The sequence below is a fragment of the Solanum dulcamara genome, chromosome 8 (assembly GCF_947179165.1).
Source record: "Solanum dulcamara chromosome 8, daSolDulc1.2, whole genome shotgun sequence".
In the NCBI taxonomy this organism is placed as follows: Eukaryota; Viridiplantae; Streptophyta; class Magnoliopsida; order Solanales; family Solanaceae; genus Solanum; species Solanum dulcamara.
This window is the reverse complement of record NC_077244.1, coordinates 68,716,351-68,828,129: the sequence shown is the minus strand read 5'-3', so window position 1 is coordinate 68,828,129 and position 111,779 is coordinate 68,716,351. Positions and strand designations below refer to the sequence as shown.

General features: G+C 31.8%; 13 protein-coding genes, 1 long non-coding RNA gene and 2 pseudogenes across 20 annotated transcripts; 5 read left to right on the top strand and 11 right to left on the bottom strand.

The window, feature by feature from the left end:
• Window positions 1–6,470: 6,470 nt before the first annotated feature.
• Window positions 6,471–7,289, bottom strand: LOC129900373 (protein OXIDATIVE STRESS 3-like). Its single transcript, XM_055975332.1, has 2 exons — window positions 6,943–7,289; window positions 6,471–6,863 (listed from the first exon to the last, which is right to left on the bottom strand). Exons 1-2 carry the CDS (start codon window positions 7,191–7,193, stop codon window positions 6,596–6,598), a joined length of 519 nt encoding a protein of 172 aa, XP_055831307.1. The 5' UTR covers window positions 7,194–7,289; the 3' UTR covers window positions 6,471–6,595.
• Window positions 7,290–9,573: 2,284 nt separating this feature from the next.
• On the bottom strand, window positions 9,574–11,751 carry LOC129899360 (profilin-1-like). Its single transcript, XM_055974301.1, has 3 exons — window positions 11,422–11,751; window positions 10,286–10,423; window positions 9,574–9,875 (listed from the first exon to the last, which is right to left on the bottom strand). Exons 1-3 carry the CDS (start codon window positions 11,542–11,544, stop codon window positions 9,741–9,743), a joined length of 396 nt encoding a protein of 131 aa, XP_055830276.1. The 5' UTR covers window positions 11,545–11,751; the 3' UTR covers window positions 9,574–9,740.
• A 5,224-nt stretch (window positions 11,752–16,975) lies between these two features.
• LOC129899359 (acid phosphatase 1-like) lies at window positions 16,976–18,436 on the bottom strand. Its single transcript, XM_055974300.1, has 3 exons — window positions 17,972–18,436; window positions 17,580–17,789; window positions 16,976–17,356 (listed from the first exon to the last, which is right to left on the bottom strand). The coding sequence occupies exons 1-3, from the start codon at window positions 18,385–18,387 to the stop codon at window positions 17,182–17,184; spliced, it is 801 nt and encodes a 266-aa protein (XP_055830275.1). The 5' UTR covers window positions 18,388–18,436; the 3' UTR covers window positions 16,976–17,181.
• An 8,814-nt stretch (window positions 18,437–27,250) lies between these two features.
• On the bottom strand, window positions 27,251–28,148 carry LOC129900118 (acid phosphatase 1-like; annotated as a pseudogene).
• A 556-nt stretch (window positions 28,149–28,704) lies between these two features.
• LOC129900117 (acid phosphatase 1-like) lies at window positions 28,705–30,523 on the bottom strand (annotated as a pseudogene).
• A 12,182-nt stretch (window positions 30,524–42,705) lies between these two features.
• LOC129900793 (protein CHUP1, chloroplastic-like) lies at window positions 42,706–46,305 on the top strand. The gene is made up of 4 exons (XM_055975842.1): window positions 42,706–43,279; window positions 43,383–43,465; window positions 44,239–45,015; window positions 45,095–46,305. Exons 1-4 carry the CDS (start codon window positions 43,138–43,140, stop codon window positions 46,007–46,009), a joined length of 1,917 nt encoding a protein of 638 aa, XP_055831817.1. The 5' UTR covers window positions 42,706–43,137; the 3' UTR covers window positions 46,010–46,305.
• Window positions 46,306–47,792: 1,487 nt separating this feature from the next.
• Window positions 47,793–48,482, bottom strand: LOC129900736 (uncharacterized). The gene is made up of 2 exons (XR_008769676.1): window positions 48,250–48,482; window positions 47,793–48,149 (listed from the first exon to the last, which is right to left on the bottom strand). It is a non-coding gene; the product is annotated as an uncharacterized LOC129900736 (long non-coding RNA).
• A 2,850-nt stretch (window positions 48,483–51,332) lies between these two features.
• LOC129899474 (inositol oxygenase 1-like) lies at window positions 51,333–54,458 on the bottom strand. The gene is made up of 10 exons (XM_055974460.1): window positions 54,221–54,458; window positions 54,038–54,143; window positions 53,358–53,439; window positions 53,066–53,270; window positions 52,549–52,661; window positions 52,333–52,455; window positions 52,112–52,181; window positions 51,926–52,004; window positions 51,706–51,787; window positions 51,333–51,556 (listed from the first exon to the last, which is right to left on the bottom strand). The coding sequence occupies exons 1-10, from the start codon at window positions 54,249–54,251 to the stop codon at window positions 51,530–51,532; spliced, it is 918 nt and encodes a 305-aa protein (XP_055830435.1). The 5' UTR covers window positions 54,252–54,458; the 3' UTR covers window positions 51,333–51,529.
• A 9,871-nt stretch (window positions 54,459–64,329) lies between these two features.
• On the bottom strand, window positions 64,330–64,865 carry LOC129900115 (uncharacterized). Its single transcript, XM_055975071.1, has 2 exons — window positions 64,468–64,865; window positions 64,330–64,405 (listed from the first exon to the last, which is right to left on the bottom strand). The coding sequence occupies exons 1-2, from the start codon at window positions 64,863–64,865 to the stop codon at window positions 64,330–64,332; spliced, it is 474 nt and encodes a 157-aa protein (XP_055831046.1).
• Window positions 64,866–67,384: 2,519 nt separating this feature from the next.
• Window positions 67,385–74,371, bottom strand: LOC129898697 (putative late blight resistance protein homolog R1A-10). Of its 6 annotated transcripts, XR_008769432.1 has the most exons (5): window positions 74,282–74,371; window positions 74,110–74,205; window positions 69,423–72,028; window positions 68,109–68,231; window positions 67,785–67,913 (listed from the first exon to the last, which is right to left on the bottom strand). XR_008769432.1 is itself a non-coding variant. In XM_055973330.1 (4 exons), the coding sequence occupies exons 3-4, from the start codon at window positions 72,008–72,010 to the stop codon at window positions 67,661–67,663; spliced, it is 2,841 nt and encodes a 946-aa protein (XP_055829305.1). In that variant the 5' UTR covers window positions 72,011–72,028; window positions 74,110–74,205; window positions 74,282–74,371; the 3' UTR covers window positions 67,385–67,660. The 6 variants fall into 6 exon arrangements, 5 of the variants coding, with proteins under 5 accessions (XP_055829305.1, XP_055829307.1, XP_055829306.1 ...); XM_055973330.1 differs by lacking the exon at window positions 68,109–68,231 and having other exon boundaries at window positions 67,385–67,913; XM_055973332.1 differs by lacking the exon at window positions 68,109–68,231 and having other exon boundaries at window positions 67,385–67,913; window positions 74,110–74,320.
• Window positions 74,372–75,243: 872 nt separating this feature from the next.
• LOC129898698 (uncharacterized) lies at window positions 75,244–77,397 on the top strand. Its single transcript, XM_055973335.1, has 3 exons — window positions 75,244–76,206; window positions 76,327–76,455; window positions 76,561–77,397. The coding sequence occupies exons 1-3, from the start codon at window positions 75,499–75,501 to the stop codon at window positions 76,735–76,737; spliced, it is 1,014 nt and encodes a 337-aa protein (XP_055829310.1). The 5' UTR covers window positions 75,244–75,498; the 3' UTR covers window positions 76,738–77,397.
• A 1,370-nt stretch (window positions 77,398–78,767) lies between these two features.
• Window positions 78,768–80,615, top strand: LOC129900838 (putative leucine-rich repeat receptor-like protein kinase At2g19210). The gene is made up of 3 exons (XM_055975913.1): window positions 78,768–78,884; window positions 79,300–79,852; window positions 79,951–80,615. Exons 1-3 carry the CDS (start codon window positions 78,800–78,802, stop codon window positions 80,423–80,425), a joined length of 1,113 nt encoding a protein of 370 aa, XP_055831888.1. The 5' UTR covers window positions 78,768–78,799; the 3' UTR covers window positions 80,426–80,615.
• A 1,546-nt stretch (window positions 80,616–82,161) lies between these two features.
• On the bottom strand, window positions 82,162–84,475 carry LOC129901485 (transcription factor bHLH87-like). Its single transcript, XM_055976680.1, has 3 exons — window positions 84,253–84,475; window positions 83,311–83,935; window positions 82,162–82,868 (listed from the first exon to the last, which is right to left on the bottom strand). The coding sequence occupies exons 1-3, from the start codon at window positions 84,316–84,318 to the stop codon at window positions 82,324–82,326; spliced, it is 1,236 nt and encodes a 411-aa protein (XP_055832655.1). The 5' UTR covers window positions 84,319–84,475; the 3' UTR covers window positions 82,162–82,323.
• Window positions 84,476–93,004: 8,529 nt separating this feature from the next.
• Window positions 93,005–93,622, top strand: LOC129901265 (protein EARLY FLOWERING 3-like). The gene is made up of 2 exons (XM_055976399.1): window positions 93,005–93,238; window positions 93,550–93,622. Exons 1-2 carry the CDS (start codon window positions 93,005–93,007, stop codon window positions 93,556–93,558), a joined length of 243 nt encoding a protein of 80 aa, XP_055832374.1. The 3' UTR covers window positions 93,559–93,622.
• A 222-nt stretch (window positions 93,623–93,844) lies between these two features.
• LOC129901263 (ELF3-like protein 2) lies at window positions 93,845–96,849 on the top strand. 2 transcript variants are annotated; one of them, XM_055976397.1, is made up of 3 exons: window positions 93,845–94,761; window positions 95,344–95,395; window positions 95,670–96,849. In XM_055976397.1, exons 1-3 carry the CDS (start codon window positions 93,848–93,850, stop codon window positions 96,678–96,680), a joined length of 1,977 nt encoding a protein of 658 aa, XP_055832372.1. In that variant the 5' UTR covers window positions 93,845–93,847; the 3' UTR covers window positions 96,681–96,849. The 2 variants fall into 2 exon arrangements, with proteins under 2 accessions (XP_055832372.1, XP_055832371.1); XM_055976396.1 differs by having other exon boundaries at window positions 95,664–96,849.
• Window positions 96,850–97,514: 665 nt separating this feature from the next.
• Window positions 97,515–99,894, bottom strand: LOC129901264 (glycosyltransferase BC10-like). Its single transcript, XM_055976398.1, has 2 exons — window positions 98,815–99,894; window positions 97,515–98,325 (listed from the first exon to the last, which is right to left on the bottom strand). The coding sequence occupies exons 1-2, from the start codon at window positions 99,292–99,294 to the stop codon at window positions 97,684–97,686; spliced, it is 1,122 nt and encodes a 373-aa protein (XP_055832373.1). The 5' UTR covers window positions 99,295–99,894; the 3' UTR covers window positions 97,515–97,683.
• Between the last annotated feature and the right edge of the window lie 11,885 nt (window positions 99,895–111,779).

Here is a 111,779-nt window from a genome sequence, read left to right as displayed (position 1 = left end):
AATTCATAATAAAAAATAATAATTGTTTTAAATATTTCTTTTTATTTCTCATTGAAAAATTAACTTCCTTTTAATAGTTTTTAGGTCTCAATAAATCATCTAAAAATAGGATTAATTTAATAATGAACGGTGAAATGAGCTAAAACAAAGTTTTAAGAAGTAGCAAGGCAAATGGTAAATTAAAGCATGGAAAGTGTTAATGGAATCAAATCCAGAATTTCTAATCAGCAATGATTAATTGTTGATTTGATGGATAGGTTTGGTCTATGTTGCAAAAGGACTGTTTACTCTTGAAATTTGTACCCCATTGCATCATCACACCCTCTTAATTCTTCCTAAAAGACATCATCATTTAAGAATATGGGACGAAGGGTCTTTATGTAATTATATCATCTTTGACCATATCTACCTTTGTGCAAAAAGATTATTATTACGTCCATCAATACCTTATTTTCCCCTCCAACTAGCTAAGAAACAATAAATTTGAACAAGCATTTAAGCTTGAAACGAATGGGATTCAGAATTATAAGATTTCATGTCTAAAATTTAGTAAGGATAAAAACAAGGCCAATTATATATTTGAATGATGGGCAAAAATTAACTATATTTATTAATTAAATAAGATATATATTTTGTATATATTATATATTCATTAATATACAAAAAATATATTTTTTGGCTATTATTTTGGTGAAAAACTATTTATATTAATTTCTCATAAGAGTATTATTCATTTTGTCTCAATTAATATCACACACTTTCATTTTTTGTCAGTTCTAAGCTAAGAATGATACATTTCCATATTTAGTAACAATAATTTTAGAATGTCTAGTTTACCGTTACTATTGAGATAATTTATTAATAATACTCCCTTTATTCCAATTTATGTGACACTTTTCATTTTTCAAAACAGTTTGAGTTTAATAGAAAATTTGCGCATGGAATCTTCAAATTTTTTGAAATGAGATTTATATATTTGTAAACTACGTAAAAAATAGTATAAGTCACAATAATTGACAACTCAAAATATTTAACAAATATATGAAAAATTTACGTTCAAAGATATATAGGCTTATTTGAATCTCGAAATCTGAAAAGTACCACATAAATTGAAACGGAGGGAATAACTTATTTTAGATCATATATTTTTAAAATCTTTCTTTTCTAATTTCTTAAATTTCGCCTCAAGTCAAATATCGTCACATATATTGGGCCGAAGGCAAATGAATATGGGATAATTACAGAAGATGGTCATTTTGTGTATATTAATGTATATTTAGTGTATATTCATGTATACTCAATATATATTTCAGGAATAGAATGTATTATAATGTATATTACATATATACCTAATGTATAAGTAATCTATATTGCATAGTTAATCTAAAAATTTTATGACTTTTGGCAAGCTATATTGTATAGTCATTGTATATTTTCTATGATTTTTGGCTATTTTTATATTTAAATAAAAAATAGTTATATTTGTTGTAAACTACTCCTTTTGTCTATCTTTACGTGTCCACTATACTAAGAACCTGTTTGGATGGACTTATTTTAAGTAGTTTATAAGTTGAACACTGCTTATAAGTTTTAAAAAATTAGTTTGTGCAACCCAACTTATTTTTTTTTGACTTATAAGCTATTTTCAACTTATAAGCTGCTTAAAATAAGTTCATCCAAACAAACTCAATTATTTATTGGGGCTTATTTTAAACACAAAATGACTTTAAATTGATCAGTCAAACACTCAAAAAAGCTGAAAATAGCATATAAGCAACTTATAAGTCAATCCAAACGTGCTCTAAAAATAGATGTCCAACAATACTTGTTCAATTTATGAAATCAAGAGATAATTTTAACTTAGTTCCTAATTTACTTTATCATTAATAAGTAGTCATTTTTCTTTTACATTTTTCAAGACATTGTATTTATTATATTGAAAGGGTGATATGGTAAAATTACTTTTCTATTTGTAGTTTCTTAAGAATTGTGTAAACTTAATAATGGATAAATATTATTGGACAGGGATATAATAAGTTTATTGTATATATTTAAAATTATTCCTATGTAAAAACTACTCCCAACCCCAATAAGTTCAAGATAGGATTTATTTGATAAAATTAATCGAATTGTATACAAGCTCTAGTCTTAATAAAAGAATTAATGAATCAATAACCCTAATTACTTAGCATGTCCGTTAAGAAGTGGTAGAATATATACATGTTAGGTATAAAGGAGGAGGACATGAAGAAAGAGAAGGGACATGTGGATTAGTTGCTGGGAAACGCATTGCTTTCGTCACTTAACGTGGTCCTTGTTCTATACTATAATTAAATAACCTTATCTTAGGATCTATGGTAGGTTTGTTTATTCATCAACTTACACGAAAAGCTATGTTTACTTGAAAGAGGAGTATTATTTTATAATCTAGTCCCATATCCTCGTAATGATATGATTTGAAACTTTGAATTTTGAAAAGTGAGTGTGTATGTCTTAATTATTTGGATCTAATTAAAACAGAATTCGAAAGAAACGGCTCGTTTGTTGTTTGTCAAATGATAAATGAAATACAGTCCATTTTTCTTTTTTCATTCACTAACTCCTTAAGAGGCCTTTTGGAAACAGTCTTCCTATCTTAATTGGAGTCAAGTCTGCGTACATTTTACCCTGTTATAATCCCACATTGTAGGATTTTACTGAATTATTATTGTTGTTAACTCCCTAAGAAATAGTTTCGATGAAGTTCATGAAAGAGAAGACAAAAGTTCCACTTTGACCTTCTTGGAACATGGCATTTTCCCTCCTAGATAGATGTCCAAGAGAATGGATCGACTCCATTAAAACCAAGAAAGAAATAAAAAAGGAGAAAAATAAGAAAATGAGAGGGCCCCACACACACCCCAAAAAAAAAACTAGTGAAAGATATGTGGGCAAAAAATGTTTTTCTTTTTAAAATAACACTACTCGTTTGGTCCAATTTTAATATTTGTTCATGTTTGATTTGAAAAACTTTTTAAGAAGTAATTAATAAAAGAATAAATTTATTATAATATTCTTTGAAAATATTAAATTCAATATTGTAAAAAATGCATTAAAATAATTTCCGTTTTTTTAATTAATAATAAGAGTGATAATAAAAAATATTTTAAAAGTGAGATTTGGGTGATAAACAAAAAGTTGAATGACTAAGAGTGAGATTTTCTCTTTCTTTTTTACTTTCCCACCTATATTTTGTCATTCTGAGACTTTAAAAGAGTGTTCGAAGGCTACTTGATTGCGCTTCTTCATTCATTCATTCATTTAGGCCCGGTTAGAATTATGAGGATCTAAAAAATATGATTCATAAATAATTTCTTACTAGTAGGAGATTAGTAATTAATTTCAATATTAGAATAGTAATTTATATTTAATTATGATATCATAAATATATCATTGTTTTAAAAAATGAGGACGTAAGACAGAGTGTTTTATACAATACGAAGCGAGGCGTAAGCCTCGAGATACAGGACGTAAGTCCCATGAATTTACGGGGCATACCACTTATATATATATATATTCAATTCTATAATTTTACAACTTAGAAAATAAGTAAAAGTAAAATTTTCAATGATTTTACAAATAAATTTTAATAAATAATCAATAATATAGAAAAAAATATCATAATTATTATTTGAGAAAGGTATTCATAATTAATAATATAGACAAAAAAATATTATAATTACTATTATGATAATAGCCAAAATAATCTTTAAGATAAAATTATCATTAATCTTCACATTTACCAGTTCTTCTCACTCTTAATTAATATTTGCATTGATTATTATTTATATATTTTAAATAAAAAGAAAGATAAAAAATGCAAAAGTAATGACAAAAAATAAATAAAGTTGTCTCAGGAACATAGTGTTATGAAAGATCTATCCTATCAATTTCACATGATTATGTAAAATATTATTTATAGCAATATCATTTTCTATACGAGTTAATTTATACATTTTAGAATAAATCACCAAAACCTGAAAAACATGATAACATAAAATGTAAATATCATTACACCAATAATAAAAATATGATTTAAAGCAAAAATGGATTACAAACCAAAAAAAATAATCAACACCCGGGGCTTATGTGCCCAGGACTTACGCCCCAAATTCTAGGACTAATGCTCTATGGATCTACGCCTTCAATTTGCTCCTCGGAGGTGTTATGTTGGTTAGTTCCAACTCTATGAACTTCATCAGGAGTAAAATCCTGACAACAAATACAAGGATATAATGTCAGTGGAGTACAAATAGATGATTATGATAAAAATAAAATGAAAATCGTAAAATATAAATTACGATTGCATCTTGGGCATATAGATTTTTCGCAAAAATCCTGACATTATTATATGAAAATTGATGCAATGAGGTTTCTTTCTGTCTGACAACATATAAAAAACTTGAATATGTATTATAAATAATTATCATGTCTAGCTAGACAGTAAAAATTATACGAAAATCCTTGAAGAATTTAAAAAACTTCTAAAGTGATTTTATTGAGTACCCCAATAGTTGTGCGATCACTTAACATAAAAAAAGATCAACTACGATCTCATTAAAATGGTGTCAAAATTTATTAGTTATGAAATTGCAGAAAGTTATTTGATTAGCATGAAGTTTGATCTCAAGAATGTTATATGCTTTTATACTGTTAATCATGTTATTCTACAAGATAGTAAATTATTATCAAGAAAATATGTTACTTGACTATTACTACAAACAAGCCGAATGAGCAATTCGTCTACATCGACAAGGTCATAAATAAAGTAATTGTCAAGAATGTATTTGGCTGAACTCAAAGACTCAACACATCTAAGAGACAAAAAAATGATACATCAGAATATGCAGGATGCAACATATTCATGAATATGATGTGGTCACAAAGTTACAATCAATATCAACATTTGAAAAACTAAGAACAAGATTGAGGGGCATCCTTCACAACAATGATGTTTTAACCAGGGGAATATATTATGCGCTGCACTTTTTTTTTTAGCCAAGGTTTTGTCCTATTGGATTTTTCTGGTAAGATTTTTAATGAGGCAGCTATCAATGCGTATTACTATATATGTGTACTCTTTTTCATTCCTTAGGACTTTTTCCCACATGATTTTTTTCTAGTAAAATTTTAACGAGGCATATTATCTTTTGATGGACTCCAATCAAGAAGGTAACTTGCAAGTAGCTCAAACAGAGATGATGAAATTATGGTCTTTATCATGAAAGTAATGAGAAAGCAAATAATGTGTATTACAAATAATTATGTACATATTTTTTTTGCATATGAACATCGAAGGGAGAGTATTGTAAAACAAGTCAAAAAGTCGATGAATAGTAAATTCACTGTAGCTCACATGTTTTACACTGTAGCTAATCATTTTTTTCAACAAATTTTGCCCTAAAAGGGCATTGCACCTGCAATACTATAATACACGGATATAAGAATACTGCTCTATGTTTCTCTTGCTATTTCTCTCTCTCTCTCTCCCTCTTCCTGTATTATATTTTCTTTTCTTTGCTATATATATATATATATATATATATATATATATATATATATATATATATATATATATTATTATTATTATTATTATTATTATTATTATTATGCTTCTTTTGAGCCAAGAGTTTCTCGAAAACAGCCGTCCTACCTTGATAGGAGTAAGATCTACGTACACTTTACCCTCACCAGATCCCACGTTGTAAAATTTCACTGGGTTGTTGTTGTATTTTATAATACAATCTTATTTATTAAACTAATTAATAAATATATTCTTTAGAGACTTCGTTGGTATGTTGATACCATATCGATATCATATATGACTGAGCTTAATCTTCTGTGAGATTTCATCGATATATGATATTCTATCGGTATCATATAGGATGGACGTTGACATCAGCATGACATCAATGCGTGAATTTAAAAATAATTAAAGAAGGTATAGGGGTAATTAATTTGACCGAAGAAGTATATATAAAATTATTTAGGAAAAAGGTTTGAAATGGTAAATAGTTTGCTTAAAAATCCATTTTGTGTAATTTTCTCATTAGTCTTTTATCCTCTTCAAGCCCTAAATGATGAAGGACCTCATTGTTGAGCATCACATAGTGGAAAAGCTGAAAGATTCATGAGTTGTCCAACTCCACTTGTTATTTGGGCTCCATCCTACAATGAAACTCCATCTGTGTCATTGGGCTCCATCCCACAATGAGACTGTCCAAACTCAATGAGTCAAAGTCAGCCCAAAATGATAAGGAGTGGGGTCATTTGCACTTTTGACTCTATATTGTGTTCGTTTTTAATTTTTGCACCTAAAAACTTAAAACTTTTTTTACAAACATAAATATATTGAATAATACTTCCTTGAAAAAGAGGTGTGGCAACCACAGTGGGATTACCAAGTCAGAATTAGTAATCATCATACCATGTCTCCATTAATCGTAAATTCTTCATTTCCATTTGTTCCTTCCACTTATTAGTTAAAAAGGAATAATTAAGGTTAATACCGCGATCCTATGCAAAATTAAGGTGATCATATATCTAATTAGCAAAACTAGGTTCTTTGTACAGGAACTAGAGGTAGCCTTCTCCTGCTAATAGAAGAATTTGGCTTTCTAGCAGTATAACAAGATGATAAAAATGAACTCCTTAAAGCTTTCTTGAAGATGACTGGCTTAGGAAGTGTGTGTGACTTGTATGAGGAGTTGTTCATTTTCCTCGTATAACGACTTTCTTTCTTTGGAAGATCTTCTACACTTGTCACTCTTGCCAAACATGTAAATGACTCTGATTTCCCATCATAATACTCGGAAAGCCCTCTTCTGCATTCACAAATCTTCTCATGTTAGAATATTAACGTCAGTGTATATAAATTAAATAATTTCAATTTAGATAACTTACTTGATAGGCAGTTGCGCCATAAGGGTCGATAAATCGGACAAAGCCCCATCAGAAGAATTACGTGAAGCAGGGGAGGATGCATCATCCGTTGTTTCTAGTGAAGTTAAACTCGAAATCGTTGACGACGTTTCTCCGATGGACGAAGACGAGGGACTATTATTGTCTTCATTGATCATCCATGAAGAACAACTTTTGTTCTCCATGTAATTATCACATTCATCTTTAAACATCTCAATCTTGCTATCACCCATTTAGGTACTAAGAACAAGGAAAAGAGGAAAAAATAAACAACAACTTTTGAGTCACCAAAAACTTTTTGGTCGATTAAGCATAGAAAAAAACATAGGATTTTTCTGAATGTTGAGGAAACATTTATATAGGTGTGGTATTTTCACTTTTGGGACATAGGTGATAACTGATCAAGATAAACATTAAAAAAGTTGTGCACGTGTCGAAAGTTGAATAGGAAGGGCATTCGAAATAGTGGGACTCTTGATAAACGAAAAATAAATAATTCTCAATTGAATATGTCCTGTCTGCTTACCTTATCCTCATATTCGATATTATCTTCTTCTATGGTTGGTTTCAAATAAATGATTTCAATATAGAGGATAAACACTACCACTTTATTTACGGATATAAATATAATGCCCTTGTATAAATATTTTTTACGTTATCAAGTATTAGTAATTTTAATTTAATATGACAAGTAATCAAGTTTTTTATGCCTTATTTGACTTCTTTTTTTTATTTTTTTTTAGATAATTGAATAGTATAAATTAAAATTCCTTTATATTATCAGCCGTAAAAATTGAACTCATCGATCATTAGTATGAGTTTGGAAGATAGCAAGGGAAACCATCCATATCCATGTCGGTTTCTGTCTTGGTCTCTTAGGCCCTCAATTGGGCTTTCATATATATATATATATATATTCTAAAATTAAAAGATAACTCGATATATAAAGTATTTCATGATAATAGAATTGGAAAAAGACTTTTTTTTTAAAAGTGTGTGATATATTTTAATTCAAATTTATTGATTATTTTTATAATTAAACTCTTAACTTGTAAATCATAAGGAAATAATTTTATTGCTACACGACTCCTTTTTGTCTATTAGAAAATATTATATAATGATTATTCCAAATTCTCATCAGAAACAATGGTTCTACATCAACACCACTGACTTGGGAGACACGAGAGGTATTACTTTACTTCTTCTTTAGAAACCACTCAATATATGATATAATAAAATATAAAAGATGGGAAAATACAGATCCCTCAATCCTCAAAAAGAAAAGAATGTACATTTCAAGTTGAAATTACAGTCTAATTAATGTTACAATTTCATCCTATATTAAAGTGTAGTGTCTTAAAGAACAAAGATATTTGAATTAAAAGCGAGCTATTCTCTTGAAAAGAAATAGGTGAACATAACGATTACCATTTTAATTTAATACAATTTCTTATACTTCTTGTCTCTAAAAGCACGCTCAATAGTCTTAAATTTATTTCTACGATACAATAATATTATTAGTATGTACGTACTAATTATAAGTACAATAACGGAAAAAGGCAAATATATATATACACACATATCTATTTATCGTTTAGTAAAAATTTGTAAACAAATACCGAGCAACAGAGTTAGGGGGGAGTCTTGAAAAGAGAGGGATTAAATTATAATATTTATAGTAAATTTATATATATTAAACAAATTAAATTTATGATACATTTTTTCTCATTTGTAAAATGTTGGAAAATCACTTTGATCCTTTTTTCTTGGATAGATAAGGATGACTAAAAGGACCAACTTATATGATCAGCTGGTTGACGCAGCCCCTAGTTTTTAGAATACTGCTTAAATATCACTCCTACCCAACATTGAGACTCATCACTCACGTCACTTCTATATGACTAATATTTCCCATGCTTTCTTTGGCATATATTGTTCATGGAAAGATGTCCAATTTATCTTTTGAAAAAAATAAAATAAAACTTTTTGACAGAGAGCATTTTTTTTCCACTTTATAGAATTCAATGTCACAATATGAATATTGGACATGGGAGAAAAATAAATAATTTTTTTATTTATCTTCGTACAAATTGTTTTCCTTTTTCTAATTCAAGGTTGATTTAGGGTTTATGTTACTTTGTGCTGCGATTGCGAAAAGCACCAAGTAGAATCAATCAATTAATTATGAAGACTTAACCTCGAATTAGTTTTAATCAATCATAAAGTGAATTTGTATCCATTCTCTTTATTATTCAGGTCTTACTAACACAATTACTAGTGGAATTTTCGATACAAATTTAAATTTAGGTATCTGACACGGATTAGAAAACCAAAAATAATTTACTTCATAAGTGATGACCATTGATTTTTCGGTAACCCAGGCTTTTATGAAACACATCTGGAGAGAAGCGAATCGATGTCCCAACTTTCCGGCAAACGAAGGGAACAAACATCATAAAGATCTAATAGTCTGCAAAAATGTGAACAAGAATATGGAGTTCCTTCTCCGAAAGGACTTGAGTACTTTTGAAAGAGGGGAAAACAGATTACTAAAAAAAAATATCCAATTAAAACATCTTTTTTATTACAAGACGTTATCCGAAAAAAAAGTCTAAGAAATGTGACCAATACACAACACTTCTTTCAGTAAACTGTATGACTAAATTTATAACAAAGAGAAAATAGTAACCTTTAGGCTAGTTATTTTTGCTTAGAGAAAAAAAAGAACCTCCATGAAGATGCAATCATCAAAATACAAAAAAAAATAAAGTTATGAAATTTCAATAACCCTGGTCAATGAGGTAGTCTCCAATTTTCTCAACAACCATGTTACACTGTCCTGGAGTCACTGGTTCTTCATAGATACCAAAAATCAAAGTTTGGCCTGTTTTCTTGATTGTAATTCCACCAGATCCCTACACAAAATATGACTTCATTTTTAACCCAAAGGAAAACAGATCCATAATATATATACACATATCTATACAACTAAAATTAAACAATTGTGAATGATTATGTAATTGGCTCCAAATTAAGCAGATCATGATGAAGAAATCTTGAATTCAAAGATATATGGGAAGTTCTTCTTGTAGTATATTATACTTATAGGATGCTATTAGAGACGAATCTAAAATTTATAATAGTCAATGCATTGAGAATGAATCTGATCTAAGCATAAACTTTGTTGTATACATATATAGTTACAAATTTAACCAAAAACTAGTAAATGCTTTTCACAGCAAAATATTTATTAGCTAGCAGATTTGAATTGATTTTGATGACAAGAGAAGAAATAGAAAGAGTAACAAGGGGAGTGGAAAAACACCTTTTTGCCACGGATGACAGCGCCAGGTTCTCCCTGAATGACCATGTACTTAGTGCCACCAAGGAACAGTCCAGTTGGAGCAAGAAATCCAGGTTCCTCAAAATCTTTCATGATATTAACAATTTCCTCTGGTTTAAACTGAAACACACAAAATACAAAACATTAATTAAACATTGAATCATATTCTTGGCGCACCATCAATAGCTAGGTTAGTATATATTGCTAATATAACACAGGTTAGGATAAACACTAACCATAATGTCAAAAGCTACAACTACTAACAACAACACATGCAACATTATTTCTTAACCAAATCTATCAACCAAGCATCAAGTTCGACCATACCTTCAACAACTGTCATCCATGGCCAATCACTTGGGCCTTGGTATAGGTACGATATTGAAATTACCTAACAATTCGCTCCACGCCTCCTAACACTTATCACATGTATGTAGACTGTAGTATGTTATTTCTATAAATCGAACTCACAATCTTTATCATTATGTTAAAAGTTGCTAGTAGCAAAGTGCACCAGTATTACTATAATTCTGACCTGACCTCTCCCGGTCCATGTAAACCAGGCCTGGTCATAGGCAAGATATTGCCATCAGTCATCACTCACTGGCATTACCAAACTATTAGATACTCACACGAAAATACCATACGTACACACAAATTAATTAATCTGACATACTACATTAATTTTCGAGAATGTCTATGCATGATATTTTACCAAATAATCAGGTATCAATACGCTCACTTTAGGACAATTAATTAACCAACATAATCATCACTGATAGATCTAATTATTCCAATTAATGAAAGATAAGCACGAAAGGACAGATCCAGTTCGGAGAGACGTAACATTGTATAAGAAAAAAAAGAGATATGTGAAAGGAACAGATCCACATGACTAGAGAGTACTTACTCGATAAAATTATTATTAGCAAATTGATCCAAATATCACCATTAATATGAAAATTCACAAGAGTAGATAGCAGATACTCGATAAATTGTTACGATCACTGATCAAAACATTATCATTATTAAAAAAATCGACAAGACTACATAACACATACTCGATAAAATTATTATGCCACAAATTGATTTAGACATCACAATTATATAAAAATAACCTTAGGGAAGGCAGGGCTTTGAGCCCAGACGCTGCCATCAAAGCCGAGAATAGCCGCGGAGACGAGTCGACTGCCTTCAAGGTCGCACATCAAGTGATCATCTACATAGGTTTGCCACGACATTTTTGCGACTCAAAAATGTTGTTTTTGTTTTACCCTTAGTCCCTTAATTTGTTCTTGAAATTTTTTTAACAATTCAAGTTTTGGTTGTTTCAAAGTTCAATGGAGCAAAATGGGGAGGAAGAGTATAAATAGGACAGGTTTGCAAATATTGGAAACTCATCTAGGTGTTGGTTTGAGGAAGAGAGAATGATGCGGGGTGTAACAAACACACAGGCGGATCTAATTTTTTTTACTAAATACTAATGAATATACATCTTAACATATATGCAGATATAAACATTTTACGGAGAATGCTCTAAAATGCCCCTCAACTATTCGAATTGATATAAAATTACCCTCCATCCACCTTTCGGTCCCCAAATACCACTGACGTCAACTTTTTGGGTCAAAAATACCCTCAATATTAACCTTTTGGCTCATATTTGTCCTTATTTTTAACCACTCCCCTAACGTAAAATCATTAAATATTTATTTATTATGTTGCCTAATCTGATTGATCTAAATTAAAACCATTCTCAAATAAATAACAAAAATCACATATAATTTATATTTTAACCTGATACGGTTAAAAATAATATTCAAAAAATATTAATTTCATGATATATTTCTATTGGCCTATTTTAGATTAATACCCAATTCATTATAACCCAACTCATAACTGGGGATCCATCTAAAATCCACGTATGAATGTCCATCTAAAAAATATTATTATTTTGTATTAACATAAAATTTCCTATTAATTATCCAATTATCTTGTTCATTCCCCCCTTTTATTATTTTTTAATCTCTTATTCTTAATTAGGATATCAGAGACTCAAATTTGAAATGATCCTAGATGTTCATATTCTTTTAATTTATATTATTATCATGGTGGGGTAAGGGCGGGGATAGGAGAAAAGATTGCCTTTTATTCGTTTATTTTGAATTTTGGGTACACAGAAAAGAAAAAATGCTATTAACTTATCTCCTATTGAACTAATTATTTCTATATGAATGTCCTCATTATTTTCTTCCTTATTTTGTCATAAGTTTAAAAAAATTAAAATTTAAAAGTGTGAACAAGATTCTCACCTTAAACTATGAGAATTGGTACAATATTGCCCTCCCATCCACCTAATGAGTATGGACCATTAAAAATAAGTGTATTTTTGAGTCAAAAGCTTGACGTCAGGGGTATTTTGGGGCCAAAAGATGGACGGAGGATAATTTTATATCAATTCAAATAGTTGAAGGGCATTTTAGGCTCTTCTCTGAACATTTTATATACTTATATATGGTTAAATTTAAATATAAGGTAGTAGATATATCACGTATTCAATTCGCTGTTTAATATTTTATACTATTGTATGGACAACCCCTTGGCTTATTTAATTTAATTTATTATTTATGAATTTTAAAATCTGGAAGCGAATATATAAAATCTTCAAATCTCAATTTTATGTTTATGCATGGAGAGTACATATTATGTACAACTAGGCATAGTTATTGGCAAACCTTTTTTTTATTTTTTATGTAACAACCTTATATATGTTAAAATATACTCTCTTCATATTTACTTGTTCATAGTTAACTTAACACTTCTTGAAATATGATAAATATATCACTCCTAATTATTATAAGTCATCTCACATATTTGAAAATGAATTGATAATAAGGGGAACTTTCAAAAATATCAAGGATTTGAAATATAATTAGGCTTCTTAACTTAAATTTGCTTAATTACATTCCATAGCTATAGTTTCAGTTGTTATGTCAATTTCCGTTTGTATATCTTATTGCATTATACAAATTGGGTTTTTCTCATTTATATATCTCGCTACATTATACAAATTGGGCTTTCAAAGAAATTGTATATATTCGCTCCAGATTTGTATATTCGCTTTCAGATTTGGATATGAGCCTCCAAATTTGTATAATAGCAAATTCCATTAAACTATAGCCAATTCGCGTAATTAATTGAAACTATATCCTTATAACATAATATAGTAGTAATATATATTTGCCAATCCGCGTAATTTTCCCTGAAAATAATTTAAAATTAATACTCCTACCAGCCATGTTTTCTTGTCCATAACAGGTCCAATATAAACCTCCCTCATACTTGTAATTTGTAGTAGGGTTAGTCTTGTTTATATATACCCAGCCCACCTGTATACACATAGTATATAGTTTGTAATGCTCATTTTTATCACAACACATTTCATTCTTTAATTTGAGTTAGATAATGAAGTTTTTTCTCTAGCTTTCCTCTTCTCACAAGATATTTTTAAAACTAGTTCTCTTGTAGTGATTCTTCTAATGTAGTTACTCTTTCTTTTGTTAATTCGTTGAAGTATGGATTATTTACCTCTATGTGTATTATAAATTGGGAAGGACCCAAAAGTTACTTTCTCTGTCCTGTTTGGAGGAATAGAAAAACTGACCTGGAATATTAACTCATGAAGGAGCTTTTACTATTGACATCATACTATACTTGTTCTCACTTATAATCCGCCTTCCTTCAAGATAAAGAATTGTAGGAGTGACGGTATGCCAAAAGCGAGAAAAACCCCATCATGTATAAAGAATTGTCTTTAAACTATATCAATATTTGTACAAGTCGAAATATTATAAACAAATCACTTTAATAACAATATATTCTGTCCAACTTTTATTCTTATAAACAAAAGTGTTATTCTCAAATTTTAATTATTTAATAAATTATGGGATTTGATAGAGGAACCTGATCATATGAGTAACGTTTGTCCAGGATGGAATGGGAAAAGCTGTAAAAGCTGCCACACCTATTGTGATTGGTGGACATGGTAAAAAAGGGCAGTTGTTTTGTCCATACTATACTCACTTTGATAAGAAACAACTAGTTTTTGCATAACCGATTTTGAAAAGCAAGAATCTCTCTCTCCAGCAAGAACGAGCTCACAAAAACAGCAAGGGTTTGTCAGTCCAGGCTGAAAATATATGCATAGATAGTGGTTTAATGCCAAGGCCGACGACAGACCTGATAAAGTTATCGATGGAAAGTCTCAAGTTATTTCGTTGTGTGTTGTGTTTTGCATCCTAATATTGTAATATCCATTCCTGTGTTATAAAGAAATATAGATCATTTCACTTTGCATTTTGATTACATGGAGTCCATAGCTAGAGTTAGTTGTGTCGAGTTTGATTAAAGTCTATATCAACTAGAGTTAGTTGGTGCACTGACAATAGAGTTATTGCATGCTTAGTTTTATTTTGTAATAGAGTTGTTACAAGGAGGAGGGATTAAGAGTTCAATTTTTATGTTTGCAAGGATTTTTAATCTGAATCTTAGCTCTTTAATTTTTGGAACTGTTGGTGGTATTTGAGGAAGGAGATTTTCATGTAAACTCTCTTGTTCTTTACTTTAATCATTAATTTTCGTACATTGTCAAAGGACCTGATCCATTAACTTGTGGTGTACATATACAGGACATCAAAAAGAGATAGGCTCAATTTATGCTGTTTATAAGTAATTTTTAAAATGTTATTTTTAGTTTACTAATTTTTCACGGTATCCAAAAAAGGGGCAAAAAAATTATTCAGCTAACTTATTCAGCTAGGCTCTAGCGTACTTAAAGATGGGCCAATCAGGCCAAGAGATAATTTCATTTAATTTGACAAATCACATACTGGTAACCACTATCTAGTTGTCTTTTATATTGTCTTTTATATTTCTTCTGAATAGCTAGGCACGCACGTACTAGTTGCAATAAAAAATGCAAGCTATGGTCACCAAAATCCTAATAATGGGTCCACCATCACAATTATTCGTCTTTTTTTATGTCTTTTATTATAGAGAAGAATATGTGGTTTAGAATAATAGCAGACATACTCATACGGCCTACTTTTTAATATATTAATTCGTACTTTGATCATAAATATAAAAGTTAGAAATTTAAAATTTGAGCGATTGAAGTTTAAAAATAATATTTTGACATGCATTTTATTCGAAAAAAGTTTGAAGTTTTAGAAATGGAAGTCCCAAAAATTCAAAAATAAATTTGGCAACTTGAAAAATATTTTAAAATTAAAATTTTAAAATCTGATCAAATTTCATAGACAATTAATAAGTATTTCAAAAGAAAATTTCAAAATCTACTCTCAAAATTTATGACCAAATACTAATTAAGTTAATAGGTGATACCTTGGTGCATTTGACATATACTACCTTTGTCTCAAAACACTAATCATATTTTTTATCTACACGTCCTTTAAGAAAGATTAGTTAGGAGGGATATTGTTATATACTCCTCCCATTCCTTTTTAGCGGTTGTATTTCGATTTTTGAAAATTAATTTGATTAATTTTTGAAGTAAAATTAAATTATATTAATTTGATCTTTTAAAATAAAAATGTAGATATTTCGAAACTATACAATAAATTACAATATTTTTCATATCAATATTATGAAAAGAGACATTTTAAAATGTTAGTCAAAGTTCATATATATTGTTTGATTCTCAAAAAAAATCTGTAACAACTAATTAAAAGGAACGGAGGGAGTATTTTACCCTTATTTATTATGTCTAGATATAATATCACTTCATTGATATCTTTATTTATGTGGCATAATTAAGATTTTTATAGTCTTCAAACAAAATTACTACTAAAGATAAATAAAATTAATTTTATTTTGAACTTCTAAAAATAATACTCCCTCTATTTCATATTAACTGAATTTTTAGAGTTTTTTTCATTGTTTAAAAATAGTTGAATTGTTCAAAGTTCAAGAGAAATGTTTGAAACTTTTTCTATATTTACCCTTTTTATTAATGAAGGTTTGTAATTTCGTAGGAGTAGACTACAATACTTACAAAGTTATATTCCAATAATGGACTACTTGTATTTATGATTTCACATCTAATCATCTTTATGATGCCGATTAAACAACAGGGTAACAGAGAAAAATATGATTCAAATTTTATTCTTGAATATTTTTCTTAATATGTGTGCATTATCTTTAAAATTCAACTAATATGGAATAGAGGAAGTAAGTATTTTAAGATAAATATTTGTAATAAGGATGAGAATATTTTAAGACCGAGAAAGTGCATAAGTATACATAGATGGCAAAACATATTATTTAATGAAAACCTTTCAACATCTAAACCTATCACATCGTACAAACCGATCGATTTCTATAATCGTTAGGTATGGGTTGTTATTTTTATAACAAAAAGTAATTTGTCCCTTATTAATTATTGTACTTTTATTAATTCTTTGTTATAAGTTGCTCATTTTTATAGCAAAAAAGCAATTTCTCCCTTTTTTATTATTGTACTTTTATTAATTCTTTGTTAATGAACGTCATATATGATCGTTTTAGTGTCTCGACTACAATGAGCCAAAAAGTAGAGATGTGCATCTTTTAAAATAAAGGAACAAAATTTCCAAGAGGAAAACAATTAAAATGTTGAAGCAATTACTAAGCCGTTATTATAGCAAAGGGTTATTATAGCAAAGGGAGCAAAAGTCAAAAGACGATACATGATAGTGGAAGAGTGAGCTTATACCATCATCTCACATGTCAAAATAAAAAAGTTACCCCCTTTGTTAATTAGCATGCTTAAAATAGATAAGAAGAAAGAGAATACGATCGATAAGGTGTCTATAATTAGATCAACCAATGTAGTACATAGGGTCAGGGACTTTGAAAGTCCGAGCTCCAACGTTTTCTCCAATCAGATCACTCCATTGATCACCAATATTACCAACAATTCTATATCCAGCCTTCACCAATTCTGTTCTCTTGCTCGATTTAAATTGCGCTGCTGATCCCGTATCATTTTCTACCCTGTAAAGTCATCAATCATCCGGTCAAACAAATTTACATAAATTAAAACGATAAACAAAAATATATACTGTAATAATAACATATATATATGTGTGGGGTTATAAGAGCATTTCATTAACAGTGAAAATATGAAATTTGAAAGTACATAGAATTAAAAGGTCATTTTTCTAAACACCTATTAAAATGAAAAATTAAAAGGGGATGAGTAGAACATATTGCTTACTTTAGTATAAGCTTTTCCCAGTTGCTATAACCAACATTCTTGAGATTGACAATCCTTACTTGTCTAAAATTCTCTCGAGTCCCAGTAATGAAAACAGGCTTGATCCCTAGAGACAACACAGTCTTGTATACACCCAGTATCGAAGGAATAGCTGGGGCTCTTCCCTCCGCGACCCACAAATTAAACTTTGTATGGTTGTACGGTTTAGCCCTGCACAAAAATGCATCGGATCTGGTTGTTCACATATATATCTATCTAGCTTCTACTTTGAAAACATATATATAGTTGGTCACAAGTATATTAAGTTTTCAAATTAGACGCTACTATAGCTCTATTTATGAAATCTTTTCAAATAATAATAATCATGTTTAATTTCTTATTATTATTTTTACCCGAAAGCAACGTCGGATCGAGCGTAGTAAGGAGCATTTGAGAGAGTGGTCTCATCAATATCAAATACCCAAACGTCCTTTCCATCATCGCTAAGTTTGAGGCCTTTGGCATACTCAATAGCCTGCTTGGCTACATACTCACAATCGTGGCGATATTGTTTGCCCAACATGTAGTGACCTACATAGTTTGTACACTCTTTAGGCACCAATTTCCAGTTTTGGAGGTTGTTAGTCTCCACGGCGAGACGCCAACTAAGACAGTCCAATTGTGGGACGGTATAACCAGCAGAACCAGTCTGTGGCCTTAGACGGTGAATTTCTACCACTTGGCTTATGACCTTATCTTCGACATTATTAGAGGCCAATGCCAGGGCTACTATAGTAGCAAAAAACAAGAGAAAAGTGAAAGACCTCATATTATGGTTTTAACAAAATCTATGGAAGAAAAGAAAGAAGAGGTGAGATCTCATTGCATGGGATAGGGTGGCTTAAATAAGAGCCTCATTAATCTCAATTGTCTCAAAAGCAATCAAACAGCTTGGTGATCACGTGTTTCACAACATGAATTATGATTTGACAGGACAAGCATTCTCTGGCTTTCTATGGCTATTTTTTATTTCCTTTGATATTTTAAAAACTCATTAAAGAGATAAGAAATTATGGAGGAAATAATTAATACTACGTTTTTAGGCTTTGAAAAAGTTATTTATTTGGAATCAGAGGGAGTAATAACATTTTTTGTTGGGCTTAACTTATTTTTTGGGGCTTATAAGTTGTTTTAAATAAGTTAAGTAGATTTAATTATTTTTTAAAATTTATTTTTAACACAAAATAACTTTAAGTTGACTAGCCAAACATTCAGAAAAACTGAAAATAACTTATAAACCAATCCAAACAAGCTCTTGAGCTAATTTAACGTATTTTTATGATTCTCACAATTATTATACTAATGACATCGATATTAGAAAAAAACAAAAGAATTTACTACCCCTTTCATTATGTGGTGTTTTTAATTTGGATACAACTCTTACAAAAAATATTTATTACTAAAAAAGTAAAATGCATTTTTACTAACTTATCTTATATCTTTAAAAAAATGTAGCTCTTTAGTATTTTTTTGGTTCTGTAAATCATATTAATAAATCATTAATGTCTTTTTAATTATGTGAAATACCATTTATTTTTAACAAAAATAAAAAATTTAAAAGAGAAAATAGTCAAATACCCCACAATCTATTATCGAATTTTTAACTACACACATATACTTTACGGGTGTCCTATTACCCCCTGATTTTTTTAAAAATAGAATATATACCACCCTAAAACTAGACAACCACATTCTTAGCTGTCATTTTAAATTTTTTATATTATTTTTCTCTCTTTATCCAATTTTTCATTAATTACAAAGAGATCTTTATTCTTACTTTATTTCTTTTTTTTTCTCTATTTTGTTTTTCATTCCCTTGTTCATTTTTATTTTTTCATCACTTTATACCATCCTTCAAACATCTTAACGAGTTTAATTACCCGTCTCTTTTCCTCTTAGTTTTTTTTTATTGTGTTCCTTCTTTGTCTTCATCACACCAAATTTGCAATACTTTATTTACGAGTTGCCGATTATGTTTAACAAAAAGTCAAATGTATTATAAAAATATTTTATAAAAAATTAAAAGTAAAATGAAAAATAAGGAGAAAAGGAAAAAATAAAGTTTTAAGATTTTTTTTTGGTCTTCACTCTCTCAAAGAGAGTAAATACACTCATCTTGCCACACAAGCATTTAGGGAGATGATAATTTCAATTTTAAACAGTTCAGGTAGGTGATAGGACCCCGTGAAAATTGAGTGTGTAATTGAAAATTCGGTTATAGCTTGAGAAGGTTTTTGGCTATTTTCTCAAATTTAAAACATCATTGAGCCTATATGAATGGACTTACTCATAATTAAAAGCTGGTCAAATCTATTTTTAAGTCAGTTTTTTACTTCTGAAAGTGTTTGACAAATATAAAAATAACTTAAAATAAGTTTAAAATGACTTAAAATAAGTTAAAAATTAAAAATAGGCTTCCCTCTACTTTTTATTTTTTGACTTAAAAGTTATTTAAATTTAATTTTTTATTTTTAATTTAAAAACTACTTTTTAAAAAACTAATTTAAACAAACTTTTATTATTTTTAACGTATAAGCAGAATTTCTTTAAACGTTAAAAGATTGTATGACTTTTGACTTAGTTATTTTGTCGAACGAATAAATAACCATCGGTCTGGCATGGTTTTGACATCCCACTTTCTCACCACCAACCCCTTTAACAGAGATAATAACAAAATAAAAAACCCTCCAGTCTGTTAAATTATAATGTTACAGTTTAACTTTTGATCGTTGAACCTACAATTAAAAGTAATTTTACAATAAAAATAATTATAATAAAATAAGAAGTATTTTTTTAATTTTAATTTTTTAATTAAAGTAGAATAAATATTTGCTAATAAAAAAATATATTATTAGAAAAAAATATGTTCAAAAAGAAAATAAATAATATATTTATTTGAAAAAGAGCATTTTTGACTCATTAAATAATAATAAGGGCATTTATGGATCAAAGTATTGACGGTAAGACCATTTTTGAACCAAATTATAAACGGAAGACATTTTTATTCATTTCAAATAGTTTAAGGATATTTTTAATCTTTTTTTTCCAAATTAAAATAAAGAGCCGTGCAAGTCTGAGTTTTAAATACTTTCTGCTATTTGTTCTTTTTTTTAGTCTATTTTAAAAAAATATTACCCTATTATAATTAAAATAATTTAATTTTAAATTTTTTCTAAATAATATAATTTTTAACCACACAAATATCTAAATATTTTTTTAAATCACAAATTTTAAATTTTTTCTTTTTTTATAAATATTATGCCAACTTAAAGAGTGTCACATCAAATAAGAAGTGGAGGTAATATTGCAGTTTCACGTGTTCAAGTATGGTCATTGTGCCTGGCGGATGTAAAATTTCTAAAGTGTTTGAAATCTAAAGTATCTAAATTACGTCATTTACAAGTTGGGTTAATTACAGTAAACATTCTTATAGTATGATTAGTTTTGAATACTGTACCGGGATGAAAGTTTAAAATCAAATATTTATGCCCCATATACTATATGAAATACTGCAGTTACACCCCCTATGAGATATGTCTCTGTAATCAAATGTATTAAAATAGAATTATTAACAAGTTAATTATTATAAATAAGAAGTTTGTATGTATTAGGCTTTATGAAATTTAATATCGTAGAAGATTAATATTTGTGCTGAAAATATTTATTCATTCATTTGATTAAACTACAAAAATTATTTTTTGAACATTTATTTTTCGAAAATTACAAATAAGAAATGACCAAAAATTACTTAATAAGATATAGTGACTATTAGTAATAATTTTCCTATACTTTGAACATTTAAGTTTTCTATATTTTTACTAATTATAAATATCATTTTGTTTTAGTTGGTATTTTGTTCTTTCGCTTAAAAATTATTTGAAAACTATATAAGAAACTTTTTGTTCATAATTCGAATTCATCTTTTAATAATCATAATTTAATATACTTAATTTAGAATATATCTTATAAAAGGTGAGTGTAGAATTTTATAATATAAGAAGCGTAAATATTTGATTTCGAAATACAAAGAATGCATCCAAAATTGAGGTATATCCAATTTGACAGATCTTCAAAATATGATCATTGGTCGCATGAATTCTTCTTCTAAAATCTCTCCTACATAATCTTTCTCAATTTGATGACTTGAGTTTGTTAAAAAAAATTTAAAGAAAAATATTTGCTTACAAAAATATTCTTTACAAATCTAGTGAAAATGATGTGGAAAAGATTTTGAGATACAATTGTATCTTTAATCATGTTAATATATGCATTCGAACCTATTGCATTACTAATTATGCATAGAAATTCAGGATATTAGTAATACATGTCTCAATACACAATAGAGGGGTCGTTTGGTAGAGTGTATTAAAATAATGCTAAATAAAGTGTATTAGTAATGCTTGCATTAATTATACATAGTGTTACGTCGAAAATGGACAGAGTGTAAAATTAATTTCAACTTTATAAGAAAAAATCAATTTTAGTAAAAGAGGAGTCGCCACTTAATTTTTTAAAGAAATTAAGAAAACTTAATTTAAAAGACCCTAACAGATTTAAGTCTTAAAAATTCAGAGAAAAAGGTACGAGGTTCTTATTTCCACTTTGAGAAGGTGTTAAGCATTCAAAGTGGCCGCTAACGCGCGGTTATCCGACGATTTAAAAAATTATTTGACTAACTTTTGAAAATATTAATTTAAAAGGAAACGAAGACTTTAAAATTATTATTATTTTTAGAAAAATGATCAAACTTAAACATTTGAAAATAATACACATGTGTATATATAAAAAAAAGTAAAAAAAATTCATCGAATGACTAAGTAAAAGTAGAAAATCATTTAAAGAGTAAATTAACATGAATTGGTTTATCTTTAGGGGAATCTAATTAATTTAAAATAAATTAAAATTAATATTTAAGCAAGCATAAATAACATAAGTAAATAAATTATTACAATCTGAATCAATATAAATAAACAATAAATATTTCATGTAAATATGGCCCGACACTTAATTTCTATACGCATGCACTAAGCTGTTGGGCCATCTGTGTTTTGGGCTTTAAGCACAATTTCACTGTATATCGCAGCTATATATACACTGTACATCAGTGTATACAGCCACCAGTTTTCTTGTATATCAGATATACATGAACTGTATATCAGTCGGTTTGTGCTCCAACACCTGTAAAGACACTTAGTAAATGTGTTAATAATGAATAAATAATAATAATAATATAAAAATAAAACCCGTCTTATGAACATGGGAGGCCTTAGAAATCGACGGTAATTTCTTCATCGACCAATTTTAACTTACAAAAATATAATATATATTCACTGTTGATTTAAATAAAAATTTCAAAGGGTAAACAATTCCCTAATTACAAAGCAATAACCAAAGTGAGTCAACCCAAAATTAATCATAGCAATAAAATATACATATATCATTAATGGTAGGAAAACAATAATAATAATAATTTAAAACCCCTTAAGAAATAATCTAACAATATGAAAAGTAATAGCGATAAGTATAAAAAAAATAAGAACAAACAATGATACAATAAATGCGTGTCAACAAAAATATCATATATGTGAAATTATGAATTAATTAATAATTTTACCCACTACACATATCACTTTACATAAAACGAAACAAAACTAATGCTCTATAACTAGGCAATTCATTAGAAAAGGAAGAAAATCTAATTTCAGTCCACTAGCAAAAGTTATAACTAAATGAAAACATAAATTAGTCCGTTCAAACAACATAACATATATAAACTTAACTAAATTTCCGTCTTTTAAAATGGGGAGGCCTCAAAAATTGACGGAGAGATTTTTTCATTGGCTATGGGACCAAAAATGAAGTGTGTTTGGACGGAAAAGAAGAGGATTTTGGTGGTTGTTGGTTGGTTTTAATGGAGAAATATGAAGGAGAGGGATAAAAGTAGTGAAGAAGAGTTAAAGTTGGTGTTATTTATAGTGAGGGTGAGGGAGAGAGTGGAGAAGAAAAATAAATATTATGAGAGTATTTTTTTTAGGAAAAATTAGAGATGAGAGAGAAAGAGTTTGAAAATGGTTGTATAGGTGTAGGAAATTGTAGTGTATAGGTGTTGGACTTTTGTTGTATTTGTTGATGGGTGTGGTTTTTTAGGAAGAATAAGAGAGGAGAGAAAGAGAGAGTTTGAAAATGATTATATAGGCATAGATGAACATTTTCTCAAACGACAATGATATAGATGAGCCAAACTCTTAACTGATGGCATAAATGAGCCTTTTCTCAAAGTTCGATGACATATTTGAGCCTTTTTTCTAAAAAATAACATGCATTGCATAAAAATAATTATTTACAAAAATATCCTCAATAATTATGATGAAAAAGATGTAAAAGGGATTTTGAGGGGTAATTGGGTCTTTAACCATAATAATGCAATCATTAAATCCCCTTGCAGTACTAATACCTAAAAATTCATAGTATTAGTAATGCAGGCCTTAATACACAATAGAGTGTATAACTGTAACATTCCTCAAAATGCTCACAAGTGCCTTAAGAATGCCTTGGGAATAGACTGCTCATGTAATATATTATCCTTAATCTTTTTGACAAATTCGAATTCGGAATATCAATTAAGGGGTCAAAACCTGCGGAAAAATAGTCTCGGTGGATTTTTAGGGCCTGTATATCAAAAGATAGATTTTTCAAAGAAACTGCGCAAACCAGTAAAGTGCGCAGCAAGTCCGCGTCGCGGACTTGCTCACCTCCGCGTCGTGGATCTCGCAATGGTTTTCTGGCCGAATTTAGTTTTTAATAAGGGCACTTTAGACTTTTTCTTAATTCTTAGCTAATGAACCTAGACGTTTTTAGGACCTAATTCAGCTTTATAAATTAACATAAACATCTAATTCTATTCATTTTTCTACAATTCACCTACTCAAATATTTCTCTCTATACAAAAGACTCTCAAGGACTTCATTGAAGACTTCAAGTAAATTCACTCAAGCTCTCCATCAAAATCTCTAGTTCTTCCAAATTATTTGGTTTCCTCACTCAAGTTTTCTATCAAATTAAAATATTGTATTTTATAGGTTTTATGATCTCTATCCGAATTGCATGAATTATGATTCAAATTATGACTATGACTCTATTTTGATATAATTTGATGGTTATTGCATTGAATTGAAGAGTTTTCCATGAATTCTCCTATTTTTCTCTAAGGTTCGTGATGTAAATTATGAGTATTTTCAATTATACTTTCTAATGATTCCATATTTATGACTTATGTATGAATTGATAGAAAGTAAATGATCATGCATGTTTTCAAGTCAATTACATGATTTTTAAGTCAATTGGTTATGCAATTGAGTTATACTCTAAGGTCATGGTATGAATTTCATGCAAGTTATGAAGTAAGGTGACTTAGGGCCCTATTGGTGACTTAGGGCCTAACTATATGAATTATGAAGATATAATTGTAATGATGAAAGGACAATTCTCACATTACGAGTATGTTACGAAAATGAGCTATTCTATCATTTCAAACATATGATCATGACTATGATATATAAAATTATGATTTTATGATGTATGTATTCCGTGGAATTTGACTTAGCACCGAGTGGACTTGAGGTTGGGGCCATACCAAAAGCCCTAGTAGCAACCTCATGTCTCTTAAACTACGTGCCACCGTAGGTTTCCTTCATGGCTTAGCTATTGGATCCACATATAACGTATGTATGACCCGCCTTGCGGGGTAGAGTCTACCTTGACAAGTAGATTCCTCTTTTCTTCGTTGTATGGGGAGACAATAGAATTCCATGTTATAGCTCGCATTGGCTTATTGTCGGTTATGGTTCCTATCCCACTTACGTATAATCTCTTATGTATGCCATGATTTTTAAATTATGCTTTTTAAAATGCTTTGGTCAATATAATTTTCTCATGACTTTACTTATCTCATCTTATCATGTCTTTTACTTGACCATTGCATCTCATGATTTACGTTGCATGTCATGCCCTCACACTTAGTACATTCCAACATACTAATGCATATTTTTTTCTACATTGTCTCATAATGTAGGAGTTGAGGTTGAAGATCATATTCGTCCACGTGGCTAGTTAAACTTTTCTATCCGGCGGTGTTTGTGGTGAGTCCTCATTTGTCGAGGACTAGTCATCGAGTTGACTATCGTTTTCAAAGACTTTTGTTATGTTTCATATTGAGGGTGAGCTAGGGACATGTCTTATCCCCCCGCCCATGCTTACGAGTAGAGACATCAAGTTGGACAAATGTTTCGAGTCTATGTTGTCATGTGACATTCTTCATTTACTATTCATGGTTTAGACTCTCTTATGATGTTTTCGCTTTTACTTTACCTTATGATATGTACAAGAGGCTTGGTTGGAGCCCTTTGGGGTTTCGATCGCCGTGTTATGACTAGGTCCTAGGTCGGGTCGTGACAATAACTAATTACATGCAATGAAAAAGTGTACCAAACAAGATACTACTAATACACTTAATTAATGCATGTATTGTTTTTTTCTAACACACTCTATCAAACGATCCAGAGTGTATTAGTAATGCAAGCATTAGTTATACATACACTGAAAAAAATATACCAAACAAGGTACGAATAACACACAAAGCTACTGCATGTATTATTTTTTTCTATACACTCTACCAAACTACCCGTAAGATGTTGGGCTACTAGAAATAGACAATTTTCTATTTGTCCTTAATGTACAACAGCCTAATTTAACTATATTTTGTTTGTTTTTTCATGTAATTGTATACAACCCACCTAGTTTTTTAATTTACAACAGGCTGCTTCCAAATTATGCCATTACCATTTTTCATACACGATCTAACTCGTCCTCCCAAATCTCAACCATTGTATTATTAGATTAAAAAAAATATGCACAACTGGCGGTTTCTATTAGTATGGCCTTAGTGGAAAAGGCTCAGGTAACAAATGATTGTGTCAAGTCTAATGATGATAATAGTGTTGAAGATTGTTTAATAAGAAAAATATTTTCATCATTAAATGAAAATACAAGTTATGCAATATTCAAGTCGGAAAGAGATACTATAGTTAACAAAATTAAATACTTCCTTCGTTTTAATTTATGCGACACTTTTGAAATTTCGAAATCTATGACAATATGAGTTGTTGTTTTCACCAAAAAGTAGTTTCTCCCTTTTTCATTATTTGTACGTTTAGTAGTTCTTTACTAAAAGAAGCTTAATTATTTAATTAATGAACGTGCTAACTCTCTAGAGTCTTGTTTATTTATAAGATAAAGGAATGCAATTGCCAAGAGGGGAAAAAATAATTGGAGAAATTCTTTATTATGACAAAGGGAGGGGGAAAAGGAAAGTCAAAGACATGATACATCATTACTGGAACAGTAGCAAAATAAAAAAAGCTACTCCCTTTATTAATTAGCAAGTTTAATTAAAATTGCTTAGAATTAAGGATGATCAACCAATGTAGTACATAGGGTCAGGGACTTTGAAATATGTCATGATGAGTAATATTTTGTATGGTTATAAGAACATTTCACTACCGGTAAAATATGATATCTTAAAGTACACTAGAGTTTCAAATTATAAGGAGATGATTAGAAGTATATATTGCTTATTACTTTAGTACGAGCTTTAGCCAGTTACTATAACCAGCTTTCTTGAGTTTGTCAATCCTTGATTGTCTGAAAGTCTCTGAAGCCCCTATTATCAAAACGGGTTTGATCCCTACAGATAACTGTGTTTTGTATACGATCGAGTATCGAAGGAATGACGGGCAACTTTCCCTCCCCCATCCACTCATTAAACTTTGTAGCGTTAAATGCAATAGCCCTACACAAAATTACGTATGAGATCGATAAAAAAAAATTACTATGATTGATTTTTTTTGTTACTCAAAAGCAACATCAGATCGAGCGTAGTAAGGAAGATTGGAGAGAGTGGTCTCATCAACATCAAATACCCAAACGTCCTTTCCATCTCCGTTAAGTTTGAAGCCTTTGGCATACTCAATAGCCTGCTTGGCTACATACTCACAGTCACGTTGATATTGTTTGCCCAACATGTAGTGACCTACATAATTTTCACACTGTTTAGGCACTAATTTCCAGTCCCTGAGGTTGTTGGTTTCCACGGTGAACAGTTCAATTGTGGGACGCGGTAACCAGCAGTACCGGTCTGTGGCCTTAGACGGTGAATTTCTATCACTTGGCTTATGACCTCATTTTCTACATTAGAGGCCGATGCCACGGCTACTATCACTTGATTCTCTCTTATTTGTTTACGTACTGTTAAATTCTTTTTTATTTACTAATTGTCAATTATTGTACAATAAAAAAGATCGTGTTTGGCAGGTAGTACATGTATTTTATTAATTCATCATAACACTTAATTTTCACATAATTTTATGCTTCTTACAATTATTAAATTAACGACAAGGATATTAGAAATAAACAATAAGAAGAAGAAGATACCGGATCAGGATTTTATTGAATATTGAATAAATAAACAGCCATGTGCGTGGCGAGGCTTTGACATTCCACTTAATTAGAAGCTCTCCACCAACCCGACCCCTCAAATGAGATAACAATAAAAATAAGGAAAAGTCGGCCAACCTGTTGAAAAATAAGGCACTTGTTTAAGTGGCTCCACTTTTTAGTAATAATAGGATTATTATAGATTTTATTTTTAAAAAATATGTTATATTGTTTGTTTAATTTTGTTCGTCTTATTTTTTAGTTCATTTAAAAAAATATATTTTCGTTTTGTCATTCTTTTAATTTCAATTTTCTACCTAGTATGTTTAAGACTTTCGTGTATTCTACGTATCTTTAGTTTAAGATTAAAAGATTCAAACATTTTATTTATTTTTTAAAACATCAAACTCTGTAAATTAAAAATCAGACAAACAAATTCAAATGAATGGAATACTATTTATAAAAAAGGTTTTAAAAAAATCATATAAAAACTAAAAACTTTGCATCTAAAAATAACATTTTAAGAATTATACTAACAACTTTGCACATGAATATAAAAAAAAATTGACCTTAGGCCACTAAAATTTTTGAGTCGCCCCTCGAGCGAAGAAGGTGATGACATTGCAGGGAGTAATCGACAACATGAGGCAATGGAGTGCAACTTTGTCAATCCAAGTGATCTTTTACACTCGCGGCCACTTCAGCCCTGTGATGAGCACTCAAATACACTTGCCACTGCAATTGCATCTGGTTTCGATGTTGGGCAGTCAAAGGAGTTACTACAAAATGGAGGAGCTTTCCGAAATAGAGGTGCTTGCAAACCAAGTTATATGGTCGGGCTGACATCTAGTGCGTCTAACTGGTTTTTTTAACTCTGGTTCCTTCTTTTCTTATTGGGCTGATCTAGCCGTCTTCAGTCTTTCCTTGATGTTATACCTCGATACATTTTATGGCAGTTTCCGGAGTCCCTGAGCTACGAGATACCCCGTATAATGATTTCTATAGTCCTTGAATGTGAAGTAAGAGGATTCAGGCATGGGATCCTTCCTTTATCTTCATTCCGGAACCACTTTTAATTTAATATCAGCTTTTCCATTTTGATCTCAATCTCAATTTTAATATCAGCTTATCCAATAATGGGAGTAGGAAATTAAAAAGGTATAGACTTACTTTAATATGAGCTTTAACCAAGAAGTGTAACCGGCTTTCCTCAGATTGGTAATTCTGGCTTGTCTGGTAAACTCTGGAGTTCCTGTTAGGATAACGGGCTTGATCCCAAGACACAACACCGTCTTATATAAACCAAGTGTTGCTGGAATTGCTGGTGCTTTTCTCTCCATCACCCACGCATTAAACTTCGTACTGTTGAACGCTTTTGCCCTGAAAATTAACAATAAAAAGCATAATGAGACCACTTATACTAGCTGAGCTGAAATTAGTTTTGATGTATGATTGACAAACATGTACGGAAGAAAAACGAGGTCCTTACCCAAAGGCAACATCAGATCGAGCGTAGTAAGTGTTGGGTGTTTGTCCCGATTTAGCTAGTCCTTTTTCTCATTCTTTCTAACATGACAGTATTTACAATGTAGTCCTAACGGGCTTTGATAGTTTTGTGGGGGGAGGGGGAGAAACTGTTCCACAAGTGATACGTTATCACTTGTGTGAACCTCTTTGTATTCCAAGTGATTTGTGTGAGGTTATTTCTCTCGATATTTTGTACTCTACTATTTACAGTGGATTGCTCATCTCCTCTTGTGAATGTAGGTCGGTTGACCGAACCACATTAAATGTTTGTGTCTCTTTTGATATATTTCTCGTTTGTCTTCTTACTTGTAGTCTTTCGAGGTTTGCTTTGCTAGCTTCCGTATGACACCTAATTATTTTTTATCCTAACAGTAAGGAAGATTTGAGAGAGTGGTCTCATCAATATCAAAGACCCAAACGTCCTTTCCGTCTCCTCTAAGTTTAAGGCCATTGGCATACTCAATTGCTGCATCGGCCACGGCCTCGCAGTCACGTCGATATTGTTTGCCTAACATGTAGTGACCTACATAATTTGTACACTCTTTAGGCACCAATTTCCAGTCCTTGAGGTTGTTGGTTTCCACGGCGAGGCTCCAGCTAAGACAGTCCATTTGTGGGACGTGGTAACCAGCAGTACCGGTCTATAGCCTTAGACGGTGAATTTCTACCACTTGGCTTATGACCTCATCTTCCACATTAGAGGCTAATGCCACGGTTACTATAGTTGCAAAAAACAAGAGAATAGTGAAAGACCTTATGTTATGATCTTAATAAAATTATAAAAGTGTTATAAAATAAACTAACTTAGCATAATAAGAAAGAGAGATTAAAAGAAAATAAGGAGCAGATATAATTTTTATATAGAAACAATGACTATTTATAGCCATTGCAAATCTGAGATTGATACAAGTTGAGGAATCAACTTGGACGACAAAGCATGGTGGAGAAGAAAAATGTGGAGAAAAAGGAAGGAAAAGAAAGAGGGAAAGGGACAACCACCAGCATAACGCTCCCCCTTGGATGTCCACATGTAGTGTGTCTCATTAAATTTTTTATAAGAAATAATATACATAATTATTCTAAACACCCATAGATGTTGTGTCTCGTTAAAACCTTATTAGAAAAAATTCAGTAGGAAAAAGTCTAATGGAGGAAAAAGAATACACACATCTAATAATACGCCTTGATTGCTGCCTCATTAAAAACCTTACCAGGAAAACCCAGTGGGACAAAACCTTGGTTAAAGGAAAAAGAGTGCAACACATATTTTATTCCCCTTGATGAAAACTTCATTTAAAATATTGGAGACGACGCATTCCAATCTTATATCGTAGCTTTTCAAAAGTTGATGTTGGTAATGTCTTTGTGAATAAATCTGCAAGATTATCACTAGAACGAACTTGTTGTACATCAATATCACCATTCTTCTAGAGATCATGTATGAAGAATAATTTTGGTAAAATATCTTTCGTTATGTCTCTTTTTATAAAACCACCTTTCAATTGAGTTATATACGCAACATTGTATTCGAATATAACTGTGGGTACTTCGACATCATTTTTCAAGTGGCATCTTTCTTTGATAATCGATCTCAACCACACACATTCACTACCTGCTTCATGAATTGCTATTATTTCAGCATGATTTGAAGAAGTAGCAACAATAGACTGCTTTGTAGATCGCCATGATATAGCAGTCCTCCATGTGTAAATAGATAGCCTCTCTAAGATCGATCGTTATGTGTGTCTGATAAATAACCTATATCTGCATAACCAATAAGATCTGCACAACCTTTGTTAGTACAAAATAAACCTATATCAATGGCACTCTTTAGGTATGGCAAAATATGTTTGATACCGTTCCAATGCCTTTGCGTTGGGGATGAACTATACCTTGCTAGCAAATTAACAGAAAATGTTATATCAGGTCTGGTTGCATTGGCAATATACATAAGTGCACCAATTGCACTAAGATATGGTACTTAAGGACCAAAAAGTTCTTCATCCTCTTCTAGAGGTCGAAATAGATCTTTTTCCACTTCAAGTGATCGAACAACCATTGGAATACTTAATGGATGTGCTTTGTCCATGTAAAATCATTTTAAAATTTTCTCAGTATAGGCAGATTGGTGGACAAAGACCCCGTCTGCTAAATGTTCAATTTGCAGACCCACACAATATTTTATCTTTCCAAGATCTTTCATCTCAAATTCTTTGTTTAGATATTAAATTGCCTTTTGGACCTTTTCAGGGCTTCCAATGAGATTTATGTCATCAACATAAACGGCGAGTATAACAAACTCTGATTTCGTTTTCTTAATAAAAACACATGGAAAAATGACATCATTTATATAACCTTCTTTTATTAAGTACTCACTAAGGCAATTATACCACATACGCCCTGATTATTTTAGACCATATAATGATCTTTGCAATTTCATTGAGTATATCTCCTAAGACTTATTACATGTTTCAAGCAATTTTAAGCTTCTGGGTTTTCATGTAAATTTTATTATCAAGTGAACCATAAAGGTAAGTTGTAACTACATCCATTAGATATATTTTAAGATTTTTATGTACAGCTAAACTGATGAGATATCGAAAAGTTATTCCATCCATAACATGTGAATATGTTTTTTCATAGTTAACTCCGGATCTTTGAGAGAATCCTTGTGCAACAAGGCATGCCTTGTGTCATACAATTTCATTTCTCTCATTTCATTTTCGCACAAAAACCCATTTAAAGCCAACTAGTTTTAAACCTTCAGGGGTTTGGACTACAGGTCCAAAACCTCACGTTTAACAAGTGAGTCTAATTCTGATTGAGTTGTCTTTTGCTATTCTAGCCAATCACATCTATGTCGACATTCTTCGATGGATTTAGGCTCAAAACTTTCACTGTCTTGCATGAGGTTAAGTGCAACATTATATGCAAAAATATTATCCACCATAATTTTTTATTGATCTAAATTTATCTCATTATCGGTAGAACTTATTGAAAGTTCTTCATTCACTTGAGTGTCAGATTCACTGATCTCTTCAGAAATATCAAGATTACTCAAATCTTGACCTTCTTCGGAAGGTTCTTTTGTAGTATCATTTTTGCTATCCCTCACGCTTCTCTTTCTAGGATTTTTATCCTTTGAACCCAATGGTCTACCACACTTCAGCCGTGTTTGGAATTTAAAGGTATGATACTAGTAGATGGTCCTTTTGTGATATCAATCCGGATAGGCAGATTTACTAGAGGGATATGTGACTTCGTTATCCATTTCAAAACAGTAAATACATCTAGCATTTGATTTGCTATTTTCCGTAACTAGATGATCTTTTGGACCTCCTACTCACATGTGTGGGTGTGTGGATCAAAATGAGATAGTGATGAAACTTTTCACGTAATTTCTTTTTCGGGTTCCTTTTTCTCTCTCCCTAATTATGAAAAAGTTATTTCATCAAACCGACAATCTGCAAATCGAGCAGTGAATAAGTCTCTAATCAACGGTTCAAGGTATCAAATTATGGAGGGTGAGTCAAACCCAACATAAATGCACAACCTTAATTAAGGGGCCATTTTTGTACTTTGTGGTGGTGCTATAGGCACGTATACCGCACAACCAATAATCATCAAAAACTTGGAATGTAAATTTTCCAGCATTATCAAGATGAATATCCTTAATTGGATAATCTGAGAATTGCGCCCTTAATCTTTTTATTTGTTCTAAAAACTTCGCAAACGTTAGGTTGCGAGATGATAAGAGACACACATGAGACCATATAGATGATGCATCAATTAGGACCATAAAATAACTAAACAATCCACTAGGTGGATGAATAGGTCCACATATATTTCCATGTATACGCTCTAAAAAGTCAAGAGATTCGATGCCAACCTTCAAGGTTAATGGTCTGACAATTAATTTGCATTGATAACAATCAGCACATGAAAATTCATTATTTGTAAAAATCTTCTGGTTTTTAACGGATGTCTAGTTGAATTTTAAAGGATTCGTCTTATCATTATTAATCTAGGTTGACCTATTCGATCATACCATAGCACAAATATATTTAGATCAGTAAACTTCTGATTTATGATCAAATGTGCTCAAATTGCATTAATTTTTGCAGAATATAGGCCAGATGACAAAGTTGATTATTTTTTCAAAATATATCTCTCGCCTAAAACACTCTTGGTTATACCAAGATATTCAGTATTTATTTCATTTAGTGTTTCAACAAGATATCCATTTCTGCGGATATCTTTAAAACTTAATAAGTTTCTTGAGAATTTAGAAGAGAATAGTGCACCGTTTATAACAATCTTTATCTTCTTAGGCAGAAATATAATAGCTCTTTCAAAGCATTCAATCATTTTTGAATTACCAGAAATTGTAGTAACATTTGCTTTTCTTCTAAGCAAGTTGGAAAATATTTCTCATCTTTAAAAATAACATTAGTTGTTCCACTATCAATTATACAAATATCCTCATGATTGATCATTGATCCAAACAAAATTTGAGGCATATTCATTTCTCTTTAAAAAGAAATAAGGTAAATATTATAATTAATACATGACTCATTACATAAATTTTATTTATTTACATGGACTAGAAATATCATTTAGTACACACAAATAAAAAAGAAATTATTTAAATATTATTAGGCTTATCAATATTCATATTTTCTTCTCAAAAATTAAATAAATCAGCTACATCCAGATGCATAGGCTCAATATTATCTTCAGATATAAAATTTGTCTCTGGATTATTTTTTGCCCTCTTCAAGGATGCCTGATTAGCTGAACTAGACATTTTGACGATCGACAAGTTCGCAATCAGTGTCCCATACCTCCACATCTATGACATATACTTTCTCAATTTTTCTTTGGTAGAGCTTCTGTCTTTTCAGTCTTCTTTTTATACTGTTGATCATTTTTCGGTGCCAGCCGAGTATCATGATTATAATTTCTTCTTCGACCACGACCACGACTGAGTCCATTACCTCTTTCTCATTGATTATTATTTGTCTGATTCACTTCAGGGAGTGACAGAACCAGCGGATCGACTATCATAATTTTTTATTAGTAGTTCATTGTGGCGTTCAACAATCAGAAAGTGAAAAATTAATTCAGAATATTTTTTAAAACCTTTTTTATGATATTACTGCTACAAGAGCATATTCGCGGGTGGACATGTGTAGTATGTTTTTTCAAGTTTATCTTGCTTAGTAATTTCTTCTTTGCATAAATTTAATTGAACTATAATCTAAACAAGGCAGAATTATATTTAGTTATATTTTTAAAATTCATTAATATCAAATTTAACCAATCATGATGTGCTTGTGGAAGTATGACCAACTTCAGGTGGTTATATTTTTCCTTTAAATTTTTCCACAGTTTAAGGGAGTTCTTTTAATGTGAGATATTATAATTTTAATCCCTAGTCAAGATGGTGACGGAGAAATATTATGGCTTTGGCATAGTCTTGAAAGATCATCGCAGTTTACAACATGTGTTCACTCAGAGAGACTTGAATTTGAAGCAAAGGAGGTGGATGGAATTGCTAAAGGACTATGATATCACTATTCTTTATTATCCGAGAAAAGCTAATGTAGTGGCCGATGCCTTCAGCAGAAATGCAGGGAGAATGGGAAGTCTAGCTCATTTACAGGTTTCCAAACGTCCATTGGCTAGAGAGGTTCAAACTCTGGCTAATGACTTTATGAGGTTGGAAGTGACAAAGAAAGGAGGGTTTTGGCCTGTGTAGAGGCAAGATCTTCTTTCCTCGACAAGATTAAACAAAAATAGTTTGATGATGAGAAGCTGAGCCGAATACGTGATATGGTCTTGCAGAGAGAGGCCAAAGAGGTTGTGATCGATGAGAAAGGCATCTTGAGGATTAAGGGGAGGGTATGTGTGCCCCGTATTGATAATTTGATTCAGACTATTCTTGCAGAGGCTCACAGTTCGAGGTACTCTATACATCCTGGTGCAACCAAGATGTATCGCGATCTGAGACAACATTATTGGTGGAGCAGAATAAAGCGTGACATTGTTGATTTTATTGCCCATTGTCCAAATTGTCAGCAGGTAAAATATGAGCATCAAAGGCCTGGAGAGACACTTCAAAGAATATCTATTCCTAAATGAAAGTGGGAAATGATTGCAATGGATTTTGTGGTCGGCCTTCCAAAGACATTAGGTAAGTTTAATTCGATATGGGTGATTGTTGACAAGTTAACTAAGTCTGCTCACTTCATTCCAGTCAAGGTGACTTATGATGTAGAGAAGTTAGCCAAACTTTATATCCGCGAGATTATTCGATTAAATGGAGTTCCGATTTCTATCATATCAGATAGAGGTACGCAATTTACTTCTAACTTTTAGAGGACCTTGCATGCTGAGTTAGGTACTAGATTGGATCTTAGTACTGCATTTCACCCTCAGACCGATGGGCAGTCTGAGAGGACAATTCAAGTGTTGGAGGATATGTTTTATGCATACGTGATATATTTTGGTGGTCATTGAGATTAGTTCCTACCCTTGGTAGAGTTTTTGTATAATAATAGCTGTCACTCGAGTATTGATATGACTCTGTTTAAGGCATTGTATAGGAGAAGATGTAGGTCTCCTATTGGTTGGTTTGATGCGTTTGAGGTGATACCTTGGGGAAGTGATCTTTTGAGAGAATCATTAGAGAAGGTGAAATTCATTCAGGAGAAACTTCTAGCAGCTCAGAGCAGGTAGAAGGAGTATGCAGACCGAAAGGTCAGGGACATGGAGTTTATGGAGGGAGAGCAAGTGTTGTTGAAGGTTTCACCAATGAAATGTGTGGTGAGATTCGGTAAGCGAGGTAAGCTCAGTCCGAGGTATATTGGGTCGTTTGAAGTTCTTAAGCGTATTGGAGAGGTGGCCTATGACTTAGCTTTACCTTCAGGTTTGTCCAGAGTATACCAGTGTTTCATGTGTCTATGTTAAAGAAATATCATGGTGATGATAATTATGTTATTCGCTGGGATTCGGTTTTGCTTGATGAGAATTTGTCTTACGAGGAGGAGCGTAGCTATTCTTGATAGGGAGGTCCATAAGTTGAGGTCAAGGGAGATTGCGTCTGTGAAGGTTCAATGGAAGAATCGTCCGATTGAGAAGTCCACTTGGGAGACTGAGGCGGATATGCGTGGAATATATCCATTTTTGTTCGTCGAGTCAGGTATCTTTTTCAATCCTCGCTCTTCTTTTGACCGTTCGGGGACGAATGGTGGGTAAATTGGTATCTGTTGTAACGACCCATTAGGTCCTTTTGAGAACTAGAGCTTTTTATTTCATAAAAGACTCATTCCGTAAATTTTTAATGGGTATTTGGACTTGTCGATAACTACAGTTATTTAGTTGAGGGGTAAGTTTAGATAATTAATTTAATTAGTGGATTTAATTGATAATTTAATTAATATGTTATACCACTTATCCATATTTATTAAAATAAGTTGTGGAATTTAACTATTATTTATTTATTAGTTCATAATTAATTACCCTAATTTGTAAAAGAAAAGAAACGAAGGAAGAGACAGAAATATGAAAAAGAAAAGAGAACGCCGACTGCATCAAGTACCTATGCCTTAAATATATATTATATGTATATGATAGAGGTCACTTTAGTGTAAATAGTACTACAGTGCCATACATTAGAAAGAAGGAAAAATTGGTTCAGCAAGTAGTTCTTATTTTTTTTATATTGTTGTTTATACAATTGATTATTTTAATAGTTAGAAAGAAGGCAATTGGAAATTTCAAAAGTAAGCGTGGTGAGGAAATTATTAACTATCCATTAGAGGTTATATATTATTATATACATATGATGTAATTGCATTTGCAGGAGGCATAATGTTGGGTTCTTAATTAAAGTATAATGTTGGTTTCTTATACAGTAACATCACGGCCAATGGTAAAATGTGGCTTCGGTCTTTATTTCCACATAATTATTGCATGATAATTTAAGTTTTGATGTATTGAGATAGATAATTAAATATTAAGTGTATTTTATTATCTAAATACCATTAGAGTTATGATATTGGAGGAATTAAGACTTAACCCTAGACTTGAGTTTTAGAGAACTGATTTTAGAGTTGGGTTTGTTGTGGGGTCTAGGTTAGATATATAAATAATATTGGTGTCTACGGACTAGTTTACTTATAAATATTATATATTTGATATATTGAAAATGGTATGAGGCATTGAAGAAAGGAAAGACGTTGGTGCATTAACTTGCTTTACTTCGGATCTTCGATTGAGGTAGGTTATGGTTTTTATTCTATATCATAGATAAACTCTTAATATTGATTGATATTCATTGAGTAACGTGTGAAGTTTACTATGCATTTAATTGTTGTGGTTTGGACGATTGATATGTTGTTGTGATTGGTCTAAAATCCCGAGACCGTGAAATTCATAATCTTGAACTTGCCCTATCAAAAATGGTGCCTTGAATAAAGAAGACTTGATGAAATATTGTTAATGAAGTGAAATGTAATCATGAAGAATGATAAATTAATTATATTTGGATCGGATGTCATATTTCGGCACGGTATATTTGGATCGGGTGTCATGTTTCGGCACGATAATATTAAAGAAAAATAAATCAAAATGACTTAATTCCCAATCTCCGAAACTCATTTTTCAAAAGAGTGTGATGTGGAAGCTTGAGTCCTCATGTGTGCTCTTGATGTTGTTGACTGGTTATGAGATTGTTCATTGTGTTGTCACTTGATCTTGTTGGTTGCCACTTGTTTAGTGCTATGGTTGATTTTCTGCTACTACTTTATGCATATTGATTTCGATTTTGAGTCGGCCGATGATATCTACTCAGTACATGTTGTCCTGTACTGACCCCTACTTGTATTTTTTCTTGTTTTATTTTGTGGAGTGCAGCGAGTATTCCACCGACTTCGACTCGACCTCAGCTCTAGTCAGTCTCAAGATCATCGGATTTCAGGGTGAGCTATCCTTTTAGCTCGTGATGGATTCTCTCGGTTATGACATGATGTCTTTAGTTTTCAGACATATTTTGTTATTTGTTTATTCTGGTGTTTGATATTTTTAAACTTAGTTTTAGAATTTAGATGTCTTTCATGTGATGACTTTCAGATTTTGGGGAACGTCAAGTAATAGATTTTAGTGGCTTTTGTTATTTCTGACTTTAATAAGATTGAGCTTCCGCAATATTGTCATGATTTATAAGTTGAATCGTTAATGTAAGTTGGGGTTTGTATCGTTGGTTCTCCCACCTAGAAGGTTAAGTGTGGGTGCCACTCACGGCCCGTTTTGGGTCGTGACAGGTGGCTAGAAGGTCACTAATTAATCACCACATAACTATATAAAGTGCCAATGTGGAGAAGATACCAGCGGAGGTCAAGCATTTGGGTCTGGGATTTTTTGGAACGAAAAGACAGAGGATAAGGATTATGCTTCTTTCATTTCATGGGCTTCTATCTGCATGTTCTCATATTGGACCTTCATAAATTCTGGTGATGATTGCCCAACAGAGCTTTACCAGCCTGGGCCTTTTTTTTTGGGGGGGGGGGGGGGCGGAGGGGGGGCAATGGGTAAAGCTTCCGGTTAATGCATGTCCCTTTGTAAACCATCTTCTATATTTTCTCCTTATTTTTAAGTTTCAATTAAATGTAATATATCGATATTGTATAAATAATATATAATCATGTATTTATGATGTATAACTATTTATTAGAGATGTATATAGATCCATAATCATTATTTATACAAACTTATACATTGCACCGAGCTGGTTTTTTTCAATCCTGACCAACTAAATCTCCACCTCTGCCACCACATCATCCTCATAATTTTGTGATACATATATACAAATATTTTTAAGACACATAAAAAATAAGTAGGAACTCACTTGTTTTCATAGAAAATGTTTTGTCGAAAAATATTTTTATAGAAAATACAAAATACAAAGAAGAAGAGAGGGAGAGAGAGAGATGAAAATACAATGAGGGAAGGAGGTGAACATACAAAAAGAGGGAGAGAGAGGTGAAAATACAAAATACAAAGAGAGGGAGAAAAAGAGAGGCGAAGATATAAAATAGGAAGAGAGGGGACGAGAGATATAAAAATATTAAATACAAATAGGGAGAGAAGTAAAAATACAAAATACAAGAGGAAGGTAGGGAGAGGGAGGGGCAAGAGAGAAAGATAGGGAGAAAGGCGAGAATTATTATTAGAAATGGGGAGAAAGGTGAGAATTATTATTTTTTAGTTTAGTATCTCAAATAGTAGCTATGAATTTTGAATACCCAATTATAACTACAAATCTATAATTATATCCAAATGATAGTCATTTTTGAAATATTCTCTTTATTTTATTATTCTTATATGTGGCCCAATTAATGTAAAGCCCATAACTAATATTTGATGAATGATAAGTTTCATTTGTTAGATTGATTACTTAATGGGCGTACCGAATTGAGTCACAACTTCTATAAATTGGCCATCCTTTCACTTACTAGGGTTTCCAACACATTTTTCATCTTTGATGGCCGTGGCAAAATAATGTTAGAGCCAGAAGAACTAACATTTCCGCTCTTGTCTCCGATAAAATCTTTCACATCGGGTATGTCTTCTATAAAGTCTCTTGTAAAATTAATGTATTTAAAATTATGACACGCTTTAAGTTAAGTATACATGATTTCCCAATTTGATAAAATTTATGAACAATTTAATAACATAGGTCAAATGAAGATAATACAACAGGTTGTGACTGACCGAGAAATTTTACGAACAATTGAACAATAAAGGCAAGATTTGTTAATTTAATAAGTATTATAGGAAATTTAACAAAATGGATAATACTAAAATATAAACGCCGACGACGAAACTTGTGAACAAATTAAACAAAAACAAGCAAAATTTACCCATCCGATTAGAGTCAAAGCTATATTTGAAAAAAAGAGAAGGTATAATACTTTCTCCCGTTTCAATTTACGTGATATCATTTAATTGGACACAAAATTTAAGAAATAAAAAAAAACTTTATCAGATTTTTCAAATTATCTTTATTGAAGTCACTTCAGTGCTTATATTTAGTTATTTTCTCTTCATAATTTAAGAAAATAAGATGTATGTGGTTGATAATAGAGATTTACCACAATGATGGTAGTGGCTGATAGTAGTGGTGGAGATGACAATGGTTATGGTGGTGATCGAAGAGTGTATGGTGGAGTTGGCGACGCTATTAGTTGTGATGACGGAGTTTGTTGGTAATAGGAAGTGACTATAGTGAAGGTAGTGATGGTGGACGTGGCGACGACTATAGAAAATAAGGATGGTGGTGGCAGTGTACATAATTACAATTAGAGGTGTATAAGAGCGGGTTGGTTCAGATTTTTCAAATCAAATAAAATTATTTGTGTCGAATTTTTAAATCTATAAACCAAACCAAACAAATTTAACTCGAATTTTTCGGGTTCTTTCGAGTTTCTCGGATTTTCAAATTTTTCTGATTTTTTCGATAAAATATTTATACCAACATATAATTAACTTTTGGTTCAAATATTTATTTAATCCAACCAAAATACAGTTATATAAGGTGTTTCATAAGAAAATAAAATAATGATACTAAAATATTCAACAAAATAATAATGAAAATACATAAATAAATATTGTAAATTAATATGTCATAATGAAAATGATCATAATTTAAAAGTACTAAATCATGCTATAATAAGTCTAATGAGTATTAATTACATGATTAAACATTAAAGAAAAGCTAAAATTAGGTTATATATTTTAATTGTCTAAACCAATATAAACTAAAGAACAAATATTCAACAGTATTCTCATTCTTAGTGTTGAATAATTTTTTTCTTGTTAGCATTAGTATCGATTTAATTTTGATTTGAACGTTATTAGGGTTAGTAATATCTATAGACTATTAATTTGATTTTGATTTGAACGTTATTAGAGTTAGTAATATCTATAGACTATAACCTTTATTGTACCACTCATCATTTTATGTTTCAAACTTGAAATAATATGTTAAAAGATAAAAACTATGAAAAAATATAAGAAATATTTATAAATTATATCAAAGTAATTTATAAATATCTGACTACTCGAGGTCTAAAACATCTAATCTCCTTTCCTCTTCAAGAACTCCAATTATAAAGAGCTTAGAGCCAAATTGTGACGGAAATATAAGGTAACATAACTTTCGAGTGTATATGAAAGTCGATAAAATGCATAAAGTCAAGAAGCCCATGTCATATGCAACTTGCACTCCACCTGACATAAGACAATTTTTTTTTATTTTATGTATTCGTGGTTCGAACAAAAGACAACTACCGACGAACCGGGACCAGGTTGGTTCTACTTCACTGCCTCATTGGCATATTACTGTACACATGTCTTTTTTATTTAGGTTTCCATTGAAGTCTGAGCAATCATAATTTGCTTTGAAAGTTCCACTTTGGGGCCAAACTTCCTACCAAAGTGATTTCGTAGTCCGTAACACAATCAAAAAATTTTGTTTTATTTTGATTCATTAGATAGAATGTTCAGCTATTCTTAGTTAAAAACTAAAAAAAAATCTCAGGGATAAGTACAAGGAGGATCTTATTTTACCAATAAAGTAATGAATCTCTATTAATTAACAAGTATAAAGAAAATAAGAGCTAAAAATATAAGTAGATATTTTATGATCACCACAAAATTTGTATGATATTACAAATGAAAATGCTTAAATAATGTAAAAATATAAAAGCCAAGAAAAATATTGTGTTTCAAACTTAAACTTCCTTTTACAAATGTATAAATTAAAAAAAAAATTGACCGTCTAAAATAATCTAAAATATATTTTTTTAAAATTTATTCAATAAAAAATGATAGTTCATCATCTCTTCTTAAATTTATTGAATTTTAAAATTATTGACACTGTCATATAATTTTACTTCGTCGATCAGATATCTTAGAAATAAACTTTCCGGTCACTTTACGATACCAATCTAAATTTTATTAAGACTTGTCATAATATATAAATGTAGGCATGCAGAAGTCGAGAGTTCTTGCGGGGTAGCCTACACATGTTTGTACTAATAATCCTAAAACCGCAAAACTTAGAATAGAATAATAATAATTGAAAGTTGTCCATTTGCAGTTGCGTGTGCTCGAGTCAGACAAACACAAACTGTAACCAAACAAATCCACATCAAAATTTTACGTTTACTAAGTTGATTCTTTCTCAATTCAAACTTAGATGCCCAGACACTTGTACAATACTAATTTGTAAAATTCCTCTCCTTTTTTTTCTCTTCTTTCTTAGTAGAAGGGTCCAATTCAACTCTTTAACAAAGGGATCTTGCTTGCTCCATCTGCAACTCTCTTTTGTGATTTGGGGTTTTTAGATGGCTGATGAGGAGGAGGGAAACCTGTGAAATTTCTTGTACAGAGATTTAAGAGATGATTGAATTTTGCATTTACTGTTAGCAGAGGAATGGTGAGAGACAAGAGAGATATAAGACCTGTAATCTTAAAATTTGGGGTTGCTTTAGCTTTATCACTTGGTGGAATTCTCTTTACTTTTTTCAAAACCACAAGAATTAACCCCTCTAATTCCTCTTCCTCACCCAATTCAGGTGAGCCCCTCAACTTCAGAACCCTAACAAAACTCACAAAAATCAGACCTTTTTGGCTAGACTTCTTTCCTTAATTTTTTTTTTCTTGGGTTTGATTTTACAGGTGGTAAAGAAGGCGAGCTGAAAAATGATGATCAGAAAAAACCTGCCTCAGGAAATTCAGTTTCCGAGTTTCCATGGAAATATGTAAGTTCATTAAATAAGACCTATGATTCTTATTTTGATTTCTTGGTTCTTACTTCTTACCTAAATTCTTACCTATTTTTTAGGTTTTAAGCTAAAATATTGTTGGAATTGAAAGAACAACTCTCTGATTATATATATTTAGTTGATAATAGGTTGCTTTGATAGGTGTTAAATTAGAGACTGTGGAAATTATTAATTATAGTTGGTAGATCTTCCAAAACATTTTGGACACAACCTCTCTACCTCTGAGGTAGGGGCAAGGTTTGCACACATTCTATCCTCCCCAGAGCACACTTTATGAGACGACACTGGGTATGTTGTTGTTGTTGGTAGTGGCAGAGCTTCCTATAAGTAAGTTTCAAGCAATTTTCAAGCGTTATGATTTGTCTTAGTTGAGTTGGGCCATTGCAATATAACTCCTGTTATCTAGTTTCAAATGATTTTCATTTTGTTTTATGTACAGTAGAAGAAAACAGTAGTGACTGCAATGCTGATGGTTAGTTCGGTAACTTTGAATTGTTTAATTGCTCCTAAGGATGATTTTTTTTTTCTTGTTTCTTCCCATCTTGTTTTATCTCTAATTATGCTTTGGATGTGCTTAATATAGTTTCCCTTTGGATTACCCAGTAAAATAAAACACATAGTTGTAAATTGACCAAAATAGGAGTTGGGGAGGAAATGAATTGAATGATTGTCTTGAATGCTTCCCTATTGACAGATTGTTGATCAGTTGTCCTGCTTGTGAGCTAATTACTTCTTTGTTTCTATTGCAGGAGGACGTCTCCATACCAAAAATCGTTATTGGGAGTTCTATAAGTGGTCCATCTACAAATTGTAGGTCTGGTGGAGATAGAGATGGGCTTCTTCTGCCGGAGCTCAATGAACTTGTAAAGGAATTTGGTTCGTCTCCAAAGGGTAGTTTTTCACCATGTAAGGATGTTGAAACGCCATTGCAGGATGCAGATTCACCCAAAGAAGACAAAATTGTCGGAAGGGATGACCATGAGCAAGAGATTGAGAACCTGAAGAACATTGTTAAAACTCTTAAAGAAAGGGAGAGGACTCTTGAGATCCAACTGCTCGAGTATTATGGCCTAAAGGAGCAAGAAAATTCCATCAGGGAGCTTCAAAATCGCCTAAAGATACACAATCTGGAGGCCAAGCATCTGGGTCTAAAGATCGAGTGTTTGAAGGCAGAGAAGATGAAATTAAAGGCTCAAGTGGCTGATTCCGCAAAGGTTGTCTCAGACCTTGAAGCTGCGAGATTGAAAATAAAGCAGCTGAAAAAGAAGCTCGGGTTGGAAGCTGATCATAACAAGGAACAGATTTTATCCCTTAAAGAAAGAGTTATGAAGCTGCAGGTCGAGGAGAAGAATCCTGTTGAAGCTGAATCAGATGTTCAGTTAGAGCTCCAAAAACTGAAGGACTTGGAGAGCGAGGCTGATGAGTTGAGGAAATCTAACCAAAGCTTAAGAGCAGAAAACTCGACACTAGCTGAGAGACTGGAATCTGTTCAGATCCTTGCCATTTCTGTTATGGAAGATGATGTAGTAAGTCTTTTATTCGTCAACTTTTGTTTTCAACTTTGTTTATTTCATGTGTTTTTGTTGACCTATTTTTCTGACACAGACAGAAGCACTGAAAGAAGAAAGTCTACGACAGAGAAAGCAAAATGAAGATTTAGTAAAGCAAGTTGAGCAGCTTCAAGCAGGTCACTCCAGTCATGCTGACGAACTAGTCTATCTTCAGTGGATAAATGCTTGCTTGCGGTATGAGCTGAGGAACTATCAGCCTGTTCCAGGCAAAACAACTGCAAGGGATCTCAGTAAAACGTTAAGCCCCAAATCTAAGAAGAAAGCCAAGCAACTAATTCGTGAATATGCAGATAAAGAAGACCAAGGTAACAGGGGGATCCACGATTTGGATCTTGATTCTGACCAGTTATCCTCCCAAGCACCCTATCTTACGAACTCAGGTGAGTTTGATGGTACTTCTATTGATAATTCTTCAGCCCATAAGACTGACACTTCAAGCAAAAGCAAAATGTTTGGTAAGCTTATGAGACTACTACGGGGAAAGGACCATCATCATAGTCAGAGTTCTTCGGAAATGGTTCACAGCACAGAAGAGAATGCAATGGTTCACAGCACAGAAGAGAATGCAGCAAGAGGCTCTAATTATTCTTCTGGGTACAGTTCAGATACGGCTGTCATAGATACCGGAGCTATTAGGCTCCAGAGCAGATCAAGCAAATCATCTCAGAGTTCATCCAAACAATTTATAGATTTCCATTCATTTTATCCAGGCTCTAGGAGCAACAAAGGAGAAAGCAGCAACTATCTGACACGTACGAGGAGATATAGTGATGTGGGTTCATTAGATTATATCTCAAAACGTCTCGCTGAATCACCTCAAGAAAAAAGAAATGACCATGGCCCAGAAAATGTTCAGAAATCTGAGTTGGCGAAATATGCAGAAGTTTTGAAAAGATCTTGTTCTAAAGCACCAGTTCGCAAGCGATCAGCATCAGTTAGTTTCTTCTAACTGTAAATATAAAAGACTATACTAGTTTTTGTTGCCCCTCTTTATCAATAGAGGTAGCTTAGGTTCTATAGTTGTGTGATCCTTCATGATGGGCATCAACTTATTGCAACATGTTACTACAGTTGTTTACTGTATGTAGTCCTACAAATATTAAAATAGTGCAGCTTCTTCCATGGAAGTTATACTGAGGAAATTTTTTATTAGCAAAAGGAAACAGAAGAAAAGAGTATACATGTGTGTACCATTAGATATCAATGTTTGATTTTCTATGTGCTTCTTGTGGTGTTCTTTTCAGAGATGTGTTTGGTATGGAGGAAAATATTTTCCAATTTCCTATGTTCGATTGGTCAAAAAATTTAGAAAATGTTTTCTCTAGGAAAACAAGTTCCTTAAAAATGTAGTAGGTGAAAGTGGCATTCTACATTGATTATTTTTTCTTCCAATACCATCATAGCTCATCTTCAGCCCCATCCCCATTTCCACCTCTCCACACCCCAGTATTTGTCAAAATTATGTATAGATGATTTTAGGATAATTATTTAGGTACCAAACACAAGAAAATAAGTAAAAATTTACTTAATTTTCGTAGAAACATCCAATTAACCTCTTGACACGAAGGCCTCTTCATTGTCAAAGTTGGTGGTAAATATTTCAATGAACGTTTGATACTCTTAATTATGACAGAAAAGGAAAAATTGATTATTTTTTTTCATGTGGATGAGATACGGAGCCAACCCCCTGTAACATCTTCCGATCCAAATGTGTTGCTCAGTTAATTTCAGTTTGCAGGATCCATTAATGCAACTTGTGGCTAGTATCTCTTGATCTATGGGCTATGGCTGTCCTTATAATATTTTTTTAAGTGTCAAATCTCACTAATGAAGATTTAAATGAAACCGTAACGAATATTCATACAACCGACCCAACTTATTTAGGATTGAAACGTAGTTGTTCTTGTTATTATTATTAATTCTCAGTAATGTAGGTGTCAGGTGTGAAGCAACTGCGTACGTCTCGTAGGAAATCTCCTAAATAAAAGGAGTCTTGGAACAGTTTCTTATTTGCATTCCTGTGATAAAATTTAACAAATATTGATTAAATTTCAAAGATTCTTAGATATGTTTACAAGGAAGCTACAATCATCATCTTAATTAGAAAAATTGTTGCTTCTCATACTCAACTTGTTTAGTCTCAAGCTACTTTATACCAACAGAGAAAAAAATAAAAGAAACAGCTCCAGATTACTCTTTACTGCCTCTTCGAATGTCCAAATACCAAATTGTTATTGGGCATATATGTGTCTTTAATGTGAAGTATCATGAATATAATACCCCTTACGTATCATATAAGCTAAGAAAATATGAAAAATATAAAGAGAAAAAATATTTGATTGACTGCAGTCTGCACATGTTCTAAATCTTAACTAATCTATCGGTTTTATTTAATCTGCATACTTAATGTTGGTTTTGATTCAACTTCAAGATCTTTAAATAGGATGGATGAGGAATAGTTTATATTCTTATTTTAGTTGATAGACTTTGAATCTTTGATGTTTTAATTAGTTAGTTAAATATCACATGACATATGACATGATGGTTTTAATTAAACTTCGAGAAATTTACTTAAATAAATATAGGATGACAAAGAACGGTTCATTTTATTTATCCTATCTTAGTCAACCAAGTAGCAGATTTTCTTGCTAAACTAGCTTCAATCTGAAAAGGTCATTTTTCTTCTATTTAATTTGGAAGTGGTCATATGAAATCATCTCCATGCAAATATATAATTGTTAACAGTCACAACTTCACGTAAAGATAAAACTTCAGGCTTTTCTTCTCGTAATTTTTATTAACTTTGAAATACAAAACATTACAAATACGGTGTTCCCCACAATGTACACACAATAATTAACTCTCCTAAAATTAACCTAAAGAAACCAATAAGTTCCTTCTTTATTGAATAACATGTACGTATATAACTCAAAGTCACACCAATTGTTGATCAAACTCGTTCAATTCTGACATAGAAGAGAAACTTCAACAACCACAGCGGGTGCAACAGGTGCCTGGGGGTGTTGGTTCACAACACCCCACACAATGAAGACATGCAACGCCTGGGGAAAACTTCCTCGACGCGAGCTCTGCATACAGAGAAAAACACATATTTGAACTAACTTCAGAGACGAATCTAGAATTTAATACCTCGAAAAAATACACATTTTTTCACATAAATTATGATACCTCGAGATGCATCGCAAGACCATAGTAGCAAAGGAGACAAGAGAATAACATAGATCATAAGTGTAATCACTATGGACCTTATGGTGTTGTTGGAAAGTACTGCTGCCATATTGCAAACCTTTCTATAAGAATTTAAGTACTAAGAATTATGAGAGCTTTTTTTTTAGCACTTGAATTTCAAGTACAATGGCTTTCGAAGTATTTATATGGATTTTGATCGTGTGAAATGAGATACTACTAGGAAAGCAAGTATATTGACTTGGAAAGAGAAAAAAAGGGCAGAAACAATGGGTTAACTATTAACAACAAAAAAATATTGAAAATATTGAAAGCAAGTATATTCTACAACGTGGAATTTCCGTGCAAATTATTCTTGTCAGTTTATTGACTAAGACCAACAATATTTTCTAAATTCAATTGGGAGTGTCTTCACGTCAGGCAGTTTACTTGTGTTTACTTTGGAACTTTTAATTCAAAAATATTCCTATATATTTTTATTAATTTGATTGATTCGATCGATAGTCAAATAAAATTAACTTTTAAAGTTGTTAAAATTAATTTGTTAAATATTCCTACACATAGTTTTCGTGGTCTAGTTGATAAGATGACTTGACTTCATCTTTTATTCATTACTATTAAATTATTTAAGAAATTCCCTATTTCCTTGTTCTCCTTCCAAATCAATTATGTACTTGCTTGCCGCTCGCAGAGGGGATTTATATTTGTATTATCTGTTCTTCAAGTCCTTTTTCTGCTATTGATATTCTTCTTCTTCTTCTTCTTTTTTAATTTTTTTTATACGTTTTTCTATTATTGGCCTTTAATTTGGGAACTGGATACCTCTCATATCTATTGATAAAATTTTATTGTATCATATTATTAAATCCATGGTTATATAATAATATAATACCAACCTAAATCTGACGTGTTTTCTTGGGATCCCCACTAAATTATTAGTGGTCTTAATTATCCCCTAACTTGCTTATTTGATAGTCTTTAACAGACACACACACTGCACCATCTCATTTTAAGAGAGTTAGATACATTCGCCTGCAACTACTGATCCTTTCGTTATTCTTTAGTAATTCTACCTTACCCGTTACTCTACTAGGAGCTGAAAGCCACTTGACTGTAAGGAGAGGAGGTCAATAAAAAAAAAGATGTTAATTAATCAAAGATCCAACTGATCTAATAATTCTGTCTCGTATACTATTGCTTATTTATTATACAATTAGCTTATTATTCATAAAAATTATTGATGTAAGATATTATGAAACGACAATAAACTAGGCACTCGGGGTAAAATTCTGTTTGTGGTGTGATCTGTATTTGTATCTGTTGAAATATTTGCTATATTTACTCTTTGATTCGAATTTTTTGTATATATGATGATTTGCATAAATATAAAATATATGAATACATATGAGTTAGAAAGTACAAAAATATATACAAATTAAATGTATACAAAATTCATTAATAGAGAAAATCGTATAAAATATACAAATGAGAAATGCTACACAATTATTGTATATATACAACTGATGCATAAATACAAATAAGCAATTGTATATAATTGCTGAAAGTAAACAAATAAAACTAAAATTTTCACAGATGGATTAAAGCTACAACAATATACAAATCGAATGTATATAACTAGCATTCACAGATGGAATCATGTAAGATATACAAATGAAAAATGCTAGACCGCTATTGTATAATATATACAACCGATGCATATACAAATAAGTAATTGTATGCGATTGATGAAAATATACAATTATGAACTAACAATACATATACAATAAACACAAATACAAAAAATCTACAATAACTGATGCATAAAGATTGAATAAAATGAAAATAGATGAAAATTAAATGAAGATACAAAAATACAAACAAAATTTTTAAAAAATTCAATTGAAAACTGCCAATGTAGGTTACCTGAAATTGGGGGAGCATGATTTGGAGGGAGAAAAAAATCTTTCAAATTTCAATATTGAATAATGTTGGGTGAAATTAGGAGAAAAATCGGAGAACACGAGAGATGAGAAATGAAAGAGATTGATGAGATGTATAAAAAGAAATAAACAAATCGTGGAAAGAAAAAGACAATTTTTTATTATACAAATAAAGTATGTGGGGCCCCATTATTAATAGTCATCCGGATGAAATATTAATGGCGAATGATTATTAATTTAAACGTAATTTACTAATGGAAAAAGGTGCTGATATACCTCTCAATTTTGTCATTTAGAGCTGATATACTCCCATTGTGTTAGAGAGCAAGAAATATTATTAAAATTGACTCTTTTGAACCAGGATAGCTCCTTCTTGCTATTGATGAGCAGTGCCTCTTCTTAGTCTTTTAATATTGCCAATGGCACTGTGTATGTGTTGGAAACAGCAGGCAGAGAACAAAAAGGGAATGTGTGAATTTTTTGTGTACAAAGGAAAAATAGAAAAAAGAAGATTCAAGTTGAGATAATTTGTATAGTTATAAGTATCTTATTAGATTAAAATAAAAAATTTAAATTTAAATTATTTTTAAATACAAAAAGCACTACAATTTGATTAGTTCAATTCATCATTCCTTGACAACGGGCCGCAGCTGACTAGATTAACAGAGCCCACTCCTTATAGTGGGCTGAGCCATTCAACCATGGGTACTCCAGAAAATTTTGCCCGTTATTTCTTGGAAATATTACGCAACTCAGCAAACATCTATTAGTAAAGAAATAAAAGTGTCTGATATACCTCTCAACTTTGTCTATTAGAGGTTATATACTCCTCATTAAGAAAGTGACTCATATATATTTCTACTATTACACAAATGACTCACATATATTCTTTTCTTTTAACAAAAGTTTTTAAAGTTTTTTATTAAAACAAATACATATAGGGGTATATTTGATCATTTTCATACATAATTTTTTTTTTAATTTGAATTTATTATTTTGATAGTCATATTTATTTTTTTCGTAAAATTTATTATACATGCCCCAGAGATACAAAAACTAAATTACAATATAACTACAAAAAAATAATTTTAAATTTTTTTCTTATGTTCTCTCATTTTAATAATATTTCTTGCTCTCTAACACAATCCACTTTTATTGCATAGCCGGACCAATTTTTACATCGCAAAACACTAAAACAAAAGACAGAAATTAAAGATTTTAAAAAATGAAAAAACTATTAAACTATAGGACCATTACAGTCTTTATTATTTATTTTCATTTTGTCAGCTCTTGAATATAGTATTATTGCTAAACGCAGCTCCTCACCATTTAAGCTTCGCCGGGAAATACTGCACAATATAACATTTCAATCAGTTAAAAAAAACGGAAAATTAAATATTACAATAAATTAATCGAACAACTGATTTGAAGAAAAAAAATATTTTTGATTTTTCTAAAGCAACATTTTAAACTAAAATTATTTGACTAAAATGCTCACTTTTTCAATTAGAGACATGTAGTAAGGCTTGACCACTTCCACGTTAACCTGAACTTTGCTTTTGCTGTACAAATCGTATTTGCTGTTCCACAAAAGTAAAAAAATTATATCTATCTATCTATCTATATATATATATATATATATATATATATATATATATAAATTTATTAAAACTATTGATATATATTAATATGGGATCAAAAGGAATAGTAAATCTTACTTAAAGATATGAAGCCACTTAAGATTTTCTCCATCTTCCTCATTCATTAGTTCCTTATAAGCTCCAGACTTATGCAGGGCTGCCACATTTAACAAATCAAATTTAACATTTAGCCACTTATACATCATTAAATAACATAAAATAAAAAACTTCCACCTTCTCAAACCTAATTTTTTTTGTCCTTACCATAAAATGAGTGATACCTAATGATGAACAGACCAGCTGATGGCAACGTTGTCCCATTCTCTTTTGCAACCTGCACGTGAATAAAACCTTTTTTAGTCACGTACAATCTAATAATGAGTACCAAATCGTGACCTTTTCCTCCTCTACTAAGCGTTACATCCTATAAATTCAGATTAATCAAATTTCATGCGAATAAAAAAATTATGCTGTAAAGAATATACCAAGTACATATAATCATCATGGCCCCATGACATCAAAACCTTGTCTAGTCCACAACCCTCAGAGTAAACTCCAAATTTGTTGTTGTAAGCGGGGTTATTGTAGTCAGGATTCTCCTTAAAGTACTGCATCAACATCAGAATAGCAAAAATTAGTACTAATTAACTAAATTTCAATTTAGTAATTAAGGAAGTTAATAGAGCTAGTAAAAAGGAAACCTTGGAGTGGACAATAGAGTCATGGAAAGCACAGCCAACAGGGAATGTGTCACCAACAACAGCCCATTGAGGAAGCTCTCCAAAGCTAGGAAGAAGAAGCACTTTTCCCAAATCTTGCAACAGAAAAATATTGAAACACAATCTTAATTAGTCTCATTTAATTTTAATGGAACAACAACAACAATAACAATCGGGGCGGAGCTAGAAAGGGCCGAGAGGGTTCATGTAAATCCTTTTGATGGAAAATTACACCGTCTGTACATGTTTACAATTATTTTTTACAATATACCCCCTTTAGCCTCTTATTTTGTTTACTTTCTATATTTTGAATCCCTTAGTGAAAGTTGATAACAATATAACTAGTGTAATTTTACAAATGGAGTGGTTTAAGGAAGATGGTGTGTACGCAGTTTTACTTCTATCCTAGAGTGGGATAGAGAGATAGTTTCTAATAGACGTTTGATTCAATTCATATTAATATTAACGCAACAAAAAAGAGAATTGAAAAGTATGTTACCATGAATAAGGGCAGTCAAATGGAGCCAATCTTCATCAGGATAATCTTTCCTAATAGCTTCAGCACTTTGCAACAAGTGTTGAATTTGTGGTTCATCCAAATCAGGGTCACTGTCATCAACCACATCATTCAGTAGTTCACAGCATTCCCAGATGCTCATTTCTGCCTTGTCCAATTTTGCATATTCAGCCCTCATCTTTCTTACCTGCAACACATGTCAAATTTTAAAGCAAAAATTTTAAAATAAATGAAGGTAATCCACATTTTTTCTAAACCAAATAAAGTCGCTTACATAATCATAGGTCTGATTAAAGTGATTGATCTTGTAAAAAATTTCTACTCCTTCTTGCCTTGCATTTTCAACAGTGTAGTCCCTGTTTGGAATATTGCTACTAGGTCAATTTTTGTCGCACAAAAAACGTAAAAGTTTTTTTTATTTGCTCATCTTTTTCTCACGAAAAAAGAGAAAAAAGAAATTTAGAGATGAGCTGTTGGTTAGTTTATTCATACACTTGACTGATTAAGACAAAGACACTGAATTAATCCGAAGGAACATTTTATTCTTTGTCACAGAAAACCATAGGATTGAGGCATTCAGCAAATCATGTCCTGGGTCATATGACTTAGTTCGATACTCATAGCAACATATCTAGTTTAATCTCACGGGACAGATTTGTGTATAGGGACGTGCACGCAGTTTTGTGTACTGCAGACTTAGTAAACATCCTCATCAAATCAGAGCCATATTTTTTTCGTTTCTCTGTTTTCCAATTTTCATATCACCAAATCTTGAATTGTTAGATACAATTAGTTACATAAATTGTTACTTAGTACAAATCTGTAAGTAATTTGACCTCTTTTTGGGGTTAAACAGAGTAACGGGCTCTGATTTATGAATATCATCCCAAATTCCAGCGCGAAAATTAATTAAAGATTAAGAGAATATTATAGAACAAAGTTTAAAACATAGACCTAAAGTTATGGCCAAATGCATTGGTTTCGGGAACTGCAAATCCATCTCCCAATACCAATTCCTTTTGATTCTGAGCATGGATATTCGTTTCATCTGCCTGGATCTCTGAGAAACATGCATTGTTTAAGAATTTGATTTTGAACAAAAAAAAAATAATTAAATAAAGGGGAGAATTATTTTACCTAGGGGAAACTGCTCAATGAGTATAGTCATGGTGAATGAAAAACAGAGGCAAAATAAAAGGACCTAAATCAAAACTTTAGTAGTAGTAGTAGTAGTAGATTGAGAAAAAAGGAGGCGGAGGCTTATTTTTTTTAGGTTAAAAAGAATAAAGAGTATTTATAACAGCCGGAAAGTCCTTCCCTGCGATTTCGGACGTTTTGAGTCCTTCCCTGAAAATCTCAAACTTTGTATCCCAAACTAGTTTATTTGTTTTATTAATATATTGTATTGATTATACATAGAAGCCAAGTGTTTACATTACGTTAGAAAGATAAGAAACACATGTGATGGGGGACTAGCTAAGCTGTATCCCAGTAGAATTCACCTTCTTCCTTCCTTCTCCCTACTACAGTATGAGAAGGCAGAGCAACTAGGCTACCCATGGACCGACGCTTTTTTCTTTTTTTCTTTTTTTTTTTGACAAAAACCACACAATTATTACTATAATATGATATGCGTTAGGTTTAATATGTCAATTTAATTATTAACCATTTTATTAATCAGATTTATGTTAAGTTTGTACATTACCTCATATTTGGCAATAATATAATTTGTAAATAATAAAAATAACATATTTCCTACATGAAGCTATAAAAAAAATACATATTTCACTTTACTAAATGTTAAAATGCTGCATCATATATTCAAAGGATCAAAAAGTAAAATTATCAATAATTTAAGAATCAAAAATGTTATAAAGAATTATTCAAATCTTATAATATTAAACACACCATATTATTCTCTCATAAAAAAATATTTTTTAAATAAAAAAGAATAATTCAACTTTCATTATATACGGAATTTGGGGAGGGATCAGATCAATTTTTTGTGTTATATGTCATTTTATTTTATATTTATGCAAAGACTCGAACTCGTGAATTTCTAATTATATAACTATAATTTTATTAATTACATCTTTCTTTCATTAAAAAAATATATGTTACTTATAAAATGAAAATGTTATAACTAACTCTCAACTTAATTATATGGGGGATATTGTAATAAAATATTTGTTGTTGCGGTATATCGGTGAGGATAGGGCCCAAGCTGACTCAGCTTTGAGTAGGATATCGTATATCTTCTTCATTACGTACTTGGAGGAACTACCAGCCTTTAATTTGAGATATTTACCACTTCTTCACGCCAATTTGTGGCCGTTAACTATTGGGCCGTCCCTTTTCATAAAAGAACTCGGAAGCCCACATCCATTTCTCGTTGGTGGATATTTTTGTGATCACAACAATTCTATGAAACTAGAGTATAACAAGAGAATGGATGTATAGTTGGTGGGATTTATAATAATAATATTAAATATGATCTATTAGTAATGTTTATAGATTGGTATTTATTTCATTTCTATAATTGATTTGACATGAAATTTAAGAAATATAAAAATATATAAATATGTCTTTTAACTTGGCCCAATTTTATATTTATGTCATCTAATTTTGGATGTACATAAGTAGACACTTAAACTTGAATAAAATTGAACAAATAGACACACATGTCCTACGTGGCCCACGTAGGACAAAAAATTGTCATGTAGGACGAATGTACTTATTTGTTCAAATTTTGAATAGTTAAAGCGTCTACTTGTGTATTAGTAAAATTAGAAGTCATAGTTGTCAACTAAAGTCAAGTCAAGAATCATATTTATGTATTATGCCAATATTTTAATATCATTTTAAAAAATAATATTCTCTTATGAATTTTTTGTCAAATAAATAAAACTTAACATGGATAAATAAAAAAATATTTCATTTTTTGTAGGATTGACTGTAAAAAAAGTGTCATAGTTATCTTATGTAGTATTAAAACTAACATGCATTTGCATATTTCTAAGATCAGTTATTTGTTACAAAACTAAGTACTCTCCACTATGGTAAACAATTTGAGGGACAATTTATATTTATTCATGCTAATACATGCATTAAAACATTTTGCATTTCTAATATTAAATTTTTTTGTATATTAGTTATATATAGGATGTTCACGATTTGGGTAAAAATCGATTCAAATCGAAAATCAAATCAAATCGATCAAATAAATAGATTTTTATTTGCTTTGGTTTTACCTTTTTAAAAATCGTTAATATTTGATTTGGTTTTGATTTTGATTTAGTTCAAAATATTTGAAGAAATAATTGAATCGAACCAAAAAATTATATACATATTTTTTATAATTATATAATATATATTTTTTATGAACACTAGTTTATGCAAAAAATACAACAGGCTAATTTTAAAAAGTGGGGTATAATGCGTCTTTTATTTGTGCAACAATATCATTAGCTTTTGCATTATGCAGTAAATTTATTTTATTTAGTACATTATTAGCTAATAATATAAGTAGGAAGTTAAACATAATCATGTTCTGATATGAGAATTATAAGATCCAAAATGGCATGAAGACAATTTGTTTTTTTTTTTGAATGAATTGTTGTTTTTTTTCTTCAATGAATCGTCTCTTTTATTTTTGTGTATGATTAATAACTGAATCCAACTAAATCGAAACGATAACAACCAAACCGATGGAGGTATATTTTATTTTATTTTATTTTATTTTAATAATTTAAAAACAGATTAAATTGATTTGATTTTAATTTTGATCAATAACCGATTCAAATAAAGTGTATAACTAACATTAGTTATATATAAATTGAAAATGTGTAGAAAACAAAATATTAATAATATATAAAATTGATACATATATTATTGTTTTCTAATGCATTCCAAACGGTTCCTAATGAGAGAGAGAGAGAGGTGAAAATTTTGAAGGAAAAAATGGAAAAGAAAGAAAGATGAATTCAAAATTTTAAGCCTATTCTATCTTTCTAATTTGCTTTTACCTTCGATATATAAAACTAAACAAGGAGGCCGTTTGAATTGGCTTATAAGCTATTTTTAGCTTTTTTTAGTATTTGACTGTTTAATTTAAAATTATTTTGTGCTTAAAATAAGCCCCAATAAATAATTAGATTTATTTGAATGAATTTATTTTAAGCAGTTTATAAACTGAAAACAGTTTATAAATCAAAAAAAATTTGATTTACACCTACTTTTTTTTAAAATTTATAATCAATTTTCAATTTATAAACTGCTTAAAAATAAGTCAATTCAAACATCCTATAAATCCGAATGGTAACAACTAAAAAGAGATGAAAATACATCTATCGTTGAAAAATGGATTCACTTATGACAAAAGGCTAATATATATGTGTCACTTTATTCAACTAATAAAACAAAAAAATGCTTTAGTCAGCAAATAGGTCGGCGGTGTGCTTGGATGATACATCAAATTTCTATCGTGAAAATAATTTTTTATGAGTATTTATTAATTGAATAAAAAAATTACATATTAATAAAATATAAATTTATCATAAAAATTAATATAAAACTAAAAATTAAATTCATAAAATGCTATATAACCAAATTTGTTATTAATACAAAAAAGCTACCACTTAATAGTGAGTGTTCTCTTTTAATTTAGGATCTTCACAAATTTCTGATTTCAAAAACATGGAAAAGTAAAAGGAAAAGAAAGATTACTTGCATCCATTTTTCACCTAGTCAAATTAATTTAACTCTATTAAGAGCACTAGTTACAAGTTGGTACTTCTTTTTATTTTTCTCCCTATTATATTGGAGGTGCATAGTTATTACTTGAATGCAATATATACCATCCTTGATAATTCTTTTTTAATTTTCCCTTCTCTGATGGAATTATAATGGGATTTTCTTTCTAATAAAGATATTTTTTTTCCATAAGTGGAATTATTGTGATCAATCTGAACTAATCTACCACTTTATGTAGTAAAAACGTACATATGTTTACATCATCATGTAGAACAAATTAGATTCACGCTATAATAAGTATGATAAAATCGTGAAAGTACACAATGTTAGTATTGAATTAACTATCACACTTTGAATGGTGTTGTAATGGTGAGATGAAATTTTGTAGAAATAAAAAATGTAATGAATAACTCTCTTTAAAATTTCAAAATAAGATACAAGACTTTTCTTAAAATTTCAAAAATAAGATACAAGACTTTTCTTAAAGCAAAAAATATTTCATTAGGATGAATAATATAAAAATCTTATTCGTCAATAATAAACATTTCCAATCAAATAGATGAAAGACTATAGCTTATGTTTTTATGCCCCAATATAAAAGGGCGAGACTAGACCTACCTCAAATAAGTAGATCTCGGATTGATTATGAAATTGAGCATCGAAATCATTATTTTTCTTTTATTAGAAGCTACCTGGTGTTTATTCGTATTCAAAAAGAAAGACAACGATTCAAAAAGAAACACTTGTGTCATATTACATTATAAGCAGGTGTTGAACGTAACAGTTATACACAAGTAAATCGCGCCATATTTAAATTCTCACAAGAATGAATATCTAACACGCTTACACTCTTTTATTTTAACTAGTTTATCGACAAGTGCGTTGCACATTTTTGTCGAGTCGAATAAACATGATATATTTAAGATTCATTATCGGCTGCATCAAAAAGAGACTTTTATTTATAATACTACACAATTCATTGAGAGCCTATTTGGTCAAGCCTTTTGAAGGCTAAAAACTTTTGTTTCCTTAGATTAAAATGTTTTGCAATTTTTTTTAAAAAAAAAGTAATTTTGAGAAGCAACAAAAATAATTTTTCTACTGTTGGGTAGAAGCTATATTTTTTTGTATCAAGTTATATTAGGTTGTATCAATAAATAAAATTCTATTGAGTGTATATATTCCATGTGTATTCACTTTGTATCAAGGTATCAAAGTGTACAATTCTATCAAGTGTATCAATGAATACAATTGTATAGGGTCTACATATTTGTAATATGTTTTTACATTTCTATCATGTGTTGTATATCTTTTAATATATGATTGATATATACAAATGTAATGGGGGATAAATTTGGCTTATGTTAAATAATTGAGGAATATTTTTGACACTTTTTTTCAATAATTTGAAAAATTCTAATAAATGTATAAATTATTAGACTTGACTATTTTTTCCCCATATATTTTAGAAAAATACCATTTAAATATGAACAGGTGCATTATGATTGCCACATCATAAAAAGGCTCATAACTACATCCAAAATATTTATCAATCGATCTCCTAACCAATAACCAATGATATAAACTCCACCACATAATATATAAATTAATTTAAATTTATAATTTTGTACAAAAATTAGAGGTTAAGTATCTAAACATATTCATCTACAACACAAAATATGCCTTAATAAAGTAATTTCAACTTTGTTTCAAACCAAAGAAAGAAAAAAAAGCAATCGAATAGAAAAAGTAAAAATTGTGCATGCTTGATATCCACAAAAAAATATAACGTAAGGCGATTTTTTCAATCAACATTTGTCCAAATGATGACAGTTTGTAGGTAGCAAAAAATATTACTCCATAAAATAACAAAAGAAGCGAACTAATTTGAATGAGACAATTTTCATTTGAATACCATACTATGCAGTTTGATTTTAGATAATTTTAGATTTCTACGTGTTCACCAATAACAAAAAATTTAATTGTCCGTGCAATACTCCAGCCAACAAATACTTTACAACTGTTATTTTATATTTTTAAAAGTATAAATGACTTCCTCTTCCCAGGAATGAAGAATTTTCGGGGGAAAAAAAGAAGCTCATGGTACTTCAAGCGGAAAGAGATAAATGAAGCCCCGTAATACGACACCAAAAAAAAAACATGATACTAAATTAAGAAGAGTAAAAGAATACTTGAAGGATAATTAGAACCTTTAATTTTCAAGTACAGTTAGGAACATAGAATATACTATTGCTTGCTTAGGATATATCTCAATGTCCAACAATCCCAACCTTTTCAGATGTTGAGTAAATTAAGGCATATTTATCTTGAATTTATATAACAATTTAACAGTTGATAGAAGTATATTTGAAAGAACACATCCTTTCATCATATGATAACGACAAGTCATCCTAAAGAGTGCATCCTTTTCTATCAGCGTCTGTTTGGAATAGTTGCTATACGTTAGGATTTTTTTTTAATAATTATTTTAATAATTAGAATATTTAGTTGAAGGATTATTTCATTTAGAATTTTAGTTAAAGGATATTTAAGTAATTTAACTTTTAAAATTTAGGAGCTTTTTTGGTTGGGGATATTATTGTAATTTAACATTGGTGAAATGATTTGGCAGAATTCTGTACTTGGCTTCATTTGTCAGTTGAACCCTTATACTCCTCACTTTGCCAACTAAACCCTTAAACACACCAGAACACAATATTTTAAGTCATTTTCTCCTCTGGTTAGTGCGCTTGTAATAAACTCGATTACACGTGAAATTCCATGTCATTTCTTAATGCCACATAAGAAATTAGGTGTTAAAAAAATAAAAAAAGATCAATTTTGTAATTTCTAAAAAAATTCAAATAGCCATCTTCTTCATATTTGGTAACAAATTGAGCATCAAATTCATACCCAATAAATTTTAAAAAATTTGATCTACCTTGTAAATTCAATTACAAGTTCACCAACACAAACCCAAGGAACTCCAATCAATTTTTTTAAATTAATTTTACAAATTCACAAGACCCATTTGTTATTTTTCAAGCCTTTTCAAACTTATCAATAGAGTTTTATAATTTTTAATACTCATAATCACATTCACATTATCCATATCTCCTCTTTGAAACCAACTAACAAATTAGTGACCTCGATATTTTTAAAACCTAAAAAACAAAAATTTCAGAAGGGACGGGGATGGGGGCAGAAAGAAGAGATTAGGGGTGAATGATTTGTATCAAAAAATAAGAATGGAATGAAAAAGAAGAAGAGGAGGAGAAGAGTGGATGTGGTGGGTAAATTTGATGATTAAGAAAAAAAAGTGCTGAAAAAAGAAGAAAGTTAGGGGCTAGGGTGAGGGGCGAAGGAAAGAGGGTTGGTGGAGAAGAAGAAAGGTGTGGGTGGGTGGGTGGGTGAGGAAGGACTGAAGAAGATATTTTTTTAAAAAAAATAATTGTTTCATTGATTTTTTAAAGTAAAATAATGTTCTAACTCACTTTCAAACGCATGTAATCACGCATATTTCCAACTCAGCAATATTAATGTCATATAAGTTTGGTCAATGATCAGTGGGGTTTAAAATATTGTGTTCTTATGAGTTTAAGGGTTTAGTTGGCAAAGTGATGAATATAAAGGTTCAACTGACAAACAGAATCAAGTGCAGAGGTCTCTCAGGTCATTTCTCCTTTAACATTTAAGTTAGGAGATGTTTTTAGTTGAGGTTATTATGGTACTTTAACATTTAAATTGGAGAGTTCATGCTTTTAAAGTAATATAGATTTATGTGATTTATTTTTTTATTTTAAGAATAATTTGCTTGGTTATTGAAATTGAATTAAATAAGATTAATTTAATATTTTAAAATTTAAATTTGATATTCAAAAATAATATAATAACATTATAATTGTAATTTTTTCATATTAATATAATTAAGATATATTTTATGAGTTGTTTTACCCACTAGGTGTTGTGTAAACTCAATTTTTGTTTTCCCTTTCTCTTTTTCATTTGAGGAAAATAATTTCTTTTTTAACAAATAGGGCTATACGTTTCTGTTAGAACATGTTAATATATTTTGAATATATTCTAATTAATATTGTATTTTTGTATTTATAGCAAGCATATGTTAGAATATGTTAAAATATATTATGTCTTTAATAATATATTTTGAATATATTCTAATTAATATTGTACTTTTGTATTTATAGTAAATATATATTATTCAATTAAAGCATTAAATTCATCTAACATTGTACTTTTCCAATTATGATCACGAAGCGCACTAACAGAATTTTTTGGGATATGAGAAATATCAGTAGTGATCGTAGTGTGGTAGTTGGAAGAGTATTTGGAATTGGGTTTAAAAATGTCGTTAGATGCACGAGTGGTCATGCAGTGTGAAATGGGGTTAGTAGGCCTAGAAGTGGTGTGAGGAGGAGTCACGATAACTGGGCTGGGTGTAGGAGAAACAACATGAGGTGAGGTGTGATCTGGGCCCGTGTGAGACTGTGACCCAGATTGAGGAAGAGAGACCAAATTTGTTTTGGGCTGCACAGGTTGGTCCCGTTGATTAGGTGGGTTAGTTTGCAATGGGAATTAATAATGTCACTAAAAATATCATAATCTGAATGTTTTATTTTGTGAAGTTTAGAGAATGAAAATTTAGTTTCAGCAAAACGAACATGACGACAGATTATGATTTTATCACTCAACATGTCATAGCATTTTGAACCACGATGATTAGGAGCCGGACCTAAATAAGCACAAGGAGTGAACCTTTCTTGTAATTTATGAATAGTAGATGAGGAAATAATGGGAAACATAAGCAACCAAAAATATGCAAACCCGAATAATCTGGATCACTTTGATATAAGATTTGAGCGGGTGATTGGTTATTCAATATCTTGGAAGGAAGGATGTTGAGAAGATATGTGTCCATGAAAAGTGCATGATGCCAAAAGGATAGTGCCATGGATGCATGAGCAGGAAGAGTTCAGATGATATTATTGATGGATTTTATGTGTCTTTTGGCCTTGCCGTTTTGAGGAGATGTATGAGGGCATGAAAGATGGAAAAACATGTCCTGTTTCTCAAAAAATTCCGTAAAATTTCCATTTTTGTATTCTGTATCATTGTCACACTGAAACGTCTTAATATTACGATCAAATTGAGTTTTGACTAAAGTATGAAAAACAAAAAAAAGGTGTTTAACTTGAGATTTCTTTGCAATAAAAAATGTCCACAAAAACTTACTATAATCATCAAGAAAAAGAACATAATAACAATGGCCGAAAGAACTAACAATGGGAGAAGTCCAAAGATCACTATGAATAATATCAAACGGAAGAAAAGTATATGAAACCGAATCATAAAAAGGTAGCTTAGAATGTTTCCTAAGAGGACAAGAAAAACAAAAAGTTTTACAAGCCTTATTACAATCAATAAACTTTTTACTACAAAGAGACTTAAGTATATTATCTCCAGGGTGACCTAGACGATTGTGCCAAATATTCAAAGGTAAAGCAGTAAAAACAGATTGATTGGTGGAAGAAACGACTTGAGTGTTGGAAAAAAATGGATATAAGTCTCCGGTGCTATCACATCTCATTAGTCTGTTCCCTGTCTGTAAGTCATTAACAGAGAAATTAAAAGGGTCAAATGATATAGAAACCATATTATCTGTGGTAAACATAGAAACTGAGACTAGATTTTTTTATGAGTTTTGGAGCATGTAACACATTGTTTAAGGTAAATGGTGGATAGGGTGGGGGCAAAATAGTGCGATCGTGACAAATAATTAGAATTAAATGACCACTACCGACAATAATGTTATGATACTTATTGCTTGAATTAAAATAAGAAGAGAGAATACATGCATCCGCCGTCATGTGAGATGTAGCACCGGTATCCAAGTAGTAGTTTTAATCGGGTTGAGAAAAGGAAAGAGCATGCACAGTGATCTCAATATCGATGGGTGTGTAGCTAGGAGCAGTAGGTGCAAGCATTAAAATATTGAGGTCTGGGCCCAAGTACACTTGGCCTAGAGGTTAAAGGGCGTTTGGCCCCCGAATTGGGCCTTGGCTGCCACTGGAATGCAGGAAACGGGCAAGGAGTCACTGTCCAACCTCCCCAACTAGGTTGCCACCTCGGCTACCACTGTGGTGGTGGGCTTTGATGACGTGGCTGACACTGGTGCTGTTGATATGACGGATGACTTAGACTGGTCCACTTAGGCTTTGTTGAGCTGGCTTTTTCTTGCCATTTAATTTTGAATTTTTCTGTTTTTATTATTGTTGTTTCTTTTGTTGCTAGCAGAGGAGTCATTCAGAGAGAAAAAAGGTGCGGCAACCATGGCAGCGCTATCAGCTCGACTTTCGGACATACCATTTTCACGAGTTTGGCGAGCCTTTATGGTATGCTCAGCCATTTTCAACCTGGAACGACAACTTTCAAAGGGGGGCAATGGCTCTTGATTTTGTATAAAATCCACCATACCACTATACGCCTCCAGTAAAGCCGGTAAGACGTAAAATCAGGCGACTATTAGTCACCGGAGCATCAACATCAGCTAACCTGTTCGCCAAAGATTGTAAATAATTATAATAACTGTCAATTGAGGTGAAACCTTTGAAAACAATGTTCGTAAAGTCCTCCTCGAGATGGATGGCTCGGGAGGCTTTTTGTCTTGAAAAAGAGATTCAAGACGGTTCCACGCGCCCTCTGCCGTGTCATTGCGTTTGAGGATAGCTAGAAGAAGATCAGGAGCAATGGTAGTGTAAATCCATTGCAATATAACAACGTCCAAACGCTTCCAAAGAGCCCGATCAGCCGATTTGGTCGTAGTGTTCGCAGCTAGAGCCAACGCTTCTGTGGGTGGAACCAAATGATCGTAAAAATCATAAACCCTAGCAAGATTGATGAACAGAGTAGCCCAAGAATGATATAATCCTTGCTCATTGTCTAATATTACGGATACGAGAGACTTAATATTAGTGACGGTGAGAGCGGGATGAAATTTGGGCGAATTTGCCATGAGAAAAGATGAAAGGAGATAGGAAGAAGAACAGATGAGGCTAGGATTAGGAGATCATACTAGTCTGATACCATGAAGGAAGTGAATTTCTTGCTTAATTTCATTGAACTTGGTTAATATATACAAATTACAAGATATGCTAAATACAAAGATTGATACTAATAGTTAAAACTAAGGAACCTAAATATATGTTTGCTATAAATACAAAAGTACAATATTAATTAGAATATATTCAAAATATATTATTAAAGGCATAATATATTTTAACATATTCTAACATATGCTTGCTATAAATACAAAAGTACAATATTAATTAGAATATATTCAAAATATATTATTAAAGGCATAATATATTTTAACATATTCTAACAGTTTCTCGTGACTCAATTATATACACTTTTTCTATATTACGACTACGTTACATGTTCACACATACAAATTTCTTTCCCGCTAAAACAATTTTCTTTTTTATTATTCTATCTGTTCCAATTTATACAAATAACTTTTTTTTGTTAGTCTCAAAACGAATGATATATTTTTATATTAAATAATAATTTAACTTTAAAATATTATTTTATTCTTAATGAAATGATTTATAGTCACGCAAATATCTATAACTTATTTTAGATAGTTTTAAATTTTTTTTCTTAAACTCCGTGTTAAATCAAGCTAACTCATATAAAATGAAATGGAAGGAGTATTATAGAAGAGTCCGTTGATATTGGCATCAACATGTATGCTTCATGTACATTATCAATTTATGGAGTCTATTTTCGTTACTTATCATACTATCTCATCATATGCTCTTTTTCCACAATTCCTCTCCCAAGCTTTGTACTTCCTTGGGCGGACCATACATGGAATTTGTTATCCAATGGATTATAATAGTTTCTCCATATTAATTTATTTATCTTATTTTTCTTTGTAGTTCATTCTGAAAAAGAGTATGATTTTTTTTGCTGACTATTTAATTCTAACTTTTTTATATGATATGGTTAACAACACAAAATTAAAACGCATCTTGATACATTCCACATATTTTTAGTTTAAGATCAAAAGATTCAAAAGTTTTTTTAATTTTCTTATTTTTTTTATTAAGTCAAAAAAAATAATAGTTAAAAACAGTTAATTTGTATGCTCATCCATTCTGAAATCTAGAATTTTTGCAACTTGATAAAAAGTAAATGATTAAGAACACAATAATACGTGGAATGTACTTGGGTCAGTCGAAGACTATAGTTCGGGATCAACTCGTTCGCTTCTATAGCGGTTCAGAATTCCATGTTTCTCTGTAGATATTCAAATGTGGATTTGGGTCTTGGGCCATCTCCTGTTTGTTTAACTTTGTAGCAAATTTCCTTCAAGACTAGGATTTTTTTGGGTTTGTAGAGTTATTGATTTAAGATGTTATAGAAACTATGCAAATGTTGCATCTCTATACCCTTGGGCTGCTAATGGGTCACTTAGTCTGATTTGATACTGAAGCACATATTTGAAACTTCATCATTGGAGTTTTAAGGTTTTGAAGTTCAAATAAGACACTTCACGTACATATCTGCGCATTCATCGCGAAGTGTCCCATATCAGCTCTTTAAGGGATCAATGGTCTCTTTAATTAATTGCTTCAGCGATCGTCACTCTTGAGTTAATTTTTAAGATTGAGTTAGATCCAATGTTCACTTTTTTGTTATGGCATTAGATCAAGACCATCCCAATTCTCATTTCCGATGTTGGACCCCCATATAAATTGGAGACGCATCAGATGTCCAACCCTGGGACGGAGGGGGAGGATGTGTGTGTGAAGAGTCCTCCATCTACTGTTAACTTTTTAATATGACTTGGACAATTCTCACATCTTTAGCTAACTTTTGAGGTTAAGTTAAAACCAATATCCATTTCTTTATCATTCATGGAAAGAAATTATGTGAAAGCTGGTTTAGTTGTCACCCTTCGAATAACGTTTTAATGAACAATTTGAATAATTTCCTCAATCCTCAGTATTGTCGTCGACAATTGTAACTTGAAAACTATTTGAAGTTTGATAAGTTCAGAATTTACTGCTCTAAGATTTGTGTCTCTTTTGACTTAAAGAATTTTATTCATGTTTTTTTTCTTGGCTGTCCATTTTGAGTGTTAAAACTGTCGTATATACGAAATTTTCTCATTAATAGGTCCAACTAGAGTTCATTATTGTGGCTAATTCATTTTTGGCTAACTTTACTTGTCCAAATGTTGTATACCATGCATTTTAACCCGTTTAAAATGGGGTGAAACAATATGTGAAGCATTTTCTTTGTGATTGCTTTTTTTTTTTTTGACTAGTTTTCATTTTGATTCTTAATATGCATCATAGGAAAGCAACTTGACTTTAAGGAAAGAAAACATCGTTTTTCAATTATTACTTGCTGGGGTGGAGCGTAGAAGAGCAAACAAAGCCAAGAAAAAAAGAAAGCCCGTCATAGAGCAATCGACTAGAAGTATAAGACATTAAGACTGTTGGCTTGAGAGAAGGTGGCCTCTCTCGGGAAAGTGAATTTCATTATACCTATACAGAATGGTCACTTCAACTAATTTAATCTTAGTTGATTCCGTTTTTCAAAAAATGGGGTTAATCCCTTATCCATCAAGCTCACAGAAGATTTTCTATACAAACCAATTTCAACATACAGACACTGATATGTATATACAAATACTAAAACAACAATTAACTGGGAACCAGAAGGAGATGAGAAGTTTCAGAAATTAGAAGGGTAGAGATGAGGAGCAGAGACTTCACGATTCGCCTCCTGTTCTTTCTAACTACTACTACTTTTAAACCAGTTGCTAACTAGGCCTGTATCGTCTGGAATCAACCTTTGTGAAGGTCTTCTAGTCTTATATTTCAGCCCAATAGTTGCTTGTGTGACATCCAGGTGTTGTTGACATTGGGCTTGGACTGAACCATAACATTTTCTATCAAGATGAGCTCTCAACCTACAAATTTCTTTTGTTCTTTTCTTAATTCGAGCAGGGGTATTAAAGCATACTGAATAAATCAGGCTACTCAAACTGCAGAGCATTGTACAGAATAGAAGTATATTAGCATGCACCCAAATTAAGGAAGATAACATTACAAAATACAGCATTATAAGAAACATACGATCCAGTCATATGATGTTTAGCTTGCAAGAAAATTATCAAACTAAAGAGAGAGCAACACAACCTAGGTAATAATCATTACAAGGAACAGAAAAGAGACTTAACTTGCAAATGAACAAGTTACAAGTGATCTCCCCTTGCTGGAGAGTCAAGTCAATCATATGCACACCATTTTCTCCACAACTTGGTTGAAGTATGCTGAGCTGGAGAAGTTAATATCTCATATCCCTATTGGAAGGAGAAGGAACTCATTATGATTCTTGAAGCAGATAGCACAGGACAATATAACAAACCTAAGTTGGTTGGAGACTGACTTGACTATGTTCTTTACATTTTAAACTACGGAAAAAGGACAAATATAACCCGAACTATTGTAACTGATATCTAAATACCCTCCATTATACTTTTAGGATATTGATGTCCTTACCTATACCTTTTCTACTAACGGTCAGACACGTGTCTCAATCTTAAGCACCTACCTAATATTTATTTAATTTCTACCCATAATTAAAAAACCGACCCAAATTAATTAAAAAAATCTACCCAAATTATAACCCAAAACCCCTGGGATGGAATCACAAGTCTCCTTTTCTTCTCACCATTTGTTAAACTTAAGCCTTTTGGATCTCTCTTTCTCTATTAAAATTCTGGGCAAATCTCAGGGTCATCAACGACTTTACACAAAAAAGCCATCATTTGTTGTGGCCGCCTTCTCTTTAGCTTCTAATCTTCTAGTTATATTTTCAACTTCATTCTCTAAAGCATTTTGTTCTTGCTTTAATCTGGATATTTCTGTCAAAATTTCTTCATCTTCACTCTGATCCTGCTTCTGAGAATATGAGTTTCTACTGTGTTTTTTCCTCACTATGTTCTTCAACAAATGTGTTTGCCCTCTTAGAAACTATTCATTTGCAAATTCCAACTCTTCTGAATCCCAGTAGATTCACTCATCATCAACAAACTCAAATCAAAACCAAAAAATTCAAGCTAAATAAGTAAATAAACAAAATTATTTCATTCTATATAGAGAGAGAGAGAACTTGTTCCGGTGTTATAAAGAGGCGGAGATTGATGGAGTTGGGCGGAGGTTATGGTAATGGCAGTGGTGGTGGGTTAAAATTTGGGTGCGGAGGTTATGTTATTTGGATGGGTTTTTTAACTAATTTGGGTGGATTTTTTAATTATGAGTAGAGATTAAATAAATATTGGGTAGGTACTTAAGATTAAGACAGTGTCCGCCATTAGTAGAAAGACACTCTAAAATTTGGACTATAAGGACATCGGTATCCTAAAAGTATATTCGTCAGTTTCCCCTTTAAACTACATGTGCTAAAACTGTAGATATATAGAGGCAATTTGTAAGAACAAATAACATTAAGATAGAAAGCAATAATTTTTGAAAGGGGGTACGAGTCTTACGGATGATTATAGATGAGGACATTAAGACATTCATTCCCCATGCTCTCCTGTTCTTCTTGAATTTCTTTGCCAGATTTAGCAGCGGATATACTGCATCCATGCAACTCTATTGACTCCAAGGTACATATTTCCCCAAAGTCTTGAGGGATTTCCTCCAGGTTCATGCATCTTTTCAGACATAGACGTTGCAGCTTTGGGAAGTTAATACTACCAGCTTTCCAGTGCTTCAGACCTGTCCAGCTGATTAGGAGGAACTTAAGTTGATTGAAAATATCTTCATCATTTAATCTCCATACATCACCAAGAAATCCGTTGTCTTTAATTTTAAGCACCTCAAGGTTTGGCAACGTTATAATATTTGCCACGTCTTCCCATGGTAAACTAGTACGACGTAAAGTCAACTTCTTCAGCGATATTGGCAAAGCATACTTACTTGGGATTTGGGAAGGTTGTATCCCGTCATCCCTGTACTTCAAGATTTCAAGTTCTTTTAAACATGAAAGGCTATTTAGGCGTTCTCTCTTCATTTCCATCAGATAATTTCCAACAATTTCCAACTTTTTAAGATTGGGAATATGAGAAAATAATTCAGAAGTGCAGTTACTCAAAGTTAGACAGGAGAGTTCCTGTAGATTTTGTAGCTTGTTTGATGGAATAGGAAAAGAAAAGAAGTCACCGATATGAAGATGCCTTAAGTTTCTCATTTGCCAAATTCCCGCAGGTATGGTTGGAGGTAATAAACCTTCAACTCCGTAACCAAGAATGAATGTTTGCAGATTATAAAGCTCTGATACTGACCTGTGAATATTATCATAACAAGTGAATTGAAGGTATCTGAGTTGTACTAATTTTGTTATCTCAAGTGGGAATATTTGAAATGTAACATTTAGGATTGCCAACACTCTTAGCAATTTGAAGGACACCAAAAGAGGAACTTGTTTAGAAATTTTTTGAAATCCACTGAAGAAGTGGAATGTTCGGATGATATTGGATAACTTCCAAAAAGCAGCCTGATCGCGTGAATGGAAACTGTAGCGACGAGCACTTGTAAGCTTCTTTGCCAAAGAATTAGTGGCTTTATGAATTCTAGTAATATTTAGGAACTTCTCTTTCTTGGCTTCTCTTAAAATCAAATCACGAATCAGATCATGGACACCACATGTTTTTGCCTCACCATTAAAAGTCCTGTTTCTAACCATTACCAGATTCCTGCTAACAAGATCCTCCAAACAATCTCTTCCCCCTAATTCATCCGATAGAAAACCCTCAGAAATCCATAACTTCATCAGTCTATCAATGTTAACAACACTGTCTTCCGGGAAGACTCCCATGTAAAGGAAACATGGTTTAAGATGATCAGGTAAGTAATTGTAACTCATAGCAAGCACTCCTAGACATATATCTGATTCATTAGCAACAACTTTACTTACACTTTTGGCAACATCTTCCCAACTTTTTTGTGTTCTAGAAATTTTAGAGAGATGTCCCGCAACCACTAGAAGAGCTAAAGGCAGTCCTTGGCACCTTTGTGCGACTTGCGCTCCAATATACTCTAATTCAAGAGGACATGCATGTTCTACCCCAAACACTTTGTCACGAAGTAACTTCCAACTATTATCTGAATTTAAGAGGTTCATTTTATGAGGATTGCTATCAGGATCTGCATGATTAGCAACCTCTTCCTGCCTACTAGTAAAAATAATTCGGCTCCCATTGTTATCATCTGGAAAAGTTCTTGTCATAAGATCCCAGACGTCACTACTCCAAATATCATCCATTACAACAAGATACCTCCTACCCTTTAACTTTTTGTATATCATATCCATCAACTGATCATTGGTCTCATCTGAAGTACAACGAAGAATGTCCAACAGCATATCTCTAATACAATATTCTTGAGATACGGTCACCCAAATATGGATGTCAAAGCGATGCCTAGTTTCAAAATCATCAAATGCCTTTCTAGCAAGAGTGGTTTTTCCTATTCCCCCCATTCCTAAAATGGGGATAATCTCTCGAGTTAACATTGGCCCTTTTAGTCTTCTGATTATTCTCACGAGATCATCTTCAAGACCCACGACAATATTTCTTGGATTCAGTTTTGCAACATATCTAGATAAATGACCAGGCAACAAATCCTCATTTGTAGAATCATCATAGCCTTGAACTTGATTTGTAACAAAACTACTTCCCATCACATTCCTCTTCACAGCATCTATCTTTTCTACAAATGGTAGCAACAATTGGCGTAATGCCCTTCTTTCCCTTGGTGTACCAATCTTTTCTACAGGTGTTCTCAAGAAAGTATTGGATAATCCCTCTTTTTCCTTTATTCCATATATGATCTTAAGTTCAATCACATCTTCTGCTTCTTCCACTGCCGTTCTAATCTCTCTCTCCAACTCTTCAACCTTTCCACAATATTTTTGCCTTCTCTTGCTAGTGTTCTCAAGAAAATCTTGGAAATATTCAAGACTACCAAAGAGGGAATCCACCATTGTTCTTGTTTCATCACTTATCAAATGTGGCTTTCTCTGCACGAGTTCCTCCAAAGTTCGTATGAGAGAAATCACAGCAGCATTAGCCATCTCTATGTAATTGGTTTCCTAGATCAAAAAACAGCAACATCAATTTAGATCAGCATTACCTGGCCTTTTGTAGTTATGTTGTTAGTTTAAACAAAATGTTTATTTTGATTGTTATTTAATATAAAGTTTAGATAGATTGTATCGTTCAGGGTGTTATATAATGCCACACATCTATTTATTTATTTTTTTCCTTTTTGCCACACATCTATAAAAAAAGTAGGATATGAGGTAAAGCTACTGTGAAAAGCTACGGTATATGATAAAATAGAATTATCAAATAATAAGGAAAAAATGAGAAGAAAATATCAAGGTAACGACGCAATCACACCAAATCGGTCGTTACACAAAAATGAGACTTTTCATCGTTACCTAACGATGGATTTAAACTATACGATACAATAAAATTTAAGTAACAATTATAACAAACATTGTATTTAAACCGACAATACAATACAATGGGTAACAACTATCCAAACAAGGAGTAAATTTTATTAATTGCATCTATCGTTAAATGTCTCGTTAGGTAATGACGAAAAGTCTCATTTTATAAAACAATCCATTTATTGTAATACATTGTTATGTTAATTTATTTTTTTCTCATTTTTTCTTACTTACTGTTTAATAATCATATTTTATCTTTTACCCTACTTTTTTTTTATAGTAGTTCTACCCGTACCTTGTCTTCAAATTGTTGTTGTATACTATATAGTGATGGAAACGATACAATCTATCCAAATATTGTATTTATTAAAATAATACAATACATAATGAAACAATATATAACTAACAATCCAAACAGAGTGTAAATTTTAGAGTTTTAAAACTCAAATACTTACCTAGATTTAGCTGGAAAGAATTAAACAATTGAATACTTGTACGTATTAATTCAAACAAAACCTGCAGAAGTTCCAAACCAACGCTGCAGTTTGTTGGTAAGAACTAAGAAGAGTATGTGAGAAATCAAAAAAAAAAACAAATCTCCCCCAAAAAAAGCACAAATGAAACTGATTAAAGGATTAATTAATGACTAAGGAAGCCAAACTTGACTTGTTCAAACCTGAAACAAAAAAAGGCACTGATGTATTTTATCTTCTGCTGGTGCATTAATGAAATCTCGACCATTTATTTGTTAAAGGGACACGTGTAAGAATTTCATTAGCCAATTTGGGGAAAATGAGCCAATAATTGCTCATCCTATTATGTCTTTTCCCTGTTTTTTTTAATACTCTCCTGAAATTTAACAAACAGTAGTCATGTACCTTCAACAACGTATTCTAATTTTATTTAAAAGATAGTGATAATTGTCATGCCAACAAGAGAAAAAATTATTTTTAAAAAATCAATTTTGTTTTTTCGAACTAAATTTATGCATATAATTGCAATTACGTTGTTAAAAGAGTTTTGATCTTCAGGTGAATATGTGTCAAATTTAACACAAAAACAATAAATTATTTTAAAATTTATTATAGTCAATTCATTTAATTTTTCTTGAAACATAGAGTTTTAAATTTATCAAACTTCTAATAATTCTTTTCTCTCTTATGAAAAGCTTATATTTTCAACAAATAATATTCAATATTTTTTAAAAAATATATCTTACAACTTATTATTACTTAAAAAGAAATGAGGCTCGTCAAATTAGGGCATAAGGCAACTGCTTTTTTTTTTTAAGCCCGTAGAGCCACCCCCAGCAAGTCACTCAAAGCCTAGTGAATCCGTTTTGGTTATATGGGAAAAGAAGTGTCCTTTTACGTATTTTTGTTGGAATAAGTGAGCCTTTTGGTTTTGCTCATATATAATGTAGTTGGTTTATTCCTTTATTTTATTATTTAAAGTGTGTATTTATATCAATATAATTTTGAAATTAATAACAAAATTTTGTTCAGTATATTTAATTTTACACCTTAATAATTATGTGATGATGAATTATTATGTTTCTAAAAAATTGTATTACTTTTAAAAAAAAATTGTACTTAATAATGTAAAGTTACAAATACAATCTCTCAGATCTAGCACTGGGTTTTCAAATCGGAAAAAAAAGAAGATACGACATAGATGCTACGCAAGAGACAAATGACAGAAATCACTTTGGAACTCACCAAGGAAATCCCGGCAACAAGACTTCGATTTTTTTTTTTTAAGAACTGAAATGGTTGGCTGGCTGAGGTCAACTTTGAAGCACCTTTTGCACTTCACTATTGAAGAGGACAAATCATTAGAAGAAGAAGAAGAAAGGGTGTACAATGAAGATGTAGATGGAAAGGAACATACCATTAAAGCAAGAAGCTTGAAGGTGGAGAAGACTTTTCAATTTGCAGACAACATAAAGGGTTTCTCGCACCTTTCTAGATGGAATTTGTTTTCGTTACTTGTTTTTTCTTTATTTTTATTGGGCTAGCCACTTTTGGGCTGGTTAGATTTTTTGTTTTGAACAATTTTAGTAGTTTACACTTGACATATATAAAATCGGTCCAATTGGGTCAAGTTATTTTTTTAAAAAGAAGAAGTTATTTAAGGCTTTGAATCGTTAGTAAAAATTCAGAAATTTGTTTGAGCACTCCAGTCTTCCTTAGGTACGTCCCCTCCAGAATTTGATTCAGAAATAATCATTATGTTTAGGATTTAGTAGCCGTAAAATGCCATTGTTCCCTTTTTCGTGTGCTAAAGATTACAGCAGATTTTTTATCCGTTTGTGTATTATGAAAATGCTGCTGCTTCTTTTATTGGTTGAATGCTGATTTAAATATTCCTCTGATTAATTTTTTTTGAAATGTTGATTGTTCTTATTGGTGATTGCTATTAATTTTAACCAAATAGTGTTTGTAGTTTCTTAAGACTTACCTATGATGTCTCCATCTTTTGTGAATTGTGATACAATTTTCTGAAATCGCCCAGGCCCTTGTAGGAATTTGTCCTTTTTCTTTGACATCTGAATAAAATCAACTAAATGTGTAGTTTAATACTTATATCTTTTTTTGTCTTATTAAGTTTCAGAAAAGATGCCCAATCAAGTAGCATAGAGAATAAATTGTTACAGTAATAGATCAAATCTCGCAGCTACCTGACCATATTTTGCAGCCCATACTATTCTTCCTACCTGCGAAAGATGCAGCTCAAACTAGTGTGCTCTCCAAGACATGGCTGAAAGTCTGGAATTTGCTTCCTGTATTTACGTTTGATTTCGATTAAAACCTTTCCTTATGGAAACTCTTGTCTACAGAAAAAGAGGAACCGGAACAAGCTGATGTAAGAGATGCTTTCCTAAGTATTATAGATGGCTCATTGATAAATCTCCGCGTCTAGAAAGCAAAATAGAAAAATTCAGGCTTTCTCTTAAACTCTCATATTTAAAAAATGAATCTTGGATCGAAGAATGGATAAGATTGGCTACCAATAACTGCATCAAAGAATTAGATGTTCATATTACGCGCCAGTATGAAGAAGACTGGTACAGTTTGCCAGGTACAACATTTACAGCTAAATCGCTGATGGTTCTGAGATTGGGTGGCTTTAAGCTAGAGTTCCCTCTAATTGTTGATCATATGAAGCTTACTAAATTGAGAGAGCTATCTCTACCTGACGTTTGTTTGGAGGAACGGACAATCTTTGAAATTTGTTCTGCTTGTCCAGCGATAGAAGATTTAAGTCTCATCTGGTCCAAACTTCTAAAGCTTACAATACATCGAGCAAATGAAATAGCTTGGGAATATAAAAGTATCTGGATTCAAGCTGTTAATCTTCAAAGTTTATATTGCAGAGGATGTAACAGCCAGTTAAAGTATGACGTGACCACTTTCAAGCTTCTGAAAGAACTGAGCATAACATTTGATCAGATTACTGACCCGGTGGTAGAAAATCTTGCTTCTGAACTGCCCCTTCTTGAGAAATTAGAATTGAACTTTTGTTTCAAGTTGAGTAGTCATAAATTTTCGAGTTGTATGCTTAGGCAGTTAACGTTCCATTCTGGCAAGAGTCTAATGGAAATTGGGATCGACACTCCAAACCTGCTCCGTTTTGAATATGGAGCTCCTAAATTGCCTGTCATATTCTCTATGACAACATCTTCTCTACAGGAATCTTATCTCAAATTAATGCCCAACGATCATCTAAGCACGATTTGGTTTCAAAATTTGAAGGAATATCTATCTAGATTTGAACGACTGAATTTACTGGTTCTGTGTATAGATTCAACGACTGTAAGTCTGAACTCCATTTTCACTTTATTTTGTTAATGTTTAGTTTTTGTGACATTTAATTATCTTTTTTTCGTGGAAGAACTGAATGGAACATTGTCCTGCCTGCTATCTGTTGTCAAGCATGTGAAGATAGAGCAAGTTATGGAGTCTCTAGATTTTGACATTCTGTTAGATGGTCTGCTTTGGACTTGTCATCCAGAGTCTCTGTCAATTGTGAGAATCTGGCGGCACAATGAGGATTTTATACGGGTGAATTTGATTTTCCCATCATTACTTATATAGGATATTTGTTGCTTATATAGCAAAAGAATATCAGTGCTTAATCTTCTCATTCTTGTTCTGCTTTTGGTACAGTTTTTGAGGGAGAAACTAATGCAAAGAGAGATTGCTCCTGTCTGCTGTGAGTCAAAACGTATCAAATGTTGGAGGCACTACCTTAAAGAAATTGAAGTTGAGAACTCTACTAGACGGTGTGGGGATCCTTCTTCACCATCTCAAGTCTCAACCATTTGTTTCAAACTTACATGGTAGAATATGCTGACATTAGAAACGCGCTGGTCTTGGGCTGAAAATTCGTCTCATCTGTCTTGATTTGCTTATATTCACATGGATCACTTCATCATTACTGAAGTCTCAAAGTTGGATTATGGTGTAGTGATAACCTTTTTATATTCTCTCCTTTTGCCTTTTAGTTTTTAACCAGATACTCCCATGATTAAGAAAGACAAACTGACAGACAGTAACTGGTTCTGTCTTATGTGTTGCACTTGTTCACCATACAAAAGACTTAATTTGAAGGAACTTGCTCTAGTGATTGTATGCATTTGAGAAGTACTCTTGTCGAGGGGGCATTTGTGCGGATGACATTGAAAAGAGGATCACTGGACCTCGCTCTCGGGCCTAGAGGCAGAGCAAAGAAAGCCTTAGATATTTACTTGTTTTGTGGTATGGAACAAAGCAAAACACCTGCCCAATTAACAAAAGTATAATCGATCGCGACCGAAGCTTATGCAATTGTGGAATTCCGTTCAAATAGAAAGCTCTTTGGCCAATTCAAGGTCAGCTGTGAGCTGTAGGAAAAGATAGTAGCGAACCAGAAGAAATTCCCGTAGTTGCATAAGGGGGATGTTGAAAACATTTCAGCAGATAGTATGTAATACTTTTATTAAAACGAAACAAAAATTCGCAGAACTGGTTCTGTTTTGTGTTGTACTGTTGCGGCCTCATAAGAGGGATACCCATAATTGAGAAATACTCAAAGCATGCAGCTGTAACTCCTGAAAGTGGTCTTTGGCATGCATGTAAACAGTAATTTAAAGTATAATTCTTCTAAATTTTTATAAATATATAATTCTATATAGCAGTCCTTGTATTGTACTGTACACGGACTTCTAATTTTAACCGTATGTATTCAATTGAAAGTTTAAACGTGGCCTGGATGAAAAGTAACTTTCACTAAGCTAAGAGTAAGTGGCCTGGATGCACTCAACTTATCACCATAGTCGGAAATACAATCATGCAAATCAGTCAATGAGTAGAAGGAGCATTTAGCAACAAAAATGGCTGCTCTCTAACAGAGCAAGCAGTGAATATACCAAGATAGTTAATGGCAAAACTCACCAAATTTCGATAATGCAAACATTTGTTCACTAGAAAATATAGTATTGCCATCCTTTGGAATGTGCAAAAGCCACAATGAGTTGATTTGGATAACGTATTGTAATAGAATTACTATTTTTATTTTATTTTTCAAAGGAAGAATATGATTGTGGGACAAAAATAATGTTCACTGAAATGAGTTTTCTCTGCTAGTTTGAACGAGTACAACATTCCTTGATGGCATTATCAGTATCAAGATATTCATCCTAATTAACTATTTTAAATAAATTCAAAGGCGGAGCTAGAATTTTAATTTTATGGGTTATGAATTCTAAAACGACTACTTCAAATGTTCACAGTCGAATTCTAAACTTAATATTTATACATATTTAATGAATCTTTTAACACAAATATTATACTATTTTGAAAAAAAACTACTGAGTTCGGCCGAACCGTATTTGGGCTTCTAGCTCCACTCTGATTTTAATAACTTAATAATTGAAGAGGTTACGTTCTTCATTCCAAGAATTGGTATATATACAACACAGGAACAATCAAGATCAGAGACATAATCTCCATGCTGATCTATACTTGAAATGATTTTAATTTCTCTTGTATAACCTTCAATTTAAAGTGAAACAATATCTTGGCATAAACTAATAAAACCTATTGTTAAACTTTGTTTAGTCGGTTATCATTTCCATAACATATATGCTTAGTCTACTATTTAACTAGTGGCTCAAATTAAATCAAGGTAAACTGGTTGAACTATTAAAATAGTTGAAAGCACATTTCATGACACGAGCATATTATAAGATAATAAATGTGTTGCACTCACCTTGCTCAGCAAGTGATATCATTGTGCGTTTGTCAAATCATTTGGAAACTAATTCATTCTTAAACTTGGTCAAATTGAGCGTAGAATATAAGGCAAAGCCCCATAGTTATTCTCACTTAACCAACTAAACTTCAAGATAACAGAATAAGTCCTAATATGGAGATGTTGAAAGGCTTCATCTTTGCGTGGCTTATTGCTTTTTCTTTAGCAACAATAGCTGTTGCACAAAACAACCAAACAGGTATTATGTTAATTAGTAATATATACATTCAATTTATTCTGCACAAGGGGCGATATACAGTTAAAGTTATTGTCACTTAATTATGTATAATAGTCTTTCCTAAACTCAATAAGCAAAAAAGTGTTGCACATGATGGAGCTAGAGTGTTGGCTACATGTTCGACCGAATCCAGTTACCCGACAAACCTTGTATTTCTCTTAAATATTAATTCAATATGTGCAGATTAATAATTTAGAACTCATTAACATATAAACTTCGGATTTTGGCTCCGCCTCTGAAGGGTTGTGATTAAATACACGTAAATTTAAAAATTCTAGCTCCGCCTCTGATTCTGCACCTAGTATATATACGTGACTACAATATTTTTCTGTCCTGTTTAATGCTTACGTTCTGTTTTAATGTCCATCTTTTACAGGATTCATAAGCTTAGATTGTGGAATACCAGGAGGTTCTAACTATACTGACATAATAACAGGACTATTTTACACTTCAGATGTAGGTTATGTGAGTGGTGGAGTGAACAATAGCATATCAGCTAAATACCAATCCGATTCCCTAGAAAGGCCATATCTCACACTTACAAGCTTTCCAATAGGGACCAAAAATTGCTACACTTTAACTCCAGCTCAAGGGAATTTGGGCAGGTACTTGATAAGGGCAAGTTTTCTCTATGGAGATTATGATGATGGAACTGACCAATTCCCATATTTTGATCTTTACATTGGAGAAAAATATTGGGACACAGTCTCAATTTATAATTCTTCTATACCAATTCAGAAGGAAATTATACACACACCTTCTAATGACTCTATAAATGTTTGTCTTGTCAAGATAAATACTACAACTCCTTTTATTTCAGCCTTGGAGTTAAGGCCTTTGAATATTACCACATACAAAACAGTACTAAATAGTTCAATGGAACTTTCTTTCCGTCTGGACTTGGGTTCCTTAACCAATGAATTCGTTAGGTACGTTTATTAATTAATTCAATCTTTTTTAACTTTAGAAGATCAACATTTTCTATTTAACAATTATAAATTGTTTTCTATTTAAATAAAAAAAACAGGTACAGCGATGATGTGTATGATAGAAATTGGAGACCAAATCAACGGCAGAATACGGTAATTATTCATACAACCGAAGACATACTTCAGAACAGTTTCGGACTACCGTTATCGGTAATGAGCACGGCGTTGACACCCGATCCGGAGACTGGTCCCAATCCCAACTCGTTGTCCTTTTCCTGGTACTCTGCTAATGCCACGGACAGGTATTACTTATACTTTCACTTTGCCGAAGTCGTCAAATTGTCGGAGACAGAGACAAGGGAATTCAGCATTTATATCAATGACAACCTATTTTATGGACCTATGTCTCCCGGCTATTTGTCGACGACGACGGTGTACACATTGACTCCGGGCAGTACTGGTATCGAGAGGTACGATGTGCTGATTAATAAAACTGAGATATCAACTCTTCCGCCACTCATTAATGCTATCGAAGTTTTTAGAGAGCTAAAAGGATATAAAACGGATATTTAAGATAGACAACACGAAAATGAATCAGCATCCGACTATGGTGTGGAGTGAATTAAAAGGAATTTTTCATCAAGGAAATCCAAGGCCGAGATGAAGAATTTTTGGGTGCGTGTGTTCTTGTTGTACATTTTGTTATATTTTACCTATGTATGTGGATGAAAGCTAGTTCAATTGACGGGTAATTTTGATTTTTACAAACAAGATCAAGTCTACTCTATTCTGCAATCAGTATGTGTTATTCGTTAAATTTAGTTACATTTGATCGCAAGGAAGTCTGCATTAATTTGATGGATGTTTTTCATTTTTCTTGCTCTTATTCAACGGTAATTAACAATCATATGTGCGTAGAGCAGCATTTCTAGTAGGAAAAGAATAAACACAAGCAAAATCAATAACAATATTTCAAAGGAATATTATGAATGAAACATATATAAATAACAGGTCCTTTTCTGCTGATGCTAATTTCAATTGATTGGATATTTGAGAATTCAGAAATTTTTGTGAATTCCTCATATATAAAGTTGGAATGACTGATTCGAAGAAATTGGGCTTTGCTTTGGGTACACAAGTGTTTGGTCATAAACATATCTTTTTTGATCATCAAGTGTTTGTTTTTGTTCCACTCCTTTCATTATTTCTCTGATTCAACAATTTCAATGTTGAAGAATAGAACATATTGCTCCACTTGATCCTCCTAGATAGACGACTGTTAAATAGATTTAAAAAGAAGTGGACCTACATAGCTATATCAAAACGATCGCCGGCCAAATGAAAGCATAGTTTAATAAGATTATGAGGAAGCAGTTGCAAAGAATGTTTAACACTTGACAATCTTTATAAATGAAAACGCCAGCTTATACAATCAACACTTTTGTTTACTAACCAATGTCAATACCTTTGTTTCCATCTCATAAGATAATAGCCCTACCAGATATGAGCGTGGATGTATATATTGATTTTTACACACAATCACTTTTTAGACTCTGTCTCCTTGAAAGAAAAAAAAAGAGGAGCAAGTTGGCAGAGCTATAAGCCAAGAATACAGATCTGGACTTCTTCATTTCTTAACAGAATTTCCTATTTTTAGCCAAAAAAATCAGTAACCTCTTCTATCCAAACAAAAGTACTTCCTCCCCCCGCCCCCCCCCCCCCCCCCCAAAAAAAAAAAAATTCTATCAATTTACATAAAGTTGAAAATCAAAATGGACACGTTTAGAACCCTAAAGATCAAAAGGAACCTCTAAAAACACATGTCAAAACGGACAGTTCACCCATTTATAAGCGAACTATGACTACCAAATTTAACTCCGTCATCTGTCAATTAAACCCAAATCCAAAACGATGATTGAAATTCCTCCACCCTTAACCAGAGGTCTTGGAATCGAGCCTTTGGGAATGAAAAAAAATTATGTTATGAGCGTCACCTCAAGAATGGGCCTTATAATGTGCGATTTGGATCTAGTCGGATTCTAATGTGGGTACCAGACACTTAGTAGAAAAAAAATAGAAATGAAGTTTTAGTATTTAAACTAGTTTAGAGTAAGTGTGATTCGAATTCATAAGTATGTAGGAGAATGTCACTTTGCATTGGCTTGCTAGCTGACAGCTTCATATTAAATAAAGTCCAAAATATACAAAACATGAAACTACACTTATGTAATTAAACCTGCATGATATGAAATAGTAATCACTTTTAAACATGAGATTAAACTAACCCAAATGATGATATCTACAAGTAAGTCTCCTTAAAAATATAAGATTTATAACCTTGTAAATAGAACATGTTACCTGGTGGAACATGTAAATTTGACCTGATAATATAGTTTTTTTTTACACTGCGAATGTATATGAATTAAACTATTTCCGAAATCTCATGATATATCAACACTTGGGGTGATGGATTAATGGGGTTGCATGGGAAATGGGTAGTTGATTAATGGTATTGAAGATAAAGAAGTAGTAAAGTTATTGTTAATGATAATTGGATCTATTTTAAAGCCAAAGGCTTCCAAGGCATTCACTTGTGTCCTCAAGAACTTGAGATAGTTTGCAGCCTCATCAAGCATGGATGCAGTGTCCATATTGCTTCCTCCTGGTACCAGCTTCTGCAATATCCTTATTCTTTCGCTTATCTTTTCCCTCCTTCGTCTCGCTGCAGCTGTCTGTGGATCCGTTGAGATTCTTACGTTCTTCCTCTTCGGCTTCTCCACCATCACTTCTTCCGTGACAGAGCTCACTGGCCTGAATGCCGCTGCGCAATAAATCATTTCCTTCATTTGCACAATTGCTTTTGAATCAGGCTCATCTATTGAACATGCCGAAGAACTTGCTTGCTGGAAATTGATGTTTGATGAACTTGGAAGCCTGTATTCTGACCTGGATTTCTTGGACTTGGGTTGATCATTTTCCGAAATGAGCTGGAATCCATATTCTGTTTTCGAGGAATCTGTTGTGATATGATATAATTAAGTAATTGAAAGTATATTCTTCATAAAAATTTAAACTTTAAATGAATAAGAGATCTTACACTCAAATCTCATAACATATTTAAATTTTAACGATTCAACCTGGTATCAGAGTACATAAGAGATCTTACACTCACGTTCATCCAAAAGCAAAAAGTATCTTCACGTATACATTTGTCTCATAAAAAATCAAACCTACACGTGAGAGGCCTATGGAGACATAGGCCTTCCTTTCCATTTTAAGTGGCACCAACTTTTGTTGTGCGAAAGTAAAACTACTTACTGTATTCGGACAGAGACTTAATAAAAATTCAAAAATAATATAAAAAGTATGATAAGTCAACATAGTTAATAATTAATTCAAATTATTTTAAAAAAACATGGTCAAATAAAAGTTCTTTTGAGTATTAAGAATGTTCTCACCTGATTCGAGCAGTGCATCGTGGCTTCTCTTGTCCATATTGTAACGCTTTGCTTCTGAAGATGTTATTAAATTGTTATGCGAGACTGTTTCATCAAGCTCATTAACAGAGTAGTGAATATTGTTGCTGTCATTGGCATCGATGGGTTTCGATTTGTAAGCATCAATTGCAGATTCTCCGGATGAAACTGCATTGTTAGTGTGGATATTCCACAAGCTTTTAGAATCATCAGAGAAAATCACATCATCTAATTCGGCCGATGTGTCGGTGTTGCTTGTCTTGGTTGCAGAGAGCAAGCAATCAGAGGATTCGCTTTTTGTGAATAGGCCAATAGAACTAAGATCCGCCATTAGGCCACAAACTGGGACTTGATTATTACCGAAGTAAGGCATATAATTGTTCTGCATAGGAAAAGGAGGAGGAGAAGAACCAAATTTACTTTTAGTACAATCCCCAATTGAACTTGTTCCTGATTTAGCAGCGACAGAGTCCGCAGCCAATCTCGTTGCAGCTTCTTGGCGCTGAGAGATTTTCCAATTAGAAAGGATGTCTATTGGATCAAATGCAGCTCCAAATTCCTGAATATTCATGGCTGAAGACGCTCTTGAATCGCCAGTATCAACTTTCTGCTGAATTGAAACAAAAGGATTAGCTTTGCTACTGACAGGGGCAAAACAGTACTAATTGGACAACATTAAGCTTGACTAAGTGTACAGAATTTGATACAATCAAAACTCTCTGGACGACGTTGAATTGGCTCTAACAACCATTTGAGATTCATTTCAAAAATAACATTGCTCACATCAGTTTTAGCTAATAAAATTTGTCTACTTGTTGGATCACATCTCAAGAAGATACGGCATGATCAGATTCTCGAAACTACCTAGAACCTTGTAGAAATGAAAGACTAACTACAGAGGAAAAAAATGAAGCAGAGATGTACATTTACCATATAACAGGATTGCCAAGTTGTTGTTGAAAGAGATGGTTCTAACTTAAGCTGCAACATGTTGGTTGGAAAACAGGCTTATATAGACTGACAGGGGCGGATCTAAGGAGGCGGAAGGTGGTCATAGGACCCTTCGAGAGAAAAAAATAGGTTGTTTAGAAGGTAAATATTTTAATTTTATATATATATATTCCCTAAACACAATTTATTTTATAATTTTTTGAACCTTCTTAGCGTAAATCATGGATTCGTCAGTGTTTCTTCGGGACCTAAAAGGATATAGAATATATAAACATACAAAATATTACTCCTCAGTCCTATATTACTGTTAGTACAACAGTCAAACAACTTAATTTTAATTAATGTACTTTTACTGTACTATTAAAATAATTTTTAAGATCACATAAAGGATAATTAGTAATTATATTGTAATATATGTATATCTATAAGTTAATTTCTAATCTTTTTATATGTATTGAACAAAAAATGACCAAACTGAGTAGGTACTCATAATTATCCTCTTTATTTTCTTGCTGATGTCAAAATCCGAATAAGGAGATCACGTGTGTAGCATTTCACTGATACAAATACACTTTCCAACTAAATCAAAAAATAACAAATACTTTCACATGAGTTGCACATTTTATAGGATAAGCTCAATCATATCACAGGCAGGCATAAAACACGATGTAGTTGGGAGGTTAAAAATATTATTATTATTTTAAAGAAAAGTTTATTTTTAAAAGGTGTGCTGTTTGGTAAATATTTAGGAGAAAATAATGTTTTTGAAGAATAGAACAGGTTGTCTTTCAAAAGTTAAAAAACAATATGCAAAAATATCTTTTTCGAAACACACTTTTGAGAAATATATTTAAATAATATTTGCTCTTCAAAAATATATTTTAAATTTATTAGTCAAACACAGTTTAAATATTTGCACTTCAAAAGTATATCTTAAATTTATTAGTCAAACACAAAATACTTTTATGAAAAGTATGTTATTAAAAAACACTTATAAATAAATAATTTTCTAATGACTTAATTTTAAAAGTTTGATCACATACGATAAATGAGAATATCTTCAAAGATTTGCAGAAGCAAGTTGCTCCTGTGATTTTGTCTATTCTTCCCTCTCTCTTTTTTTCTTCTTCTAGGGTATGTTTGCTATGACGGAGAATATTTTTATGAAAATATTTTTTAAAAAATTATTTTTTTAGTGTTTGGTGAGTAAAAAAAAAATATTATCTCAAAATCCTATAGATGTGAGGGGTTGAAAAGTGGGGCTTTAGAGGTTGCAGGGGTGGGGATAGTCAAGGGATAGGAGTTGGGGACGTTGGGTGAATAGGAAGAATACAATAAACATAAAATATCACTTATAAAATTTATTTATTTTATTTTTGTTAAGAAAGACATTTTTTCTCAATTTAATGGAACTTATATCCCAAAAAAAATGTTTTCGAAGGATAAAGTAATTCAAAAATGGGAAATAGAAGATTGATAAACTCTACATAAATAAGCTAAGAATCGAAGGAATATGAAACTTCAATCCTTAAAGATGAGAAAAGGACACACTTGTTTTAAAGGACCACAAATCTACTACGTATTATTTCATTTGTCTCTTCTTCATTCCAAAGGAATATTATTCTAAAAAATAATAACTATATTCTGTGTAAGAGAAGTAGGAAATTAAAAATCACTTTTCCTTTTGGAGAAGAAGCAAATCATTATTGGAAAGTAATATTAATAAAATACTAGGTAGGAGTATCGTACTCCTTCGGACCTCAGTTTCAATTTCCTTGAGCTACTTTCCTTTTTAATTTGTTTTAAAAAAATAATTTTTAAAATAATTTTTTAATTTTAATTTTTTACATGATATGTTTAAAATCACAATATTTAAAAGATATTATGATACATTTAACATATCTTTAATTTAAAATCACAAGATTCAAAAATCTTCTTTATTTTCTTACATTTCATGTCAAGTTAAAGTAGAACAAATAAATTGAAACGAGATTACATTTCTGAAAAAATTATCTAAATACACAACTTATTTTACCATATTTTCTAAAATTTCCCGCCATTTGAAAAAATTACAAAAATTCATACTATTTTCTATTCTCTGATACATCACTGTACGCGATGTATCGATCGGATACATCACTTTATGTGATGTAAGGACGTCAGATACATCACTTTACGCGATGTATCGATCAGATGCATTATTTACGTGATATATCAGGACGTCAAATACATCACTTTACGCGATAAATCGATCGAATACATCACTTTGTGTGATATATCAAGACGTACGTGATATATTCGAATTTCACCAAAAAGAAGGATTTTGAGTAATTTAAAAAAAAAATAGGGATAGAGTGTAATTGAGAAGAATCATTATAGGTTTTAGGTGAAATTTAGAAAAAATTACTTAACTACACATTCCTTTTTACCATATTTTCTTATTTTCTCTACCGTTTCAAAAAATATCAAAAATTCCTTCTTTTGCTCCCATCATCCCATTTTCCAGATACATCAATTCAAAATACGATACCCATGATTTTCTTCATTTTTTCACTCCACAAATATCTTCACAGTTACATCCATTAATCTATTTTTGAATTTCAATTATTTTTTCTTTCCAATTATTGATTTCAAGTTATTCAAGAGGTAGATTTCTTTCCATCACTTCAGTTTTTTTTTAGTTTTTTCATCTTAAAAAATTGCTGATACATATGGATGAAGGTCGATTTTTGTTATTCATCTTTTTGTGATACATATAGGTTCACATTTTTAACGTATCTAATTATTTTTGTTTCTTAAATTAATGTATAATGTCTTCGTTTCAACATTATAATACATTACATTTGAATTGTATTTTTGAGATGGATAGATTTATCATGATACATTACTATTTATTTACCTTGTTTGAATTGTTAAGTACAATATTTCTACTATATACATTAAATAGGTAATTATTGCCCATAAGATGTTATATTTGAGATAGTTACATTACTGATAGTCATTATATATCAGATACATTTATTATAAATTTAAATTTATGTATCATGTCCAGAACTCATATATATCAGAAAAAGATTAACAACAAAAAATTAAAAAAAAAATCAACCAGTTATTCTATCAATGTTGTGTCATAAACATAACTATAAATATGATACAATAAAAACATTAGTGTTTATATATCAACAATTATATTTGATAATGTCTACAGATACATAACCTTCTAGTTGAATAAGTTAAGGTGTATGTATCTCCTAGTAAAAAATAACGAAATTTGTAATAGTTATGGAGAAAATAGCCAAATGCCCCCAACCTATTACCGGATATTCAACTACACACTTATATTTCACGAGGGTCTTACTACCCCATGAACTTTTTAAAAATGGAATATATAACACCTTAAACGCTGAGTTGGCACAGAGAATGTATTTCACTCTCTTAAAGAGAGTGAGTTGACCATTTTTTTTTACATCATTCTCTCCTCTTTTTCTTTTTCTTTTTCGTTATTCTTTCTCTCTCTTTCACCATAACACACACACTCAAATACATCAACCCCATAGATATTTAAATTTACTATTTGTGTGATATATGAATTGAAAGTGATTTATGAATTGAAAGTGATTTATGCTTCTACATTCTCTATTACTATTTCTTACTAAATCAACAATCATTATTGAGTATTATTTTTTTTGAATTTTGTTCTCTCTTCTTCATCATTCTGCACTTTCTGATTTTTTCAAAAATTCATTTTTATTCCTCTAATTCCCATGGCTTTTAGGCACAACTATCTTCCTCTTACAAACCTCACTTAAACCCTAGTAATTTTTTCTTAATCCCTCAATCTAATCCCTCACCAATGTCAATTTTTCCCTCAATCTCTATTTCAATCTCGGCGCTAGCATAACAATATTCGATACTCTGCTTCATTCTTCTCCGAGAAACACCACACTAATTCACTCGATTTCGAAGACATCGTTGAACTACCCTTTTTCCTCTTCATCTCATTCTCTTCCTTGATGCTATTTTCCTGCTGTAAATTTTCGAGTTCTATTACTATATAACGATGCATAACCATCTTCAAATTGGCCTTCTTTTTGGTGTTATTTACTCCAAAAAGAAAAAGAAAAAAATGGAAGAGAAAAGGGGATATAAAAAAAAATAACAGAATAAAAAAAAGAAAAAAATAATATTTTTTTAAAAAGCCAGTATTACATGGCAGGGGCGCGTGCAGTTCACCACTTAATACAGACCTGATTGTGACTTTTTAAGGGGTTATGTATTTCACTTTTAAATGGTTTAGATGGGGTAATAGGACCCCCGTGAAATATAAGTGCGTAGTTGAGAATCTGGTAATAGATTTGGGGGGGGGGGGACATTTGGCTATTTTCTCGTTATGTATCAAATAAATAACTATGAACATGATACATACTAATTTGTGTTTTAATAAATTAAGATTATGTATCAAAATTAATATTTGAACACAACATATTGTGCATGATAAAAATGTAATGTATCATAATATTAAAATGAAGGCATGATACATTAATTTAAGAAAGAAAAACAACTAAATACATTAAAAATCTGAATCTATATGTATCACAAAAAGATGAACAATAAAAAATTAAAAAAAAATCAAGAATTGATTTGTTGAAAGCAAAAAAACATGATGACAAATTCTTTACACATTCTTCTTTGCTTTGTAACAACTCCCATAACTTTTTTTCACTTTCAACCATGGCGCCATCCATAGATCTTGACTCAAAGTCCTTACCGAAGCCACCACCAACTCCCGTATTTTGACCAACAACAATTTCATCACTTTTGTATCGTTCATACCTCACCTCACTTTTTCATATTTCGGAATGTCTCATATCAGTACAATTTTTCAACAATTTTGATTCAAAAATTGAGAGTTTTTTTTTATAAGAACGGAAAGAAGAATTTTGAATTGTACTTGCATGTTTTAATTTGTCATGTTTTAATTTGTCAGGGATTTAATCTCATTGCCAATAAAGTTTTTCCAAATTTATGCTTTCTTTATTTGCTTTTTTCCTTTTTAAACGTAATAAAATATTCAATTAACAGATCTTCCGTTAATTTTCATTTTTTACTGCAACAACATTAAAGGCTGATGTATTAGAAAATATGACTTATGTATCTGAGTTTCTCAAAAATAAGGGATTTTTATAATTTTTAAAAAATAGGGATAAAATGTAATTGAATGTTAACACTATGAGATTTATGTTGTTAACTTTGGAGTCCTCCTTGTGGGCCTACTATACCAGAGTGGGCTTCTTGACTAAACTCAATGTTGGAGCAGAATTGCACAAGGTCGGCCCACTCAAGGAAGTGGTCCATCATTCTTGCTAATGTCAAAATCAAAAGTAAATGCTCTGCTAGTTTCAGATTTGTCTTCTTCAATGATATCACTTCACTTTCACTACTGGGCCCTACACTTGTTGTTGTTGCCAGCCACACGTGAAGACAATAGCCTTGTGCATAGGTGGAAGGTTCCAATTGGTGAATCACACAATCAGATAGCCTTATACCATCTGAGCTGCTGATTTGGCCTATCTCATATGCCACGTACACAGATATTGGCTAACGTGAGTAGTGGAATTTCGATTTGTATTAAAATCCAATTAATATGAAGCATGTTTCTTAAAGTAGCAATCCCAATAGAGATTATTTTTTTTAATTCATATAGATTTATATCTGAGATTTCTAATTAAAGAGGGAAAGAATTTCAATCATTCAGTACAACTTATATTGATGGCTAACGTGAGAATTATTTATACACGATATGACAAAGTCAGAATTTTGATATGAGTGTTCATGAATACTTCCAAGATTTAGTATGTATATATGAAAAGTAATACTTAATCTATATTATAATTTTCTGTCAAATGGTATTCGACTGACCACGTAGGAGATACATAACTACGCCCGTGCTTGTTCATATAATAGTCAGGATTTGCTTGAAATCAGCGGATACGAAAACGATGATATGCATGAGCTGGCTGATCCTAAAATAGTTCATTGTTGACTCCTATTTTCTTATTACATAAAGTTGATTTAATGATTAGAATAAAAACTAAAAAAATTAACTTGTGTGATAAAATCATTAATGACATTCTAAATCTGGCGGTGGACTCACTTGTAACTTTTAGCCCATTATATTCCTTTGATGAAATGAATTCACGGGTCTTTGATGCATTGTATAAAGTCAGAGTGTGTCATATTCACTGACCATAGCAGCTTGTAACTGATCTTATTCAGTCACTTTCTCAACATTTTCTAGAGAAGTAACCTAATTAAGCACCTACCCTACCCCAATCCCAACTACTAGCCCGCTTAGATTGACTTATAAGTTGTTGAAAATAACCTGATCAATTTAAAATTAATTTATGTTTAAAATAAGCCCAAAAAATAATAGATCTTCTTGGCTTAATTTATCTAAAATAGCTTATAAATTCTTTTGAATAAGCTAAGGCAAACATGCTCTACATCTTGTTTTCTAGTTCATTATTTGTTCACTGCTTCTAGTTACTATAGTATTCCTAAAATTCCCAAACCTGCCCACTCCTTAGCAGTATGATTGGCCCTACCAGCTGCGTGACATTTCAAGAAAATGACAAACTGTGTCCTTTTGCGTTTCAAGTTACGTTGGTGTAAAATCATAATCTTGTAAATATACAAGTCTGATAAGAAAAGACAAAAAACATCCCCTCCTAACATGATGAGTTGGTAACTTGGTATCTGTCACTTAACTAAGGATTTTTCTCACACTCAACTTTCTTTTATAAGGCAAGCTAACGGAGTTAATAAAACATAAAACTAATACCTATATCCAATTAACACAACTAATAATAGCCAAATGTCACACGTGGTCGTATATAGATGTGCTAAGGTTACCCGTTTATATGGGCTATTGCTTGCAAAGAAATTGGGCTTTTAAAGGTATTCAACGTAATTGGGAATTGGGCTAAAATATTAAAAGGACTTGATCCATCTTATCTTTAGGTCTCTGAAATAGTTCACACGAATTTCATTTAATTGTACGGTTTGTTGTCTTTCATTTTTATCCTTAAAAATCGAATTTATGTCTAGTAGGACATAACTTTTCATATATATTTGTGCTCAGTTATGTAAGTTTCAGTCATATGTGTCTGAATGCAAAGCTGAAGAAGTGAAAAAAAATAATGTTCTTTAACCTGAAAGTTATCTAATACTGGTATTGGTGCAAAAAAAAAAACACATTAGATGGGTAATACTTAAATGGGGCAACCAAAATTGGAAACCCAATGAAATTTTAGAAATGGTTTGAGCAAGTCATATTTTCATGAGCTTATTTTGCCACTCCTACTTGTATGCCAACCCAGGTTGGCCATTGTTTCCTTTGAGTTTGCCGATGTTTAGAAATTAATTAAGAGAAAGAGAAAAGTTGAAAGCTTATGTTTTCTCTTGTTTTAACGTCAATGATGAGATATAAGGCATTTTTTTTTTGTTTTCCAGACATTCAACCTTAATTATGAGACGAGGGAAACAAAGAAGGTTCTTCTTCTTTTGCCTTTTCAACTCAAACTAGAGAAAGCTAATGTAAACATTAATACATATATACAAATTGAATCCTAAATAGCAAAAAGAAAGAAAATTTGTGGAACATAAAAAATTGAGAACTCAAAGTATTTGAAGTTTGAATTGGAGATGCACTTGTATAAACTTTGATTTCTTAACTTACACATTTGATTTTATATTTTGGATGTCGGACCTACGCAAGCAAAATCAATTACGATGTGAAAAGCTGCAAAATAGCCTTTTAAACTCCATTTGAAGAATAGAAAAGAAAAAACAAAATACACGTCATATATTTATTCTTTAGCTGATGTCATATTTTATTTTTGGCAAAACGCGTTATTCAACACCGGATCGTTCAATACGATTTACTTACATTAATGTAAAAAATAGTTTTGTGATCGATCATGCAATATAATATGCGTCGGATGCGGGTAAGTTTTTACTCCATAAAGCGTATGGTGAGATCTTTGACAGATATTTCGTAAAAAGATTGGACAATTTCTTACATGTGATTCAATCAACGCGTACGTACACATCTGTTACGGCATTTGCCTTCAAGAAAGAAAAGGAGAGCGACTCAGTCACTATTTATATGTTGGTTTTAATTTTTAATGTTTACGTACTATTAACTAATAATTCTAACGTCACTCATGGAAGTTCCAGTAATTCTCTATCCACCTCACATTGCCCTCATTTTATTCTCCTTCTCATCTATTTGTTGATCTGATCTTCTTCTAAGATTCCCAATATCATATTGCTTATACTCTTTCTTTTCTCATTATCTTGATTTTCCACATTGTTTTCTATGTGCTAAAGCATTTTAGATTGTATTCGGGAAAGTGGAGAATTTGCTTCTTGTATTACATACAGATATGTTTTTTTTTCTCTGTCTTGCATCAAGATTGAATTTTGGCCGTTGTTGAATTGTAATTCCATGTGGTGTAGCTCATTGCTACTGATTTCTAGTCAAAAAAGCCTATCTTTTGAGGTGGGTTGATTAATTGTTGTGGTTACGTGCAGCTTGATATAGCTTTGGTGGAACAGAATTTGGGTTGTTAGTAGTGAGCTATGAAATGGTTTGTCTATGAGAAAAGATTTGTGTTTACTAATCTTAGCATACATATAGTAGGGTGGCTTAACGCGTGAAGCAATGAGTAACGAAAAGATGAAGACAGAAAAAGAGGAAGAGAGGCATATGGATCCTTTGTTTCCTAGATTACATATAAATGATGCAGATAATAGAGGTCCAAGAAACAAAATGGCTCTTTGTGAAGAGTCATCCAGGTCGCCTCAAAGTTTCACCTCTACTTCTACTCCTACCCCTGGAACAATGTCAATGCTGCCTCTTCCGCCTAATGGTGGAAACGCAGCTTCTTCTAGTCTTGTAAGTACTGAATTTAGTGTGTTCTTCCATAGACGGTAGAGGGACTTCCAAGTATTGCTAATATGTTATTTGGTATAACTTGTTGGAATCGATTATGAACTCCTTTGAATTTTGCATTTTGTAAACAAACTAGACTATTGATGAACACAATTAATTCTATATGGTCTAAGAAAAAAGGAGGTAAACTAGGTTGTAGATAAAATTATAGTAGAAGCATATACTGAAATATTTTCTTTATTCATCATCCAAAACCTTTGGATTTTCAATCTACTTCCATTCCTTTTGTTTACTTATTGCTTGTGCTGTTTCAGATTGAGTGAATCTGTTTATCCCCTTCATTCATTGCCAACTCAAGGTATTAGAAAATTGTACGTTTGATTCATAGATTATGCAGTGTCTTTCCTTAGATGGGATGAGAATTTCTTAAATGCTTTCGACCCATTATGACTGCTATCGCCAAGAAGGTTCATTATGCTGTCCCATTCGATCTGCTCACACGAGCTCTTGAACACCCTGTAGGTTGGTTGCAACAAAAGGAATTATTTTTCCCACAATTCATCTGAGTCTTCTCATTTTGTTGAGATACTTCATCCATATTCTTCTGGAGGGATGAACTTTACTATGAGACGTCCTGATGTTCCACCAGTCAAGTCGCTAAATCCTCAAGTTTTATGTCTTAAAGGGAATTTGCGTGGTACATCTCAGCTTAATCCTATTCAGCCACACAGTTTATCATACTATAATAGTAACCCTTCTGCCAACAAGTTGGGAAGGGAAAATGATTTTTGTGGTCCAAATTTCGTAGCATCAGGGAAACCTCTATATCATGGCAACATACATAAAAGCGCGGACAAGGAAAAAATGGTTATATCAAGCTCCAAACCTTCTTTGAAATTTCAAAGCGTTTTCGAAAAGAAATCTAAGGATAGAGACAGTATGCAACTAAAGTGCAGGGAGCATAGTACTGGAGATCTAGCTAAGTGCCAAAAGAGAGAACATTGTGTTAAACTACCTGCTCCTCATCTGTCAAATATAGAGAAGACAGTGGTGCATGAAGCTCCAAGTCCAGGACATAGCAAGCTAAATATTAGTAAATCATCTGTATCAAGTGCTCCGGAAAATAGATGTGGTCTGGTAGGTGACTTGAATAGATGTAGTGATTCTTATTCTGAATCTGATGAAGACTCTTGGATTCTACACAAAAGGAAGGCTGCAGAAAATGTTACATATGTGAAGCATGAAGATGCCACGACTAAGAGATGTGCTTCCATAATGGAAGATGCGCCGTGTTCCTTTCTTCCTCACAGAGACAACCATCAGAGTCCGAAGAGAGTTAAATCCTCTTCTGACTGTCCTGAAGACCAGATTAGTGGGCCTCCAGATGTAGGAGCTGCAGACAGAAGTGAAGGAATCTCAGAAGCTTCGTCCTTGAACTCTAGATTAGTAGAAAAAATGTCTTCAGATAGTGTCATAGCATTGATAGGTCAAGAACTATTCTGGAAAACAAGAAGAACCATTACACAGTAAGTCTATTTAACTGGTCATCTTTTATGTATATCCAACTTATTGTGACAGTAGAAATGAATTCGTGTGGCTTGATTGAGGGGTTAGTCGAAGATATGTGCTGATCCTAATTTGTCTACTTCCAACATGTATCATGCACATATCATATCATATATATCTTTTTCTCGCTCCATTCCATCTTTATAAAGGAGTTATCTTTGGGATCTATGACCAATAAAGTTGGATGAAAACCAAAGTAATCAAATTGGCATAAACACCATATTCATACGAATACAAGAACCTCAAAATTGTAACTATTAATATGAAGTTTCATGTTAGTCTAGCCTATAGGTCTATGTTTTGTTGTCTGTCACTGCTTCACTGCATAAACCTTAAAATCATGTTCTTCAACAAATTTCTGAGAAATAATAATGTCTAGTTTGCAGGACAGAAATCCCATCTTTACTATGTCATAGTTATGGCCCCTATGATGACTAGCTGTAATGAGAACAACTATTTATGTTAAGCTGATCTTATTCTGTTACCTTTTCCAATATTTTTTCTGAAATCTATCATTTCACTTGCATTTCACTATTTTGCAGCCAGCAGCGGATCTTTGCAATACAACTTTTTGAGCTACACAGACTAACAAAGGTACTTTAGACTTCTATCAGTTAGATTGCCATTTCTCTATTGTTATCTTGAAGAGACAAAGCGTTCAAGAGTCATACGAAGGATGATTAGTTTAGTCTTTCATTTTCGATGTCCTGCCAGTATGTTTAATAGATGGGAAGAAAAAATCTTCTAAATCAACCGACCATCGAGGACCAAGTGCAATAAAATCAACATCTAGAAGGGGGTTAAGGAGATTTTTTAGTGTTTTGTTTAAATTTTGTAAGAACTTACTTTAGCATCTTTACAGGTACAGAAAATGATGGCCAGATCACGAGATATATTTTTCAAAGACAACTTCTATCTCCACCAACCTTCTATCAAATTTTCTTCCTTGAAGACTTTGCCATGTCATGATGTTCTTGAACCTCCTGTCGTGGCTCTTGAACAAAAGATTTCTCCAAAACCAAACAACTTTGAGCTTCCGGTAGATAATGTTAATCTTCCCCTCCGCAAAGATAATGATAAGAAGAATATACCACAGCAGTCAGCTCAAAAACTAAATGTAGGGACACCAACATCGATATCTTTTGTATCCGATCCAAAATTAGCACCTCGGTCCTTCCAACCACCTCCTGGATATCAGTGGTTAGTTCCAATAAGGTCACCTTCTGAAGGACTTGTTTATAAACCTTATACAGGACCTTGTCCACCGCCTGGAGGGATCATAGCGCCAGCTTATGGTAGTTGCAGGCCTGTGACTCTATCTCCACCAATAGGTGGAGACTTTGCGAATGTGCCTTATAATGTACCGACTTCTCACAAGCAAGGTGTTGGGATTTTTCCTGGTCCTGTAATCTTTGATCCGTCCTGCATTCAACCTTACTCCATGCCTGTGGTAAAGCCATCTGCTTCAAGTTCAGCTATCGAGCAAATGAATCCACTTTCCAGAATCAGGTCAAGTGAGAAGGAGAATAGTCCATTTATGCATGATGCCAACTTAGTTAGGCCTCATCAAAAATCACGCAACATATCATTCCAGAAGAGCGCGGTCATGTCAGATTGTGATCGAATTATTCAGGCGGATAGAGGGAGTGACATGCAAGGAAGTACAGCAAGTAGTCCTCCTGAGAGGGTGCAAAAGGATGCACTTGCTCTTTTTCCTATCACACCAACTGCAAAAGGATCAGATCAACCAGTTCAAGATAACGACACGGAGCAGCAAATTCAAGTGATCAAGGTTGTGCCCCATAACCCAAAGTCAGCATCTGAATCTGCAGCTCGGATTTTTAGGTCTATACAAGAAGAAAGGAAAATGAATTACTAGTATGCAAAACCTTACAACTTAATCTTGTAAGAAAAGCCCTTTCTGTTGTATGTTTTCCCTTATCTAAATTTCCTTCATTTTTTAGTTTTCCTCTTGGATTAAAGATTCTTTACTGTATATATATTCAATGGAAAGTGAAAAGCAATACAGGTTCATTCTTTTTCTACAATATCTTCCTTCTCTTGATTCTCTTTCAATCATCCTGCTCCTTTATACTTACTGACAATGTACATTGACAAGAAACTTGCTAAATGTGTAGGACTACAGTAAAGATACACGAGAATGTACAGTTAAAAATGTTTCTTGGTTAAAAAAAGAGATCTACTTCTCTGAAATGAAATTAAGGTGGAAGTCAGTGGAGGAAGGATATGTTCATGTTCTTATCTTTCAGCAGAATGTACAATTTAAACTTCTTCCCGGTGGCACCTGTGGCGTGTAGCATAATGTATACAATGTCTTGTAAGTGGCTCGATAGCTCGTAAACATCTTTGATATTTTCTGTAAGCTTCAAGTAGCTTTCTCTAATTTAGTGATTCATCTGGCTGGCTACGCACATGGATATTCTTCGTATGTAAAATGACTCCCTACAGCCCTTTGTTGAACAAAACTTAAGTGTCAATCATTCAATCTTCAAAACTGAACAAAATTTTGGGTTTGATATGTTTCTGGACTTCTGTTTAATCTCTCTGGTTGTTCTTGTGTCAACAATAATTAAGTTGAGCTTTGTTTTGACGATGATGCATAATAGTATTGATGTATCATACTGCAAATAGAGCATCCAAATTGTGATAGATGTCGAAAAGTTTACACATGCTAGTACAGTAAACATCCAACTCAAAACATTAAATACCGGGATTTCATATAAAATTATCATAATCAAGAATATCGATATATCTTTTGTATAACATGGGCAATGTCTATCATGTCATTAGGCCTTCAGCAATCATGTGGCAGAAAGCTGGTTTTTGTACTTGAATATATCAGATCACAAAGCAATGGAATTTCAGAAGCCTAGATACTTGGACGAGTGTTTTAATAAAGGATCTAATGCACTAGGAGAAAATTTTCTAGCAAAAAGGAGACAATATGAAGTCGTCTGGTTACTGTAGACACAAGTCCTCTTGCCTTCTGAAAGTTCCTTGAGAAACTGATCTGTAACATCAGCCTTTCCAAATGTAGCAGGATGAGCACCACCTCTAGACCAGTCTACCCAAGTGAGACTTGTATTAGTAAGGAGATGAGGAGATTGGATGTGCAGCATTGTTGGGAAATAGTGTTCATCAACATAACATGGCGGTTTGCAGAACTGTTTAAATTTGGGGTAGTATACCTCATCTATAACAATGTCAACAGCCAATTTCCTGTTTACTTCAAACCACTGAGCTCCTTTACGCCATTGAGTGATTTCAACCTCAGGTGACATCTTCTCATTGTAACGCCCTCTTCCAATAGGCCTAGGATCATCAAATGAATTCACAAAGCTGTACCTGGATTCTGATATGTAGCGATAGACAACACTGAAGTTGTGGAGAGGAATGCACGACTCTGATAGGACTATAAACCATTCGTTGGAGATATCAAGCAATGCATTAGCAAGAAGCCGTCTTTCAGCATCAGTGATGCTAATTTTTCCCCACTCTGCCACCTACGCAAAATGGAAGCCACACACTTATGGCCAGGATACATATTACTGCTACAGTACTAGCCTCGTCAGTTCTACTTATCTAAGATCAACGTTTAGAAGAATATTAAAGCAACTCGGATCACTAAACCTTGCAAAAACATGAAAATAGGATCAACAAATATCTTTTTGACATACGGATATGGAAAAATTGAATCAGCAACTTTCATCCTTACGTCACCAAAAAAACTCAAACAAATCTTCTAATATAAGTAACAAATAAACTTCACCTTGTGAATGAAAATATTTCTGACATACAATGGTACTAGGTACTCTTCCGAAAATGTTACTATTGAAGACATAATTACGTAAATAAATTTTGCTCTGTCTAACTGCTTAAACAATTTCAAATGAGATGGTAACACTCTTCAACATGGTATCACAACATATCAAGATCTCATGTGAGGAGATGTTGAAGGCATAATTAGATAAAATGGTTCACAATCACATTACCTGACTAGGAATTTGCCTGCCATGAAACACAGATGAAGTTGGGAAATCAGATTTGTAAGATGGCAAGTTATGAATGTAGATTGAATAAAGGTCTTCATTCCCCTTGAAAAACCTCTCCCACAAAGGAGCCAAAGGAAGAGGTCCCCTCGTTAAGAACATGAACGCGATTTTAGGCGTTCTCTTAAAAGGAGAAGTTTTCATTTGAGGAACAAATGAAGCTCTCCAAAAAAGCTCAGCATCATTCATGGAATGATGCAAGTTTGATGGAGGCCTAATCCAATTTTCTAAACTATTTGGTTCTTGAAAACATGGATGTATTCTTGTTTGTACCACAGGAAGTACATTCTTCAATTCTGCAAATCTAAGCATAAACATACTTAAAATTGACAAAACAATTCCTAGACCCAAAAACAACAAGAGAAACTGAAGTATTTTTAATGATAATGGCTTGTTGTCTTTGCCATGCTCCAAGATCCCCATATTCCCAAACTCAACTTTCAATCAACACCAAATTGGCAAAAAAAATAATTTCTCAATTCTCTTTTTTATTTTTGTAGGAAAAAAATTCCGTCTTTTTTTTATCTCAGTTCTCAACAAATTGCTATGGGTGATTCATTAAGAAAATTAAATAAATAAGCGAAGCTTTTAAAATTTTAAAACAAAATATCTCAACAGAGATTATGAAAATCCATATAGGGGAGGTAGAGCTGTTCCTTACCATAAAGGGACTCTATTACTATTATTTTTTTAAAAAAAAACAGAACAAAAAAGGGATAAAAACTAAAATCCCAAGATTTGGCTGTTGGTTTTTGGGCTTTAGAATTTATCAAAAGACACTAGTAATTGAAGACGTTTGGGTTATAAGAACAAAAGTGATTCTTGTTTTCACAATTTATTCAAGTCTGTGCACAGTATTCTGGAAATAAATTTTCATCAATTTATTCAAGTCTGTGCACAGTTCCCAATATTGATGCTCTGTTTTCAGGGGGTGGAGGGGGGCTTTCCTATACGCATAATCGTCGCCATAATTGTCTTCTAATGTTGCCTTTGAAACTTCCAATTTAGTGGCGTTTTATTCAAAACTTTAATGCTCAGCCTTTTCAAAATACTTATTATTTTGATTTTTAAAAGTCAATTTGACTAAATTTTTCAGGTGTTAAATTAGATTAGATTAATTTAATATTTTAAAATTAAAATTTAGATTTAGAAAATCCAATCTGGTATATCAATATGGTGGAAAAAATATGTTAAAATGTTGATCAAATTATTTGTAGTTATATAAATTGATTGAATAAAGGTTTATGGAGTCTTTCTTTGATAGAAGTAATTTTTTTTTATAAATAACTCATTAATAACTCACATGTTATTATTTGAATCTCAAAAAACGAAAATTGAAAAGTATTTTGGAGGGAGTAAACTCACAAAAAGGTTTTTAAATCAAAACTTAACGAACCAAACTTCACGTACTATGAGATTGCTCTTTTCTTGATTCCAAATCTCGTTTTCAAGCTCTAAGTATGAAAAAAATCTTAATAAAAAGCGCTTTCTCCTATAAATTTTGCGTAATGCGAATTAAAATTAATCAAATTCTAATACAGATATCAAATATTGAATAAAAAATAACATGGATAGCGAAAAGTCTACATAAGTTAGTTGCTAACATAAACAAACTTTAAAACCATAAGCTTTTTACACTGAAACGTCATCCTTTTTGATTGGGGATGCATGGTCTATATTTAGAACGTATATCATACTCTCTCATTTAGTTCTTATCCATTTTAGATTTTGCATGCTCTTAATTAATGTTTGGTACTAGATTTTGAAAACTGATTTGAGAGTTAAACATTAAAAAAAATAATTATTTTTTTTGATATGTTAAATGTGTCAGTAAAAGTAAAATTTTATTTTTAATAAATAAATAAATAAAAATGAATGGATGAATATATATATATTTTTTAATTTCTTAAAAGTCAGATAGTGCCTAATTTACTCTATTTTCTAGAGTGGATAAAAATTCCATGGAGAATTCAATCTCTCTGTCAACTGTCAAGTGCTACAAATTACGTGTCGTTCGGTTTATGTAGTAATTAATAATGAATTAATAGGTATATAATAAGAAAAAAAATTATTATGCGATGATTAAAGAAAGGATTGATTTTATACAAGAATTATTTACTCTAAAAGCATTTATGTTCTTTAAATAGTCTAATTTGTGTATTGCTAATACTTTTCATTTTGAATTTTTCTTCTAAGAATTGATTTACTGGTGGAATATTTTTGTTGCTTCCGCCTTGTCAAGATCATTTGAATAATCTTATTGAACCAATATCCCCTTTCCCACATAATTATTTTGGACGAATTTTCTTATGTGATTAATTACAAAGAAATTGATTTTCATTTTTCGAGAGTGACTTTGTAAACATAAAACATTAACCTTTCCTATTGTAACATATTATATATGTCACATAGTCATCAAAACCTCTAAGATACTAGTACAATTTACTAAAACATTTAAGACAAATAAAAAGACGACAATGCAAAAATAAAATAAAATAGTATTAGTATATATATATATATATATATATATATATATATAGCATAGTCAGGACATATTACAAGTAACAACACGTTATTCACAATCTTTTTGTGAATTATCAATGTAATCTTTTTATATTGTTAGACTTGTCTTGAATTGTCCTCTTTATAAAGATAATAAATTCGTCTAGCTAGGCACTAAATACTTAGTTGTAGAGTGGAAAAAAAACAACTGTAGATTATCCCATATTATGGGCAACGACTTAGAGAATAGTTATCGAAATTCAACGTGTCTAATTATAACCTGTCAAAGTTTTTTTTTACCTAATTTCAGGTCCAAGTTGACTAGTTTGGCCAATTATCGATCTTTTCGAAATATAACTTACAAACAATTAAAGTGCATTAGGGGTCTTCAAGATGATGTTTTCTTGTCCAATTTCATGACACACATTATTTGTTTTAATTTAGGAGACTTGATTTTTTCTTAAGACTCCCATCACATATATCAAATAAAAAATGTGGGTACGATGGATATTCTTTTGTTTATATATTACTTCAATTTTTTAAAAAATTAATATGAAATTTATTTAAGGTGCGATATGTATTCCTTTTTACTAAACCGCACCAACCTAGCTAGCTTATCAATCATTATTTTTAACCAAGCTTTTATTTGTCACAATACTTGTATTATTTGCTTTTGAAAAAAAATAATAAAAAATATGTCTCTTATGCTACACCAATAAACTAAAAGTGTGTATATAACATGAATTTGTGACATTTCTTATAGATCAATATTACTATCTTCTTTTTCTCCAACATTTTTAATGCAAGAATTGTCAGGCATAACATATGCAGTTATGCATTATTTCTTTGAACTAAAAATCTATCAATCCTTCTCCTTCACCAAACATAAAGGACGATTACAAGTTGAAGTATAATTTACAAGTTTGATCACGATTACGTCTCATGATAAAGCTGGTTCTTGTTAATAGACAGTTGTCTTTCATTACACTTCAAACCACATTTTTATAAGTTTGAATCATAATAACATTATAAAAGATGATCATGCGAGGAAATATTTCCCATGCTTAAATATAAATAAAATATATGATCTTATAAAGATCATTCAAAATCTTTTGTTTTATTTCCATTGATTTTTTGTGAAAATTTATTGTATATTCAATGATTGATCAAAATTTAATAATAAATAAATAATAAAAGTGAATAATTTTTTTATTCAGTTTTATTAATAAATTGCATGAACTTACATCCATCAAAGAATGATATTTCTATACATATAGAATTAATCGTCCTAATTAATTTGTCCATATAGATTTTTCTAGGTGGAATTAAAAAAAAAGGTAAGATTCAAAAGAATTTTTAAAAAAGGTTTTTTTTAAAAATATTTTAGAAAGGATCGGTTAGGGGAGGTATATATATATATATATATATAGATAGATAGATAGATAGATAGATATAAAGATGTTTCAATAATTAAAACGATGTTAAATTAAAGATGTTTCAATATTTCAGAAATTTGACAGTCTTAATATTAAGATGATGTAATAGGTAGTCGCTAAATTGGATTGTCAAATATTTGTTGTAAAATCTTACTCAGTACTCCCTCTCTCATTTTGTCTTATCATGTTTGTCCATCAGTTTTCACCTGATTTTACCCTTTTTTATTTTTTTATTTTTTTATTTTTTTATTTTTTTATTTTTTTATTATCTTACCCTGTTCATCTCTTCTTCTTCTTAACTTAAGTTCTTAATGACTTCATCTTTAATCCCACCCCGGACATACATATGGCAACACATGTCCTTTGTAAGCGGACTTTAAATGCCAACATTTTTCCTAGGAATTTATAGGTTAATCCATAGTCGTTATTAAGAAGTTAACAAGCTAACCATATACTAATGTAATTAATTAAACCTGTATATAATAATTTACATAATAAAGTAGTAAATCAAAGTAACATCATATCTTTTGAGAAAAATCAAGTGAAAAACTATAAGAGACCTACATGATTAAACCGAGAGAGGTTTCCCTTTCGGGAACACCTGAAGGATTTGAAATCGAAGGACTTCACACCCACACAATCACACTTATTATTATTTCAAACTTTAGTACAAACCAGAGAAAGATTTTAGGGAAGTGAGACTTGAGTACATGAAAGGGCAGGGGAATATGTTGAAGATTTTTTTTCTCTAAGGATTCTCAAAAGCTCTACTTCTTTTGTCTACTAACTCACTCTTATATAGACTTAGAGATATGAAATGAAAGGCCTAGGATACGCTACGTGGCTCAATTATTTATGGCCGACATATTGATAAGATTTTCTTAATAATGCGCGTCGGGTACTCATTGGGCCCCATCGTCACATGCATTATTAATTGCATCTTTCAATAATGACAGACATCTCGACTTAGACAGATGCGTGCTTATCAATATTTTTTCCCTTGACGGATAGTGATAAAGTGACAGCACTTACAAGACACTTGTGAGCATACCAACATAACACACTATGCACATTCATAATTAGTAATCCACTCATCTTTATGTCTTTCCACCTTTATTGAATTAGCTGTATCATCTTTGTCGTTGTCTTCTGGATATATATGTATTCTAAGTATCTAGATTATGCAAGGCAATAGAGTCAAAACTCATGTCTGAATCGTCGTCTTCATATGGGTCTTGAGCATCCTGATAATTATTGTTCCCATAGTCTCTTTTTGAACTTGGTGTTCTTTAATTTAACATCGTTTTATATATATATATATATAGGGTAGAGTCGTAGAGATGATAATTTTCTCAGTGGAAAAAAAGAAATAGAAAAAAAGAGGGCAGTTCCAGTAATATAATGTTGTATTCCAATTTCGCACGAAGGGTTTCACTGTCGTCTTCTTTTTAAGTTCGGAAAACGGTCAAAAATGACTTAAACTATGTGAAAGGAATAAAAATGTCATTTTTGGCTCAAAAATATCCTTGACGTAAATATTTTGGTCCAAAATGCTCTATTGTTACTTAATGGGTCAAATAAATATATTATTTATTTTCTTTTGAACACATTCTTTTACTAATAATTACTCCCTCCGTCCCATATTAGATGGATATCTTACTAAAAATATTTGTCTATATTACTTGATCACTTACTAAATCAAGATAGAATTAATTAAAATTTTCAACTCCTACAATTAATATGGCCTTTTAAATGTAAACAATTCCAATACTAGATATTTCTATACTCTATGTATATTGCATTGATATAAACAAAGGGGTAAATGGTAAAATCTTCCAATGTATTAATGATTTCTTAATCATCATGTAAAGTTGGAAGTACCCATATAATATGGGACGGAGGTAGTATATTTTATTTGCGAATGTTTATCCTACTTCAATTTGATAAATAATAATAAAAAATCTTATTTTATTATAATTATTTTTTATCTATATCTAAATAAAAATTAATGATGAGCTTACTATGATCTTATATATATGACCTATATTATCCATTAAAAGGATACATGAAATTATTCTATTTTAATTGATAAAATGAGATTAAGAAGAAAAAAAAATCTTCTATGTTTTTATTAGTTAAAGTGGTTTTAAAAGAAAGAAAACAAGATTAGAGTCGTTTAAAAATAATATTTTTATTCGGAACAAGATGTATTTTAAAAGAAAATAATAATATATTTCTTTGAAAAATGACATTTTGACCTATTTAGTAAGAAGAAATACATTTTTGGATCAAACTATCAACGCATGGATATTTTTGGACCAAAATATTAACGACAAGGATAGTTTTGGATCGAACTAGAAAATGAAGGACATTTTTGTTCATTTCAAATAGTTTTGGACGGAACTATAAAATGAAGGGCATTATTTTTATATCATATTCCGTTTTAAGTTTATTGCATCTTCTTGTGACCCTTTTGCTTGTGGCGGTGATGCATCTTCGCATTCTCTGTGTATTCCAATTATAACTATATAGATTAATTTGTGATCCAATTGACAGGGTAGGTGGTGTGAAATAATGACAGTTCCAGGGCAACTAGTTTGGGAGATCGTCAAGAAAAACAACTCGTTTTTGGTGAAGGAATTTGGTAATGGTACCGCCGGTGTTGTATTCAGCAAAGAGCCTAACAATCTTTACAATCTTCACTCTTAGAAGCATTCTGGTTAGTATTGTAAACATGATCCTGTGCTTATGTCCATTAAACAATTTTGGTTTCTCTTGCCAATGGTGGTACTTGGAGCTTATACATATTTACATTGTAGTTGAACCTCATTCTACCATTTTATTTGTTGTGGAACATAATCATTGACCTTATCTTTAGCGATTTAAATATGGAAATATATACATTCAAATTATATTATGTACTTCAACTGTTTTCAGTATTTTATTAGTATGTTTTATGAGGGGAAAGCAGTAGCCTAATGGTTGGTAAGAAATGAACCTTGGGCTTATCTCAGTCCCAAAAATGAGCTACCTCATGAAGTAGGATTGCTCAACCAAGTATTTGAAAATTGGACCTTAAATTGCTCGGCCTAGTATTTAAGAAAAGTTAGCTTATCAACCGTTGCTCAAGTCGTGGCCTCAATGGTTGATAAAAAATGTACCTTGGACCTATCTAAATCCCAATAGATCATGAGTTGCAAGTTCATGCTAAGAAGAAGAAGAAGACTATTGTTGGGAGAATTTTCTGAATAACATTGAAAAAAGAATGAATACTGCAATGTACAATACGACTATATATGCTAATCTGATTCATCTAACTACATTTAACTTTAACCAACACGTTAACTAATCATCCAACAAACTAATAACAAACTAACTACTATTGTAACTAATTATAACTAACTAAGTCCAGCTCAACTTCCAGCTCATTTTGTATCAATCTTCTTCATCTGCTCAATACCCCTCTTCAAGCTAGGTGGTATGAAAATGTTCTTCATCCTTAGCTTGGAACTCAGATAGAAATGTTGAAGTGTGCCAAGACCCTTAGTAAGAATGTCAGCAGGTTGCTCTATGGTAGACATGTACTTAATGTGAATAAGACCAGTCTTGATTTTTTCCCTAATGAAGTGCCAGTCTATGTCAATGTGTTTAGTTCTCTCGTGAAACACTGAATTAGCTGCAATCTCCAGAGCACCTTTACTATCATAGTGTAAGGGAACTAATAGTTGTAGCTCAATATTTAACTCTTTGAATAAACCTATCAACCAAACCATTTCAGCAACAATTGATGCCAAACTCCTATATTCAGCTTCAGCTGAACTTCTAAAAATAGTAGACTGTTTCTTGGATTTCCAGAAAATCAAAAAATCACCAAATTTGATCATGTATCTAGCAATGGACCTTCTGGTATTTATATATGATCCCCAATCAGTATCACAAAACCCTTGGAGAGACTTAGAACCATGAGAGGACATTAAAACTCCAAGTCCAGGAGCTTGTTTGATGTACTTGACCACCCTGAATACAACCTTAAATGTGATTGTTTAGGGGCATGCATGAATTGGCTTAAATTCTGAACAGCAAAGGCAATGTCTGGCCTAGTGATAGTGAGATATAGTAACCTTTCAACAAGTCTTTGATACTCCTCTGGGTCTGCTAAGATAAGATCCTTAGAACCCCCCAACAAAAGTGTCATACTCACAAGTTGTCAATTTTTGGTTCAATTCAACATGTGTGGTAATAGGCTTATAACCACTTAATCTTGAAACTGAGTAAATTTCATTGCATACTTCTTTTGGTGCATAAGAATCCCATTTGCCTATCTAGCAAACTCAATCCCAAGAAAGTACCTAAGATCCTCTAGGTCCTTAATCTTAAAATTGTCTCTAAGAACCTGTTTAGCAGCATCTATCAGGTCTTTACTGTTGCTTGTGATTAAGAGATCATCAACATAGATTAGAACAATGACTATGCCATCTGATGACTTCTTAGTAAGTAAGAAATAATCCAAGTGGCTCTGCTTAAATCATGCTGTAATAAAGGCAGATGTAAGCTTGATATTCCACTATCTAGAAGCCTGCTTCAGGCCATAGAGAGACTTAAGCAACTTACAAACCTTGAGACCCTTTGTGTTATATGCTTTGAAACCTTGTGGCAGTTGCATATACACTTCCTCATGCAAATCACCTTGAAAGAAAGTATTATAAACATCCATTTATTGAATAGACCACCCACTAGTTGCAACCAAGAAAATCACAGTCCTCACAGTAACCATCTTAACAACAGGTGAGAATGTCTCCTGATAATCAAGACCTTTCTTCTGATTGTATCCCTTAGCCACTAACCTAGCTTTAAATCTCTCCACTTGTCCATCAAACTTGTACTTGATTTTGAATACCTATTTGCAACTAATAGATTTCTTACCATCTAGTAAAGGAACAACTTTCCAAGTCTCATTGTCTTCTAAGGCTTGTATCTTTTCTTGCATTGCTTGAATCCATCTTGGGTCCTTGATATCCTGATGGTAAGAAGATGGTTCTATCTCTGTGGAGAACTGTTCTATATAACTTTGATAAGAAGAAGACAAATAACTGTAATCAATACTATTATTAATAGGATACAAATATGAATGTGCAGATTTAGACTTTGAGCCAGTGATGAAGTCTTTCTGCCAAATGAGAGGCTTATAAGATCTTCTTGAAGTTCTCCTAGTTGGATCCAAAACTACCACATTGTTATGTTGATTCACATGGACAGGAACACATTCTGGGATCTTACTTTGAGGAATATTTGTAGAATCAACTATACCAAGAGGTTTCTCATGTGGTGTGAGAGTAATACCTACTTCTAGTGACATAGGTGCATCATTCAGAGGAGTGAATTCTGAAAGAACATCTGCAGAATCAGCATCCAAATCCAAAGAAGTGAATTCTTCAGTTGGTAAATGTGCTTGATCAATAGGGATAAATAGTGCATCTTCAGCAATATTATCAGAAAGGACACGTGTATTATGAGATTGAAAAGGAAATATGTGTTCCACAAAACGTACATCTCTACTGATAAAGAAGGAGTTGACTTCTAAATCATAAACTTATATCCTTTCTGAGTAGTTCCATAGCCCATCATAACTGACTTTATGGCTCTAGCCCCAAACTTATCCCATTTGAATAAGTTGGTAGCATAATATAGACAACCAATGATTCTCATGTGAGATAGGTCAGCCTGTTTATTATGTATCATATAGAAAAGAGACTTGTTCCCCAAAATAGTAGAAGGGACTCTATTGATTATATATACAACAGCTATAATGTATTCACCCCAAAAACTAATGGGCAAGTGACCCTGAAACCTTATGGCTCTTGCAGTGTCAAGTATATGTTTGTGCCTTCTCTCCACTACTCCATTCGGCCATGGAGTAGAGCGACATAAACTCTGATGGATGATCCCATGGTTATTGAATAATTCTTTGCATTGTGCATCGAAGAACTCACCACCATTATTAGATCTAAGTTGACCTTTCTACCAACTGTGTTGTAATCATATTCAGAAAAATTTTAAGTAAAAAACATATATCAGACTTAAGATGCATTAGAAAAACCCAAGTCCACCTAGAATGATCATCCACCAAAGTTAAGAAAAACTTTATTTTATTGTGAGTAGCAACTTTATATGGCCCAAATACATCCATATGAATCAAATCACAACAATGAGATGCTCTACTGTTGCTAGTCTGAAAAAGAAGTCTAATTTGTCTTGCTACTGGACATATATAAAAATATTTTAGCACAAGGTTGTGTTTATTTTCAACTATATCTAGTTATCTAAGAACAACCATAGGGACATAACCCATTCTTTTATGCCATAGAACACCTTCTGCACTTTCTCCGACTACAGTTAAGGATTTTATTCTGGTTTCTACATTCATTATGTTGGATTTCAGTGTATATAGGCCATCAATTTCTACACCAATATCCTTCACCTTTCCAGTGAAAAGATCCTGGAAAATGAAGAAATCAGGAAAAAATAATGGAGAACAATTCAACTCGCTTGTCAATTTGGATACAGATAAGAGGTTGAATTTGAACTTAGGCACACACAACACATTTTGAACTACATTACCTTCTTCCAACTGGCAATTTTCAGAGTGAGTTATCAAAGCTGAATCACCGGTAGGTAGTTGAACTTTCCCTGGATTAGTAACTGCCAAATCAGTATTTAATAAAGACTTACAGCCGACCATATGATTAGTAGCACCACTATCAACTATCCATTGTGCATATGCCTTTGCTAAAGTAGGAGAACAAACAGTACTAGCAAATATACCTGCCATATTAGCAACAGAATCCCGGATCATAGGCTTGTTCAATAACCTGAGGATCTGATTATATTGTTCCTAAGTAAAGTATGGCTGCATCATATAGTTATAAGCATGAGCACTAGTTTGAAATTGTGGTGGCCCAACAGTTATTGCATTGACCTTCTACTTTCCTTTGAAATCAGCTGGGTAACCTATCAGCTTATAGCAAGTGTCCTTGGCATGACCTTTCATGTTACAAGAGCTGCATTACATCAGCTTGAAATATGCCTCCTTCAAGTTTCCTCTCATATTACAAAATTCCCAGTACATAAATGAGTTTCTTCTTGATCTCCGTGAGATGCTTGCTCCTGAACTCCCACTTGAGCTGCTGAACCAGCTGCACCTCCAAATCTATTAGAAAAAAGAGAAACATGATCAAAGTTACCTGGATCTCCAGATCTATTTAAAAACAGTGATATGTGATTAATGGAATCTCCACCAGTCTGATGTTCCCGAGAAAATGCTCTTTGACTTTCATCCTGAATAATCATCGCATAACATTGATTCACATTTGCTGTAGGATTTATCATGAGAATCTGACTTCGTGCCTGATTATAATTCTCATTTAATCCCATCAGAAACTGCAATAATTTTTATCTCAACAAGCTCTCTGCATAGTCCTTGGATTTGACACAATCACAAATAGGTGTTGGTGTAATGGAATTGAATTCATCCCAAAGGTCTTTCAACTTTGAGTAGTAAACAACAATAGGGGAAACTCCCTGAGTTAATGTGGCAATTGCCTTGTGATGATAAAAAATCCGCGACATGTTCACTTTATCAAAACGGTCCTTCAAGTCATTCCAAACTACATGCGCACTTGAACAAAAAAGGACTCTATTGATGAGATCCTTACACATATTGTTCAAAATCCATGAAATCACCATGACATTACAACGACCCCAATCCTATTTCTCTTACTCCTCTGTGAAATCAGTAAGTTTGACTTTTTCATTGATGAAACCCATCTTGTTCCTCGTCAATAGATTCAAACGCATTACACAACTCCAAAGAGTATAATTCTCCATTCCTATGAGCTAAATTCTAATTTTTATAGCTCCAGCTATATCAGAAGATGAAAAGAAGAGTGGATGATTGTGATTTGGTTTTTTCGCCATTGTTGAAGAAAGAAGAAGCAGAAGAGGAAAAAAAACTTCAATACGCTTGATGAATCTCTAATTCTTCACGAGCTCACCAAAAAAACTCCTAGTTTCATTCAGCTCGCTCTAATACCATGTTAAACTTATGAACAAATCATGAATTGTAAGTTCATGCTAAGAAGAAGAAGAAGAAGAATATTGTTGAGAGAATTTTTTGAATAGCATTGAAAAAGAATGAAAACTGCAATGTACAATAGGACTATGTATGCTAATCTGATTCAGCTAACTGTAGTTAACTTTAACTAACACGTTAATTAATCATCCAACAAACTAATAACGAAATAACTGCTATTGTAACTAATTATAACTAACTAAGTCCAGCTCAACTTCCAGCTCATCTTGTATCAACTTCTTCATCTTCTCAATAAAAGCTAGCTCATAAGTTGATGATTGTCAACCTAATATTGAATCCCACAACCAATGTGGGAACTTAACACCTCCGCATGCCTAGTGCTTGACATCTAGATTGTGAATATTATAACATGGGGTCCAACATCATGTAAACTAAAGATTGAGATGTGTTTGGCTATGGTAACATGATAAGAAAAGGAAAAATTACTTGATTGAGTGCTTTTTAAAAAATAATTACTGATTTTAGCGATATTTTTTATTTATTACCATTTATAGCAATATATAGCAATACTATGGTAAATCTACACTTGTATTAAAAGCGAATTATGCATACAATATAAATGTATTATAAGTGTTTTAAAATATATATTATGTTTGTGTAGTAAGAAACTAACATAATGTATTATAAGTCTATTAAAATATGTGATAAATGTATTATTCATCTATAAAACTTGTATTATATATGTTTTATAAATAGTTCTCTGCAATATGTATTAAAACTGTATTATAAATGTATTATAAATATTCAGTGAATTTTTTTTATTGCTATAGATGGTAAATATTTTCTTAATATTGTATATTTATGTAAGTTTCCGATAAGAA

Excerpts from the sequence above, each read along its gene's own strand:
- LOC129900373 (XM_055975332.1), bottom strand. The coding sequence starts at position 7,193 with ATGGGTGATAGCAAGATTGAGATGTTTAAAGATGAATGTGATAATTAC. Across the intron at positions 6,864-6,942 it reads ATGGCGCAACTGCCTATCAA|AAGAGGGCTTTCCGAGTATT; the intron begins GTAAGTTATCTA and ends TTGTGAATGCAG.
- LOC129899360 (XM_055974301.1), bottom strand. The coding sequence starts at position 11,544 with ATGTCGTGGCAAACCTATGTAGATGATCACTTGATGTGCGACCTTGAA. Across the intron at positions 10,424-11,421 it reads AAAGCCCTGCCTTCCCTAAG|TTTAAACCAGAGGAAATTGT; the intron begins GTTATTTTTATA and ends TGTGTGTTTCAG. Across the intron at positions 9,876-10,285 it reads CTGTCATCCGTGGCAAAAAG|GGATCTGGTGGAATTACAAT; the intron begins GTGTTTTTCCAC and ends TATTTTGTGTAG.
- LOC129899359 (XM_055974300.1), bottom strand. The coding sequence starts at position 18,387 with ATGAGGTCTTTCACTTTTCTCTTGTTTTTTGCTACTATAGTAGCCCTG. Across the intron at positions 17,790-17,971 it reads CGATCCGACGTTGCTTTCGG|GGCTAAACCGTACAACCATA; the intron begins GTAAAAATAATA and ends ATTTTTGTGCAG. Across the intron at positions 17,357-17,579 it reads TGGGAAAAGCTTATACTAAA|GGTAGAAAATGATACGGGAT; the intron begins GTAAGCAATATG and ends ATGACTTTACAG.
- LOC129900793 (XM_055975842.1), top strand. The coding sequence starts at position 43,138 with ATGGTGAGAGACAAGAGAGATATAAGACCTGTAATCTTAAAATTTGGG. Across the intron at positions 43,280-43,382 it reads CTCTTCCTCACCCAATTCAG|GTGGTAAAGAAGGCGAGCTG; the intron begins GTGAGCCCCTCA and ends TTGATTTTACAG. Across the intron at positions 43,466-44,238 it reads CCGAGTTTCCATGGAAATAT|GAGGACGTCTCCATACCAAA; the intron begins GTAAGTTCATTA and ends TTTCTATTGCAG.
- LOC129899474 (XM_055974460.1), bottom strand. The coding sequence starts at position 54,251 with ATGACTATACTCATTGAGCAGTTTCCCCTAG. Across the intron at positions 53,271-53,357 it reads TTAATCAGACCTATGATTAT|GTAAGAAAGATGAGGGCTGA; the intron begins GTAAGCGACTTT and ends CATGTGTTGCAG. Across the intron at positions 52,182-52,332 it reads ATGATGATTATATGTACTTG|GTTGCAAAAGAGAATGGGAC; the intron begins GTATATTCTTTA and ends ATTCACGTGCAG.
- LOC129900115 (XM_055975071.1), bottom strand. The coding sequence starts at position 64,865 with ATGGCAAATTCGCCCAAATTTCATCCCGCTCTCACCGTCACTAATATT. Across the intron at positions 64,406-64,467 it reads AGGAGGACTTTACGAACATT|GTTAGCTGATGTTGATGCTC; the intron begins GTTTTCAAAGGT and ends TTTGGCGAACAG.
- LOC129898697 (XM_055973330.1), bottom strand. The coding sequence starts at position 72,010 with ATGGCTAATGCTGCTGTGATTTCTCTCATACGAACTTTGGAGGAACTC. Across the intron at positions 67,914-69,422 it reads GTCCTCATCTATAATCATCC|TTTGAGTAGCCTGATTTATT; the intron begins GTAAGACTCGTA and ends AATGCTCTGCAG.
- LOC129898698 (XM_055973335.1), top strand. The coding sequence starts at position 75,499 with ATGGTTCTGAGATTGGGTGGCTTTAAGCTAGAGTTCCCTCTAATTGTT. Across the intron at positions 76,207-76,326 it reads TGTGTATAGATTCAACGACT|CATGTGAAGATAGAGCAAGT; the intron begins GTAAGTCTGAAC and ends TCTGTTGTCAAG. Across the intron at positions 76,456-76,560 it reads ACAATGAGGATTTTATACGG|TTTTTGAGGGAGAAACTAAT; the intron begins GTGAATTTGATT and ends CTTTTGGTACAG.
- LOC129900838 (XM_055975913.1), top strand. The coding sequence starts at position 78,800 with ATGGAGATGTTGAAAGGCTTCATCTTTGCGTGGCTTATTGCTTTTTCT. Across the intron at positions 78,885-79,299 it reads TGCACAAAACAACCAAACAG|GATTCATAAGCTTAGATTGT; the intron begins GTATTATGTTAA and ends CATCTTTTACAG. Across the intron at positions 79,853-79,950 it reads TTAACCAATGAATTCGTTAG|GTACAGCGATGATGTGTATG; the intron begins GTACGTTTATTA and ends TAAAAAAAACAG.
- LOC129901485 (XM_055976680.1), bottom strand. The coding sequence starts at position 84,318 with ATGTTGCAGCTTAAGTTAGAACCATCTCTTTCAACAACAACTTGGCAA. Across the intron at positions 83,936-84,252 it reads AATCCTGTTATATGGTAAAT|AAAGTTGATACTGGCGATTC; the intron begins GTACATCTCTGC and ends TCAATTCAGCAG. Across the intron at positions 82,869-83,310 it reads CGATGCACTGCTCGAATCAG|ATTCCTCGAAAACAGAATAT; the intron begins GTGAGAACATTC and ends ATATCACAACAG.
- LOC129901265 (XM_055976399.1), top strand. The coding sequence starts at position 93,005 with ATGAGTAACGAAAAGATGAAGACAGAAAAAGAGGAAGAGAGGCATATG.
- LOC129901263 (XM_055976396.1), top strand. The coding sequence starts at position 93,848 with ATGAACTTTACTATGAGACGTCCTGATGTTCCACCAGTCAAGTCGCTA. Across the intron at positions 94,762-95,343 it reads ACAAGAAGAACCATTACACA|CCAGCAGCGGATCTTTGCAA; the intron begins GTAAGTCTATTT and ends ACTATTTTGCAG. Across the intron at positions 95,396-95,663 it reads AGCTACACAGACTAACAAAG|GTACAGAAAATGATGGCCAG; the intron begins GTACTTTAGACT and ends GCATCTTTACAG.
- LOC129901264 (XM_055976398.1), bottom strand. The coding sequence starts at position 99,294 with ATGGGGATCTTGGAGCATGGCAAAGACAACAAGCCATTATCATTAAAA. Across the intron at positions 98,326-98,814 it reads GCAGGCAAATTCCTAGTCAG|GTGGCAGAGTGGGGAAAAAT; the intron begins GTAATGTGATTG and ends CATTTTGCGTAG.